This window comes from Schistocerca serialis, chromosome 2, assembly GCF_023864345.2.
Source record: "Schistocerca serialis cubense isolate TAMUIC-IGC-003099 chromosome 2, iqSchSeri2.2, whole genome shotgun sequence".
Classification (NCBI taxonomy): domain Eukaryota; kingdom Metazoa; phylum Arthropoda; class Insecta; order Orthoptera; family Acrididae; genus Schistocerca; species Schistocerca serialis.
Genome location: NC_064639.1, coordinates 623,895,108 through 624,039,286, shown reverse-complemented (window position 1 = coordinate 624,039,286; position 144,179 = coordinate 623,895,108). Strand labels below are relative to the sequence as shown.

General features: G+C 40.1%; 1 protein-coding gene and 1 pseudogene across 2 annotated transcripts; both read right to left on the bottom strand.

Moving 5' to 3' along the window:
* Nucleotides 1–31,962: 31,962 nt before the first annotated feature.
* On the bottom strand, nucleotides 31,963–142,264 carry LOC126457685 (tRNA N6-adenosine threonylcarbamoyltransferase, mitochondrial). Of its 2 annotated transcripts, none has more exons than XM_050094190.1 (8): nucleotides 141,928–142,264; nucleotides 115,128–115,261; nucleotides 85,925–86,049; nucleotides 79,026–79,154; nucleotides 57,409–57,613; nucleotides 46,667–46,833; nucleotides 44,840–45,042; nucleotides 31,963–32,125 (listed from the first exon to the last, which is right to left on the bottom strand). In XM_050094190.1, the coding sequence occupies exons 1-8, from the start codon at nucleotides 142,152–142,154 to the stop codon at nucleotides 32,029–32,031; spliced, it is 1,287 nt and encodes a 428-aa protein (XP_049950147.1). In that variant the 5' UTR covers nucleotides 142,155–142,264; the 3' UTR covers nucleotides 31,963–32,028. The 2 variants fall into 2 exon arrangements, with proteins under 2 accessions (XP_049950147.1, XP_049950148.1); XM_050094191.1 differs by having other exon boundaries at nucleotides 46,667–46,815; nucleotides 141,928–142,263.
* On the bottom strand, nucleotides 67,219–67,336 carry LOC126459417 (5S ribosomal RNA; annotated as a pseudogene).
* Nucleotides 142,265–144,179: the final 1,915 nt, after the last annotated feature.

Sequence of the window (144,179 nt, the reverse complement as noted above, 5' to 3'; positions counted from 1 at the left end):
CGTATATAAGAAACATTTTTTACTCGATCAGCATGTGAGATTGGGGTGGAAGAGGAATCGATAATCCTGGTGCAATGTGACCACCATGCATTGTAGAGCAGCTTTTGGCGTACATTCTTTTTTAGATGTAGGATGTTCGCAGACAATGGAGTTGTCTACAAGCAGGCAGGAAGACCTGTGGTGCAGCTGTAGTTGACATGCACGTAACTACATATATTGCACAATAATAGGACTATAGATCCCTACACTGTCATTGGAAGCATGAACTGCAGTAAAATGCCCAGTAGTAAGTATGTGGAGAGAGCTGAAGAATAATGCATATTTCGGCCTCAGATTCATTTGCTGGAATCTTAAGGCAAGACCAAACACTAAGAGCCGACAGGACGACTTTGTGGCAGGCGTCAGCTGCAAATCCCATCTGCATGTCACCTAACAAACATTACATCTCAGACCAATATGTAAGTAGCCTACCGGTGGGTTTGTTTCCAAGAAAGTTAAATACCATTACACATATGTGCACTGCCCACAGCTCTAGCTGAAATATGATATCAAGGTGAGCACACTGTGAAATAGTGCTAGGGGGAGAGGGGAATGGGGGAAGAGAATGAGAAACCCTGAAGTTAAACCCTAAATCTTTACTCCTGCTCTTACAGTAGCTCTGAAATGTGCGTGGTTCTGTGGTGAAGCAGCTACGCCATTGTAAATGATTCAATGGATATTGTGCATGCTGGAAGCTCTGTGACACTGTTAGAGACGCATTATGTCGGTATATCCCATTTGAAAAAAATACTACGGACTTTTCGCAAACATCACAGTGTATTCTATGGAGACTCTGATGTCATTATGGCATCGTATATCTAGCATAGCGATCATGGGCATATGATAAAGGAGATTAGGACACATACAGGAACATATTTATGGACAATCATTCAATATCGCTGAAAAGTCGGAGTTATGCCTCTGAATTTCTTTGTGTAGTTCTTATATACTAAAGGTGCAGCACCAAGGATCCTTGGCCAAAAAAACCTACACTGAGATGACAAAAAACCTAGGATAGCGACATGTACATATATTGATGTTGGTAGCATCGCATACCCCAGGTATAAAAGAACAGTTCATTGGCAGACCTTTCATTTGTTCTCAGGTGATTCATATGAAAAGATTTCCGATGTAATTACGGCCGCACGACGGGAATTAAGACTTCGAACGCTAAACAGTAGTTGGAGCTATGTAGATGCATTGGACATTTAATTTCATAAATTATTGGGGAATTCAATATTCGGAGATCCACAGAGTCAAGAGTGTGCCGAGAATACCAAATTTCAGGCATTACTTCTCACCAAAGACTACACATGGCTGACGACCTTCACTTAACGACTAACAGCAGCGGCGTTTGCGTAGAGTTGACAGTGCTGACAGATGAGCAACGCTGTGTGTAATAACCTCACAAATCAATGTCAGATGTACGACAAACGTATCCGTTAGTACAGTGCGGTGAAATTTGGGTTAATGGGCTATAGCAGCAGACGACCATCTACAGTGCCTTTGCTGAAAGCTCGGTATGGCCCCCAGCGCCCCTCTTGGTCAACTGGGAAACTGTGGTCTGGTCAGTTGAGTCCCGATTTCAGTTGTAAAAGCTGATGAGGTTGATGTGTGCCGCAGATCCCACGAAGCCATGGACCCAAGTTGTCACAAGGCACTGTGCAAGCTGGTGGTGGCTGCATAATGGTATGGGCTGTGTTTACACGATATGGATTGGGTCATTTGTTCGAAATGGACTGATCGTCAACTGGAAATAGTTATGTTCGGCTACTTGGAGACAATCTGAAGCCATTAATAGACATCATGTTCCCAAAAAATGTCATGTCATTGGACTACACTTGTTTGCGATTTGTTTGAAGAATATTCTGGACTATTCCCGTGAATGATTTGTCCTTCCAGATTGCCTGACATTGATCCCATTGAACATTTATGGAACATAATAAAGAGATCAGTTCATGCACAAAATCCTGCACCAGCAACACTTTCGCAATGGACAGCTATAGAGGGAGCATGACTCAATATTTCTGCAGGAGACTTCCAACGACTTGATAAGTCCACACACGTCGAGTTGGTGCACTATACCAGGCAAAAGGGGGTCCGACACGATATTAGGAGGTATCCCGCGAGGAAGTTATGGTATATACAGAGGCATAAAGACACTTTTTACTCGATCATTATGCATGTGAGTGGAATAGGAGAAAACAATCCATAATACTGCTATGACATAGTCCACACAGTTCACTGTACAGTAGCTTGCGGAATATTTATTTAGACGTGGGCTCCTGTCTATAGCAGAGTCGTGACACGGGTAGGATGTAGAGATTTGCAGAAGAATGAGGACTGGTGGAAGTTGGTGACAAATGTAAATAAATTTAGTTATCGAATAAAAAATATCAAAAGAGACCTGCTACTGTTCTATTATGCTACTGACTATGGATCACTGGAAACAGTACCAATTGCAAAATATCTGAACTTAAGCATATGCACGGTGCTGAATTTATTCCTCTACATAAGTGTGCAATTCTTCTCATTGTGATACACTATGTGATCAAAAGTACGTTATTATCTTGTAACCACTCCGCCACAGGCCGTGTGTTATGAACAGGTGCTTGACAGTGTTGAAAGGTGCAATCGCCATCCCCAAAATGCTCTTCAACAGTCGGAAGCAGAAACATGCTTAAAAAATCAATGTAGGCCTGCGCTGTGACAGTGCCACGCAAAACAACAAGAGGTGAAAGCCCCATCCATGAAAAACACGACCACAACATAACGCCACCGCCTCCGAATTTTAGTGTTGGCACTATACACACTGGCAGATGATGTTCACCGGGCATTCGCATTATTCACAGCTTGCCATCGTATCGCCACGTAGTGTACCGTGATTTGTCACTCCACAAAACGTTTTTCCACTGGTCAATCGTCCAATTTTTACGCTCCTTACACCTAGCGAGGAGTCATTTGGCATTTACTGGCGTGATGTGTGGCTTATGAGCAGCCGCTCAACCATGATCCAGGTTTTCTCACCTCCGCCTAACTGTCATAGTGCTTGCAGTGGATCCTGATGCAGTTTGGAATTCCTGTGTGATGGTCTGGATAGATGTCTATCTGTTACACATTACGAAAAAAATGGTTCAAATGGCTCTGAGCACTATGGGACTTAACGTCTGAGGTCATCAGTCCCCTAGACTAAGAACTACTTAAACCTAACTAACCTAAGGACATCACACACATCCATGCCCGAGGCAGGATTCAAACCTGCGACCGTAGCAGCTGCGCTGTTCCGGACTGAAGAGCCTAGAACCGCTCGGCCACAGCGGCCGGCTGGCCTTTGTCAGTCAACAGATTAGGTTGGCCTTTACGCTTTTATGCTTTACGTGTCGTTTCACGTTTCAGCTTCACTATCACATCGGAAACAGTGGACCTAGGGATGTTTAGAAGTGTGGAAACCTTACGTACAGACGTATGATGGAAGTGACACCGTATCACCTGAGCATGTTCGAAGTCCATGAGTTCCGTGGAGCGCCCCATTCTGCTCTCTCACGATGTCTAATGACTACTGAGCTCGCTGATTTGGAATACCTGGCAGTAGGTGGCAGCACAATGCACCTAATATGAAAAACGTATGTTTTAGGGGGTGTGCGGATAATTTTGATCACATAGTGTAGCTCTCTACACAGCCAGTGATGGGTACAGGGCTAGACAGCCTTCTAACTAACGGAATAGTGCTGCCACAATGTGGTGGGATGATAAGAGATATAGCAGAGGTCTGTGATTTGGTAGAGGATATCTAGAGCTAGGCTCACTCGTCGAAATTAGGTAGATGTAGATGTCATACATAGAAGACTGGAAAATACGTGAGAATACGAGGAAGGAGGGAGGGGGGGGGGGGGGGGGGGGCAAACGATACTCCGGAAAAAAATGGGAAGCTGAGACGTGAGCACTATACCATTTCTTGTAAGTGTTGTGGGCAAATATATTACACTCTCCCATATAACTCTCATGAAGTGACTTCACCCTGGACTCAAACAACTGAACCACATCCTTTGCCAGTGCTTTGATTATCTATGATCATGTCCCAAAATGATGGATATCCTACCTGAGTTACTTCCCACCCCTCCTAAATTAATGTTCAGTCACCCACCCAATCTCCACAACATCATAGTCCATCTCTACGCCACTCCCAATCCCAACCACTTGCCAGAAGGTTCATATCCCTGTAGAAGACCCAGGTGCAAGATCTGCCCACTCCACCCACCCAGCACTTCCTATTCCAGTTCTGTCACAGGTTTAGCTTACCCCATTAGGGGTGGACCAACTGTGAAAGCAGCCATGTTATTTACCAGCTCTGAAAGAGAGTAATAGGAAAAATGACCTTGAAGTATTACTCGGTTCTTTCAATTTGACACCCGTTATTGATTTTCCTACTCGGGTGGTAAAGGATAGCAGCTCACTGATAGATAACTTCTTTATAGACCAAGATAAGTTTAACCAGATAAATGCTCAGCCTGTTGAGAATGGTGTTTCTGATCATGGTGCTCAGCTAGTTACAATATATGACATAGCTCCATTCAGCAATACTAAACAGTCCTCCAAAGTAGTACGTTCAATCAACGATTTAACAATTGCAAATTTCAGGGAAAGCCTACAGCAGTTAGACTGGGATGAGGTGTACCGTGAACCTGATGCCAATTTAAAATATAATTTATTTCATGACATTTTTGTAAATGCATTTGAAAACTGCTTCCCCAAGAAAATAGTTAAATATACTCGTAAGAAACCTTGTAACAAACCATGGCTTACTAAGAGTATAAAAATATCTTGTAACCGGAAAAGGGAAATGTATCTGACAGCAAGAAAGAGTAGTGACCCAGAAACTATCAAAAATTATAAAAACTACTGTGTTATATTAAGAAAAGTTATTAAAAAATCCAGGAGTATGTGTATCATGTCTGAAATCAGCAACTCTGATAATAAAATTAAAACAATTTGGAATATTATTAAAAGAGAAACAGGTCAACCAAGAGCAGAGGAAGACAGTATTACCATCAAATTGAATGAAAACTTTACGAACAAAAAGTCAGAAGTTGAAAATATTTTTAATAATCATTTTCTAAATGTTGTGGATATAGTAGGATCCAGGTGTTCATTAGAAGATGCTAGGCTGTTAATGGAAGAGGCCATACCTGTGCAATTTGATACAATTGAAATCTCACCCACTTCTCCCTCTGAAATTAGGAAAATAATAAACTTGCTTAAAAGCAAAAACTCACATGGAATTGATGGCATTTCCAGCAAAATACTAAAAGCTTGTTCTCAACAGATAAGTAAGATTCTCAGCCACCTGTGTAATAGCTCTCTAGAACAGGGCATTTTCCCTGATAGACTGAAATATGCTATTGTTATACCTTTGCATAAAAAGGGGGATAGATCTGATGTCAACAATTACCGTCCAATCTCCCTTCTAACAGCTTTATCCAAAATTTTTGAGAAAGTAATGTATTCAAGAGTAGCTTCACATATCTGTAAAAATGAAGTATTAACAAAATGTCAGTTTGGTTTCCAGAAAGGTTTTTCAACAGAAAATGCCATATATGCTTTCACCAGTCAAATTTTGAATGATCTGAATAACCGAACACCACCCATTGGGATTTTTTGTGATCTCTCAAAGGCTTTTGATTGTGTAAATCATGAAATTCTGCTAGACAAGCTCAAGTATTGTGGCATGAGTGGGACAGTGCACAAATGGTTTAATTCGTACCTAACTGGAAGAATGCAGAAAGTTGAAATAAGTAGTTCTCGTAACATGCAAAGATCAGCACATTCCTCAAACTGGGGAACTATCAAGAATGGGGTTCCACAAGGGTCAGTCTTGGGTCCTTTGTTGTTCTTATTATATATTAATGACTAGCCATTCTATATTCATGAAGAGGCAAAGTTAGTTCTCTTTGCTGATGATACAAGTATAGTAATCACACCTGACAAACAAGAATTAACTGATGAAATTGTCAATACTGTCTTTCAGAAAATTACTAAGTGGTTCCTTGTAAACGGACTCTCACTGAATTTTGATAAGACACAGTACATACAGTTCCGTACAAGGAATGGTATGACGCCATTAATAAATATAGACCTTAATCAGAAGCATATAGCTAAGGTAGAATATTCCAAATTTTTAGGTGTGTCCATTGATGAGAGATTAAATTGGAAGAAACACATTGATGATCTGCTGAAACTGAGTTCAGCTACTTATGCAATAAGGGTCATTGCAAATTTTGGTGATAAACATCTTAGTAAATTAGCTTACTACGCCTATTTTCACTCATTGCTTTCATATGGCATCATATTTTGGGGGAATTCATCACTGAGGAATAAAGTATTTATTGCACAAAAGCGTGTAATCAGAATAATAGCTGGAGTCCACCCAAGATCATCCTGCAGACATTTATTTAAGGATCTAGGGATATTCACAGTAGCTTCTCAGTATATATACTCTCTTATGAAATTTGTTATTAACAACCTAACCCAATTCAAAAGTAATAGCAGTGTGCATAACTACAATACTAGGAGAAAGGATGATCTTCACTATTCAAGATTAAATCTAACTTTGGCACAGAAAGGGGTGAATGATACTGACACTAAAGTCTTTGGTCATTTACCAAATAGTATCAAAAGTCTGACAGATAACCAACAAGTATTTAAGAAGAACAAGTATTTAAGAAGAAATTAAAAGAATTTCTGAATGACAACTCCTTCTACTCCATAGAGGAATTTTTAGATATAAATTAAGAAAAAAAAAATTTTAAAAATAAAAATAAAAAATAAAGAAAAACAAAAAACACAAAAAATAAAGTTGTTATATTAACTTAAGTATGTTGTTAAATTAACCTAATTATGTCATGTATTGGAAATTCGACTCGTTCCACATCATTACGAAATATCGTATTAATGATCCATGGAACTAGTATTAATCTAATCTAATCTGTCGCCATAATTGCTCAGCTTTTTATATTGGTTTGAGAACCAACCAATTGTCCACCAGGATGAATGGCCATCACCATATTGTGGTCAAGAGCAAAATAGACCACCCTGTGGCACTAAATACAGGTGACCTTACATATTTGATTTCAACAGCTGCTTCACTACCCAAGCCATCTGGATCGTTCCCTCCACCACCAGCTTTTCTGAACTACATAGATGGGAGTTATCCTTAAAATACATTCTCCACTCCTGTAATTATCCTGGCCTCAACATACAGTCTCCAAACCCTCCACCCAACAGTTTCCACTTCCTCTCTACTATCTCCTTCTTCTTCTTCTTCTTCTTCTTCTTCAGTACCGCTACGGTCCTGTGTGAGCCGTGTGTCAACAATCTTCCACCACACTTCTCGGTTATTTGCTGCTCTTTTCCACCCCTGGACTCCCATACTGGTGAGATCGACTATTACATAATCAATCCATCTTCTTTTAGGTGTCCCTTCTCGCCTAGCTGAATGGGTCACACCTTTCATCATTTCCTTTGGAATTCTATCCTCTGTCATTCTCTCCAAGTGTCCTAGCCATCGTATTTGCTGTGATTTCACAAATTTTACCCTTGTATTAACTCTTGTAATTCGACATTGTAGCGTATTCTCCAACCTTCTTCTTCCATTACTGACCCATAGAATTTGCGTAGTATTTTCTGCTCAAAGGTTCTTAGTGCATTTTTATCATGTTCTGTGAATGTCCATACCTGTGATCCATATGTGATAACTGGGAGGACTAGCGAATTTTAAATTAACAGTTTTGTCGTTATGGCAACAAGGCTATTTCTGAAAAGCTGCATATTTGCAAAGTTAGCTTTGTTTCCTGCTTGTATTCTTTCGCTTACAGCCTTTCCAATATGTGACGAAGCAAGCTGGGATATTTTTACTTCCCCTCTTGTTTTGCCATCTGCCTCCTTAAATTCATTTTTTTCACTTTTAGCTAATTACCATTAACATACGTGAGTATAATCTGCATTTTCATAAAAGAGAAAGATTGGCCCTCAGAATATAACACCAGATCTAATTTTGTGTCTAGTTTTATGTATATAATTGATTTTATAACTTATTTTGACTATTCCTTGTTAGTATCTTTCATTATAGGGTGAAATCAGTAATTGTTTCGTAACTTAAATGCTATTGTTGATATATAAACAAATATAAATTCTGTACAAATTATAAACATTCAGAGGAACAGCTAATTGTATTCTTAAAGGATCTATTTGACTCTATTCAAAAACATGATAGCAAAGCCAGCTCTTAATTAATACCAAAGTAATTAACAGTATTGTCAAAAGTATTGTTTGTGTAACGATATCTGTTAATTTCATGATTTAAACAAATAATTCGGCCTAACTCTTGTAGCAGAAACTGTTAAAAATGTGAAATTTTTCGATGTACCGGTATTTAGTTAATTTAATTAGTTAAGTCTTAATTGTATTTTCTGTAAATTTAACTTCAAACAATGTGTAGTTTCAGTACCTAGGGCCTTATTTTTGGTCCTGAGATAGCCATTCCTCAGCCAAGTTTCAGACAAGAAATCTGTGTTACATAGAACAACAACAATGCTTCAACTTAACCATGAAATAAGTGTTACTCAATTAGCCTGCTTGCTAAAATAATAACAGTGTCTGTTCCATATGTACATTATTATTATTATACAATAACTGTAAACCACGTGGTTAGGCTTTTACTGCTCGTACACGTTCAGCAGTAAACTATTGTAGCAGTATGTGGATGTTTGCCTGCAAACTATTAATGAGGCTTATCGAAAGTTGAATAGTGCACTGGTCATATTAAATGTGTATATGGGGGGTTGTGAAAAGTAAAAGCACACAACTGTGAATCACAAATGTGCACCTGATGGCTACATCATTTAAAGTAGTTGGTGTTGTACTTGCACATCCCATTCTTCAGCCAGTGTAGCAATGCAGTACGTCAACACCGAGGACAACAAATGAAGAAATAAAGCCGGGAATGTCATCTTATATACTTTTCTCATTTGTTATTAGGGCCCCCAAGTAGTTAAGAGGGCAGCCCTTTGAAGCATTTCCCATTGATGTTTAGGTTTTTAGTGTCCTTCTGGCCTCAGATTGTGACATTACCATATATTTTGTTTTCATTTACTGTGAGACCCATTTTAAGGCTTCTGTTTCCATTGCCCAGTATGTTTCTTGCAGTGTATTGATATTTCTTCCTACTATAGCAATGTAATCAGCATATGCACACATTTTGCTAGTTTTCACAAAAATGGTGCGTCTTTTGTTGATTTTATTTACTACACTATGCAGGGCTATATTGAATAGGGCAGTGGAGAGACTATCACCTTGCTTCACACTTTTATTAAAGTCAAAGCTTCCACTTGTTCTGCTAAGGACCTTTACTTTTGCTCTTGTCTGTGTCACTGTCATTCTGATTAGTCTTATTAGTTTAGAACATATACCAACTTCTTCCAGTACTTTGTGTCGTTTTTGCTGGTTTTTGCTGTCAGAGACTTGTTTGAAGTCAATGAATATGGAATGCAGAACAATATCATATTCATAGAACTTTTCCATCATTTGTTATTTGTCTTATCACAAATATTTGATCAGTTGTTCCTCTGTCTGGTCGAAAGCCACATTGATATTCCCCTCGTATGCCTTCTGCCCAATTCTGTATCTGTTTGTATAATATACTTGTGAATATCTTAAAAGCTGTGCTTAGGAGAGTTATACCTTTATAGTTTTAACATGCTGTTATGTCCCATTTCTTATAAATGGGGATTATTATTCCAGTTTTCCAATTATCTGCAATAGTTTCTGTTCCCCATATAAGGGATGTTAATGTGTGCAGTTCCATTAGTACAGCCTCACCACAAACTTTTATTAATTCAGGAATTACACTGTCTTCCCCTGGGGCTCAATTGTGTTTTGACTTGTGCACAGCCTGGGAGACCTCTTGTAGTGTTGGCTTTCTCTCCTCATTGGTATCATTGTCTACTTCCAGCTCCACTCTTTCCTCCTGTGCAGCTGTCTCTTCATCTTCTTGGTTGGTGCTTACTGCATCTTTGAAATACTCTGCCCATCTTCCCACTATCTGTTCTTCCTCCGTATCATTTTCTCATCTTTCTGGAACAGACCATTATTTTTGACTGGAATCTATTCTTCATTTTGCTTGCAGCATGACACAACTTTCTTATTTCACTCTGTTCCTGTAACTCTTCTCGATCATGAAATTTCTTCTTAGTCCATCTCTTTTTCTTCTCTTGCACAGTCTGTTAGCTCTTCTCCTTAATTCTCTATATTGTTCCACATTATTTCTGGTTTCTCTCAGAAGCACTTTTGTTCTTGCCCTGTTCTTTTCCTCTATTGCTGACCTGCAATCTTCATCAAACCATTCTTGGGTTTTTTGTTCCTTCTTATGCCTATTATTTCCTCTGCAGCATCTTAAATAGCTTTCTCAATCCTGATCCAACTTTTGTCTACTCCTACTGCGTTCTCTTCAATGCTCAACTTTCTGCTTAGTGTTACTTGGTATTTTTTTCACTTCATCGGGGATTTTCAGTTTATCTATATTCCATTTCATCATCTTTCCTATTCTGTTGCCATTTGTTAGTGACACTTTCTCTCTCACAGCTGATTGTGGCACAAAGTGGTCTGAGTCACAGTTTGGTCCTCTGCAGCTCCATACATCCATAACTGATGTGGAGTGCCGTGCAGTCATTAAAATATGATCAGTCTGCCTGACTACTCCATTGAATGCAGACTTCCAACTACCCAGATAGATCCTTTTGTGTGGGAGGCAGGTACTTTTAATAATCATATTATTCCTTGCTGCGAATTGGTATAGTAAGTCTCCATTGTCGTCGTTTTCTTCATGTAGTGAATATTTTCCAGAAACTCCATATGGATGTTCATTCCTGCCTATTTTACATTACAATCTCCTATTACTAGCATCAGTTCATATTTAGGTACTGCACTGCATACTTTATCCAAGTCTTTGTAGAACTGTTCTTTAATTATACGCTCTTTTTCCTCTGTTTGGGTGACCATCCAGCCGCCATGCGCTGTTGCCATTTTTCGGGGTGCACTCAGCCTCGTGATGCCAATTGAGGAGCTACTCGACTGAATAGTAGCGGCTCCGGTCAAAGAAAACCATCATAACGACCGGGAGAGCGGTGTGCTGACCACACTCCCCTCCTATCCGCATCCTCATCTGAGGATGACACGGTGGTCGGATGGTCCCGATGGGCCACTTGTGGCCTGAAGACAGATTGCTTTTTTTTCCTCTGTTGGTGCATAGCATTCACTATTGATATATTCCTAAATTTCCCTCTTAGTCTGAGTCTGCACATCCTTCAATTTGTGGGTTGAAATTCTGGTAGGCTCTTCTTAACCTCCCTAGTTATTATAAACCCTGTTCCAAGATGGTCTGTTCTTTCTTCTGATCCACTATATACCAATTAGTACTCAGGTTTATCTATCCTCCCATTCCCTTGCCATCTTATTTCCTGTAGCCCTATGACATCATATTCAAATTTTAAAATTTCATTGGCTATTTCTTTCATTTTTCCATGCTGAAGCATTGTTCTAACATTCCAAGATGCTACTGTCAGATCCTTTATCCATTTCCTTTGCCAGGGTTGTGATACATGTTTTCCATTCAATTTCTGAGGCTTCTGTTTAATTTCCGTAATATTCTTTTTTTTTTTTCTACTTCATGTGGTCTCCCTTAACCCAGTGTGCCACCTTCCTTGATGTTGACCTTCTCCTCTCTGATGGCTCCACCCACACCTCGGTCGACATTAAACCCACCAACCACCATTGGTACCTGCAATCCTACAGCTGTCATTTCTTTCACACCAAAAAAAATCCCCTGCATACAGCCTGGCCACCTGGAGACAGTTTATCTGCAGTGACAGGAACTCCTTTGTTCAGTATGCAAAGGGTCTCACCAAGGCCTTCAGACAGGCACGACACCCCAGACCTAGTCTACAAACAGATCTCCTGTGCCATTTGCCCTCACATACCCAATCCTCCCATCAAAGGAGTGTCCCTTTTGTCACCCAGGAGCACCCCGGACTCAAACAACTGAACCACATCCTTTGCGAGGGTTTTGATTACTTATGATCATGTCCTCAACTGATGGATATCCAACCTGAGATACTTCCCACCCTCATAAAGTAACATTCAGCCACCCACCCAAACTCCCCTGAGGGTCCTGGGGTTCAAATAGGCCCGAGGTATTCCTGCCTGTCATATAAGGTGACTAAAAGGATTTTCACACATTTCAGTCTTTATTTGATGATTCGCTGTAGGGTTTGACCTCCATTCTTCAAAATTTTCCTGAAGAGCGAGCCAGCTGGGTAAAGGTGCCTTACAAGGTGCATCATGTCCATCGCACATTGAGATCTTAAGCCCACTTTCTCATCATTGCATTGCAGTCCGGCCCATTCTCCATCCTTTGGGTGAGGACGTCTTCCTGGGTGTGTTTTCCACCATGCACTATGCAGTGTCAATTTCTGCGTCGACGATGACCATGGACTTCTTTGCACCTGATATCCAGCACAATAGCCGGTCTGTTGTGGTGGGGCCACCATGTAACCTGCTGGTTGTAGCCCCCTGGCCACATAGGGATCACACTGCTGATGCCTGCACCATTAACTCCTCACGTATGCCAAGGGGTAGATGCCCATCCCCCCTGGGGCATCGGGACTCCCGGCAATGGCCATCCTGCCAGGTGGCCTTTGCTGCAGCTGGGTGGCACCCGTAGGGAGGGCCCCAGGTCAGATTGGTTGGCATCAAGGTGGATGACACGCGATGAAGTGTAGTCCATCATCTCTTGCTGGTGGTGAAACACCAGCAGTCTCTAAGTGATCATGAGCTCAATTCAATGCACAGAAATACAACCCCAAATCGTTCCCCTTCCTGGCCACACCATGGGAGGCACGTCAGGCTAAGGATGGCAGCAGATCTTATTCACCGCAGTACCTTGTATGTTCGAGAGCTGATGGGGAATCTTTCATGACAATGAAGCCTCAGTTTTTTGTTGGACATTTAGAGGACACGTTCGGGGAGGTGGAGGGCTTTTCCAAACTGAGATCTGGGTCAGTCTTGATCAAAACAGCATTCTCTGCCCAGTCACGGGAGATACTCGCTTGTAACAAGCTGGGGGATGTTTCTGTAATCATCACGCCCCACAAGAGCTTAAATATGGTCCAGGGTATCATGTTTCACAGAGACCATCTTTTGCAGTCCGACAATGAGCTGTGTGCCAATTTAGAGTGGTAAGGTGCACATTTCGTCTGGTGTGTCCACCAGGGTCCTAAGGATAATCAGGTTGCCACCAGTGCCTCCATCTTGGCCTTTGAGGGTGATACATTGCCCGACAAGGTCAAGGTGATGGTCTACCTGTGTGATGTAAAGCCCTATATCCCTCCCCCGATGCGGTGCTTTAAGTGCTGGAATTTTGGCCATATGTCTTCCTGCTGTACTTCCAGCATCACATGCTGAGATTGCGGATTCCCATCACATCCCAATACTCCATGTTCCCCGCCTCCCATCTGTGTCAACTGCGGAGAGCACCATTCGCCTTGCTCGCCTGACTGCAGGATTCTCCAGAAAGAAAGGAAATTCATGGAGTACAAGAACCCGGACAGACTGACCTACACTGAGGCTATGAGAAAATTTGAATGCCTGCATCCTGTGCGTATGACATCGCCTTACACCGACACCGCCCCTACAACAGTTCTGACACCATCAGCTCTGCCAACCCACGTCACCTCTCAGAGTCAGAAGACTACGTCTGCCCCCTTGATGGTAGGGGGCATTTCCCTCCATTCTGTCCCCACTTCTAAGCCAGAGAAGTGTAAGTCTTCATCGGCTTCTCTTGCTAGGAAGGGGTCCCTTGGTCACTACCTTCCCAGGTTTCTTCTAGTGGGAAAGACGATACCCACCAGTGGCTGAAGAGCCCAAAAGCAGCTGGTCATAGGCCTTCATGCTCATCCTCAGTCCCGGAGACTGAGCCAATGAAGTCCTCCCAGACAGGGAAACCCAAGGAGCAGCAAGAGAAATCCAAAGAGAAAATCCCCTAAGACCAAGGAAATTGCGGTGGCACCCACACCACCACTACCTACAAGCTCTGTGTCTGAGGATGGGGTGAAGATTTTGGCATCCGCTGAGGACCTAGATCTTGCCAGACCCTCAGACACAATGGATATAGACTGCTCAGGCAATAAATTGGTGGCAGCAGATGACTCTGAGGCATAAACTGCCTCACTGCATATTCCATGCCCTCCCAGTCTCACAATGTCATCCTCCAGTGGAATTGCGGCGGTTTTTTCCACCACCTGGCTGAGCTACAGCAACTGTTAAGCTTTACACCTGCTATCTGCTTTGCCCTCCAGGAAAGTTGGTTTCCAGCAATGTGGACCCCCGCCCTCCGTGGCTATAAGGGATATTACAGGAACCATAGCAACCATAATCGAGAGTCAGGTGGAGTTTGCGTTTATGTCCTAAACATGGTCTGTAGTGAACATGTGCCCCTTCAAACCCCTCTTGAAGCTGTGGCTGTCAGAATACGGATGATGCAGGAAATAACTGTCTGCATTGTGTATCTTCCTCCAGATAGTGCAGTACCCCTGAATGTATTAGCTGCACTGATTGATTGACTCCCTAAACCTTTCCTACTTCTGGGAGATTTTAATGCCCATAACCCCTTGTGGGGTGGTACAATGCTTACTGGCCGAGGCAGAGATGTCGAAACTTTACTGTTGCAATTCAACCTCTGCCTTTTAAATACTGGGGCCACCACACATTTCATTGTGGCTCATGGTAGTTACTCTGCCATTGATTTATCAATTTGCAGCCCAGAACTTCTCCCAGCTATCCACTGGAGAGCACATGACAACCTGTGTGGTAGTGACCACTTCCCCATCTTCCTGTCACTACCCCAGCGTCAGGCACACAGATGCCTGCCCAGATGGGCTTTGAACAAGGGGGACTGGGGAACTTTCACCTCTGCTGTCACTGCTGAATCTTCCCCACACGGTACCATCGATGTGATGGTTGAGCAGGTGACTAGCACAATTGTTTCCGCGGCAGAAAACGTGATCTCTCGCTCTTTAGGGCGAGCAAGGCATAAGGTAGTCCCTTGGTGGTCACCGGAAGTTGCTGAAGCAATTAAGGAGCATTGGCGATCTATACAGCGGCATAAGCACCACCCTTCCCTGGAGCACCTCATAGCCTTTAAACGGCTCCATGCCCATGTATGTTACCTTATCAGACAACGGAAGAAGGAGTGCTGGGAGAGATACGTCTCCACCATTGGGTGCCGCACGTCACCTTACCAAGTCTGGGCAAACATCAAACATCTTTTCGGGTACCAGGCACCCACAGTGTACCCAGTGTTACCATAAATGGCGAGTTATGTACTGATGCAAACGCGATTGCCGAGGACTTTGCTGAGCACTTCGCTCAAGCCTCTGCATCGGAGAATTACCCCCCAGCCTTTCGCACGCGCAAACAGTTGCAGTGAATAACGGCCCATTTACAGAGTGGGAGCTCCTCAGTGCCCTTGCACATTACCCCAATGCAGCTCCTGGGCCTGATCGCATCCACAGCCATATGATTAAACATCTCTCATCTGACTATAAGCGACATCTTCTTGTCATCTTCAACAGCATCTGGTGCAATGGCATCTTTCCATCGCAATGGCGGGAGAGCACCATCATTTGTGCTCAAACCCAGTAAAAACCCTCTTGATGTGGATAGCTATCGGCCCATCAGCCTCACGAACATTCTTTGTAAGCTGCTGGAATGTATGGTATGTCAGTGGTTGGGTTGGGTCCTGGAGTCACATGGTTTGCTGGCTCCATGTCAGGCCGGCTTCCACCAGGGTCGCTCTACCACTGATAATCTTGTGTCCATTGAGTCAGCCATCTGAACAGCCTTTCCAAGATGGCAACATCTGAATGCCATCTTCTTTGACTTACGTAAAGCATATGACACGACTTGGCGACATCATATCCTTGCCACATTGTATGAGTGGGGTCTTCGGGGACCAATCCTGATTTTTATCCAGAACTTCCTGTCGCGCCATACTTTTCATGTCCAAGTTGGTGACTCCCATAGTTCCATCCATATCCAGGAGAATGGAGTCCCACAGAGATCTGTATTGAGTGTCTCTCTATTTTTAGTGGCCATTAACGGTCTAGCAGCAGTTGTCGGGCCCTCCGTCTCACCTTATCTGTATGCAGATGACTACTGCATTTCGTACTGCTGCTCTAGTACTGTTGTTGCTGAGCGGCACCTCCAGGGAGCCATCCACAAGGCCCAGTCATGGGCTCTAGCCCATGGCTTCCAGTTTTCAGTCACAAAGTCATGTGTCATGCATTTCTGTCAGCATATTACCGTTCATCCAGAACCCACACTTTACCTTAATGACGGTCCACTCACTTAGTGGAGACATATCAATTTCTAGGACTGGTTTTCGACGCTCAGTTGACTTGGCTCCCTCATCTTCGTCAGCTTAAGCAGAAGTGCTCGCAGCACCTCAATGCCTTCCATTGCCTCGGCAACACCTATTGGGGTGCAGATCACTGTACACTGCTGCAGCTCTAGAGAGCCCTTGTCCAATCCAAAATTGACTATGGGAGTGTGGTTTATGGTTCGGCAGCACCTTCAGCATTGCATTTACTCAACCCTGTGCACCACTGTGGGGTTTTATTAGCGACAGAAACTTTTAGGACGAGTGTGGCCAAGAGCCGCCCTGGGGCAAAACATACATGTGAACCTGCCTGTTTGATTTCAACAGCTGCTTCACTACCCAAGCCATCTGGATCCTGAACTGCATAGATGGGAGTTATCCTTAAAATACATTCTCCTCTCCCGTAACTATCCTAGCCTCAACATACTGTCCCAATCCCTCCACCCAACAGTTTCCACCCTTTCTCTATCACCACCTCTTCACAATTCCTGTCTCCCATCCTGCTTGTTTCCCGCCCACTGCAAATGCATCCATCCATCTTTTCCCACTCCTCTCCTTTTTTCCCCTGCCTCCCTGCCCCACAACCTCCTGATGCAGCATTTGTTATCATTCTATTCCCTGCACTCTGCACTGGACAGCAATTGTCTCTCTCCCCATCCATACACTACTATCCTTCCCCTTCACTGCCCCCTCCAGATTGTTGCTTGCATCCCACATGACAGCTGCATTCCGGACCAAGATGCTGGAATTGGTGGTCACGTGTAAATGAGGTGTGCTTGCTTGTGTGTATGAATGGCGTATGTTTCTCTTTTGCTGATGGAGGCTGTGGCCAAAAGTTTTGTGTAGGTGTGTTTTAATTGTGCCTGTCTGCAACTTGACATGTCTTCTTTACAGTAAGTGGCAATCTGTCTTTTCCTATGTTGTTGAGATTCCTATCTGGAGTTTCCTTGTTTGATTTTATTGAAAGTGAAATTACTCCAAAACTATAAATACCATCACACATTGAGGTAACTGCTGGAGATCTGTGGTGGTGATATTTACAAACATATATTTGTGTGTCTTTATAAGAAATCGGTAAAAAAGATACACAAACCATGTTCTTACAGTTAGATAACTGCTAAAAAGTGAGGGGAAATAGCAGGGAAATTTATATTTACGAAAATCTTCTTAAAAAGCTTGGGAAAGCAGTAAAATAACAATGAAATGTGCATCTCCTTAAAAATTTGTTAGAAATTAGCCACAAACCCATAAACAGCATCATATGTGGTAGAAAATAATGTGGGTGCTGAAGATTCATGAAAACTAAGCCAGTGCCACTGGGTGCTATACTATGCTGGTTATTTGCAACATCACCTAAATTTACTGATACTGCTGCAGCTTCATTGAGATAAAAAATGTCATTCTTGGGGATGTTAATCAGATGACCAATAGCAGCACAATGGGGGGCATCATTTTTTGGACCTTAAGTTATCATAACTGACATGACAGTTATCACTCAAAACTGAAACATTGAACACCTAAGTAAATGTGAACCAGCCATCATGCCCATAAATTATGGTAATTAACATGACAGTTATTTCCCATTAATTATGGCATAATAAACAAAACATGTGCCCAAGTGAAGGATCTTGAAATCAAGCTAGCACAACTGGGTGGTTTGTTTACTTAAGAGATCAAAGGATTGTCACGAGACTGGTCTTCCCCTACTGCTACCCGCTGCAGAGTAGGAAGTCAGAAATGTATGCCAGTTCAAAAATAAACAATTCTCAGGTGTGGATAAAGTTCCAGTGTGTTTACTCAAGAAATGCATATCATAATAAGGCCCCAATTCAGGTATCTTTCTTGTGGATTTATAGGAAACCACAGTTTGCCCAGTACACAAAAAGAGTAATACCAAAAACGAATTTATAGGAAACAACTGTTTTGCCAGTAAAAAAATAGGATAATGCCAATAACATAAAAAACTATAGACTAGTCTTGCTGGTATCTTCATTCTCCATGATAATAGAAACTTTAATGAGAGACAGACTTATCACCTATGTTAGTGATTATAGCTTGCTAATGAAAACACAGTTTGGATTCAGACAAGGTAACAGTACAGAATCAGTAACAGCACAATTTACTAAAATCATAATGGAGCCTGTGTAGAGAGGTGATTGTTTGAAAGGATTTTTTTATTTGTCCAAAGTGTTCAGCACAGTTGATCACAAAACATTTCTCCATAAACTAGAGTCACTAGGAATAAGGATATAGTAAACAGGTTGTTCTAGTCATTTGTCATAAACAGATTACACAGAGAAGAACTTTAACAGACCAATAGCACCCTCAGATTCATAGAGAAACACATTAATGTCCAGAGTCCCACACAGGAATATATAGTCCAAGTCCTATTCTTGATCTATATTGATAACATCCCAGAAAGTGTTATGCAGGGAGATAAAATTGAGAACACCATAACAGTCATGGGTAAGACACCAGAGCTAATGCAGTGCAAAGCTGATGAAATGCTACAAGATGTACACTAATGGTCAGATGAGAATGAAGTGACACTTGGGTTAAAGAAGAGAAACAAAATAGTAACAAGATTAAATTAAGTTTAAATGGTGACTCAGTACTTTGTGTCGCTAACACAAAAAAATTAGGAATGTATATAGAACACCAAGTGAAGCAGAGAAAACACATCATGAGGATGGCAAAATGAATTTCATCTGCTAGCTCCACCCTAAGAGTACCAGCATCAGTGTGTAACAATACTTGTCCAAAGTACCTTTATTACATACATTTTTGCTTAGTCATTAGATACGGTGCATTTTCCTTGGGCTCAAACAAACAAAGAATAATTGGGTCAACTGTGTTGAATTATATAAAGAGTTAGGGAATAAAACTGTTCCTTGCGAATATATTTTCCAAACATTAATGTACAACAGGATAATATACATCACAGTGTCACAAATGGCACTATGCACAAAAACATGATAACCATTGGGTGCCTACACCTAGAATGAAAAAACACAAAGTGGAAACTCATAACAGTATCAGACATCAGAGATTAAAGCATTGTATTAAATTTCCTCATGGCATTAAAGAAATAATATCTGAGATGGGCAACTTTAAAAGAAACTGTTAAATATATCTTTTAAGAAAAGTATTATGCAGTTAAATATTACTTAAACAAAACAAACATTATATCTGAAACAATGAACATCAATGTAATGGCATATTGACAACATTCTGTAGTTAACTAGGAAGCTGTATATTGGCATAGGTCCTATATTGTTAAACAAACTTTCAGCTGAGAACTCCCAGCTACCAAACTGGCCTGACACTACACATTTAGTACATTACATGCCTCTACAGGATTTGTTAATCTATGGTGGTGTTAAGAAACAGAATATCTTTTGGAAGCTCTTGAGGTAGTTGCTGGGTAGCAATGTGGGAAACAGGTCGTTGTTCTCATATACATTACTCTTTCTTGTGCATGCTTTCTGTAAATCTTTACTCCAACTTATGTGTGATGACATTTTTTGATTCATTGAAACAGCTCTCACACAGAATTCCTATTCTCAGCCAAGTAAGTCAAATTACTAAAAAATTTATTGTGACTTCTGTTCCCTTATGGTTCTATTACAATTGAGAGCTTTTTATTTCCTTCCCTGTGACACTGATGAACATGCACAGGTCGTACAACATATCTCTTTATAGATCAACACAAAACACCCGTACTCATGTAAATTCTGTAATGCTGATATTTTTCCTAACAACAGTTCACTGCTAAGTGTGTGTTTTATAAATTCACTTGAAACATCATCAAGTTCGCATCAGAATCCATTCACATCATTGCACTCCATTGGGTAATAAAGAGAAACATAGAGGGGGAGGAATCTATGGAGGCAGACCAATGCTGCAACAAAGTAAGCAGGTTGAAATGAGCATGGGGAGCTGTAGTTATGTAGATGTGAAGGCTTGCACAAGATATAGTGTGGAGATCTGTACTAAACTATTCCTTGGACTGATGACAACTATTGGTTTAATTAACCCTCCCCCCCCCCCCCCCTCCATTTTTTCCCCTCTCTCAGACCTCTTGCATAACACGGCTAGTGTTATCTGATCATTTATTTCCAGTTGCCTGATATGGTTTCTTTTACAATTCATAATCAATGGATCTGTTTTACCTCATACTTTGTACAGAAGTTTTTCAGTGGATTTTAATGTCTCCTGACACTATTATGGACACTATGCATCATAAGCCCAGTACTAGAGCTCACACATGTTAGTAATCTGATATGACCTTTCTTTAGAATTTCATGTTGTAGAAAAATTTATGTCATTACATCTGTATAAGCCAGGCATGAACAACATTAGGTGACCCGTATGCCTAATTCACATACTTACTTACGATCACATGATGCAATGGCAGTGCTCCTAGTACTTAAAGACAAAATTATTGCATCTGTGATGTTAATGTTTATGGGGTAGGGCACAGATATAAATGGCATCCCTTTCTCAATACGCCACACTAGGAAGCAACAATGTTCCAATAACAAGATGTTTTCTACAGATAGGCCTGATGATTTACTTCCATATGTTGTCTACAGACAGTGACTGTAACTTCTGACTGCAATTCTGACATCCAGAGGGTCCATAAAATGTCAACAAACAAGAGCTCTGCTGTTATGCACACCATAAACCCATCACAACTACAATTTCCACTGATGCAGTGCTAGCCACCACAAGATGACACTATTGTTGCTACAGCTTTATCCACAGCTACACACCTACAAGACAGCAACCAGTTCCACACCTTAATCTCATGGGTGGCCACAGCTGTGGCACAGCTATTGCAGGTGCTTTTTCACCCCCGTGCCACGTGCCTGCAAGTATGTCACATTGTATCTATGTGTTGCAAGCACATTTATGGCACCTAACAACCACGGAACAGCACTTAACATTGAACTCTTCACGGATGAGTCTCTGGACTCTACACTGACTGCTGCTGTGGTTCATCTACCGGAGTCTCTGCTAGATATTTCTGCAGCCTGCTCTCTGACCAGACAAGCTACCAACTTCAGGTTTTCACCACCAACATTATGTCAAGCTGCCAATAGTCTTCATCTTGCTACAATGAGACTAGGCCTCTGTCACAGTGGACCTCAAGGACTTTCATATTATGCCTTCATATTGTTCATGCATTCAGACACAATGTGCGCACTGTGTGAGACATTGACTGTAACTCTAGCAATTGCAACTCCATCTCCAGTGGCTGACAGTCCACATAACTTACCAGATCTCACCTACTTCAAGACAGTGACTTGATTGAGAACTATTTCTAGAGTTTGTACACTTAAGAAACAAAGAAGAAGACGAGAAGCTTTTACATTTTCTTCTATGAACTTGCTTCTCATTGTCAACCTGGGCATTAGTTTCTCTTGATCAAACCTGATGTGGTCCACTGGAGTTAAAATTAAAATCTTAACAGCTATGGTGAACTAAAGAGGAATGCCCATGACAAATGTGTTTAAGATGGGCGTTTGACATTAGGTAAGATGTGAAGTGGACCACTGCTGTTCATCAAGACTCCTTTGTTTCATTTAGATGACATGGTCATCATGGATTGGAATTAGTTTGCAGACCAGTCTCTCAGAATGCACAAGTTCAATGTCAGTTAGAGAAGATTATCTTCTATCTTTTGAAAGCTTTTGGCCGGCGTAGCTCCGTCTACATTCGCCTTAATGGTTTTAATTTTGACTGACATAATTTTATGATTATGCGTCTTTAATGTTTTAATTTTTACTCTGTGACATGGCCAGTGTTTGGCTCACAAAATAATTTAATTTTTTGTTCTGAAGAAGATTCCATTACTGGAATCGAAACCTAGGTAAACGATTAAAATTACCTTGCAACTGAAGGCTGAAAAAAATTGTTTATTTGCTGCATTTTCAAAGATTTACCTTTGAAACAAAAAGCTCATAATGTAGTGCTGGCAGAAGAGCCAACACTTGTTTCTAGAGGAGGCCGAAATGCACGCGTTTAATTACACACTGACTGGCGCGAGGTCTGGAACAGTTAAAGGAATTAATAGTAGCAAATAAAGTAAGTAGTTGATATAATACTTAACTTTAATCCACAATTGTCGAACATCTCTCGTTACTGTACAAGCTTTAAGATGAATTATCAAATGCTATGGCGCCTTGCTAGGTCGTAGCAAATGATGTAGCTGAAGGCTATGCTAATGATCGTCTCGGCAAATGAGAGCGTAATTGTCAGTGAACCTTTCCTAGCAAAGTCGGCTGTACAACTGGGGCGAGTGCCAGGACGTCTCTCTAGACCTGCCGTGTGGTGGCGCTCGGTCTGCAATTACTGACAGTGGCGACACGCGGGTCCGGCGTATACTAATGGACCACGGCCGATTTAAAGGCTACCACCTAGCAAGTGTGGTGTCTGGCAGTGACACCACACATAACACTATTAAATGTATAAAAAGTGAACCTTGTTTTGGTTGATGTAATGATTTAAAGGTACTACTCATGAAATTAGAGCCCATTCAGTACTGCAATAGTGCAGTGCCTGTGATGTTCCGAAGTACAATACATTGTTATTTCAGGTATATATGCATGCATCCATGTGAAGGGCACTGCAGAATGGGAACTGACAGTTGGTAAGAAGGCAGCTAGGAGGAGGAGACATTCAGACAGTTGTACTTTGCGAATAACCAATAGATGTGACCACTGTCAGAGATTAGTGGAGAGGAGCCTCTTGTAGCGGTAGGTGTAGGAAACATGCAGCAGTCCTCAGCAGTTAGGAAAGCTAAGTCAATTGCAAATTCTAACAGAAAGAACAAGGTTCTGCTGCTAAGTAGTTCGCATAGCAGAAGTGTGGGCCAGCAGTTGCAGGAAGTGCTGGAGAGTGAGTACCAGGTCACCAGCATTGTGAAGCATAGTGCAGGGTTGGCTCACGTGACTGTTAACATACAGCAGTTATGTAGAAATTTTACAAAAGAGGATCAGATAGTGATTGTGGGTGGAACTGGCAATAGTCTTTATTGGGATAGGGAGTATGATGTAGGTGGTGACTTGGTAAACAAGGTTACTCAAGGTAGGAGACGAGGTACTGGCAGAAGTAAAGCTGTGAGACCGGGCGTGAGTCGTGCTTCGGTAGCTCAGATGGTAGAGCACTTGCCCGCGAAAGGCAAAGGTCCCGAGTTCGAGTCTCGGTCGGCGCACACAGTTTTAATCTGCCAGGAAGTTTCAAGGTTACTCAAACTGGTGGTACTAACATGCACTTCATGCAACAGTTTCGACGTCATGATCAGCCTCATCTTAATGCTGATAGGCGTGTTACTATGGGTCTGGAGAAGGCACTGATGGCAGAGGGCATGGCTCACATTTCAGTGGTGCCAATTGAGTGTATCAATAGATCGGGTTTCACTAGGAATGGCCTGCACCTCAATAGGCATGGAAAGGGGAGGCTAGCAAAGCTTATAGGTGACAATGTAGGGGGTGACGGTCGGATCACTCATGGGAAAATTTCTGTAGTAGTTGATGTTAGAGCTGTACCTTTTTTTAGATTGAAGTCAGCTGATAGGTACCCCTGCATGAAGGAAGCCCCTCTAACAAAGGAATCACCTTCAAAGGAGGTCCAGTGTTCCAGTAGTGAAGGAATTAGCATATTTTGTAAAAATATAAGACGTATTAGAGATGAAGTTAGTGAACTTCTTATAGATGTTGACTTTGACATTATTGGTATATCAGAGCACCACTTAAATAATTTGACAATTGACAGTTCAGAGGCTTCCTTTACCAGGATAAAGATTAGCTGGCTGTTTTTCAAGTTCTTTGTGGAATGAGGGTTGGCCATGTATATAGAAAACAGTACTCCATTTAAGTATGTAGACATAGCATGGCACTGCACTGAACAGGTATTTGAATGTTGTGCAGGGGCAGCTGAATTTAGTGAACTTCTAGTTGTTATTTGTAGGTCCCTTAACTCTGACTTCAGAGCATTTTTGCTCAAGCTAGAGAGGGTTCTTGGTTCACTTTATGAGTAGTACCAAAAATTAGTTAGATGTGGTGACTTCAGTTTTAGTTTTGTATGTGATTGTGCAAGAAAAAGGATGTTGTTAGATCTCCTAAATTCATATGATCTGAGGCAGACTGTGTTTTTCCATCTAGGGTGCAGGGGAACAGCAGCACAGCCTTAGACAATATTTTTATTCATTCTTCATTACTAGATGGGCATTCTGTTAGTAAAATGATGAACAGCCTTTCAGACCACAATGCACGTATTTTAACACTACACGGTTTTTGTACTCAAACAAATTTTATATAGTTACAAACTATGTAGAAAAGCCAAGACAAAAGCAATAGAGAGTTTTTTAAACCTCGTCAATGAACAAGAGTGGCAGGATGTTTATAATGCCAATAAATGTAACTGACTGCTACATCTATAGAATTCATTCCCACTTTTTCTTTGATTTCCTCATTGTGGATACCCTCCTGCCATTGTTCCCATCTACTAGTACCTGCATTCCCAGATAATTTATGAAATTAACTGTTTCCAGTTGCTGACCTGCTATATTGTAGCTAAATGATAAAGGATCTTTCTTTCTATGTATTCGCAGCACATTACACTTGTCTACATTGAGATTCAATTGCCATTCCCTGCACCATGCGTCAATTCATTGCAGATCCTCCTGCATTTCAGTACAATTTTCTGTTGTTACAACCTGTCGATATACCACAGCATCATCCGCAAAAAGCCTCAGTGAATGTCCGATGTTATCCACAAGGTCATTTATGTATATTGTGAATAGCAATGGTCCTAAGACACTCCCCTGCGGCACACCTGAAATCATTCTTACTTCGGAAGACTTCTCTCCATTGAGAATGAAATGCTGCATTCTGTTATCTAGGAACTCTTCAATCTAACCACACAATTGGTCTGATAGTCCATATGCTCTTACTTTGTTCATTAAATGACTGTGGGGAACTGTACCGAATGCCTTGTGGTAGTCAAGAAACACGGCATCTACCTGAGAACCCGTGTCTATGGCCCTCTGAGTCTTGTGGATGAATAGCGCGAGCTGGGTTTCGCACGATCGTCTTTTTCGAAACCCATGCTGATTCCTACAGAGTAGATTTCTAGTCTCCTGAAAAGTCATTATCCTCGAACATAATACGTGTTCCAAAATTCTACTATTGATTAATGTTAGAGATATAGGTCTACAGTTCTGCACATCTGTTTGACATCCCTGCTTAAAAACGGGAATGACCTGTGCCCTTTTCCAATCTTTTGGAATGCTATGCTCTTCTAGAGACCTATGGTACACCGCTCCAAGAAGGGGCGCAAGTTCCTTCGCGTACTCTGTGTAAAATCGAACTGGTATCCCATCAGGTCCAGCGGCCTTTCCTCTTTTGAGCGATTTTAACTGTTTTTCTATCCCTCTGTCATCTATTTCGATATCTACCATTTTGTCATCCGTGTGACAATCTAGAGAAGGAACTACAGTGCAGTCTTCCTCTGTGAAACAGCTTTGGAAAAAGATCATGTAGATCAGCTGTACAGTTACTACCCATTCACACAAAAGACAATGAAGTTGTGGAAAAAACTTTTCTATCGTGTTTTTGTAATGTCTGTAGTGAACAGTTTTATTTTGTACAAAGACATTAGTAAACAGAAAATATTTCTTGTGGACTTCATAAAAAAGTTAGCTTGAAATTGGTTGCAACAGGAGGAGACTTTCAATCTTTAGAACCAATACCAAGCAATAGATTGGACAGAAATTTTGGTTGTCACTCTCACTGCAAACAAAGAAAATACTACACGTTATTGCAAAGTTTGCTCTGGCAAAGGGAAGAAAGAGGCCAGCAAGCGGATAAGAAAAGAAAGCAGATAGTGGCGCAAAGACTCTATCTACCTCATTGTTTTCAGGATTACCACTTGAAAGTGAATTACGTATAAAATATATGTAATCATTTTATATCATAAAATATTAAGAAACCTCCTGTGAACCAAAATCTTTTTATTATAAACACCAGAAATCATGTTATGAAGTGTAAAAATTTTGTCCGGACGAAGATTTCTCATGCTTTTGGGAACGCTTGTACAGCTCAACCAATGCAAGCACACACACATATCAAAAAAAGTTTGGCATCACCTCGGCTCCGAGATTTCTGGAACCTGTACAGAAAATCATGTCCGCCCTTTTTATTTCTCATGAAAACCACACATTGCATGTAGTACCATGATAAAACGAGACCTTCAGAGGTGGTGGTCCAGATTGCTGTACACGCCAGTACTTCTAATACCCAGCAGCACATCCTCCTGCATTGATGCATGCATGTATTTGCCGTGGCATACTATCCATAAGTTCATCAAGGCACTGTTGGTCCAGATTGTCCCATTCCTCAATGGCAATTTGGCGTAGATCCCTCAGAGTGGTTGGTGGGTCACGCGGTCCATAAATAGCCCTTTTCAATCTATCCCAGCCATGTTCAATAGGGTTCATGTCTGGAGACCATGCTGGCCACTCTAGTCAAGCAATGTCGTTATCCTGAAAGAAGCCATTCACAAGATGCACATGATGGGGCATGAATTGTCATCCATGAAGATGTGCACGATGGGGGCGCAAATTGTCTTACATGAAGGTGAATGCCTTGCCAATATGCTGCGATATGGTTGCACTATCAGTCGGAGGATGGCATTCACTTGTCATACAGTCATTATGGTGCCTTTGGTGACCACCAGCAGTGTGCGTCAGCCCCACATAATGCCATCCCAAAACATCAGAGAACCTCCACCTTGCTACACTCACTGGACAGTATATCTAAGGTGTTCAGCCTGGCCGGGTTGCCTCCAAACACGTCTCTGATGATTGTCTGGTTGAACGCATATGCAACACTCATCAGTGAAGAGAGTGTTATGCCAATCCTGAGCGGTCCATTTGGCATGTTGTTGGGCCCATCTGTACCATGCTGCAGGGTGTCGTGGTTGTAAAGATGGACCTCGCCATGGATGTCGGGAGGGAAGTTGCACATCATGCAGCCTATTGCACACAGTTTGAGTCGTAACACAACGTTCTTCGGCTGCACAAAAAGCATTATTCGACATGGTGGCGTTGCTGTCAGGGTTCCTTTGAGACATAATCCGTAGGTAGTGATCATCCACTGCAGGAGTAGCCCTTGGGTGGCCTGAGCAAGGCATGTCATCGACAATTCCTGTCTCTCTGTATCTCCTCCATGTCTGAAAAACACCGCTTTGGTTCACTCCGAGACACCTAGACACTGCCCTTGTTGAGAGCCCTTCCTGGCACAAAGTAACAATGTGGACGTGATCGAACCGCAGTATTGACCATCTAGGCATGGTTGAACTACAGAAAACACGAGCCGTGTACCTCCTTCTTGGTGGAATGACTGGAACTTATTGGCTGTCGGACACCCTCCACCTAATAGGTGCTGCTCAGGCATGGTTGTTTACATCTTTGGGTGGGTTTAGTGACATCTCTGAACAGTCAAAGCGACTGTGTCTGTGATACAATATCCACAGTCAATGTCTATCTTCAGGAGTTCTGGGAACTGCGGTGATGCAAAACTTTTTTTGATGAGTGTGTATATAAGCTTACATTTTTCCTAATCTATAAAATATAGAGTTTTAAATGACGCTAGAAATGTGCCTTTGAGGCCCTTAGTTATTGTACACTTTTCATTAAATTTGCTTGAAAATAGCCAATGCACCTGCACAGTCGAGGTGCATATATAGCGGTGTCGGAAGTGTTAAAGCATGCAATGGAAGCATCTTGAATCACCTGTACATAAGAAATTAAAAATGCAACCATTGCTTGTTAAAGTCATGTTAACCATCTTTTGGAGTGCTCATGGCACAGTTTCCGGTGAATTTTTTGGAGCAGCAATGCACTGTCAACAGCCTATGCTAATTACCCATGACAGAGAACTAAGACACGCCTGTGCAGAAGAGAAAATGAACAGGATGGCAGAGGAAATACTGCATGTTCTTCATGTCAGTCACAACCTCATACAGCACAAGTAACACCGCAAACTATTGCAGCGGGTTGGAAGTTCCTATCTCATCCTCCTTGCAAGGCATCAAATTGAATGGCAACGAACAGATAAAGATAGAAGTACAAAACTGGCTTCAACAGCAAGGTCAAGATTTCATCTCTGAAGGATAACAAGACTTGTAAGAGGACGAGACTCAGTGTGTGGATTATGAGGAAATTATTTAATAAACCATATTTTCTGTATATCTATTTATCTGTTTAATTATTAAATGATCCTCATACTTTCAGAAAAAGCTTTGTAACCATACAATGTAAGCTTTCACGGCTGGTGTTTGCTTCAGTTGAAACATCTGAGCTAAAAGGCTATGGCTGATATATAGAACTATTCCTTTGTATTTTGCCTCCGACTGCAGGAGACATCTCTGAAGAAAAAATGGCAACTGCTTTATCGGTTCAAGGGGTGGCCGAATTAAAGATCTCTTGAAATTCAGGGGGGCCTTGAGCCTTTCGTGTAGTTGCCATTTTTTCTCCACAGATGTCGCTCATTGAGATGAAATATCAGGGAGTAGTTCATACATCACCAATGCTTGTCACCTATGAACTTTCAATTGAAGTAAACTTTCTAACACCTAAATTTATATTCAATGTTAACACATTTCATTTTTTCAGGTATGGTTTTCTTGCCATTGCCAATCTGTTACTACATCCTCTTTATGTCTGTCATTGTGTTATTTTGCTGTGAAAATAGCACAATTCATCTAATATTTTCAGCATCTATCTAAATCCCTCAACATCACCTGACTTAATGCAATTATGCTCCATTACTCTTTTTTTTCTTTTTGTTCATCTCGTAACTTCTTTTCAGAACATTGCTGTTTTTGTTTAACTGATATTTCAAGTCCTTTGTTATTTCTAACAGAATTTTAATTTCATCAGCAAAGCTTAAAAGTTTTTATCTTCTCCCTGAAGTTTAATTTCTTTTCCAAGTTTTTACTTGTTTTCTTTTAATGCTTTCTCCTTTCGCAGACTGCATAACTTGGGGGATTGGCTACAATACATTATCACAAACGTTTCTAAATCTATAAATGTAAATGTTTCTTTTTTCAATCCATCATGAGGTCAAGATTGCTTTGTACATTTCTACATTTTTCTGGAACATTCCATTCTTCTGTAGGAAATGAGTGCTGGTACTGTACAGCCATGACTTGTTAAATTGATAGCACATTGATGCTCACACCAGTCAGCAAAAGCTTATTACGTTCTTTTTTAGAGCATTTCTCCTGACTTGTACATCCTGCATACTAGGTGGAAGAGTTTTGTCATGGTTGGTTCTTTCAAGAGTCTTAATTGTTCAAAATGAATTATCCTACTCCATGTGCCGTGCTCTGTAAAATTTCTTTTGCTGTATTGTATCTCCCACCTCATTTTCATCTAGTTCCTCTTTCCCTTTCATAATATTTTCTCTGAGGTGTTTTTTTTTTTATTATATAGCTTTTCATTATACAGCTTTCCTGTGTAGCCCTTCCACCTTACAGCCTTCCCTTCTTTACTTTGTAATGGCTTGCCAGCTGAGATCTTGGTGCAAATAGAATCTCTTCTGATTTCTCCGCAAGTTGTTTCAATTTTCCTATTAGTTGCACCTGTGTTACCAATACTCATGCATGATTCTACAGGTTCCATTTCTCTTCTAGCCATTCCTGTTTTGAAACTTTACAGTTCCTACCACTGTTACAAGAAAGGATAGTGTGTACATCCCTATTCTGAGACAAAAAGAAAGAGAACAGAGTCAACTAATTGAGCAAATTACATAATGCTATACAATTGTGTAGAACAAGAGGAATGTTTATCAGCAGGTGTAACAATTGCAGTAAATAGAAATGGAAGAAATAGTGAATATTTATAACAGGAATAAACAAATTTACCACATCATGCAGTCTGCAATACTAATAAGTAACAGACTTTTTCTAATTAATAAAACAAGTGTAGCAATTTTGCAAGATTTAAAAGCTCTTACATAAAATATGCTAAGAGTAATTAATAAAGACATAATATCACATTCAATTAAAAATGTTACTAAGACTCCCAGGCAATATGCAGTAGGCTGTGCCTAAAACTATAATATTTCGGCCAAATGCCTGATGTCATCCTCAAACAATAAAACTGAGTTGCAAGAAGCAAGTAGTGGTCTGCAGCTTCTGCATCCTGATAGCAGCACACACAGTAGAAACACTGTAGAAAAAGCCCATCCAATAGTCTCTGGAATCTGAAGTATAAAGTAATGATCATCTAGTCTTCCTGTTGAGTCATCCTCTTCAGTCCACATTTTCACCACAGACCACACTAGGTCCCATGCCTTGATAACGTTGTACCCTGTGTCTATGTTTACTACAGTGTCACTTGTGCGAATATGGAGAGCCTTTTTGATAACACAATCCCAGAAAGATATGGCAGATCAACCAACTCAATGCTTTTGTAGTAATCTCATGGCACAGCAATTATGGATTTTTCCATTTGCTCTAAATGGGTTTGTGATATCTATCTCAAAATGCACAAAATTAAATGTATAGCCTTATCACAAAAATCCATATACTCTTTACATTATTTTAGCCTCATACCAATATTCAACAAAACATTCCCAATGTAGGATAAGACTATTCCTCACAAAATTTTAAAACCCATGCTACATTAGTTCAATTGTTCAGTTGTTGCTTAAAATACGGGCTTATCTCCAGCTGCACCATTTAATTCCCTCTTATTAGCACACAAACAACATTTGGTTAAAATACAGTGCTCTGTTATAATGACACCCAATATATTTAACAATGCTGGCTTTTTGTGAAACAAAAGGAAGCCTTGGTTAAATGACAGCATTCCATATGAAGAAAGACCAAATTGATTTCATTTTGTATGAGTGATGGGATGGGAGTATGCCAAGATCAAGCCCACCTAACCTGTGCACACGTAGTATTGGTCAAGCTCGTTAAAAAGATAATTTAGAATGCCAAGATCAAGCCCACCTAACCTGTGCACACGTAGTATTGGTCAAGCTCGTTAAAAAGATAATTTGGTAACTATTTCAGTTCACAATGCAATAGCCCACTCAGGTCACAAGCATTAACTTACAATGTTCAAAAAATTCCTTGACTTCTCAAAAATGATGAATGAAACATACCTAGGTTACAGTCAATGCAGAATACATATATACTCCCACATTCCAGTATTACATCTATTAGTGTGCTGTACAGATATGTAACCTTACTTGCCTTCCTTATTGCACTGTAAAACATTAATTGAAAAGCAAAAAATCAAGACTCATTAGTATACCACTCTAGCAGCAAATAAAGCTATTAATAACAGTAAGAAAAAAGAACTTAAGTACCAATTGGATTAAATTACTTTATAATTCACAAATAAATAACATACATAAAACAATAAAAAAATTATTATCACTGACACTTTTATTTACAATGGCATCTCAGAAAAATAAACATCATTGAATTGCTGCAATGAAAACTTTGCGTTTAATCCACTTGCATTTTATACTGGCTTCTGCAACTGCATCTCTGATATCCTTGCCTAATGGACACCTGGAACAAGGTTTTTTTTGTGTTAATGTTCTATAAATACAGACTGGAACAAAATATATACGCAACTCGTTTTACTACCAAAATTACGGTGTGTGTTGATCATTAAAGCATGTGAGACTCATGCACAGAATATAACACTTCTCAGGAAGCAAATACAAAGTATGTGCACATAGGCTTCTGTAGCCATTATTTTCAGTATAATTTTTCTGGATATATGACTGTCATCATGTTGTGATATTGACGTATGTTTCAGAAAAAGGTACACAAAGGAACTTAAGTTCTAAGGTCTTCAGTCAATGAGTCTATTTGTCAACCTACCAGCTGGTAAAAACTCAACTCAGAAATGGCAACATCACATCTCACAGTCACTCATATGGGACTCTGCCACTGCTTTGAATTCAGAACCTTATATTAAACTTAAATGTGAAGACCTCGCTCAATGTACGACTGAAGAAGGGCACGAAGTAGTACTGGTCATGGAGCCGTTTTTGCACAGACAGAAGTCCTGCACCATTTCCATCAGAACCTCATAACTGCTCTGGTTGAATAGTGAAAAAGGAAATTTCAAAAATGGTCCTTTGTGGTCTCATGGTATCATTGCTTTCTCAAATCCCACATATACTGTGAGCAATTTACTTCAATTTTGATACTGACAATGTATGCTCACTTTTAAGATACAGATATGTAACTTTGGAAAGTCCAAGTTGGAATATCAACAATATTATAAAACAGATAGATTGCTGCTCACCATAAGGATGACATGCTGAATTGTGGAAAGGCACTACAAAAAGACTGTTACATGTAAATTTTGGCCAAAGCCTTCTTCAAAAAAGAAAACCCCACTCAAGTTCACACAAGTGAGCATACCTCTCATACACTTGACTGGTATCTCCAGCCACTCCAATCAGAATGCAACTAAGCACATTGAAAGGGGCCAGAAATCTGGAATGGGGTGGGGATTGGGGAGGGATAGATGGGCACAGATGGGGGAAGAGGAATCAGTTCTGCCTGGTGGAGCATGCAGAGACTAGAAGTGGCAGGACAGGACTGCCAGGCACAGCATCGGGAGATTTTGTGGGAGGGAAAGGGGGAAAAATGTGGTGAGCAGAAAGGAGTGTAACAGAGAAGGGGAAAAGACCGGTGGGTGTTCTGGCAGAGAGAAGCACACAATGTGGCTACCAGCTCAGCTGCAATCACTGCTCAGCTTTTTATATTGGTATGACTACCAACTAGCTGTCCAGCTGGATGAATGGCAAGTGTCACAACATACAGCTTAACAGAACATGTTTGATTTCAATGGGTGTTTCACAATCAAGGTTATCTGTATCCTCCCTCCATCTGTACAGCACAGATGAGAGTTATCCTTACAACACATTTTCCACTCCTGAAATCATTCCAGCCTCAACCTAAAAAAACTGTCCTCACACCTTCCACCCAACTGTTCCCACCTCCTCTGTCCTGTCACCTCAAAATTCACGTCCCCTCAGTCTCACTGTGTATTGCTCTCTGCCAGCACATCTACTGGTCTTTGCCCCATCTCTGTTCCTCTCCTTTCTACTACCTATGTTTTCCCTCCCCTCACTCCCCCAACAGCCTCGTGACATTGCACCTGGTGACCTGTCCTGTCATCTCTAGTCTCTGGGCAATCCACCAGGCAGTGCTGATTTTTCTTCTGCCCACCCATACCTGCTACCACCCAACCGCTCCCCATCCCTCTCCAGAATGATACTCCTGTTCAACAGGTTAGCTGTGTTCTGGCCAGAGATGCTGGATATAGTGGCTATGTGTGCATGAAGTGTGCTTGCCTGTGTGGATGTGTGTGCGTTTTTCGTTCCTGAAGAAGGCTTTGGCAGAAAGCTTTATGTAACAGTCTTTTTGTTGTGCCTGCCTGTAACTCAACATATGTTCTTTACAGTGAGTAGCACTGTATCCTTTTCATAATATTCTAGCAATATAACCATTTTTTTCAAATGAATATGAAATTCTTTGGTTCCAGGATAGTAGTCCTATATGAGTCCTACCGCTCTTTAAGCATTCTCTGTACATTGGTACATTGCCAGTTAATTCCTCATTACTAAAAACCATTGTATATGTAAGAAAATGTACAAAATAACACTATGACACTAAATATTTTATGAGCAGCATAACTTAAATGAACTTTGACATACATCCCAATATGTATCATCTATGCAGACTTTTATGCCATTGCACTTCACTTCATTTAAATCTTCAGACTGGCACTACACAATTGACTATCTTCTATCTCCACAAACAATTTTATCATTGAAAGAAGCATAAAATTCTTGGTAGTATGAATTCAATCTACCTCAAAAAACAAGAAAACCTATTTCTAAATACATTTTTGCTGCATAATTTCTTTGTAGATATACAAAATTTTTACACTGCTGAATTGCATTTGTTGACACAGACAAATAGTATGTGCCATTCTGAAGTTTTTATGTACATAAATTCCTTTTTGTACTGTGAGACATCTTTTTTTTCATCCCCTCATCATTATTATAATTTTTGTGGCATCATTTTAAATGACATTAAAGATTACACTTTCCTCCACCAGAGTATAGGACACAAGCTACATACAGGTGTACGTCTAGAATGATAAAATGTATCAAGGTATGTTTTATGCTAAGTTATAGCAATTCTTTAAGAAATAAACCTCCCATGTATAAAACAGCTTCAAACTTCTGATTACTTAACAAATGAGTAAATGTGTCAAATATTTGACACTAAGGATGTAACTGATAAACATTTAGAAAAGGTTTGAAATTATGTTTAAAGTTTATTGGAAGATGCTAAGTGCTCTAATTATCAAATGCTGGATGAGTATAGTCTGTTAATCGGAAATTCCATTTTAAGCAAGATCTAGTTTTTCATGCATCTCAATGTTTATGACATCATATCTCCCGATCTGTTTGCAAGTCACTAAGTGCTCTTGCTCTCAAATACTTCATAAATATAATCTGGATATTTTCAAGTGGTGAGTTACATTGCTTCAAGACAGATACACACAGTTTCTGACTGTAATCTCTGTCTTATTGCATTAAACCTTTAACATAAGACTACAGCTCTTAATGAGAAGATACTGACAGCATTTTAAATTTTTAATTCACTCACTCAATAATAACATGAAACATTGGAAACCAAATTTTTGTTGCCCCTGGAAGTCATTAGATAGGCAACCTGCAACAAGGACTGTGAACAATGAACCATGGAGCGGTATAGCCATTCTGTAATATAGGTAATGTGGTGATTTTTCTGATGTATGAAAGTGATTTTTAACATCATGATTTAGACCTTTTTTTTCCGGAACTATACACTTTTCTGTGTGGCACTGAAAAGAGCCTTTAAAGAGAACTTCAAGGATATGACATGTGGAAATTAGTCCAATAGTAACAATATAGCAGTACTGGAAACCATTGTCCTGCTGTCAAGGGAAGAGATATCACAAGAGATCGAGGTAATTTTATAAATGATAACAAGTACAGAAATTCTTCTGTAGTTATTGCACACATGGGAATCACTTCTCTTAAGGATACGAGGTACTTTTCTGGCTCAATATTATGTAAAAATCAACACCTATTTCTTTCAGGCACTGTTTATAATACATACGTTTTACAGATTTTTTGTTGGTATCAGGTAATGCAGCACACATACTAAACAAATTAGAAGTATTCTGAATATTTTTGAACTTTCTTAGGGTTATTAAAAAATTGCAAAGAAATTGGTGCAATTTTTTCCCAAAATGCTTCCTCAAATTGAGGTACCATTTAATCCAAAGTTATACATTTGAAGGAGACCAAATTTTTACCAGATATGCGTGACATCATGGCTGAGGTACTAGACCTGTTTAATTCCACCTGTTATGTATATTACAAAGATAAAAAAATATCACCTCTTACATTTTAATTTTTATAATTTTTTTTCTAATAAAAATGTTATTTTTTCTATAATTTTTTGATTCTGCAATAAAGCTTAGGTCTACTACATAAGTATGGACTATTGCAAGTTACAGAAAAAAATCAGGGCAATGCTTTATAAACTTTAGGAAATATTTGTACCTGAATTCTGAAAAATATAACTTGCAGGAAACTGCAAATGAAGATACGAGTCCAATTAAACTGTGCCTCAGAACATTCCTCAAGCATAGTCTTCATCCTGCAGCATTTCTTCACCTTCAAGCTTCCTCTTCGCATTGCTTTTAGCACTTCTTGGTTCTTTGGTAACATGAAGAGCGAATCTTGCAGCTTCATGCTCCCACTGTCTGTCACACACAAGCAATTGATCTTCCATATCAGAGCCACATTTTATGCCCAAATTTCTCAGGACCTTCCTATCACTCCATCGTTGAAACGTATCACTGCATCTAATACACCAACTTCTAATGTGCTTAGTCTTGGGTGATCATTCCCATAGACAATGGTTGAAAGTTTCATTTGTATTCTGAGTGCAACCATGAAGACATTTACTAAGCAAACAGGATCACTCAGGTCTCTAAAAACTGGTTTTATTTCATTCATAACAGGCTCAGGAAGAGAATGCTTATGCTTGTATTATTTGACTACTTTCTTTTGCTTTTTGGTAACCACACCAAGAATCTGCTCCTTTAGGGCAAAGTCTGTGAACAGGATGGTCATCTGTGGACAACTTATGAAAGTAGGTGGGCCCATACAGCTTTTCTCACTGTGGTAACTTCATTCAGAGGTGCAGTTCATCTAATGGCCAGTCCATAATAACTCTGAAGAAGGTCTATTTCAGTTTCTGTCTGTCTGCCTCGGCCAGACAGAGATTTTCCATCAGATAGCAACTCTCCTTTCATTTCTCTTCGTAGCTTCCTCAGTGTAGCACCCATCCTCTTTTGCATATGTCCACAACACCCTAGTTTTGTTACCAAGTTATCACCATAAACATTGAACTCATTAATTTTATTGAAAGCTTTAGAGACCCATTGCCTAGGTACTTCATATATCTAATGTTATAAATGGGCACCGACCTCTGAAATGTTTGTAGAGCTCCATCACACTCCATACCTCCACTGTAGCCATCATAGTTTTTAGAACACTGATGTTCAATATGTCCTTCAGTGTTACCATGACAGGTGTGGCAGTACTTAGATAAGCACTCAACATCAACAACTTTTCCATTTTCCAGAGAAGCAGCACTTACAACATTATTCAAGGAACGATGTCCTCGACATTGCCATGTCCCATCAAGGGCAACAGCAATGTCCCTGGTTCCATTAATATTTACAGTTTCTTCTACTGAACGTTTCATAGATGCTTGAGACACAGCTGTCAAGGCAGCTAAAAGTATTTTTTTATGTACTTGCTGAACCTACTGGAAGGAGAAGGGAAGGTCCATCAAACCACAAAACATTTGAGCAGCCTTTTTTCCTTTTCCTATTGCATGCACTGCATACACTAACTTCAGATTCATCATATGAATTATGCACACCCTTCCTGCTACTTCGTTGTTCAGTTATTTCCAGACAGTCTACACCATCACATTGTTCACACTTCACCACTTCCTTTATCAAAGAAGATAAAATGCCCACATCAACAACAACAAATCCACTACAAACAGCATCATTGTTAACACAAAAATTTGAATCATCAGGAGGCGTGCCATGTAGGGCTTATCCCTGAAGAACTGATACATAGGTTACTTTCAACAGTGTGGCTTGCTTTGTTTGTGAACTGGTTACCACGGAATTTCCTTTTATTGAATTTCTTGATGCGTGGCATAGTTTGTAGTTATTTCACACTAAGGATATGTACTTCCACAAACATATGTAGCACTTGGGCAACAAACATTCAGTAACATATGAACAAACTGCTTCAGCAAAACAAAATTAAATACTAGCAAAGATAATAATTTACAGACACTAGAAACCTGCACTGTTACCAACATATACAATGTATCATACATATAATTGCTGGGAACAGAAAGTTCACAGTTCTTTTCAAAATAATACTGGTTTCTGTAACAGAAAAAAAGGGGGCGTGGCGGCATACATGACCATAACTTTAAAATTTTGTATATACAGATCATTTTTCATTTGAAACCCCATAACGTATATATCAATGTGAACAGGAAAGACTATAGAATTTAATAAAGTCATAAAAATTTCGATTTTTCCACCATTTATAAATACCCTGTATCCTTAAAAATGGGGCACACAACTACCAAATCCCAGTCCTCAGGTATGATTTCTGTCATCAGTATTGTTTCCATTAAGGATTGTAGTCCCAGTTCCAGTTATCTGTCCTCAATTTTTAATAGCTCAGCATATATGTGGTCTTCACCACAAGCTTTGTTATTCTTTAATTTTTTCATTACCTGTTGTATTTATGGGGTAGTGATTTGTACATCAATTGTATCAGATTCTTCAAATTTAAATGAAGACATGATCGTTACAGATGAGTACTTGTGAAAAGTATATCTTCCATGGTTTTGCCTGTCATTCTTGTTGGTCTGCATTTTTTCATGTTGATTCTTAGTAAACTGTTCCCTTTTTAGTGAGTTTTCCAAAAGATTTTTTAAAAATATTTTGATATGTCTGCCTGTTCTGTGATGCCTAAAATCATTCTCTGATTGTCTTATCAAATTGCTATAGGGTTCCCTTTCCTCTTATCTTACAGTTTGCTGTCTTTCCAAGTTCTCTGTGTTCCCTGGCAAATTTTATTGCATATTTCCTTCAGCATAATACTGTTCTTTCTCAAATTCATTAGTTCCTCCTTTACAGCATTTTATGTTAAACCAGATTTTGTTATGGCTTTTCTTTTTCCTAAAATTTGGAAGTTGCTTTTGGATTCTGTTCTTCAGATGTCCCCATCTGCTTTCGACATTTTGTTGTTCCTTGGGGGGCCAGTCTAGCTTTTGTTAGGTTACTTTCCATTTCTTATGTTGCTTTCATTAGTTTCAACTTGATTTCTATTTAATTGCATTTGTCATATGATTAACATATGATTCTAACAGCTGTAATACTGTTTTAGAATCATCTTTGGGTAGCTACATGAACTGGGCCTTACTGAGCCTTAAACAAGATTTTCCAAATGAAACACAAACTGAGCTATTTAGCAAGACTTATCTGTATTAAAAACTAATACTTGTCCTTTTATTCTATTTCAAGTGCCACCAAAATGCAAGATGTTAATTTAGTGTATGTACTTACTGGTAATGTAATACTAACAATATGCTGTTTCTGCTGGTGTCTTGAAAATTATATTTGTCTCATGTGCAAAATATCAGGCAATTTTTTATTATTTTGATTGTATTTTGTAAGATGAAAAAATAACAGTTATAATAAAATGCCATGAATTAGGAGAAGCAAAGCTAATAGTGAATTAACTGCTGGTCTAAGAGAGATGCTGGATCTAAATTTTGTACAGTGAGCTTAGTGAGAAAGGGCACATTAGTCTTATAACAACAATTATTTATGAGCAAATTTATGTGTCATTTTGGTAATTGTAGAAGAAATGTAATGCAGATTTGTTTTACTTTATTGTGGTTTAGTGAAATTAGATGATGGCTCCAGCAATATGTGTTCAATAAAGATAAATTAGAAAAATTGGTATGGCATTATATTTTCTTACAGTTACACATGTGTGCAACAATATGACGAGCTGCTTAAAATTAATGCTGTAAATAGGTCATAAATGCCAGATGGCTTTACAACAATACAGCTCAATTCTTTAAGTTGCAGTTTGCTTCAAATCTAAAATAACTGTGCACGCAATACTATCCTGTAAACTATATGTACAAATATGTCCTCTACCACTCTGCCTGAGAGCAGCCTATTCATTACAATGTTGACTGTAATAAGATAGATGTAAAAATTAAGGATTAAAAGAGTCCACACACTGAACAGCAGAGTCATTGAGTTGTCAGGAGACATACAAAAAAGAGAATGAAAACTTTGCTAATTTTCATGCAATTTTGGTGGACAGGTGTGTGTGTGTGTGTGTGTGTGTGTGTGTGTGTGTGTGTGTGTGTGTGTGTGTCCTGTAACTCGTCAATGCGTTTCTTTCGAAAGCTACCAAATTTTCATTACACTCAGACAGGGCTTTCCTATATATTCATATTAAGATAAACTTCTGTAAATAGTAATGGGAAGCCCTTGGTAAAATATAAACAGTGGAAAGAGTAATAGTAGTAGCTCACTCTATAGTTGAGACATTATTTCACCTACAGGCAAGTAAACGAGACTGATAACATTGGTAGCTTACAGATAAATCAATGTTCAGTGCTAATAGAGAAAATAAACACAAATACACCTTCACAACTGGACAATGTAGCTTTGTGTGGGTGTGGGGGGACAGGGGACTGTGGGTGGCGAAGGGGGGGGGGGGGGCGGCGGGGAGGAGGGCGCACCTGTGCGTGCATGGGTGCATGTGTTTGTTCATTCAGTTATCTCTGAAGAAGGACTGTCTAAATGCTAGCGACATTCTAGTCTTGTTTATGTGCCTGTCAATACACCACCTCAAAAGTATTGCGAGTTGTTACTTTCAGGCCTTCCATTATTTTCAAAAAATTGTTTATCTAGATGTTGTCTACTCCCGGGGCCTTGTTTCAACTTAGGTCTTTCAGTGCTCTGTCAAACTCTTCATGCAGTATCATATCTCCCATTCCATCTTCATCTACATCCTCTTCCGTTTCCATAATATTGTCCTCAAGAACATCGCCCCTGTATAAACCCTCTATATACTCCTTCCACCTTTCTGCTTTCCCTTCTTTGCTTAGAACTGCATTTCCATCTGAGCTCTTGATATTCATGCAAGTGGTTCTCTTTTTTCCAAAGATCTCTTTAATTTTCCTGTAGGCAGTATCTATCTTACCCCTCGTGAGATAACCCTCTACATCCTTACATTTGTCCTCTAGCCATCCCTGCTTAGCCATTCTGCACTTCCTGTCGATCTCATTTTTGAGACATTTGTATTCCTTTTTGCCTGCTTCATTTACTGCATTTTTGTGTTTTCTTCTTTCATCAATTAAATTCAGTATCTCTTCTGTTACCCAAGGATTTCCACTAGCCCTCATCTTTTTACCTACTTGATCCACTGCTGCCTTCACTATTTCATCCCTCAAAGCTACCCATTCTTCTTCTATCGTATTTCTTTCCCCCATTCTAGTCAATCGTTCCGTAATGCTCTCCCTGAAGCTCTCTAAAACCTCTGGTTCTTTCAGTTTATCCACGTCCCATCTCCTCAATTTCCCACCTTTTTGCAGTTTCTTCAGTTATAATCTACAGTTCATGACCAATAGATTGTGGCCAGAGTCCACATCTGCACCTGGAAATGTCTTACAATTTAAAACCTGGTTCCTAAATCTCTGTCTTACCATTATATAATCTATCCGAAACCTGTCAGTATCTCCACGGTTCTTCCATGTATACAACCTTCTTATATGATTCTTGCACCAGGTGTTAGCTATGATTAAGTTGTGCTCTGTGCAAAATTCTGCCAGGCGGCTTCCTCTTTCATTTCTTCCCCCCAATCCACATTCACCTACTATGTTTCCTTCTCTCCCTTTTCCTACTACCGAATTCCTGTCACCCATGACTATTAAATTTTCGTCTCCCTTCACTATCTGAATAATTTCTTTTATTTCATCATACATTTCTTCAATTTCTTCTTCATCTGCAGTACTTGTACTACTGTAGTAGGCATGGGCTTCGTCTCTATCTTGGTCACAATAATGCGTTCACTATGCTGTTTGTAGTAGCTTACCCGCACTCCTATTTTTTTATTCATTATTAAACCTGCTCCTTCATTACCCCTATTTGATTTTGTATTTATAACCCTGTATTCGCCTGACCAAAAGTATTGTTCCTCCTGCCACCGAACTTCACTAATTCCCACTATATCTCACTTTAACCTATCCATTTCCCTTTTTAAATTTCCTAACCTACCTGCTCGATTAAGGGATCTGACATTCCACGCTCCGATCCGTAGAATGCCAGTTTTCTTTCTTCTTATAACGACGTCCTCCTGAGTAGTCCCCGCCCAGAGTCCGAATGGGGGACTATTTTACCTCCGGAATATTTTACCCAAGAGGACGCCATCATCATTTAACCATACAGTAAAGCTGCATGCCCTCGGGAAAAATTACAGCTGTAGTTTCCTCTTACTTTCAGCCGTTCACAGTACCAGCACAGCAAGGCCGTTTTGGTTAGTGCTACAAGGCCAGATCAGTCAATCATCCAGACTGTTGCCCCTGCAACTACTGAAAAGGCTGCTGCCCCTCTTCAGGAACCACATGTTGGTCTGGCCTCTCAACAGATACCCCTCCGATATATATATATGTCTGCTTGTGTCTGTATGTGTGGATGGATATGTGTGTGTGTGTGAGTGTATACCTGTCCTTTTTTCCCCCTAAGGTAAGTCTTTCCGCTCCCGGGATTGGAATGACTCCTTACCCTCTCCCTTAAAACCCACTTCCTTTCGTCTTTCCCTCTCCTTCCCTCTTTCCTGATGAGGCAACAGTTTGTTGCGAAAGCTTGAATTTTGTGTGTATGTTTGTGCGTCTATCGACCTGCCAGCGCTTTCGTTCGGTAAGTCACCTCATCTTTGTTTTTATATATATATATATATATATATATATATATATATATATATATATATATATATATATATATGAATATAATAGAGGGAAACATTCCACGTGGGAAAAATATATCTAAAAAGAAAGATGATGAGACTTACCAAACAAAAGCGCTGGCAGGTCGATAGACACACAAACAAACACAAACATACACACAAAATTCTAGCTTTCGCAACCAATGGTTGCCTCGTCAGGAAAGAGGGAAGGAGAAGGAAAGACAAAAGGATATGGGTTTTAAGGGAGAGGGTAAGGAGTCATTCCAATATATATATATATATAACATTTTAACCGAATACCTCAAAAACTTGACTGATTTACGTCAAGTTTTATCACATTACTCTAAAAAATGTTTGGACAAATGTACAGGGTGGTCCATTGATTGTGACCGGGCCAAATATTTCATGAAATAAGCATCAAACCAAAAAACTGCAAAGAACGAAACTCATCTAGCTTGAAGGGAGAAACCAGATGGCGCTATGGTTGGCCCGCTAGATGGCGCTGCCATAGGTGAAACAGATATCAACTGCGTTTTTTTAAATAGGAACCCCCATTTTTATTACATATTCATGTACTACGTAAAGAAATATGAATGTTTTAGTTGGACCACTTTTTTTGCTTTGTGATAGATGGCGCTGTAATAGTCACAAACATATGGCTCACAATTTTAGACGAACAGTTGGTAACAGGTAGGTTTTTTAAATTAAAATACAGAATGTAGATAAGTTTGAACATTAGCAGTTATGTTCAAAGTTTTATTTCGGTTGTTCCAGTGTGATGCATGTACCTTTGTGAAATAATCATTTCTGAGAATGCTTGCTGTTACAGTGTGATTACCTGTAAATACCACATTAATGCAATAACTGCAATGCATAACTGCTAATGTTCAAACTTATCTACATTCTGTATTTTAATTTAAAAAACCTACCTGTTACCAACTGTTCGTCTAAAATTGTGAGCCATATGTTTGTGACTATTACAGCGCCATCTATCACAAAGCAAAAAAAGTGGTCCAACTAAAACATTCATATTTCTTTACGTACTACATGAATATGTAATAAAAAATGGGGGTTCCTATTTAAAAAAACGCAGTTGATATCCGTTTGACCTAGGGCAGTGCCATCTAGTAGGCCAACCCTAGCGCCATCTGGTTTCCCCCTTCAAGCTAGACAAGTTTCGTTATTTGTAGTTTTTTTTGGTTTGACACTTATTATGTGAGATATTTGGCACGGTCACAATCAATGGACCACCCCGCATACATTTTGAAAAGTTCTTGGCAGATTTAATAAAAATTTTAAAAGATACTCTACTGAATATCAGATGGACATAGGCTACATATTTTTTGAACAACAATATACAGGTTTTCTAATAAAACCGACTGCAAGAAATAAAATTCTCTGCTGTAAAAATGTGCAATTTTGTTTCCTTCGTCACAGGCAGTTTTAAATACGGTACAATAGTGGGGCATTTAAACTATTAGACAAATTGCTTCTCCCATGTATATTCTTTCTGATTATGTATGTTTTTTAAACATAAATTGTATACACAACAATGTGTTGCTTTGATTTCTTCCTCACAGATGGTTTTCACAGAAAACAAAAAAGTTTTATTTCTGGCTTGCCAGCTTATGATTCAAATACTGCTACAGAGTTTGAATTTGCGACAACAATAAACAAGGCAATGGGAGCCAGGGGGCAGAGAAATGGACAGAGGGGTAGGAGGAAATGGACATACAGAGTGGAAAGGAGGAGGTGCCTAGACAGAGGGGACAAGAGATAGAGAGAGATGGGTGGGGAGGTGGGAGACAATGGACAGAGAGAGGAAGAGGAGGCGATGGGCAGAGATGGGTAAGAAGGAGATTAGAGTGTATATCCAAAATCCCATACATATTAGAAAAATATGTTGTTTTTCATTTAACCAGACTGAGCCCCAGCATTGCATGTCTGGGTACAGCTAGTTTTATTTATAAACAGAGCTGTAAAACTTTCTTACAAACTAAAGCAGCTAAATACCTCGGCATAAATATTTGTTGTAATAACAGAGCACATCACAGATGATGCTACTGTTTACAAAAAAATTATTTAATTATATCCAGCTTACTTTGCTTCAATATTGACAGAGTCCAGATCATTGACAATGCCAGCATTAGTGAGCCACCGTTCCATGCCATTCCAAGCAATCATAATGCCATTGTCTGTACACAGCTTTGGTGGGGGGATAGCTAGTTGATAAGACTTCTCATTGCAAACCACTTGTAACATTTTAGCTATGAATCTGTTACAAGCAACACCTCCAGACACAACCTATAACAATAGATCATACAACATCGTGAAAGTCCACCAGCAGAAAAAGAAAGAATTCTGTAGCATCATTCAACAGAAAGTGATGAAATTTCAATGTTGGCACTTATCTGTAAACCCAAAAGCTTTTCAATAGAAAATATTCATCTTATATGGGAACTCAGATGACATCAACAATCAACAAATAGAGCACACAGAAATGAACTTTTATTTTGTTAATTAACTGCTTAGTCGCAAACAGTGAAGAATGAAAAGCACCCTTATTACCCATCAATCAGCAAAATAAATACGAGTGCTTATGACATTACAAACAACAGCAAGGGAAAAGGCTGAACAAAAAAATCATAAATATTTAAGAGAGGGGGCCGGCTGGTGTGGCCGAGTGGTTCTAGGCACTTCAGTCTGGAACCACGCAACCACTATGGTCACAGGTTCGAATCCTGCCTCGGGCACGGATGTGTGTGATGTCCTTAGGTTAGTTAGGTTTAAGTAGTTCTAAGTTCTAGGGGACTAATGACCTCAGATGTTAAGTCCCATAGTGCTCAGAGCCATTTGAACCATTTAAGAGATGGGGAAAAAGACAAATAATCATGTTTGGAGTACAGCGATACTGATATTATACACTACCTACAATTTTTAATTGCTTTTTCCTCCTTAACAAACTGTATACTACTATTTCCCTGCTTAGACAGACCATCACTTCACATCACACTAGCTTATACTTTTAGCTCTAATCATCCACTTCACATTATCTCTGACAAATTTATTCTTACAGTGAATAACTTAATTTTAAACCTTTTGAGAAATTTCCATCCACTATCTCCCACATTATTTTTGTATACCCAGGGCACAAAGCAGGACCCATGCATCTACTGATATCAGAGAGACATCGGATTTTGATTGTTGTCAGTTTTGAGGTAGAGTGTTTTAAAAGAAGTTACAGTGACAGACAGCTGCTACAAATTGGATATCAAATTGCTAAGAGATAACTCTAACTGAATTCAACAGAACATCAGGAGATTCACACGTAAGGTAGATGAGCTTATTGTTTGTTTTTAAGACTTGCACAGATTTGTGCTGCAGCTGTCTGAACACTGTGTAATTATAGAAATAGAGAATTTAACTGTAAGTGGTTATACATTAGCTTCTTCTTCATGAAGAGTAAATAATGAAAAGGATAGAATTCCATACCCTGGATGTCTCTCCTAAGAGTCATCATGGGCATTTTCTCCATTGTTGCAATTTAGTTTTTTGTGGTGCAGATGTATTCATCTCAAATAAATACTGATCATCAGATGTTTTATGTGATGTCCAAGATGAATGGAAAACACTGACTTGTTTCTCATTACAAACAAAATGGTTTTTAGAAGTGGCATTTTAAGTGCTCATTTGACAAAGCAGTCCAAAATTATTCTAGAGCAATATTCAGTTTAACAATATCTGAACATGAAGACTTACGAGAACTCCAGAAACAGATGACAGAGAGAGAGACTAAGTAACAAATAATCTGTACTACAAAGACGGCAGAGATAGCATGGTTATAAACTGGTAATTTTTACACTTTCTATAAACAGATCAATAAATGAAATGCAAAGAAAATAAAAGAAGAGCTTAGAATTTATCTTACCAGAGTTCGATTATTGAGTGGTAACAAGTCATTTTGCTCCACAAATTCCATCGCTCTTTGCACCCTTCTGCAGAGATGAAGTGCAATTGCAAATTGAAAGCTGGCACACAAATCAAATACAGATGGGATTAATTGATCCCCCTCAGTACCTACACAAAAGAATGCATCTATTATGGCATGATTTTATAATTCTAAAGGGGATGAGTTCAAAAACATTATAATAGCATCATATACCTGACACACAAGATAGATAAAAAGAGGACTGGTATGAGTTAATTCAAAAGAAATCACATAGCTGAATTAACAGAATTCATATATCCATTTCATGCAAAAAAAAAAAAAAAAACTGTGCTGCCCCTCCCTCCCCCTCCACCACCCCCTACACACACACACACACACACACACACACACACACACACACACACACACACACACCTTTGAAATGATGGAGCTCTACTGCACTTGTCTGTGGTTGCCAGGAATATAATCTTCATACTACACATACTGGTAAGTGGACAGAAAGGGAAATGGCTAAACATAATCGCCTTCAACCATTCATCACCTATGTTTGCCAATCAATTACATGGGATTTGTAGCAATATGCCAGACTATCCTTAAAATATCATTCTGAGTAGGTGCTTCGCTAAGTGAAGAAACAAATGCTATCTCATTTCACAAATTTCTTCACCACAGTTCATAATATTCTTGGTGTAGTCCAGACTTGCTTCATAACCTATAATATGATAAAAATGTCTCATTCTAGGGCCAAATGAACAAACCAGTCTTTTAAGACTAGTATGCAACCTTGCATATACAAAGTAATATGTGATAATAACTAAACAAAAGAAACTAACAAAAAAAGGCATATGGTACCTATGTAGGATCCAAACTTCGACCATAGATACTAATAGACTGGGCAAGCAGTGCAGCGGCTATACATCTGGCATGGCTGCAACATAGAATCACGTGACTGTTGGCAGAACGTCGGCGGGAGTTCAAGGCGGCATTCTGATTCCTGATTTCACTTCCAGTATTTCTCAGTGGATTTCCTGCTAACTTCACCACATTAAATGTAGCTTATGTAAACACAGCTAGAAGTGATAAATTATTGCGTAACCACTGTACAAATTTAGTTTTATAGCCATTACTTCACAATGAACTTTGTGAACTGCTGAAACACTTTCGATGTTCGGCAATATATTCGCCGCGAATATTTCAGTGTTACCAATTATGAGATGCATTCTCTACTAACAATACGCGTTATGCACTGCATAAAATGAAAATATTGCGTTGTGTGTTTTAGTGCCTTGGTTGTAGAAAGTGTTACAGACTTCATAAATCGGCATAAACGACGAAACCTGTAACATAAACACACGTGTTCACATCGAATGTAACGAACTCAATTGTGTCGTTCACCCACAAAACGTAAAGCAGTTTCATTTGAAAGCTCTTTTTTGGTTTAAACAGTTTGTTTCGTAGATGTATCAAATAAGATATCTACAAAATCAGTACCTACTTACATGAATACTTGTTCCACAGATCATGAATACGATACTTCACAGTGTCAGTTTAATGAAAGTTAGACCTATCATTACATGACAATTCTTCCAATCACTTATTTATACCTAAAAAATCGTCTACTGAGTAGGAGCTGTCATTCATAGATTCTTTTAGTTTGATTTTAAATGCTGGTTGGCTATCTATCAGGCTTTTAATGCTTTTTGGTAAATGACCAAAGATTTTTGTAGCAGCATATTATTTATCCCATACATTACAGCTTATTATCTGGAAACTAACATAGGCCATACAACTACCTTTTTGCAAATGGTATTCAGTATTTGTCTCTGATATTCATATGTTTTGTAACTGGGAAGTACAAAATAAAACTAAACCCTGATGAGAAATCAAACCCCTAACTTGTTTTTGCAAATTATTCTTTAAAATAATACCAGCATAATTCACCCCTTTTTGTACCAAAGTCAGATTTAATCCAGGATAGTAAAAATCATCCTTTCTTCTTATGTAGTAGCAATGCATATTGCCATTGCTTTTGGAGTTGTTGTTGTTGTGGTCTTCAGTCCTGAGACTGGTTTGATGCAGCTCTCCATGCTACTCTATCCTGTGCCAGCTTTTTCATCTCCCAGTACCTACTGCAGCCTACATCCTTCTGAATCTGCTTAGTGTATTCATCTCTTGGTCTCCCTCTACGATTTTTACCCTCCACGCTGCCCTCCAATACTAAATTAGTGATCCCTTGATGCCTCAGAACATGTCCTACCAACCGATCCCTTCTTCTGGTCAAGTTGTGCCACAAACTTCTCTTCTCCCCAATCCTATTCAGTACTTCCTCATTAGTTATGTGATCTACCCATCTAATCTTTAGCATTCTTCTGTAGCACCACATTTCGAAAGCTTCTATTCTCTTCTTGTCCAAACTATTTATCGTCCATGTTTCACTTCCATACATGGCTACACTCCATACGAATACTTTCAGAAATGACTTCCTGACACTTAAATCAATACTGGATGTTAACAAATTTCTCTTCTTCAGAAACGCTTTCCTTGCCATTGCCAGCCTACATTTTATATCCTCTCTACTTCGACCATCATCAGTTATTTTGCTCCCCAAATAGCAAAACTCCTTTACTACTTGTAAGTGCCTCATTTCCTAATCTAATTCCCTCAGCATCACCCGACTTAATTAGACTACATTCCATTATCCTTGTTTTGCTTTTGTTGATGTTCATCTTATATCCTCCTTTCAAGACACAGTCCATTCCATTCAACTGCTCTTCCAAGTCCTTTGCTGTCTCTGACAGAATTACAATGTCATCAGCGAACCTCAAAGTTTTTATTTCTTCTCCATGAATTTTAATACCTACTCCGAATTTTTCTTTTGTTTCCTTTACTGCTTGCTCAATATACAGATTGAACAACATCGGGGAGAGGCTACAACCCTGTCTTACTCCCTTCCCAACCACTGCTTCCCTTCATGCCCCTCGACTCTTATAACTGCCATCTGGTTTCTGTACAAATTGTAAATAGAATTTCGCTCCCTGTATTTTACCCCTGCCACCTTTAGAATTTGAAAGAGAGTATTCCAGTCAACATTGTCAAAAGCTTTCTCTAAGTCTACAAATGCTAGAAACGTAGGTTTGCCTTTCCTTAATCTTTCTTCTAAGATAAGTCGTAAGGGCAGTATTGCCTCACGTGTTCCAGTGTTTCTACGGAATCCAAACTGATCTTCCCCGAGGTTGGCTTCTACTAGTTTTTCCATTCGTCTGTAAAGAATTCGTGTTAGTATTTTGCAGCTGTGACTTATTAAGCTGATAGTTCGGTAATTTTCACATCTGTCAACACCTGCTTTCTTTGGGATTGGAATTATTATATTCTTCTTGAAGTCTGAGGGTATTTCGCCTGTTTCATACATCTTGCTCACCAGATGGTAGAGTTTTGTCAGGACTGGCTCTCCCACGGCCGTCAGTAGTTCCAATGGAATATTGTCTACTCCGGGGGCCTTGTTTCGACTCAGGTCTTTCAGTGCTCTGTCAAACTCTTCACGCAGTATCATATCTCCCATTTCATTTTCATCTACATCCTCTTCCATTTCCATAATATTGTCCTCAAGTACATCGCCCTTGTATAGCCCCTCTATATACTCCTTGCACCTTTCTGCTTTCCCTTCTTTGCTTAGAACTGGGTTTCCATCTGAGCTCTTGATATTCATACAAGTCGTTCTCTTATCTCCAAAGGTCTCTTTAATTTTCCTGTAGGTGGTATCTATCTTACCCCTAGTGAGATAGGCCTCTGCATCCTTACATTTGTCCTCTAGCCATCCCTGCTTAGCCATTTTGCACTTCCTGTCGATCTCATTTTTGAGACGTTTGTATTCCTTTTTGCCTGTTTCACTTACTGCATTTTTATATTTTCTCCTTTCATCAATTAAATTCAATATTTCTTCTGTTACCCAAGGATTTCTACTAGCCCTTGTCTTTTTACCTACTTGATCCTCTGCTGCTGTCACTACTTCATCCCTCAAAGCTACCCATTCTTCTTCTACTGTATTTATTTCCCCCATTCCTGTCAATTGCTCCCTTATGCTCTCCCTGAATCTCTGTACAACCTCTGGTTCTTTTAGTTTATCCAGGTCCCATCTCCTTAAATTGCCACCTTTTTGCAGTTTCTTCAGTTTTAATCTACAGGTCATAACCAATAGATTGTGGTCAGAGTCCACATCTGCCCCTGGAAATGTCTTACAATTTAAAACCTGGTTCCTAATTCTCTGTCTTACCATTATATAATCTATCTGATACCTTTTAGTATCTCCAGGGTTCTTCCATGTATACAACCTTCTTTCATGATTCTTAAACCAAGTGTTAGCTATGATTATGTTGTGCTCTGTGCAAAATTCTACCAGGCGGCTTGCTCTTTCATTTCTGTCCCCCAATCCATATTCACCTACTATGTTTCCTTCTCTCCCTTTTCCTACACTCGAATTCCAGTCACCCATGACTATTAAATTTTCGTCTCCCTTCACAATCTGAATAATTTCTTTTATTTCATCATACATTTCTTCAATTTCTTCGTCATCTGCAGAGCTAGTTGGCATATAAGCTTGTACTACTGTAGTAGGTGTGGGCTTCGTATCTATCTTGGCCACAATAATGCGTTCACTATGCTGTTTGTAGTAGCTTACCCGCATTCCTATTTTCCTATTCATTATTAAACCTACTCCTGCATTACCCCTATTTGATTTTGTGTTTATAACCCTGTAGTCACCTGACCAGAAGTCTTGTTCCTCCTGCCACCGAACTTCACTAATTCCCACTATATCTAACTTCAACCTATCCATTTCCCTTTTTAAATTTTCTAACCTACCTGCCCAATTAAGGGATCTGACATTCCACGCTCCGATCCGTAGAACGCCAGTTTTCTTTCTCCTGATAACGACGTCCTCATGAGTAGTCCCCGCCCGGAGATCCGAATGGGGGACTATTTTACCTCCGGAATATTTTACCCAAGAGGACGCCATCATCATGTAATCATACAGTAAAGCTGCATGCCCTCGGGAAAAATTACGGCTGTAGTTTCCCCTTGCTTTCAGCCGTTCGCAGTACCAGCACAGCAAGGCCGTTTTGGTTAGTGCTACAAGGCCAGATCAGTCAATCATCCAGACTGTTGCCCTTGCAACTACTGAAAAGGCTGCTGCCCCTCTTCAGGAACCACACGTTTGTCTGGCCTCTCAACAGGTACCCCTCCGTTGTGGTTGCACCTACGGTACGGCTATCTGTATCGCTGAGACACGCAAGCCTCCCCACCAACGGCAAGGTCCATGGTTCATGGGGGGGGGGGCTTTTGGAGTGGGAAGGGTTATTGGTAAAAAATATCTCTCTCTCTCTCTCTCTCTCTCTCTCTCTCTCTCTCTCTCTCTCTCACACACACACACACACACACACACACACACACACACACACAGATATATATCAATATAATGGAAGGAAACATTCCACGTGGGAAAAATTATATATAAAAACAAAGATGAGGTGACTTACCGAACAAAAGCGCTGGCAGGTCGATAGACACACAAACAAACACAAACACACACACAAAATTCAAGCTTTCGCAACAAACTGTTGCCTCATCAGGAAAGAGGGAAGGAGAGGGGAAGACGAAAGGAAGTGGGTTTTAAGGGAGAGGGTAAGGAGTCATTCCAATCCCGGGAGCGGAAAGACTTACCTTAGGGGGAAAAAAGGACAGGTATACACTCGCACACACGCACATATCCATCCACACATACAGACACAAGCAGACATATTTAAAGACCAAAAAGACCAAATATGTCTGCTTGTGTCTGTATGTGTGGATGGATATGTGCGTGTGTGCGAGTGTATACCTGTCCTTTTTTCCCCCTAAGGTAAGTCTTTCCGCTCCCGGGATTGGAATGACTCCTTACCCTCTCCCTTAAAACCCACTTCCTTTCGTCTTCCCCTCTCCTTCCCTCTTTCCTGATGAGGCAACAGTTTGTTGCGAAAGCTTGAATTTTGTGTGTGTGTTTGTGTGTCTATCGACCTGCCAGCGCTTTTGTTCGGTAAGTCACCTCATCTTTGTTTTTTTTATATATATATATATATATATATATATATATATAAAAAGAAAGATGATGAAACTTACCAAACAAAAGCGCTGGCAGGTCGATAGACACACAAACAAACACAAACATACACACAAAATTCAAGCTTTCACAACCCACGGTTGCTTCATCAGGAAAGAGGGAAGGAGAGAGAAAGACGAAAGGATGTGGGTTTTAAGGGAGAGGGTAAGGAGTCATTCCAATCCCGGGAGCGGAAAGACTTACCTTATGGGGAAAAAAGGACGGGTATACACTCGCACACACACACACACACACACACACACATATCCATCCGCACATACACAGACACAAGCAGACATTTGTAAAGGCAAAGAGTTTGGGCAGAGATGTCAGTCGAGGCGGAAGTAAAGAGGCAAAGATGTTGTTGAAAGACAGGTGAGGTGTGAGCGGTGGCAACTTGAAATTAGCGGAGGTTGAGGCCTGGCGGATAACAAGAAGAGAGGATATACTGAAGGGCAAGTTCCCATCTCCGGAGTTCTGACAGGTTGGTTTAGTGGGAAGTATCCAGATAACCTGGACGGTGTAACACTGTGCCAAGATGTGCTGGCTGTGCACCAAGGCATGTTAGCCACAGGGTGATCCTCATTACCAACAAACACTGTCTGCCTGTGTCCATTCATGCGAATGGACAGTTTATTGCTGGTCATTCCCACATAGAAAGCGTCACAGTGTAGGCAGGTTAGTTGGTAAATCACGTGGGTGCTTTCACACGTGGCTCTGCCTTTGATCGTGTACACCTTCCGGGTTACAGGACTGGAGTAGGTGGTGGTGGGAGGGTGCATGGGACAGGTTTTACACTGGGGGCGGTTACAAGGGTAGGAGCCAGAGGGTAGGGAAGGTGGCTTGGGGATTTCATAGGGATGAACTAAGAGGTTACGAAGGTTAGGTGGACGGCGGAAAGACACTCTTGGTGGAGTGGGGAGGATTTCATCAAGGATGGATCTCATTTCAGGGCAGGATTTGAGGAAGTCGTATCCCTGCTGGAGAGCCACATTCAGAGTCTGATCCAGTCCCGGAAAGTATCCTGTCACAAGTGGGGCACTTTTGGGGTTCTTCTGTGGGAGGTTCTGGGTTTGAGGGGATGAGGAAGTGGCTCTGGTTATTTGCTTCTGCACCAGGTCAGGAGGGTAGTTGCAGGATGCGAAAGCTGTTTTCAGGTTGTTGGTGTAATGGTTCAGGGATTCCGGACTGGAGCAGATTCGCTTGCCACGAAGACCTAGGCTGTAGGGAAGGGACCGTTTGATGTGGAATGGGTGGCAGCTGTTATAATGGAGGTACTGTTGCTTGTTGGTGGGTTTGATGTGGACAGACGTGTGAAGCTGGCCATTGGACAGATGGAGGTCAACGTCAAGGAAAGTGGCATGGGATTTGGAGTAGGACCAGGTGAATCTGATGGAACCAAAGGAGTTGAGGTTGGAGAGGAAATTCTGGAGTTCTTCACTGTGAGTCCAGATCATGAAGATGTCATCAATAAATCTGTACCAAACTTTGGGTTGGCAGGCCTGGGTGACCAAGAAGGCTTCCTCTAAGCGACCCATGAATAGGTTGGTGTACGAGGGGGTCACTCTGGTACCCATGACTGTTTCCTTTAGTTGTTGGTATGTCTAGCCTTCAAAAGTGAAGAAGTTGTGGGTCAGGATGAAGCTGGCTAAGGTAATGAGGAAAGAGGTTTTAGGTAGGGTGGCAGGTGATCGGCGTGAAAGGAAGTGCTCCATCACAGCGAGGCCCTGGATGTGCGGAATATTTGTGTATAAAGAAGTGGCATCAATGGTTACAAGGATGGTTTCCGGGGGTAACAGACTGGGTAAGGATTCCAGGCGTTTGAGAAAGTGGTTGGTGTCTTTGATGAAGGATGGGAGACTGCATGTAATGGGTTGAAGGTGTTGATCTACGTAGGCAGAGATGCGTTCTGTGGGGGCTTGGTAACCAGCTACAATGGGACGTCCGGGATGATTGGGTTTGAGAATTTTAAGAAGAAGGTAGAAGGTAGGGGTGCGGGGTGTCGGTGGGGTCAGGAGGTTGATGGAGTCAGGTGAAAGGTTTTGTAGGGGGCCTAAGGTTCTAAGGATTCCTTGAAGCTCCACCTGGACATCAGGAATGGGATTACCTTGGCAAACTTTGTATGTGGTGTTGTCTGAAAGCTGACGCAGTCCCTCAGCCACATACTTCTGATGATCAAGTACCACGGTCGTGGAACCCTTGTCCGCCAGAAGAATGACGATGGAACGGTCAGCCTTCAGATCACGGATAGCTTGGGCTTCAGCAGTGGTGATGTTGGGAGTAGGATTAAGGTTTTTTAAGAAGGATTGAGATTATAATAGAGGGAAACATTCCACGTAGGAAAAATATATCTAAAAACAAAGATGATGTGACTTACCAAATGAAAGTGCTGGCAGGTCGACAGACACACAAACAAACACAAACATACACACAAAATGTATGTGTGTGTATGTTTGTGTTTGTTTGTGTGTCTGTCGACCTGCCAGCACTTTCATTTGGTAAGTCACATCATCTTTGTTTGTGTATATATATATATATATATATATATATATATATATATATATATATATATATATATATATATATATATATATATATATATATATATATATATAATGGAAGGAAACATTCCACGTGGGAAAAATTATATATAAAAACAAAGATGAGGTGACTTACCGAACAAAAGCGCTGGCAGGTCGATAGACACACAAACAAACACAAACACACACACAAAATTCAAGCTTTCGCACTTCGTCATGAAAGAGGGAAAGAGAGGAAAAGATATATATATTTTTTTTTTTTTTCTTCAAAGTGCTTCGAACAGATGTGTGTGTGCGCAGTAGGCTTGAAATCTTTTCGTTTCACTGCCTGCATCCACATCTGCCTGCGCCCTTCGTCCTTTGGAAACCTATACGAAAGAGAAAAAGCGGCTTTGTAGCTTACCATTTCAAGAAATATGTACGATTGCAATGTGTGCTTGGAAACACACACAGCACTTCAAACCGCCAATTTACGTAACTGTGGCGTTCTGGGTAAGGATACGATACACACAATAGTTTATCAGTATTCAAGAAATGCCGCTAAATTGTAATAATAATAATTACACGTGAAATTTAATGTTACTTCCCTTCACAAAATGCTCAGTACAACCATAACCACAACAGGATACCAACATTGTTTTGCCAATAGTCACGTGGTATAGCAGTAGAGATGTTGGTGCCACGAAATATACATCATGACCAGTCTACCAATATCTATGGTCGAAGGATCCAAATCCCTTTATGCTAAAGCTCTATCCACTAAAGTATCTCTGACAAGGAAAAACAAATGTATCTGTATCACCTCATTTTCACATTAGGTGGGTCCCTCTCTTCTTTCCAAGCTTCCCTAATGTATCTTCCTTTTCTCCCTGAGAAAGCTAGGCAGCACTTAAATCTATCATTAAGGCAAATGTTTGTATTAGCTTCTTACAGTAATTAATATCACAAGCAAACTTCAAATATCTGGCACCTGACAGCAATAGATGTCTCCTCATACCTGATGCCATAACAAGAGAAACTGAAAATTCAGATTCTTTATTTGCCATTGACCACATGCAGTGAAATGGGCTTTATAATGATGTCAAGATACATAAGAAGTTACTATATTAGTTAGTGTTTACATTACAAGCACAAATTATTTATGCTGCATTTAATCAATTGTACAGTATTGCAATCAAAGCCTTAAAACTCAATTTCTATGTTACAAGTGTCCAAGAATTCTGTAAGACTGTAGTATGGACTGTCTATTAACCATTTGTGCAGTTTACTTTTAAAATTATTGACAGGCATATTGAATGCAGTATGTGGTAATTCGTAAAATAATTTCAAACAGTTCACTTTGTGAGAGTTGCCTGTTTTTGTCAGCCTATGTCTAGGAATGTCATTACTCTGTTTTTGGTGTCATGAGAGTGTGTGTTCTCTCTGGTGTTAAATTTTGTTCTGTTCTTTTTAGCATATATCAGTGATGCATAAATATAAGAATTTATTGCTGTCATTATTTTCATTTTGATGAATATAAAGGATGGCAGTGTTCCCTTGGACCAACCTTGCACATTATTTGTAGCACCTTTTTCTGCATCAGTGGTACATCACTGACATGACATGAGTGGCCCCATAGAAACAGCCCATAAAATATAGGAGAGTGAAAAAGTTCAAAGTAAGCTGTTCTGAAATATTTGTTACTCACTAGATCAGACAGTTTCCAGGTGAGATGGGACACCCTTGATAACTTTTTGCAGACCTGGTTGATATGGGGTTGCCAGTTAAGTTTGGAATAAATGTGTATTCCAAGCAGTTTTACAGATTTTGGTTCTACCTCGTTAGCCATCCCACCTGTAGATGCCAAGTTTTCTCTGGATTCAAAGGTATCATGTCACCAATATCACATTAAGTGGCCCTCACTATATGTTCTAGTGAATAGAGGAGATTAGTATGTAATGTTACAATAAAACTATAATAAAATTTATGCTTCTAACTGCAACTGCAATAATCCAGCAACATATTTCAGGAACCTTAATATTTAACTTCAAAATAATAATATTTGTACATACCATTCTCAGCTTCCTCATGCAGAATGTGCCTGGTAACAACATTTTTAAGACCAGCAAAACTAAAATCACAATTCCTATAGTCACTCATTGGACTGGGAAAGGCAAATGCAAGCAGATTGCCTCTTTCAGATGCTTTCTCTATAGCCTGTCCTCCTGAGAGCTTTGAAAATTCAGGAATATTTCGTAACTTTAAACGTCTTGCTGTCTGAAACAGTGTGAATATACTGAAATAATCATGAGTTGTCCCAGCATTTATTACAAGATACAATATACACTAGGAACACAGTACTTGTCATGAATATAATTGGACCAACAATCACCATAGTATCTTACCACCATTAGACATTCAAAAATCTAATAAATCTTTCCTACGAGAATCCTGTCCCCTACATCACCGATAATTCAAATAAGCAGCACATTCCATTCTCTTTCTATCTCTCTTCACTATAACATATAAACTGAGTGGTCAAAGTCACAGAAACGGCTGTCCAATTCAAAGATATGTCAATTATGATGCCCAAATGTTGTGGCTAGATGTACTGTATAGTGTAACTGTAGACAGACTATCTGAGTAGTCAGTTACAGAGAGATGTGTGGTGAAAATAGTAGCATATTACAAGTTAATTTACTTTGTATGAGGAATGACAATCAATGCAAGACCATTTGAGATTACACAAGGACTCCAATTTCCTAAGTCAACAGGGACTAGGGAGGATCTTCAATTTTACAGAGACAATGTTTCAAAATGAGAAAAATGACAGATAGATGCCTACAAGTGTTTTACTAACATATGTCATGTCACTGGCACAAAGCCATATGTGGTAACTGACCACTCAGTGTGAGACAAATCACTGCCATTTTAACATGTGATGGCAGAAATACATTTCTGTCAATACTGCATGGAAACAAATATTCCACAAAGACTTCAGTAGGTGAAAACCAACATCACATCCTGTGCCTTCCCATGTCTCTACATGATGCAGTCTAGCATCATTTCTCATCTTTCTGCATCTACATCTACATGATTACTCTGCAAATCACAATTAAGTGCCTGGCAGTAGGGTTCATCGAAACACCTTCAAGCTAATTCTCTACCATTCCACACTCAAACAGTATGTGGGCAAAATAAACACTTAAATCTTTCCATGGAAGCTCTGATTTCTCTTATTTTATTTTGATTATCATTTCTCTCTAAATAGGGGGATGCCAACAAAATATTTTTGCACTCTGAAGAGAAAGTTGGTGATTGAAATTTCATGAAAAGGTCCTGCCGCAGCAAAAAAAAACCCTTTGTTTTAATGACTGCCACAGCAATTCGTGTCTTACATCCATGGCACTCTCTCTCCTATTTTGCAATAACACAAAATGAGCTGCCCTTTGTTGAACTTTTTCAATGTCCTCCATCGACACTATCTGATGTGAATCCCACACCACACAACAATACCCCAGAAGAGGGCGGACAAGCATAGTGTAAGCAGTCTCTTCAGCAGTCCTGTGAATTTTTCTAAGTATACTGCCAATTAATCACAGTCTTGCTTTCCCCACAACATTTTATATGTGTATATATGCAGGCTGAAGTGATGGATAAAAATTTATATCTTGGACAGGATTCGAACCTGGGTCTCCTGCTCACTAGGCAGGTGGGCTAACCACAATGCCACTCTGGCCCAGTGGCTTTGAACAACTGCGTGGACTAACTACCCTAGCACACCTCCCTCCTCAATCCAAATTCCCATTCATGCCTCAGCCCATTTAATATCCCCCCTAAACTCAAAAAGCAATGCAAAAGCTTTCCATCCATATTGGAACAGCACCCCAGCATTGAACAAAACAGGGGAGCCTCCCTGAAAGTCAGGTATAAGTGCTTTAATAAAATGAAATTGTATAGTTCCAGAGACATCTTCAGGTCTCAAACATTATGATGTATACATGCAGACAGAAGCAATGAATGAAAATTTGCACCAAGCCCAGGAGGTGTGCTTGGGTAGTCCATGCACTTGTGCAAATCCGCAAAGCCACTGTGCCAGGGTAGCATAGTGGTTAGCACAGCTGCCTGGTTAGCAGGAGACCTGGGTTTGAATTCTGGTATTGGTACACATTTTCATTCACCACTTCAGTCTGCATACATACATCATAGATGTTTGAGACCTGAAAAGGTCTCTGGAATCATATAGTTTCATCTGATTATCTGTGTGATTCTTCCAATTTAAGTTATTTGTAATTGTAACACCCTAAATATTTAGTTGAGTTTGCAGCCTTTAGATTTGTGTGATTTATTGTGTGAATGAAATTTAGTGAATTCTGTTTAGTATGCTAGTGGATGACTTCACACTTTTCATCATTTAGAGTTAGTTGCCCCTTTTTGCACCATACAGATACCTTCACAATCATTTTACTATTCATTTTCATCATCTGATGACTTTACAAGACAGTAAATGACAGCATCATCTGCAAACAATCTAAGAGAGCTGCTCATATTGTCTCCTAAATTATCTACATAGATCACAAGCAGCAGAAGACCTATAACACTTCCTTTGGAAACACCAGATATTGCTTCTGTTTTACTTGATGACTTTCCATCAGTTATTGCAAAATGTGGACCTTCTTATAGGAATCATGACTCCAGGCACACAACTGAGACAAGGCTGTGTACACAAACAATTTGATTCGAAGTCACTTGTGACGAATGGTGCCAAAAGCTTTTTGGAAACCTAAAAACAAGAAATCAGTTTGACATCTCCTATCAAAAATATTTCTTACTTTGTGAGAATAATGAGCTAGTTGTGTTTCACAAGAATGATAAATCATTTTCTTCAAGGTAATTCGTAATGCTCGAACTCAGTATATGTTCCAAAATTCTACTGGAAATAGACATTAGTGATATGGGTCTGTAATTAAGCAGGCTACTCCTATTTTCTTTCTTGTGTATTGGTGCAATTTGTGCAACTTTCCAGTCATTAAGTACAGATCTTTGCATGAGCAAGTGGTTGTATATGATTGCCAAGTATGGAGCTATTTTACCAGAATTCTCTGAAAGGAATCTGACTGGTATACAATCTGGAACAGAGGCTTGCCTTTATTAAGTGTTTTAAGCTGCTTCACTACACCAATGATATCTATTTCTAAGCTACTCATGTTGGCAGCTGTTCTAGATTCAAATTCTGGAATATTTACTTCATCATCTTTTGTGAGGGCATTTTGGAAAACCATCTGTAATTCTTTATTCAGTGTACTTACTTTGCTTCATATGATATTTCTTTTTGTTCTATAAAATCTTCTCCTGCTTTGCATTGCATCTGCTTATATTCAGAGCCTTTGCTCTCCTTTCCATGCAAAATTGGTGGTCGCCTGTTTCCAGTTATGACATCACAAACACAACTATATTTTAGCAACTCATACTTTCATTGTCCCCCCATGAACCATGGACCTTGCCGTTGGTGGGGAGGCTTGCGTGCCTCAGCGATACAGATGGCCATACCGTAGGTGCAACCACAATGGAGGGGTATCCGTTGAGAGGCCAGACAAACGTGTGGTTCCTGAAGAGGGCCAGCAGCCTTTTCAGTAGTTGCAGGGGCAACAGTCTGGATGATTGACTGATCTGGCCTTGTAGCACTAACCAAAACGGCCTTGCTGTGCTGGTACTGTGAACGGCTGAAAGTAAGAGGAAACTACAGCTGTAATTTTTCCCGAGGGCATGCAGCTTTACTGTATGGTTAAATGATGATGGCGTCCTCTTGGGTAAAATATTCCGGAGGTAAAATAGTCCCCCATTCGGACTCTGGGCGGGGACTACTCAGGAGGACGTCGTTATAAGAAGAAAGAAAACTGGCATTCTACGGATCGGAGCGTGGAATGTCAGATCCCTTAATCGAGCAGGTAGGTTAGGAAATTTAAAAAGGGAAATGGATAGGTTAAAGTGAGATATAGTGGGAATTAGTGAAGTTCGGTGGCAGGAGGAACAAGACTTTTGGTCAGGTGATTACAGAGTTATAAATACAAAATCAAATAGGGGTAATGCAGGAGTAGGTTTAATAATGAATAAAAAAATAGGAGTGCGGGTTAGCTACTACAAACAGCATAGTGAACGCATTATTGTGGCCAAGATAGACACGAAGCCCATGCCTACTACAGTAGTACAAGTTTATATGCCAACTAGCTCTGCAGATGATGAAGAAATTGATGAAATGTATGACGAGATAAAAGAAATTATTCAGGTAGTGAAGGGAGACGAAAATTTAATAGTCATGGGTGACTGGAATTCGTCAGTAGGAAAAGGGAGAGAAGGAAACATAGTAGGTGAATATGGATTGGGGGGAAGAAATGAAAGAGGAAGCCGTCTGGTAGAATTTTGCACAGAGCATAACTTAATCATAGCTAACACTTGGTTTAAGAATCATAAAAGAAGGTTGTATACCTGGAAGAATCCTGGAGATACTAAAAGGTATCAGATAGATTATATAATGGTAAGACAGAGATTTAGGAACCAGGTTCTAAATTGTAAGACATTTCCAGGGGCAGATGTGGATTCTGACCACAATCTATTGGTTATGAACTGCAGATTGAAACTGAAGAAACTGCAAAAAGGTGGGAATTTAAGGAGATGGGACCTGGATAAACTGACTAAACCAGAGGTTGTAGAGAGTTTCAGGGAGAGCATAAGGGAACAATTGACAGGAATGGGGGAAATACAGTAGAAGAAGAATGGGTAGCTCTGAGGGATGAAGTAGTGTAGGCAGCAGAGGATCAAGTAGGTAAAAAGACGAGGGCTAATAGAAATCCTTGGGTAACAGAAGAAATATTGAATTTAATTGATGAAAGGAGAAAATATAAAAATGCAGTAAATGAAGCAGGCAAAAAGGTATACAAACATCTCAAAAATGAGATTGACAGGAAGTGCAAAATGGCTAAGCAGGGATGGCTAGAGGACAAATGTAAGGATGTAGAGGCTTGTCTCACTAGGGGTAAGATAGATATTGCCTACAGGAAAATTAAAGAGACCTTTGGAGAGAAGAGAACCACTTGTATGAATATCAAGAGCTCAGATAGCAACCCAGTTCTAAGCAAAGAAGGGAAAGCAGAAAGGTGCAAGGAGTATATAGATGGTTTATACAAGGGCAATGTACTTGAGGACAATATTATGGAAATGGAAGAGGATGTAGATGAAGATGAAATGGGAGATAAGATACTGCGTGAAGAGTTTGACAGAGCACTGAAAGACCTGAGTCGAAACAAGGCCCCGGGAGTAGACAGCATTCCATTAGAACTACTGATGGCCTTGGGAGAGCCAGTCATGACAAAACTCTACCATCTGGTGAGCAAGATGTATGAGCCAGGCGAAATACCCACACACTTCAAGAAGAATATAATAATTCCAATTCCAAAGAAAGCAGGTGTTGACAGATGTGAAAATTACCGAACTATCAGTTTAATAAGTCACAGCTGCAAAATACTAACGCGAATTCTTTACAGACGAATGGAAAAACTGGTAGAAGCGGACCTCGGGGAAGATCAGTTTGGGTTCCGTAGAAATGTTGGAACACGTGAGGCAATACTAACCTTACGACTTATCTTAGAAGGAAGATTAAGAAAAGGCAAACCTACGTTTCTAGCATTTGTAGACTTAGAGAAAGCTTTTGACAATGTTAACTGGAATACTCTCTTTCAAATTCTGAAGGTGGCAGGGGTAAAATTCAGGGAGCGAAAGGCTATTTACAATTTGTACAGAAACCAGATGGCAGTTATAAGAGTCGAGGGGCATGAAAGGGAAGCAGTGGTTGGGAAAGGAGTGAGAGAGGGTTGTAGCCTCTCCCCGATGTTATTCAGTCTGTATATTGAGCAAGCAGTAAAGGAAACAAAAGGAAAATTCGGAGTAGGTATAAAAATTCATGGAGAAGAAGTAAAAACTTTGAGGTTCGCCGATGACATTGTAATTCTGTCAGAGACAGCAAAGGAAGGACTTGGAAGAGCAGTTGAACGGAATGGACAGTGTCTTGAAAGGAGGATATAAGATGAACATCAATAAAAGCAAAACGAGGATAATGGAATGTAGTCAAATCAAATCGGGTGATGCTGAGGGGATTAGATTAGGAAATGAGACACTTAAAGTAGTAAAGGAGTTTTGCTATTTAGGGAGTAAAATAACTGAGGATGGTTGAAGTAGAGAGGATATAAAATGTAGACTGGCAATGGCAAGGAAATCGTTTCTGAAGAAGAGAAATTTGTTAACATCGAGTATAGATTGACATTTCTGTCTCTCATAAAACTTAAATTATCTTGACTTATCTCATGATCAGGTATTACTTCTTTTATTGAATTAAATACACAAGTATTCTCCATATTTCACTGATAGACATTGCTAATCATGTTCTGATTTGAAAAGACAGTTGATTTAAAAAAGGAGGCAGGGACAGCCAGTCTAATGATTTGTGTCCCTATATTAATTATGAGGTTGGTCAATCTCAGGCAGAGCTGTAGTTCTTTTGAAAGCATTGCAAGACAGGCTACCTCTGGTGCTCATACCTTATGCAGTGTTCAACGAACACATGCAACATTTCAGGTGACTAATACACACGTTTCTGAAAGTATTTGTATGGAGTGTAGCCATGTATGGAAGTGAAACGTGGACAATAAATAGTTTGGACAAGAAGAGAATAGAGGCTTTTGAAATGTGGTGCTGCAGAAGAATGGTGAAGATAAGATGGGTAGATCACATAACTAATGAGGAGGTATTGAATAGGATTGGGGAGAAGAGAAATTTGTGGCACAACTTGACTAGAAGAAGGGATTGGTTGGTAGGACATGTTTTGAGGCATCAAGGGATCACAAATTTAGCATTGGAGGCCAGTGTGGAGGGTAAAAATCGTAGAGGGAGACCAAGAGATCAATACACTAAGCAGATTCAGAAGGATGTAGGTTGCAGTAGGTACTGGGAGATGAAGAAGCTTGCAAAGGATAGAGTAGCATGGAGAGCTGCATCAAACCAGTCTCAGGACTTAAGACCACAACAACAACAACAACAACAACAACAACAACTTTCATTGTAACCAAATCTATATTTCACCAAAATTTAACTTGATAAATAATACCAATAACCATTGTGTATCAGTTAAAAACTCATATACCAATAGCTATTTAGTGAAATCAGTGGCCCCATTCAATGATTTATGCACTTAATCTTTCCAATTTTTCTGATACCAATTTGTAGGTGCATATGGTAAGGGAAATTCTACAGTGGAATATAAGTAATAGAAGGACTTTCTCATCCCCAATATATGAGGGGCATTCAATATGTAATGCAACACTTTTTTCTGAAAATTGGTTGGTTTTATTCATGATTCCAGTAAACCATATAATTCTCCACTCTTTTGGCTACAAACATTATTTTTCAACATAATCTCCATTCAATGCTATGGCTTTAGACCAGCTGACTGGGAGGGCTCTGTGCCTGCATAGTACCACTCCACTGGTCAACATCAGAGCCAACATCTTGCAGCATGTATTGCTTCGTCTGTCCTTCATTGGGCCAAACAGATGGAAGTTGGAAGTTGCGAGATCCAGGCTGTAGAGTGGATGATGAAGAACAGTCCAATGAAGTCTTCTGAGCTCCTCTCAGATGTGCAGACTTGTATGAGGCCATGTATTGTAATGGAGAAGGAGAAGTTCGTTAGCATTTTTGTGGCGACAAACACACTGAAGACATTTCTCCAATTTTGTGAGGGTAGCACAATACACTTCAGAGTTGACTGTTGCACCATGAAGGAGGACATTAAACAGAATAACCTCTTTAGAGACCCAGAAGACCATCACCATGACTTTACCAGCTGAGAGTGCAGCTTTGAGGTGGCACCTCTCCACAGTTTGCCATTTTGTTTCTGGTTCGAAGTGATGAACCCACGTTTCATCACCTGTGACAATGTTTGACAAAAACTGGCACAATTAGCCTCATAACATGCAAGCAATTCTGCACATATGGTCCTTTATTGCTCTTTATGGTCTTCTGTTAGACAGTGAGGAACCCAGTGGGTACACACGTGTGAGTACACCAACTGGTGAACTACTGTGTCACCACTACCAACAGGGACATCCAGTTGAGCAGTGCAGTGTTTGATTGTGATCTGTCGATCACCTTGAATGAGAGTGTCTGCACATTTCAATATTGCAGAAGTCACAGCTGGCCAGCATGCAGGAGATCGGACTGGTTTGCACTACCTTATTGCGATGATGACGGGTACCTCACCCAATGACTCATCAAGCTTTTGTTGACTGCCAAGTCTCCGCAGACATTCTGCAAGTACCTATGAATATCTGCAATGCTCTGGTTTTCTGCTAAAAGAAAATCAATTGACAGATCTCTACTCGGAACGTGCATCCATTACATATGGCATTTTAAAGGCTATGTATAGCACCGGCAGCTTTCAGAACTTCATGAAACTATAGAGGCTGTAGCAGGAATACTCCACGATGTTCCACAACAATTTCTGCATCAGCCGAGAAAAAAAATTGTGTTGCATTACTTATTGAATGCCCCTTGTACATTCATAATAGCTTAAAGTAGGAATGTATTTTTGGTTGAAACTCTTTTGTGCACCATTCTTTTATCATTTGTTGTCATGTGACTTTTAGTATAAGGTAATACATTTGGCAACCAGGATAAATGTCAATAAAGTTTGTCACTGTGTCCAAATTTTTCCTTACATCTGACAGTTTAAACATTAATCTATTACCTATATATTCACTGGTATCATTAATAATGAAATGGGACAACATTTGCCACACCTGTACTGTCTTCCCCACATACTCTTCTGTAAGAAATTTTGTTGTGATTACAGAATATGAACAGCCACTTGTTTGCCTAATGTATCTGCAAATCTTTTTGCTACAGTCTATAGTTCCGCTCTTTTCACAGGAACTCTGAAAGAACATTGTTGTTTGTTAACCAGTTGCCCATTTTTGTTTTCCAGCAAGTTTGTCTTGTTTTAGCAGAAAGTCTGAATGTTTATTGTGATTCTTTTTAGTGTCTTAAAAAGGTGACTTGGCAATACCAAACTCTGTCATAATACCCTGGGCAGAAGCAGCAGCTTGGGTTTCATCAAGCACTCTCATTTTATCTTCTAAATTTGCTCCTAACACCCACCTTGGTTACTGTATTATGCTGTATGACACATTAATACTTTTTAAAGTGATCACAGAGATGGAAACTGTTCAAGCTTTCACTTTATTGCAAGCTTGTAACCAACAATGGCACATACATTATTTATTTTCAGCCAAGGATGAAGAAAATGGAAATGGAAGGGATGTGTTCAATATTTTATTTTAAATGTACTTGGCGTGAATGATGTCAGGCGCATTAGGTTGGAATTTCACTTTGCGATAAAAAACAAGATGAGATTACTGAAAACTCAGAATCAATGAAGTCCAAATTAGAGAGGGTTTGCTGTATAGAGAAAAGTCAAAACAACCTTCGGTAATATTATAAGGAAAGACCTCAACATAAAGAATGGAAGAGGAGTTCCACTGTTAAACCCAGACGAGAGAGCTCATAAACGGAAAGAGAACATTGAGGGGCCCTTATGTAGAGGAGAAATGTCTGATAAGATGATAGGCACTACATCTTCAGGCCACAAGTGGCCCGTCGGGACCATCCTACCACCGTGTCATCCTCAGCTGAGAATGCAGATGGGGGGGGGGGGGGGGCGTCTGGTCAGCACACTGCTCTCCTGGTCATTATGATGGTTTTCTTTGACCAGGCCACCACTGTTCTGTCACGTAGCTCCTCAACTGGCACCATGAGGCTGAGTGCACCCCCAAAACCGGCAAAAGCACATGACGTCCCGGGTGGTCGCCCATCCAAGTGCCAGCCATGCCTGACAGCACTTAACTTCGGTGATCTGAAGGGAACCGGTGTATCTGCTGCAGCAAGGCCATTGCCCCTCATAAGATGATAGAAGAAGAAATAGGAGTCAATATGAAAGACACAAATGATTCAGTATTGGAGTCAAAGTTTAATAGAGTTTGTGAAGGCAGAAAGCACAGATAATACACGGGGCAGTCAATAAGTTCCCATCTGAGTGTACTGCTGCAACACATAAGAAACCCAGTATGACTCTGATGTAAGAATATAAGCACTGAAATGTAGGCAAGGGATTAGTGTGGTCTTTGAGGGGGAACTTTTTGATTGCTCCTTACAAATAGTCATTTGGGATTTCTAAAATTATTGAGAGAAGTAGCAACCAAATGGCTATTCAAGATGGTTTGTAATATCTATGAGTCTGGAGAGAGATCATCAGGTTTCCTAAAGAATATCACCCACAAAATCTCAAAATTAGCAAGGGCAGAAAAGTGAGATAGAAAGGGCAGAAAAGTGAGATAACTACTAAGCAACCAGTTTCAACAGCTCATGCATCCTTGTTGCTGACAATAATAATATACAGAAGAATGAAAAAAATGGAAGATCTGCTAGATGATGATTAGTTTGGCATCAAGAAGGGTAAAGGCAACAGAGATGTCAAGGCAACAGAGGTGCCATTCTGATGATGTGCTAGATAATGACAACACATTCATATGATTTGTAGCTCTTGAAAAGCATTCAACAGTTTAAAATGGTATAATATGCTTGAAATCCTCTAGTAAATAAGTGTAAGCTATGGGTAAAGATGTGTATTGTACAATATGTCACAAGATAACAAAAGGAGTGACAGGTGAGCCAAATGACTCAATGTGGTGTGCTGTCAAGCATTGCTAAAGCTCTGCTAGGAAATACCAGAGAGACCTGTAGTGGTGAAGTTCATCTTTTTCACACACCATTTGGGGCAGAGTGCCTACAAAGTTGAATGTGCTGGAAGTGTGGTGGCACGTAAAGTAGCAGTTCAACCATCCACCTGTTTGGACAAGTCCTGCGTGTGTCAGGTGCCTGCAAGCCAAGGTCTTAAAACATAATACAAAAGGACATTGTCTCTTTATATAGGCACATTCTGGTCACATGCTTTCAAACACAAAGAGTCTGGAAAGCAGCAGACCCTATCAGTTACCAGTGTGGTCCAGTTGTGCCTAAAGCTGACAGTAACTGTTAGACACAACTGGTTGGCCAGGCATCTCCAAAGCATGTGCTTTGAAAAAGGTTTTCAATGGGACATGGTGTCCTCAAACAAACAGTATAGTCACATAATTTTGCCATCTAAGGGCGGGGAACTAGCAGTGTGTATTGTTGTTGTTGTTGTGGTCTTCAGTCCTGAGACTGGTTTGATGCAGCTCTCCATGCTACTCTATCCTGTGCAAGCTTCTTTATCTCCCAGTACCTACTGCAACCCACATCCTTCTGAATCTGCTTAGTGTATTCATCTCTTGGTCTCCCTCTACGATTTTTACCCTCCACACTGCCCTCCAATACTAAATTGGTGACCCCTTGATGCCTCAGAACACGTCCTACCAACCAATCCCTTCTTCTAGTCAAGTTGTGCCACAAATTTCTCTTCTCCCCAATCCTATTCAATACCTCCTCATTAGTTATGTGATCTACCCATCTTATCTTCACCATTCTTCTGCAGCACCACATTTCAAAAGCCTCTATTCTCTTCTTGTCCAAACTATTTATTGTCCACGTTTCACTTCCATACATGGCTACACTCCATACAAATACTTTCAGAAACTTGTGTATTAGTCACCTGAAATGTTGCATGTGTTTGTTGAACACTGCATAAGGTATGAGCACCAGAGGTAGCTTGTCTTGCAATGCTTTCAAAAGAACTACAGCTCTGCCTGAGATTGACCAACCTCATAATTAATATAGGGACACAAATCATTAGACTGGCTGTCCCTGCCTCCTTTTTTAAATCAACTGTCTTTTCAAATCAGAACATGATTAGCAATGTCTATCAGTGAAATATGGAGAATACTTGTGTATTTAATTCAATAAAAGAAGTAATACCTGATCATGAGATAAGTCAAGATAATTTAAGTTTTATGAGAGACAGAAATGTCAAGAGGGTGAAACTTCCAGCCCTTATATCTTCAAAAGCACACCCTTCAGGTAAAAATGGGAACCTTCTTCACGGATCAGGGATAGAGGACTACCACACTATTTACCTCCCTTGAAAGTACCAGGACTCATTTCTGAGTTTGGATGGCATGCTCATAGTACACTTACTGTTATAATGTATATTGATATTGTAAATAGTCTTCGCAGGTTTGCCGCCGCATCAAGTTGAGCAAATTCCACAGTATTCCCTCGGAGCAACTGTCCAACATCTTCAGGTGGTTCAACCTTGTTGGTGGCTAGGTACAACTGATGGTATCCACACGTCGACGCCCCATTTCCAGAACACATGCATGAAGAATGCGCAGGTGCAGAAATCACGTATGCGCAAATGGTTTGCAGATACATGGTGCCATATTCAAACACCCTCTGCCAAAACTCACAGAGCGGCTCTCCTGCGCGTGCGCTGTATGCTGCATTTACTAACAGTGCAGCCACACGTAACTCACCAGAGACCTTATTAGACCAATGTTGTGATGGGTCTGTTACCAAAACTTGATTTTCGAGTCGTGACTTAATAGCAGCCAATGCAGTTAGATATAGTGGGAATTAGTGAAGTTCGGTGGCAGGAGGAACAAGACTTCTGGTCAGGTGAATACAGGGTTATAAATACAAAATCAAATAGGGGTAATGCAGGAGTAGGTTTAATAACGAATAAAAATATAGGAGTGCGGGAAAGCTACTACAAACAGCATAGTGAACGTATTGTTGTGGCCAAGATAGACACGAAGCCCATGCCTACTACAGTAGTACAAGTTTATATGCCAACTAGCTCTGCAGATGACGAAGAAATTGAAGAAATGTATGATGAGATAAAAGAAATTATTCAGGTAGTGAAGGGAGACGAAAATTTAATAGTCATGGGTGACTGGAATTCGAGCGTAGGAAAAGGGAGAGAAGGAAACATAGTAGGTGAATATGGATTGGGGGGAAGAAAAGAAAGAGGAAGCCGTCTGGTAGAATTTTGCACAGAGCATAACTTAATCATAGCTAACACTTGGTTCAAGAATCATAAAAGAAGGTTGTATTCATGGAAGAATCCTGGAGATACTAAAAGGTGTCAGATACATTATATAACGGTAAGACAGAGATTTAGGAACCTGGTTTTAAATTGTAAGACATTTCCAGGCGCAGATGTGGACTCTAACCACAATCTATTGGTTATGAACTGTAGATTAAAACTGAAGAAACTGCAAAAAGGTGGGAATTTAAGGAGATGGGACCTGGATAAACTGACTAAACCAGAGGTTGTACAGAGTTTCAGGAAGAGCATAAGGGAACAACTGACAGGAATGGGGCAAAGAAATACAGTAGAAGAAGAATGGGTAGCTCTGAGGGATGAAGTAGTGAAGGCAGCAGAGGAACAAGTAGGTAAAAAGACGAGGGCTAGTAGAAATCCTTGGGTAACAGAAGAAATATTGAATTTAATTGATGAAAGGAGAAAATATAAAAATGCAGTAAATGAAGCAGGCAAAAAGGAATACAAACATCTCAAAAATGAGATCGACAGGAAGTGCAAAATGGGTAAGCAGGGATGGCTAGAGGACAAATGTAAGGATGTAGAGGCTTATCTCACTAGGGGTAAGATAGATACTGCCTACAGGAAAATTAAAGAGACCTTTGGAGAAAAGAGAGCCACTTGTATTAATATCAGGAGCTCAGATAGCAACCCAGTTCTAAGCAAAGAAGGGAAAGCAGAAATGTGCAAGGAGTATATAGAGGGTCTATACAAGGGCAATGTACTTGAGGACAATATTATGGAAATGGAAGAGGATGTAGATGAAGATGAAATGGGAGATACGATACGGCGTGAAGAGTTTGACAGAGCACTGAAAGACCTGAGTCGAAACAAGGCCCCGGGAGTAGATAACATTCCATTAGAACTATTGACGACCTTGGGAGACCCAGGCCTGACTAAACTCTACCATCTGGTGAGCAAGATGTATGAGACAGGCAAAATACCCTCAGACTTCAAGAAGAATATAATAATTCCAATCCCTAAGAAAGCAGGTGTTGACAGATGTGAAAATTACCGAACTATCAGTTTAATAAGTCACAGCTGCAAAATACTAACACGAATTCTTTACAGACGAATGGAAAAATTTGTAGAAGCCGACGTTGGAGAAGATCAGTTTGGATTCCGTAGAAATGTTGGAACACATGAGGCAATACTGACCTTACAGCTTATCTTAGAAGAAAGATTAAGGAAAGGCAAACCTACGTTTCTAGCATTTGTAGACTTAGAGAAAGCTTTTGACAATGTTGACTGGAATACTCTCTTTCAAATTTTAAAGGTGGCAGGGGTAAAATACAGGGAGCGAAAGGCTATTTACAATTTGTACAGAAACCAGATGGCAGTTATAAAGAGTTGAGGGGCATGAAAGGGAAGCAGTGGTTGGGAAGGGAGTGAGAGAGGGTTGTAGCCTCTCCCCGATGTTATTCAATCTGTATATTGAGCAAGCAGTAAAGGAAACAAAAGAAAAATTTGGAGTAGGTATTAAAATCCAGGGAGAAGAAATAAAAACTTTGAGGTTCGCCGATGACATTGTAATTCTGTCAGACGGCAGAGGACTTGGAAGAGTTGTTGAACGGAATGGACAGTGTCTTGAAAGGAGGATATAAGATGAACATCAACAAAAGCAAAACGAGGATAATGGAATGTAGTCGAATTAAGTCGGGTGATGGTGAGGGAATTAGATTAGGAAATGAGACACTTGAAGTAGTAAAGGAGTTTTGCTATTTGGGGAGCAAAATAACTGATGATGGTTGAAGTAGAGAGGATATAAAATGTAGACTGGCAATGGCAAGGAAATCGTTTCTGAAGAAGAGAAATTTGTTAACATCGAATATAGACTTAAGTGTCAGGAAGTCGTTTCTGAAAGTATTTGTATGGAGTTAGCCATGTATGGAAGTGAAACATGGACGATAACCAGTTTGGACAAGAAGAGAGTAGAAGCTTTTGAAATGTGGTGCTACAGAAGAAAGTTGAAGATTAGGTGGGTAGATCGCGTAACTAATGAGGAGGTATTGAATAGGATTGGGGAGAAGAGAAGTTTGTGGCACAACTTGATAGAAGAAGGGATCGGTTGGTAGGACATGTTCTGAGGCATCAGGGATCACCAATTTAGCATTGGAGGGCAGTGTGGAGGGTAAAAATCATAGAGGGAGACCAAGAGATGGATACACTAAGCAGATTCAGAAGGATGTAGGCTGCAGTAGGTACTGGGAGATGAAGGAGCTTGCACAGGATAGAGTAGCATGGAGAGCTGCATCAAACCAGTCTCAGGACTGAAGACCACAACAACAACAACATGGGGACATCCTGGCCATGCTTCCATGTCGACCGCCAAACCAAATATTTACACCTGCAAGATCATGCTCTGCATTTGGTGGGACTAGCTCAGCGTCATGTACTATGAGGTGTTAAAACCAAGTGAAACAATCACAGATGCTCGTTATCAAATGCAATTAATGCATTTGAGGAGAGCATTAAACGACAAATGGCCGCAATACACCGAGAGGCATGATAAAGTGATTTTGCAGCACAGCAACACTCAACCACACATTGCAAAGGAGGTCAAAAGGTACCTGTAAACGTTAAAATGGGGAGTCCCACCCCAACCGCCGTATTCTCCAGACATTGCTCCCTCTGACTATCACCTGTTCAGATCAATGGCACATGGTCTGGCTGAGCAACACTTCCAATCTCATGAAGAAGTCAGAAATTGGATCGATTCATGGATCGCTTCCAAAGATGAACAATAGTTTTGACACGGGATTCATAAACTGCCTGAAAGATGGGAGAAAGTAGTGACCAGTGATGGAAAATACTTTGAATGATACACATGTAACCAATTTGTTTAATTAAAGCCTCAAATGTTTGAGAAAAAATGGTGGAAGCAAAGTTGTACACCTCCTACTTACAGTAGGACAGAGAGACACCCCATTCTTTTGAATCTTGGGTAGACCGTAGAGTCTAGGAGGAACTGTAGCCTGTTGACACAAACTCTTAGCAACTTGCACTGGAATCGAGCTCTTCCTGATGAATTCCAAAGTCTTTCTCTAGATCCTACCCGTTGGATCAATTTTTAATTTACTGTATGCAGGATCGTAGAGCAGTTTGTATATCTTGCTGTCATATTCTGTACGTGGGAGAATCACAGTAGCATTTCCTTTGTCAGCAAGTGAGATGACAGTGTCTTGGTCTTCTCTCAATTCTCACAGAGCATTTCTTTCAGCTGAGGTGATGTTAAAGCTGGACCTCTTAGGTGAAGCTTCAGTCAAGATGTGGCATGTGTCGCACCTAATCTCTTCTGCGGCATCCTTAGGAGTTTCAAAACAGCCTGCTCTATTCCACTATTCACATCTCAGATGAGATAGTACGATCTTTGATGAGTAACGTCTGGCCACACCGTTAGTAAATGCAGTGTACAGCACACGCGCAGGAGAGCCCCTCTGTGATTTTTGGCAGAGGGCATTTGAATATGGCATTTGCACATGTGCGATTTCCCTGCCTGCACATTCTTCGAGCACGTGTTCTAGAAACAGGGCATTGATGTGCGGATACTGTCAGCCGTACCTAGCCGCCAGAAAGGTTGAACTACCTGAAGATGTCGGACAGTTGCTCCCAGGAAATATTGTGGAATTTGCACAACGTGATCCAGCGGCAAACCCGTGAAGACTATTTACAACATATCCACCAGGAAAGCTTGAATAGTCATATACTGATATCGATGGTTAGACCTAGTAAATATATAGTGTTTGGCATCACCAAAACTGGCAGTTAAGTGTGATTTATGATATAACTTTTGTTTGATTAGTTGTTAAGGTAGGCGACTTGGCTCACATTTATCTACATCTACATCACATTCATATGAAACTGTATCTTGTTTCATGGCACTACAATGAAATGATGTGGTGGGAGAGGGACAGAGGCAGTCAGTCAATAGAAAGAGGTGCTGAAGAAGTTATAGAGGATATAAAGAGTTAAGCTAGGAATTAATGTGGGTTGTGAAGAAGTTGGTCAGAGATTCGAAAGAGTCATGACGTTTCCATTCCTGTGAATTGAGGATTTCGGTTGGAGACTAGAGAGAGTCCAGACACATTCATTTCAGAAAGAGCTGTGGTTCTTGAATCAGTGTATTGAAAACTTCTGTCAGTGACTGAAAAGAGTCAAGACATTTTGGTTCTGGCAGGAGTGGTGACTCATGTATTAGGGGTCTTGCATCATGGACTAGAAAGGGTCAATATCTATCAGTCTTAGAATGAGCTGAACTGAATAATTTCCAAACTTGGCTTTTTCTTGATAGTACACTTTGATTTAAAAGATTTCCATGAGGCTGAATTGCAAGAGCTCAGAGCATTCAGCGGGTTATCGCAGCTTGAAATACTTATGCAAGTAGCATTATATCTGAGCAGTAAAATTGTGTTGGGAAGAGTGGTCAAACTCAAGGACATTTGGAACACTTTCTTGCAAATTGTAATTGGTAAACTAGCCCCTGTTGAAGTGGTTGAGACACTTAACGCCATGAATAAGCTGTTGCTGTTAAATAAAAAAGAACAATTTAAACATGCGCATTGTGTCACCTAGTTTCATTTGTAAAATCCGCTCCAGCTACATAAATTTAATTAGAACACAGTTAGCAGGTCTATTAGGAGATTATAAACTTGAGAGCATCAAAAAAAGTACTATTTTACAGTGGTGTACAATTGCCCTTAGACAAAGCTGACAAGCTTCAGATAAAATCCAACAGTACATTTATGTTCCCCTCTCTGGGATGAGTTGCAGTTCACAACAGAGAGTCTTAGCAATGTAAATGAACTGATAGTGAAAATGATGAACGAAGACAAGAAAGAAGTGCTCAGATTAGAAAGGATGTAGTAAGACGGGGATGTACTCCTTAGCCCATACTGTTTCATCTATACATCAAAAAAGCTATGACAGAAATTAAAGAAAGGTTCAGCAGTGGGATGAAAATTTAGGGCAAAAGGATGCCAAAAATAAGATCCACTGATGAAACTGTTATCTTCAGTGAAAGTGCAGGAAGAACTGCAAGATCTGTTAAATGGAATGAACAATCTAATGAGCACACACTAAGGACTGAGAGTAAACTGAAGAAAGACAAAAGTAGTGAGGAGTAGCAGAAATGAGAATATTGAGAACTTAACGCCAAGACCGAGGATCTTAAGAGGAGGAAGAAATTTCTCAGAATGAATGTCTGGAGCACATCACTGCAGGTTAGTGAATCGTGGACTGTGGGAAAATGAAAAGAAGAGAATCAAAGTATCTGAGATGTATTGGTATAGAAGGATATATAAAATTTAGTTGGACTGATAAGATATGAAATGGAGAAGTTTACCACAGAATAAGTGAGTAGAGTAACATGTGGAAAATATTAACAAGAAGAAGGGGCAGGATGGTAGGATATATATTAAGATATCAAAGAATAATTTCCATAGTATGAGAGGGAGCTGTAGTGGGTAAAGGCTTTAGTTGAGAACAGAGAGTGAAATACATCCAAGAAATAATTGACAATGCTGGATACTCTGTGCTACTCTGAGACGAAGAGGTTAGCAAAGGACAGGTATTCATGGTGAGCCACATGCAACCAGTCAGAATACTGATGAAATAAAAGAAAAAAAATGGTATATTTGTTCATTATTTTTCATATATACGATAAGGAAACTTCATGTAAAGTGTGCTTTGTTGATGTTTTCATTGTTAAAGAAGGGCATTGTAGCTACCAGTTCACAATAATAATAAAAGTTCTTTGTAGCTCAATAGCATAGTGCAAGTCATTCAACTGGATACCACTTAAGCAACTTGCATGTTCCTAACACACCGCAGTAATACTATCAGAAGAAGGAGACCTCATGTTTGACATGAAATCTGAACTAGGTGCCAATTCCTGGTGAATCTTTTCATCACTCAGAGCTGAAGGCTAGATTAAAGGCAGAGTGAAAAATTCCATGATCTGACCAAGTTTCAATTCCACAACCTTTACAGTTTAGAGGCATACAATTTGCCACCAAACCCAACACAGCTGAATGATAATTAATTATTCTGTTCACTTCCAAGATTTCAATTCTATCTGTTTCACTACCTGGATATGGTGTAAGCAATATGAATCTAAAATTCTCTGAGCTTTTATTCACCTTTATCCAATTTTAAATGTGTAATCATAAGAGCAACTGTGAGTCAAATTTTCACTGTGGTATAAATCTGGGAGAAGTGCTGGGAACTCAACCATAGGTTCCTAATAACATCTGCAGATTTCTCAAAGACTTCTATGAACAGATTAAGTATGTGCAACACGCAGAGGGAGCTTTGCATACCAAGAAAGTTAATTAACTTGGTGAAGGTGTATACTGCAGAGGCAAAGTCCATGGTGAAATGCCAGGGGGAGCTATCCAAAAAGTTCAGCATCAGAACTCATGTGAGATGCTTTCCAAGTTTATCCTGGTGGAAGTAATACAGGAAATGAAATGAGAATGCAAATGATTGAAACTTAATGGAAAACCAGAATTATTACAATATGCAAATGACATTGTAGCCATAATGGATTCAGAGGATGAGATGGTAGAAATCTTAGGGGACTTAGCAAAGAAAACCAGTAAGATTGTACTGAGGATTAATGCAAAGAAGACTGAAATGATAGAAGTCCTCATAAAAGCCTTCAATAATGCCCAGCCATAGTAAGGAATATGGAACACAACCAGAGTGGAAAATTCTAAATGCCTTGGCACCTAATACAAAAGGCATAATAACAAGAAATTAATCAATGTATTGTCAATAGGTCTAAAACAGATCATTTCATCAAAAAATCTGTCAGTTAAGAACAGAATTAAGAGCCTGTAATACAGTGATAGTATGAGAGTCGTTGACACCTTAAGCACCACAAAAAGTATAAAGAGAACCTGTTGATCTTTGAATGGAAAGTCCTGAGAAAGATCTTTAGAGCAATCTGCAAAGAGAACAACTGGAGACATAGAAAGAACTGAGAACTGCATGACCTGATGAAACAAATGAACATCGTCCAGGAAATGAAAGTGTGGAGAATAATCCTGGCTAGGCATATTGCCAGCAGTCCAGACACTTGCCAGACCAAAGCTGTGCTTATGGGAAAACCTGATGGTTTGGTTGGAAGACCAAGGAAGTGATGGGAGGATGAACTGCAGAAAGACCTTCAGCAGCCGAGTATCCATGAGAACTGGATCCAAAGAGCACAAGATTACCATCTGTGGAGAAACACTGTAAGGTTGGTACATGATCTTCTGGATCCATGATCACTGATATGTACGTACGTAATCAAATAATTAACAACAATATTTGTTGTTGTGACTCGCCGATCTTTCAAAGTGCCACCGCGCAGTTACGCACATCCTCTACATGCAACGCTGTCTGCCAGCCATGCAGCAGCAGCGCCACCTAAGCGGCCAGCCAGCCAGCGGCCGCTAGACTTGGACTCGGTTATGATTTGACTGTTAAAGTGTATACACGTCTTACTCTGTTTACTTGATCTGTGACTTTCATGTATTGCATCTTCCTTGAAATATACTTGTTCAACTTGAAGATATAACATTTGTGTTACAGATTCTACTGGAAGAATTGTAATGTTATGGAACATCTGCCACCCCTCCCTCTCCAAAAAATATTGCCTTACATCATACCATTTCATAAAGATGTCAGTCTACAGCTAACAGAATTCTCTGTCTAAACACCTAGATTACACCATGACATCACAGCCAGCACCTAACGTACATTAAATGATAACTGAGTACTGTTCACAAACATTCAAACATTTTCAAAACAGTGAATAAACTAAATCGAAAACTTGCAGCAATGATTCAACTGTTGTTGTTGTTTTGTCATTATTATTGTTGTTGTTGTTGTTGTTGGTGGTGGTGGTGGTGGTGGTGACAACGGCAGTGGCGGCAGCGTTGGTGGCACTTTACAAACTGGTTTGATGCAGCTCTCCACAGTAGACTAAATGGCTCTGAGCACTATGAGACTTAACATCTGAGGTCATCAGTCCCCTCCACAGTAGACTATTCAAGTCTCTTCACCTCTGTATTACCACCACAATCTGCATCCTACTCAAACCAACTAAGACAATGGAAAATCTCTGCTATATGGTGACTAGCAATCTATCCTTTTCATAATATTGTCACTGAACCAATTTAAGGTACTACAGCCTCGGCCCCCCCCCCCCCCCCCCCCTTTAGAATCTTTGCCCCCCACATTTCCCCCAGTAACCGAGTTAATTATTTCTTGATGCCTTATCATATGCCCAATCAACGTACCCCTTGGTTTAGTCCAGTTGTATCAAAAGTTCCTTCCCCCCCAACTTGCAGTACCTCTTCATTAGGTACTCGGGCTACCATCTAATCCAGCATTTTCCGGTACCACCACATTCGAAACGCTTCTAATTTTAATTTGGATTTTTTAAAATAAATTATGCTATTCCTTCTTATTTGTTTCTTAATCATTTTCCTGCTGACATGCCACCACATTTTAACACTGGCCATTACTGACGTAATATTCACAGCCGTGCAACCAACCTGGTAATAAAATCCCAAGACTTACTTTGTCCAATGCTTCACCTGGTGCATCGTCTATACTGTGTCCCAGCAATAAATATTTGTCAACAGCCTGAGCAATTGCAAGCAAGCAATGTCCACCTGATATCAAAAGGACTAAAAAGGGAAAATCAACCTGCAGAGAAAATACCAAGATGTTACTATATGTTAACTCACAACATTCTCAAAAACAGATGCATCCAAACAACATTAAATAGTAGTCGTAGTAGTAGTAGTAGTAGTAGTAGTAGTAGTAGTAGTAGTGTTCTTCCTCTATTTATGACAGTATAATAAAGAATATTGTGTTTAATCTGACTGTTATTAATACACTACTGGCCATTAAAATTGCTACACCAAGAAGAAATGCAGATGATAAACAGGTATTCATTGGACAAATATATTATACTACAACTGACAAATAATTACATTTTCACGCAATTTGGGTGCATAGATCCTGAGAAATCAGTACCCAGAACAACCACCTCTGATGGCAATAACGGCCTTGATACGCCTGGGCATTAAGTCAAACAGAGCTTGGATGGCGTGTACAGGTACAGCTGCCCATGCAGCAGTGATTGGAGTATTGTGATGAGCCAGTTGCTCGGCCACCATTGATCAGACGTTTTCAATTGGTGAGAGATCTGGAGAATGTGCTGGTCAGGGCAGCAGTCGAACATTTTCTGTATCCAGAAAGGCCCGTACAGGACCTGCAACATGCGGTACTGCATTATCCTGCTGAAATGTAGGGTTTCGCAGGGATCAAATGAAGGGTAGAGCCTCGGGTTGTAACACATCTGAAATGTAACGTCCACTGTTCAAAGTGCTGTCAATGCAAACAAGAGGTGAATGAGACGTGTAACCAATGGCACCCCATACCATCATGCCGCATGATAGGCCAGTATGGCAATGACGAATACATGCTGCCAATGTGCATTCACCGTGATGTCACCAAACACGGATGTGACCATCATGATGCTGTAAACAGAACCTGGATTCATCAGAAAAAATTATGTTCTGCCATTTATGCAACCAGGTTCGTCATTGAATACACCATCGCGTTCGCTCCTGTCTGTGGTGCAGTGTCGAGGGTAACCACAGCCATGGTCTCCGAGCTGATAGTCCATGCTGCTGCAAACGTCATCAAACTGTTCGTGCAGATGGTTGTTGTCTTGCAAACGTCCCCATCTGTTGACTCAGGGATCGAGACGTGGCTGCACGATCCATTACAGCCATGTGGATAAGATGCCTGTCATCTCGACTGCTAGTGATACGAGGCCGTTGGGATCCAGCACGGAGTTCCGTATTACCCTCCTGAACCCACCAATTCCATATTCTGCTAACAGTCTTTGGATCTCAACCAACGTGAGCAGCAATGTCGTGATACAATAAACCGCAATAGCTATAGGCTACAATCCGACCTTTATCAAAGTCAGAAACGTGATGGTACGCATTTCTCCTCCTTACACGAGGCATCACAACGATGTTTCACCAGGCAACACCAGTCAACTGCTGTTTGTGTATGAGAAATCTGTTAGACACTTTCCTCACGTCAGCACGTTGTAGGTGTCGCCACTGGCGTGTGAATGCTCTGAAAAGCTAATCATTTGCATATCACAGCATCTTCTTCCTGTCGGTTAAGTTTCGCTTCTGTAGCATGTCATCTTCTTGGTGTCGCAATTTTAATCTAAAGAAAGCACAATATTTACAATCAAAACATATAGCATGAAAGTGACATATTAAATATAATGTGCATCAATCGGAAAATACATTTTATTACAACTATCTTCTAAAATTCACAGCTAATGAAGTTCTTTAGCATATTCAACTACATCAATGACTACCGTATTTACTCGAATCTAAGCCACACCTGAAAAATGAGACTCGAAATAAAGGAAAAAAAAAAAAAAATTGCGAATCTAACCCGCACCTGAAACTTGAAACTCGAAATTCAAGGGGAGAGAAAAGTTTTACGCCGAACCTCCAAATCGAAACAAAGTTGGTCCATTGTAATATGAGGTCGAATGAATGACGATACAGCTACAGTAGTTTGGTTCGAGTTGTAAGCTTAGCAGTTAAGCTTTACAAGGTAGTCATTGCTATGCGTCAGGCGCTCCGTCCATATTTATACGGGTACCCTTCCTTTTTCACGTGCTTCGTCTGGTTTGAATCGATTGCTTATTTTGCTTTGATCTGATAAGTGCCGTTTTCTTTGTTATAGGTGTTTACGTCACTCTAAGCTGAAAATGCATTACTGTGTGTCGCATTCTGATAGTGCGTGTTTACGGCCTGTCGCCGCTCGCGGCATGGCTTGGTTTTGTGCGCGCTACCGCCACTTACAATTTAAAAAAAAAAAAGAGGAATCATCTCTTTAGCGAAACAATGGCAAGAGACTGCTATTTGTTGTTACTTATGCTGCTGCTTTCTCTGATAATGATCAACAAGAACCAAATAATAGACTGCGTGTGATAGAACATGTTCTGAACGAGAGTTTAGCGAAAATTTTTCTCCATTTGAAAATCATTGCAGACGCCTCTTTAGTGCATTACGTTCTGCACAGAAATTAGAGTCATCTTAGATTTAAAAATCTAGTTAGTTGCCGTGCTTCGTTTCTGACTGTATCACTATTAGGCATAAGAATAATATGAATACTAACATGACACGATACGTATATTCTTCCGCGTTTGCTGTTGTCTCACTCTAGTTTCGTAGTTTATTAGGCAGACAGGATTTAAATGAGATAACAGCAAACACGAAAGAATACATGGCAAAATGTTTATATTCGTATTATTCTTATGGTGAAGAGAATACTGCATGTGATTCACATTTCATCAGGTTCCTATTAGCAACCATCTCTTCTCATAGGTAGGAAAAATTCAGAATGTAGAGTTGGCCATATTGACAAACATCCCAGGCAGTCTTGCAAGTCGGATTTTCGTAGCACATTGAAATTCTGCTACATTCGAAGATGAACAATACGGAATTTGTATTTACTTCGTTAGATAATGTATGAAAATGCAGTGGTCGAAACTCGGGGTGGAGAAAAAAAGCTCGTCTTCCACCTTTTTTAAAAAATTTATTTACTGACGCAGCGGTTTTGGCGCCAGTATTTATCTTTGTGCCTGCAAATCATGCCTGTGTAGCGCTACACATATTCGACGGCAGAAGTTAGTTGTGGCGGCACCTACCAACATTTTTCAGAACTTCCGCTTGCTTTGCACTCGATTCTAGGCCACAGGCGGTTTTTTGGATTACAAAAACCGAAAAAAAGTGCGGCTTAGATTCGAGTAAATACGGTAACTCTCCCTTGTGCTCTATCTGCACAATTTTTAATATCATCTTTACTTCATTTAATATTAACCTTTATTATTGTTTCATTCTTTATTCTTTCTTCAGTCATTTTACTCTGCATGTTTTAAGGCAGAAAATATTTCACATTTTGTTCCTCACTTACATAATAATTCTATTATGCATACTCACTGCAAGACTGAAAACAGCTTGAATGCTTTTATCAGGATAATATTACATTAAGAACACAGAGTTCACTTTTGTTTTCTGTAAGTTCAAGTGCTTTTCTTGCACTTTTAGTGTAATTTCTGGTTGATCACAAAACAGTTAATGTTTCCCAAAAGGAATTTCCAAAATTTGATAATGATTTAATAGGGGGGATAGACAAATGCATTTTATTTTCCCTTCTTTTGCCAATGTTTAATATCTGTTTGATTATGTCACAAAACAAACACCTTTCTTCATTGCTAAAATCTCACTTCAGCATTCATCAAAACCCATTTAGAGATGAAGGATATACCAAAATTACAGTAGGTACACTTTTATTCAAACTGAGGTTGTCCAAATCAATAATCCAGCATATTAAGACCATGTGACATTGCCCTATACAGTATTCTTAGCAGATGTAAAAAATAATGGACCATGAAAAGCAGAGCCAATAAATTTAGCCTTGCATATTCCACCAGTAGTCACCAGATCCAAACAAGTGGACCAAGGGTCCCCAACTGATTTGTCTCCAATCTGAATGAACTTTAGCACCGATGTTTCTTACAGAATAAAATTAAGCTGTGCAAAATTTGATCCAAAGATACAAAAAGATTCAAAGTTCGAGTAGCCTTTCAGTGTGGGAATGCAACATGTTATGCAATTTCTACAACAGTTTTGGCCAAATATAAGATGCCTTAAAATTTTATTTAGCAGTATTGTGAGTGAATATATCAATGAAGATGATCAATTTTTGAAAATATAATTGGACAGATAAAAAAATCGACTCACCAAGCAGCAGCAGATGAAAACACACATAAAGGTAATCAGCTAAGAGCTGGGGTGGATTAGGGATGGACAACAATACTGCATAGGTTCAGTTTGTGGCGGAATACAACTGTAGGAGGATAGTGGGTGGGATACTCGTCATTTCAAAGCATGACTAGAGGTAGTCAAAACCCTGCCAATTCAACCAAATGCCCCCACAGCTTTCACATCAGAGCATCCCTGACATGTCTTTGCTATTCTGGTCTCAAACATTTTCCATTTTTAAGAACTAATTATGATTGGCATGATAACATTGTATCAATGCATGGGGCCAAGAGCAGGACAATAATATTGCCCAATAAGCAACAGTTAGAAATTAGCCTTCAAGGTGAGCACATCAGCAGTCAACGAAGTGGGACTTGCCTGTACTGTGACTGAGCTGGTTGCCTTGCTAAACAAAAGTAGAAATTAAGCAGAACATGGAAACAAGTTTGAAAAGCTTCCAGTGAATATTTCAGTGAACAAGGGGCTCATTCAAAGCAGTACAAATTCATAAATCACAACAACTAATAACAAATTAAACAAGTAAATTGTATAATTTATGTGTACATATACTGTCTTCTAAGTATTTTTCTGCTGTAACAATTGTTTCAAATAAAATAAAACAGTTAATCCTTGATTACTTATTGTAAGATTACATGAACTTATGTTTGAGCTGTGACAACTGTTGCAAGAAAAATAAACATGTGTGCTCACTGGACAACTGATCTGATCATATTTGTAATTCTTAGAACTGCTACAAATAATATAAACATTTCTGCTTACTGCCATGACAGCATGATCTTCAGTAACCTCAGTTATTGCGGACAATGGGTTATTTGGTGTTTTAGCACAGCTGCAGTATATTGCACAATACCATCCTCCACATGAGGGGATTCAACAAGTGATGCAACACATTTCTTTTCTCGGCCAATTTCGGTTGAAAAAATGTGGAATTTGTCATAGGATGTACTGGACTGTTCCTACTTCAGCCTCTATAGTTTCATGAAGTTCAGATAGGTAGCAGCACTATACATAGCATTCAAAATGGTGTCTGTAATGGAGGTGAGTTCCAATCAGGGACATTACTGATAAGTGCTTGCCGAATGTCTACGGAGACCTGACAGTGAACAAAGGTACAGTGACCATTGGGCAAGGCAACCTGTCACCATCGCAACAATGTACTGCACACCTCTCTGATCTCCTGCTTGCTGGTCGGCCACACACAGCTGTGACTCCTGCAATGTTGAAACATGCAGACACACTCTTTCGATGTGATCAATGAATCACAATAAAACACCTTACTACTCAACCCGATGTTTCGGATGGTAGTGCTGACACACTCATCCACCAATTGGGGTACTCAAAGGTGGATGCCTGCTGGGTTCCTCACCAAGTAACAGATGATGGGCAATGAAGGACTAGCTGTGCAGAATTGCTTATGCTTTATGAGGCTGATTATGGCAAGCGTGATGAAACATGGGTTCATCACTTTGAACCGGAAACAAAACAGTAATTGATAGAGAGGCGCCACACTGCCTCTCCTCAAAAAGAAAATTCAAAGCTGCCCTCTCATCTGGTAAAGTCATGGCAACTGTCTCCTGGGACTCTGAAGGGGTTGTTCCGTTTGATATCCTCCCTCATTGCGCAATGATCAACTCTTAAGTGTATTGTGCTACACCAGAAAACTGAAGATACAACCTCAGCATGTCTGGCACCTTAAAAATGCATGAACCTCTCCATGACAATCCGAGGCCTTGCACAAGTCTGTGTAGCTGAGATGAGCTCACTTCATTGGACTGTTCTTCCTCATTCACCGTACAGGCCAGATCTTGCACCTTCCGACTTTCATCTGTATGGCTCAATGAAGAGTGCACTCCACGGGAAACAGTACATGGATTATGAGGTTATTGGTGCAAAATGACATTGGCTCTGATGTCAAGTAGTAGAGTAGTACTATGGGGGCATAGAGGCCTTCCCAGTAAGATGGCATAAGGTCACTGGATTAAACTGAGTTTATGTTGGAAAACAGAGTTTTGTAGCCAAAAGAATGGGAAATAATTTGGTGTATTGGTATCCTAAATAAAACCAACTTGCTTTTTGAAAAAAAAAAAAATGTGTTTCATAACTTATTCAATACCCAATATTTTTAAAACTCAGCAGTTTTCTTCAACATATTGTGCAATCTGTCAATATCGATCTCAATATTATTGTGCTATACTTAGTATGCAAAATAAATATTGAGCACTGGAGAGTTCCTTAAGCATAAATGTCTCTCTCTAACTTCACTTATAGACTGAAACTTCCCAACAGGATCATTATATGGCATATATATCAGCGGGAAATTAATTACAGCTACTGTATTTCGTGGTCTTGTCAACTTTTTAGAGTAACTATGTTTCGTATACTCAGAACAAAAAATGATCATCATTCATACTAATCAAACTACCCATGTGAAAATATTTCTTAACACCATAAAGAGATTATTAATCTAGTTATTAAACAGTCTTATTTGTTTATACGTAGTTACTTTACAAATGATATCATGAACATATAAAAAATACTAGAAACAGACAAAATGTTCTGTGATGGCAAAACAATGAAAATTACCTTCTGAATCATGCGTATTGTGAGTGTGTGAGCTTCCATGTGATGCACTGGTATGAATGGCTTAGCAAATTTTCTGCATAACTCCTTTCCATAATTCATTCCAACTACCAGTGAAAGTGGAAGTCCTGGAAAGGATTAGAAAGAATTTGAATATCTGGATATAATAACAGAATTGTTCAGTCAACTTCACATAAGTTTGAAGAACTATATGAAAAAGGTAATTACAGCATCAAAATTAATAGCTCATTTCTAAAAACCATTAGTTGTACCAAGATAGGCAAAAATGGGCTAATACCTATGGAACAATCTCACATGGCACAGAAATCTGATTTCCCTCTCCCATCCCCCCCGCCCCCCTCCAAAAAAAAATTATATCAAGAAAGAACCTATTAACCAATCCAAGTTAAAAGTACAGAGCGCTAAAGTTCTCTCTTTAAGTTGCTTAAACAATAGTAGTCTCTGGGAATGTTACCACTCAGTAGCACCTCTTAAAATTCGTTTATTAACCTTTCCAGAGAAGAATTTCTATATCTTTTATAGAGCCTACTTTGCCACATTTTTTCTATACGAGAGATCTTAAGTAAGCATGTTGTTGTTGTTGTGGTCTTCAGTCCTGAGACTGGTTTGATGCAGCTCTCCATGCTACTCTATCCTGTGCAAGCTTCTTCATCTCCCAGTACCTACTGCAGCCTACATCCTTCTGAATCTGCTTAGTATATTCATCTCTTGGTCTCCCTTTACGATTTTTACACTCCACGCTGCCCTCCAATGCTAAATTTGTGATCCCTTGATGCCTCAAAACATGTCCTACCAACCGATCCCTTCTTCTAGTCAAGTTGTGCCACAAACTTCTCTTCACCCCAATCCTATTCAATACCTCCTCATTAGTTACGTGATCTACCCACCTTATCTTCAGCATTCTTCTGTAGCACCACATTTCGAAAGCTTCTATTCTCTTCTTGTCCAAACTGGTTATTGTCCATGTTTCACTTCCATACATGGCTACGCTCCATACAAATACTTTCAGAAACGACTTCCTGACACTTAAATCTATACTCGATGTTAACAAATTCCTTTTCTTCAGAAACGATTTCCTTGCCATTGCCAGTCTACATTTTATATCCTCTCTACTTCGACCATCATCAGTTATTTTACTCCCTAAATAGCAAAACTCCTTTACTACTTTAAGTGTCTCATTTCCTAATCTAATCCCCTCAGCATCACCCGATTTAATTTGACTACATTCCATTATCCTCGTTTTGCTTTTGTTGATGTTCATCTTATATCCTCCTTTCAAGACACTGTCCATTCCGTTCAACTGCTCTTCCAAGTCCTTTGCTGTCTCTGACAGAATTACAATGTCATCAGTGAACCTCAAAGTTTTTATTTCTTCTCCATGGACTTTAATACCTACTCCGAACTTTTCTTTTGTTTCCTTTACTGCTTGCTCAATATACAGATTGAATAACATCGGGGAGAGGCTACAACCCTGTCTTACTCCCTTCCCAACCACTGCTTCCCTTTCATGCCCCTCGACTCTTATAACTGCCATTTGGTTTCTGTACAAATTGTAAATAGCCTTTCGCTCCCTGTATTTTACCCCTGCCACCTTCAGAATTTGAAAGAGAGTATTCCAGTTAACGTTGTCAAAAGCTTTCTCTAAGTCTACAAATGCTAGAAACGTAGGTTTGCCTATTCTTAATCTTTCTTCTAAGATAAGTCGTAAGGTTAGTATTGCCTCATGTGTTCCAACATTTCTGCGGAATCCAAACTGATCTTCCCCGAGGTCCGCTTCTACCAGTTTATCCATTCGTCTGTAAAGAATTCGCGTTAGTATTTTGCAGCTGTGACTTATTAAACTGATAGTTCGGTAATTTTCACATCTGTCAACACCTGCTTTCTTTGGGATTGGAATTATTATATTCTTCTTGAAGTGTGTGGGTATTTCGCCTGTCTCATACATCTTGCTCACCAGATGGTAGAGTTTTGTCATGACTGGCTCTCCCAAGGCCATCAGTAGTTCTAATGGAATGTTGTCTACTCCCGGGGCCTTGTTTCGACTCAGGTCTTTCAGTGCTCTGTCAAACTCTTCACGCAGTATCTTATCTCCCATTTCATCTTCATCTACATCCTCGTCCATTTCCATAATATTGTCCTCAAGTACATCGCCCTTGTATAAACCCTCTATATACTCCTTGCACCTTTCTGCTTTCCCTTCTTTGCTTAGAACCGGGTTTCCATCTGAGCTCTTGATATTCATACAAGTGGTTCTCTTTTCTCCAAAGGTCTCTTTAATTTTCCTGTAGGCAGTATCTATCTTACCCCTAGTGAGACAAGCCTCTACATCCTTACATTTTTCCTCTAGCCATCCCTGCTTAGCCATTTTGCACTTCCTGTCGATCTCATTTCTGAGACGTTTGTATTCCTTTTTGCCTGCTTCATTTACTGCATTTTTATATTTTCTCCTTTCATCAATTAAATTCAGTATTTCTTCTGTTACCCTAGGGTTTCTATTAGCCCTCGTCTTTTTACCTACTTGATCCTCTGCTGCCTTCACTACTTCATCCCTCAGAGCTACCCATTCTTCTTCTACTGTATTTCTTTCCCCCATTCCTGTCAATTGTTCCCTTATGCTCTCCCTGAATCTCTGTACAACCTCTGGTTCTTTCAGTTTATCCAGGTCCCATCTCCTTAAATTCCCACCTTTTTGCAGTTTCTTCAGTTTTAATCTACAGGTCATAACCAATAGATTGTGGTCAGAGTCCACATCTGCCCCTGGAAATGTCTTACAATTTAAAACCTGGTTCCTAAATCTCTGTCTTACCATTATATAATCTATCTGATACCTTTTAGTATCTCCAGGGTTCTTCCATGTATACAACCTTCTTTCATGATTCTTAAACCAAGTGTTAGTTATGATTATGTTGTGCTCTGTGCAAAATTCTACCAGGCGGCTTCCTCTTTCATTTCTGTCCCCCAATCCATATTCACCTACTATGTTTCCTTCTCTCCCTTTTCCTACACTCGAATTCCAGTCACCCATGACTATTAAATTTTCGTCTCCCTTCACAATCTGAATAATTTCTTTTATTTCATCATACATTTCTTCAATTTCTTCGTCATCTGCAGAGCTAGTTGGCATATAAACTTGTACTACTGTAGTAGGTGTGGGCTTCGTATCTATCTTGGCCACAATAATGCGTTCACTATGCTGTTTGTAGTAGCTTACCCGCATTCCTATTTTCCTATTCATTATTAAACCTACTCCTGCATTCCCCCTATTTGATTTTGTGTTTTATAACCCTGTAGTCACCTGACCAGAAGTCTTGTTCCTCCTGCCACCGAACTTCACTAATTCCCACTATATCTAACTTCAACCTATCCATTTCCCTTTTTAAATTTTCTAACCTACCTGCCCGATTAAGGGATCTGACATTCCACGCTCCGATCCGTAGAACGCCAGTTTTCTTTCTCCTGATAACGACATCCTCCTGAGTAGTCCCCGCTCGGAGATCTGAATGGGGGACTATTTTACCTCCGGAATATTTTACCCAAGAGGACGCCATCATCATGTAATCATACAGTAAAGCTGCATGCCCTCGGGAAAAATTACGGCTGTAGTTTCCCCTTGCTTTCAGCCGTTCGCAGTACCAGCACAGCAAGGCCGTTTTGGTTATTGTTACAAGGCCAGGTCAGTCAATCCTCCAGACTGTTGCCCTTGCAACTACTGAAAAGGCTGCTGCCCCTCTTCAGGAACCACACGTTTGTCTGGCCTCTCAACAGATACCCCTCCGTTGTGGTTGCACCTACGGTACGGCCATCTGTATCGCTGAGGCACGCAAGCCTCCCCACCAACGGCAAGGTCCATGGTTCATGGGGGGAAGTAAGCATAAGCACAAATAAATGCAACAACAGTATGGCCAAGTAAAGCGAATTGTGGCTGGCTATGATAACAGTAGAGGAGAGAGAGAGAGAGAGAGAGAGACTAAAAAGAGCCATTTAATTTCTGTAATGTTTCTCACCTTGCTTTGTGCATGTGCAAAGTTAGCACCATTAAGCAGAGCTGAAAATATGAGCCTGCAGTAACACACACAGTGTAGTTATCCAGCCTATAGTACACACAAAATAATACTGTTTTCATTGCAGTTGAGGTAGGAATTATTTTAAAAATTAATTGATCAGTTAAATTAATTAATCAGATAAATAAATTACTCAAATTAAATCAATTGTGACATACTACAAAGGAAAATCTAACTCTGTAGTCAACATGGAGATCCCTTCGAGATTCTCTTTACTCCTCTTAAAGACGTACGTCAAAACAAGTCCCCAGGAGTAAACAACATTCCATTAGAACTACTGATAGTCTCGGGAGATCCAGCCGTGATAGAACTCTTCCATCAGGTGAAATACCCTCAGACTTCAAGAAGAATATAATAATTCAAATCCCAAAGGAAGCAAGTGTTGACAAGTGTGAAAATTACTGAACTATTAGTTTAATAAGTGTCACAGTTGCAAACTACTGACATGAATTCTTTACAGACGAATGGAAAAACTAGTAGAAGTCGACCCCGAGGAAGATCAGTTTCGACCGTAGAAATGTTGGAACATACAAGACAATACAGACCCTACAACTTATCTTAGAACATAGGTTAAGGAAAGGCAAACCTACATTTCTAGCACTGTACACTTAGAGAAAGCTTTTGACATTGTTGACTGGAATACTGTCTTTCAAATTCTGAAGGTCGCAGGGGTAAAATACAGGGAATGAAAGGCTATTTACAGTTTGTGCGGAAACAAGATGGCAATTATAAGAGCCAAGGGGCATGAAGGGTTATTCAATCTGTATATTGAGCAAGCAGTAAAGGAAACAAAAGAAAAATTTGGAGTGGGAATTAAAATCCATGGAGAATAAATAAACACTTTGATGTTCATGGATAACAATGAAATTCTGTCCGAGACAGCAAAGGACCTGGAAGAGTAGTTGAAAAGAATGGACAGTGTCTTGAAAGGAGGATATAAATGAACACCAACAAGAGCAAAATGAGGATAATGGAATGCAGTCTAATTTGAATCAGGTGACACTGAGGGAGGGAATTAGACTAGAAAATGGGACACTTAAAGTAGTAGATGAGTTTTGCTATTTGGGAAGCAAAATAACTGATGATGGTCAAAGTAGAGTGGATATAAAATGTAGACTGGCTATGGCAAGGAAAACAATTCTGAAGAAGAGGAATTTTTTAACATCAAGTATACATTTAAGTGTCACGAAGTCGTTTCTGAAAGTATTTGTATGGAGTGTAGTAGCCTTGTGTGGAAGCAAAACATGGATGATAAATGGCTTATACAAGACGAGAATAGAAGCATACAAAATGTGGTGCTACACAAGAATGCTGAAGATTAGATGGGTAGATCATGTAACTAAAGAGGAGGTACTGCATAGCATTGGGGAGATGAGGAATTTGTGGGACAGCTTGACTAGAAGAAGGGATCGGTTGGTAGGACACATTCTGAGGCATCAAGGGATCACCAATTTAGTATTGGAGGGAAGGGTTGAGGGTAAAAATCGTAGAGGGAGACCAAGAGATGAATACACTAAGCAGATTCAGAAGGCTGTAGGTTGCAGCAGGCACTCGGAGATGAAGAGGTTTGCACAGGGTAGAGTAGCATGGAGAGCTCCATCAAACCAGTCTCTGGACTGAAGACCACAACAATTACTAGTCATAACATCATCAAAATATGAGAAATAGTGGTTTAATGTTTTGGAAAACAATACAGTGGCACTTAGTTTGCTGGTTATAGTAACAATGCAATCTTTCCACAGTAAACACTATCTATGGTTATACCTAATAATTGTGTGTTTTGAACTATATTTATATCCAGTACTTGTAACTGTAAAGATTCCTCTATTTTTCTTCTGTTGTTATTCCTGAACAATATTACTTCAGTTTTCTTATTACTGAAAATTTGCCTATTGGTTTCAGCCTACTGAGTGGTAGTCTAAAGTGCCACTTTGTTTTTTGTTATGATATTGTGCAAAATTGTGTCAGTGGTTATTCTAGTGAAATCATTTCACTTTCAGTGTTTAGAGGAAAATGTTCATATATAACAGGAACAACAGAGGTCCTAATGTGCTAACCTGTGGTACACTGTGACTTATTTGTTGAAATCATAATAAATATTTTTTTGTTTGGACTGTATTTCTACTGCTTGTTTTCTGTTTTACTGGTATGATTCAATGATAGTGAGAGCTGTTTCTCTAATCCCATAGTGGTCAAGTTTTCTTATTAAAATGTTATAGTCAACCAGAATGAATGCTTTAGATAAGTCACAAAATATACCAAAAACACTTTGGCCTTGGTCTGATTCCACTGAGAATATATTTATAGATTCAAATGCAGCTGAAACTGTTGATTTTCCTTTCTGGAACCCAAACTGTCTGGTGTTTGTGATGCCATTTCTTTCAAACTATGACTTAAATCTAATGTAAATTAATTTTTCAATAACTTTTGAGAAAGTAGCTAGAACACTAACTGGTCTGTAATTGTCAGAGCACATTGGATCTCCTTTTTTGTACAGTAGCATGATTCTAGCTATTTTCATTCAATGTGCAAAACTACCTTCCTTCAGTCATGAATTAACTAACCTCTGCATCTATTATTGATCAAATCTTGATAAATACGCGCAAATATGCTTATAACATACAAGTTGTAAACACGAGTTTTAGTGGCCACAATGCTCAAATTCTTGCAATGAATATTTCAGGAGACTCAATTCCCAATAGAATGTGACACACTGTAAGGAATTTCAGTAAAAATGTGGAATACATTTGTCCTCTCCTAAAGGGTGAAAGTTGGAAAGATGTATATGATTGTAATGATGCCAAGGAGAAATATGATAAGTTCATGGCTACATTCAAACATTTTTGTGAACTGGCTTTTTCCAAGAAAATAACTATGTTTAACTACTCAAAAACAAGCAAGTGCAGTATCATGTCTCCCATTTCATCTTCATCTACATCCTCTTCCATTTCCATAATATTTCCCTCAAGTACTTTGCCCTAGTCAGACCCTTTACAAACTCCTTTCCACCTTTCTGCCATCCCTTCTCTGCTTAAGACTGATTTTCCAACTGGGCTCTTGATATTAATAAAGGTGGTTGTTCTCCTTTCTCCAAAGCTCTCTTTAGTTTTCCTGTAGGCGGTATCTATCTTACCCCTAGTAATATCTGCTTCTACATCCTTACATTTGTCCTATAGCCATCCTGCTTAGCCATTTTGCACTTCCTGTCGATCTCATATTTGAAATCTTTGTACTCCTTTTTGCCTGCTTCATTTACTGCATTTTTATATTTTCTCCTTTCATTAATTAAATTCAATATATCTTCTGTTACCCAAGGATTTCTAATAGCCCTCGTCTTTTTACCTACTTGACCCTCTGCTGCCTTCACTATTTCATGTCTCCAAAGCTACCCATTCTTCTTCTACTGCATTTCTTTCCTCTGTTCTTGCCAATCGTTCTTAATGCTCTCTCTGAAACTCTCTACAACTACTGGTTCTTTCAATTTATCCAGGACCCATCTCCTTAAATTCCTACCTTCTTGCAGTTTCTTCAATTTTAATCTACAGTTCATAACCAACAAATTGTGGTCTGAGTCCATATCTGGCCCTGGAAATATCTTACAATATAAAATATGGTTCCTAAATCTCTGTCTTACCATTATATAACCTATCTGAAACCTTCCAGTGTCTCCAGGCAGCTTCCACATGTACAGCCTTCTTTCATGATTCTTAAACCAAGTGTTAGCTATGATTAAATTATTCTCTGTGCAAAATTCTGCCACATGGTCTCCTCTTTCATTCCTTACCCAAAGTCCATATTCACCTACGACTTTTCCTTCTTTTGCCTTTTCCTATTATCGCATTCCAGTCCCCGCATGACTATTAAATTTTTGTTTCCCTTAACTATCTGAATAATTTCTTTTATTGCATCATATATTTCTTCAATTTCTTCATAATCTGCAGAGCTAATTGGTATATAAACTTGTACCACTGTGGTAGGCATGGGCTTTGTGTCTATCTTGGCTACAATAAAATGTTCACTATGCTTTGTGTATTAGCTTATCCATGTTTGTATTTTTTTGGTTCAGTATTAAACCTACTCCTGCATTACTCCTATTTGAATTTGTATTTATAACTCTCTATTCCCCTGACCAGAAGTCTTGTTCCTCCTACCACCGAATTTCACTAATTCCTACTATATCTAATTTTAACCTATCCATTTCCCTTTTTACATTTCCTACCTTGCCTGTCCAATTAAGGGATCTGATGTTCAGTGCTCTGATCCATGGAATGCCGGTTTTGTTTCTCCTGATAACGACATCCTCCTGAGTAGTCCCCACCTGGAGATCCAAATGGGCGACTATTTTACTTCCAGAATATTTTACCCAAGAGGACGCCATCATCATTTAACCATACAGTAAAGTTGCATTCCCTCGAGAAAAATTACGGCTGTAGTTTCCCCTTGCTTTAAACCGTTTGCAGTACCAACATAGCACGGCTGTTTAGGTCAATGTTACAAAGGTAGATCAGTAAATCATCCAGACTATTGCCCCTGCAACAACTAAAACGGCTGCTGCCCCCATTCAGCAACCACATGTTTGTCCTGACTCTCAGCAGATACCCCTCCTTTGTGGTTGCACCTACAGTACAGCTATCTGTATCGCTGAGGCATGCATGTCTCCCCACCAACAGCTTGGTCCATAGTTCATGGGGGGTCTTATGGCCTATGGCACAGAAATATGAGGTCAGCTGAAGGATGCAATTAAAATCTTCAAACTGCAAAAAGTGTCAGCTTGATGGCTAGTGCAAGAAGAGCAGATAGTCAGACAGTTATAACCTGCTATTCAAAAAACTTGTATTCTGACCTTCTGCAATATATGTGTATACAAAATACTACTTTTCACATGGGAAAATAAGAACAAATCCATTAAAAATGAAGACACACATATTCATGCTACCAGAAACCATAGAAAGTTAAGTGTTCCTCAACATAACACAGCTAAATGTCAAAGAAATACTGCTTATATGGAATAAAATTGCTCCACTATTTACTGCTTCATACTTCCAACATCAGTCTGAAAGAAAAATGCAAACAAAAATAACACTAATCTTTGTAGAAATTCCTTTGTATTGACATATGGGAAGTTCTGATTGAGAATTACAAATTATTTAGGAATAAAGGAGATGACTCACCAAAAGGCAGAAGCACTGCATCATTAATAAGTACACGAACAAAAGGTACAGAGTTTTGCTAATTTTTGGAATGAGATTCCGTTTCCAAGCGTGTGGGAAACACAAGCACACAAACACACAAGGTAGTAGGAAAAACATGCAACAAACACACAATCTTGTAGGAAAAAAACACACACAAACACACAAGTTTGTAGGAAAAACAATCCATGCCATCTGGATCCTCCCCACCACCACCAGCTTTTCTGAGGTGTGCAGATAGGAGCTATCCTTACAGCACCCATCCTTCACTCCCATAACCTCCTTGGCCTAAACCTAAAGTAACTCATTGTCCCTCAACCTCCCCACCCAATACTTTGTGATTGAGAGTGAGTGAGCGAGTGTGTGTGTGTGTGTGTGTGTGTGTGTGTGTGTGTGTGTGTGTGTGTGTGCGCGCTTTCCTACAAGATAGTCCGCTCCCATTAGCTGGGTGGCCAGCGCAGCAGAATGCCAACCCAAGGGGCCTGGGTTCGATTCCCGGCCGGGGCAGGAGATTTTCTCTGCTCAGGGACTGGGTGTTGTGTTGTCCTCATCTTCATTTCATCCCCATCTTCAACATTCAAGTCGCCCAATCTGGCACTGAATGCAATAAGTACTTCCCCTCAGCGGCCAAACTTCCCCGAATGGGGGGACTCCCGGCCCACAATGCCGTACGCTCATTTTCATTCCTACAGGATAGAAAAAGTAATCTCATGCCAAAAGCTAGCAAAGCTCTATACCTTCTGTTGTGTACCTATCAATGATGCAGCGCTTCTGCCTTTCTGTGGGTTGTCTCCTATATTCCTAAATAATTCGTATTGTCATTGAATTCGTACTAATTGCAAAAAACTGGAAATAACTAAATGTCTAATAGAATTAAAATGTGCATCAGCAGAATGACAGAAGGCTCAAAATGTGTACTTAAGTATGGCATGTTGGTACTGTAACGGATCTGGGAGATGTGTTATTTTTCTACCGGATTTGTCAATACCAAACTGTAAATGTTTTCTTATATTTTTTGTCAGAATTTTTTATTATAATTTGCCTTATTATATGTTAATTTACTTATATTTTTGAGAGTGAAAGCATATTGATTACTATTAGTAAATGTGTCGAAGAATAGCAAAGAGACTGATTACAAGTGGAAGCTTGTGTGTTGTGTAAAATGTCTTTGACACTGGAGTCGTCTTTGACTATAGTCAGTCAGCAGTTAACTCTTGGTGTGTGTTGACGGTAGAACAATGTGCAGGTTGCCGTCATAAATAATTTTGAATTATGTTACTATTTTTTTTTATAAACTTTAAGAAGAAACTACATTCGAAGAAATGGTATTTGAAGCACCAAAAATGAGGCAAACACATTGAACCAGGTCATTTCTGCAGCCGACAAAGATGCATTGTGGAATCATACTTCCATTAGACAACTGAAGCCAAGACCAATATCGCCTTGTAAACATCTAACGGAAAAGGTACTGTCACGAAATATGCCAAATTTAAGTAAATAAAAAAATGGTGAGCATATTTCAACTTTGTGTATCAGCCGGGAAACCATATTTCAGTACTGAACTTTATACAGACAGAGTGTACAGTAGAACGAAAATGTGTAATTATTTATGGTGTTACTGTATTTAAAAATGATATACATGTGATAATTAATTATTGTATGTGATTGTTATTTTGTAAAATTGTCAAAGCAAATGTGTACTTGGATCCAATCCTTATATGTATAGCAAAAGCTACTCAATAAAATAAAAAACTACATTTCTCTCACAAACTTTTAAAAAACATTTTCTATATCTGTGAACAGAGGTTTCCATTTTGTGAATAGCACTTTCATCATAAACCACATCGCACATTACTACCAATACCACAGTTAGCTAAATTAACAACCTCTTAAAAAATTATTTACTTTCACCACCACCATTACATCATCAGGTAATGCCTTTCAATTGAATGAACAGTCCTTAACACAGCAATGACAACTCATTTACCAGACACTGCAATACAAAATTGCTTATTAAAGCTTTATTTGTAAGATGTGTAAGTCATTGAAGACACACGGGCGTAAGAACAAGCTGCTGGTGGTTTTTTTAATGGATTTCTCTACCGTCACTTGAAAATACTACACAAAGTAAAGAAAAGGTGGACATTAGCAATTTAAGTATCCTCAAAGGTGCATTCAGTGTCTCTGCACATAAGTCTCTAAATATTTTTATCAAACCTAAATGAAACTGTTGAGATTTTAAATATATTCTGTGAAAGGGTTGGGTGACAAAGTAAAATTCCAGTGTTACAGTACTACAAGCGAGGGATGTTTCATCCAGTGTTCATTAATGTTAGTGGGCTTGAAATTTACTTTCTTCTGACACATATGATGACTCTTTATCTACTTTTACCACTTCTATAATAGTGGGTAACAGCTATTGTTGACAGCAAAGCAATGCCAACAGTGACAGTTCAGGTATGTCACAAACAGAAGATGAAGAGAAAGTACATGAGGATATTGAATGGGTAATACAGTACATAATGTGAGATTAAAATCTAATAGTCATGGGGGGATTGGAATGTGGTTGTAGGGGAAGGAGTAGAAGAAAGGGTTACAGGAGAATATGGGCTTCGTAGTAGGACTGAGAGAGGAGAAAGACTAATTTAGTTCTGCAATAAATTTCAGCTAGTAATAGAGAATACTCTGGTCAAGAATCACAATAGAAGGAGATATATTTGGAAAAGGGTGGGAGATATGGGAAGATTCCAGCTTACGTCATGGTCAGACAGAGATTCTGCAATCATCTATCAGATTATAAGTAGTACCCAGGAGCAGATATAGAGTCAGATCACAATTTAGTAATGATGAAGAGTAGTGTGAAGTTTAAAAGACTAGTCGCGGAAATTAATGCGCTAAAAAATTGTATATGGAAGTACTAAGTAACAAAGAGTTGAAGTTCTCTGAGGTTCTAGTCACTGCAGTAACAGATGGGTCAGCAGGCAGTTCAGTTGAAGAGGAATGAAAAGCTCTAAAACGGCAATCACAGAAGTTGGAAAGGAAAACCTATGAACAAGGAAGGTAACTGAGAAGGAACTATGGGTAACAGAAGAAATACGTCCGTTGATTGATGAAAGAAGGAAGTACAAAAATATACAGGGAAATTCAGGAATACAAAAATACAAGTCACTTACAAAAAAAGGGGGACTGACTCAGCGTGCAGAACAGTGAGAACAATTTTTTGTGAAATTAAAAGCAAGGCGAGTAACATTAAGAGTGCAATGGGAATTCCACTGTTAAATGCTGAGTAGAGAGCAGACAGGTGGAAAGAATACACTGAAGGACTCTATGTGGGGGAAGATTTGGCCGACGACATGGTAGAAGATGAACCAAGAGTTGATGGAAAATAGATAAGTGATCCATTATCAGAATCAAAATTTAAAAGAGTTTTGGACAACTTAAGAGCAAGTAAGCCAGAAGAGATGGATAACATCCCACTGGAATTTCTAAAATCACTGGGGAAGTGGCAACAAAATGAATATTTAAGTTGGTGTGTAGAATGTATGAGACTTGTAATATATCTACATCTACATCTACATCCATACTCCGCAAGCCACCTGACGGTGTGTGGTGGAGGGTACCTTGAGTACCTGTATCGGTTCTCCCTTCTATTCCAGTCTCATATTGTTCGTGGAAAGAAAGATTGTTGGTATGCCTCTATCTGGGCTCTAATCTCTCTGATTTTATCCTCATGGTCTCTTCGCGAGATATACATAGGAGGGAGCAATATACTGCTTCACTCCTCGGTGAAGGTATGTTCTCGAAACTTCAACAAAAGCCTGTACCGAGCTACTGAGCGTCTCACCTGCAAAGTCTTCCACTGGAGTTTATCTATCATCACCGTAACACTTTTACGATTATTAAATGATCCTGTAACGAAGTGCGCTGCTCTCCGTTGGATCTTCTCTCTCTCTCTTCTATCAACCCCATCTGGTATGGATCCCACACTGGTGAGCAATATTCAAGCAACAAGTGTACTGTAACCTACTTCCTTTGTTTTCGGATTGCATTTCCTTAGGATTCTTTCAATGAATCTGTCTGGCATCTGCTTTACCGATGATAAACTTTATATGATCATTACATTTTTAATCACTCCTAATGCCTACTCCGAGATAATTTATGGAATTAACTGCTTCCAGTTGCTGACCTGCTATACTGTAGCTAAATGATAAAGGATCTTTCTTTCTATGTATTCACAGCACATTACACTTGTCTACATTGAGATTCAGTTGCCATTCCCTGCACCATGCATCAATTCATTGCAGATCCTCCTGCATTTCAGAACAATTTTCCATTGTCACAACCTCTCGATATACCACAGCATCATCCGCAAAAAGCCTCAATGAACTTCCAATGTTATCCACAAGGTCATTTATGTATATTGTGAATAACATCAGACTTTCAGAGAAATGTCATCCACATAATTATAAAGGTAGCACGAGCTGAAAAGTGCAAGAATTATCGCCCAATCAGCTTAACAGATCATGCTTCCAAGTTGTTGACAACAATAATACACTTAAGACTGGAAAAGGTAACTGAAGATCATTTAGATGACAATCAGCATGACTTTAGGAAAGCAAAGGCACCAGAGATGCAGTTTTGAAATTGCAGTTGCTAATGGAAGCAGACTTAAGAAAAATCATGACATGTTCATAGGATTTGTCAACCTGGAAAAAGCATTCAACAACATCAAATGATGCAAGATGTTCGAAAAATAGAGGTAAGGGAAAGATGCATAAAACATGTACCACAACCAAGAGGAACAATAAGACTGGAAGACCACGAATGAAATGTTCAGATTAAAAAGGGTGCCAGGCATGGGTGTATCCTTTTGATACTGCTGTTCAATCAATACATTGAAGTAGAATGATACAACTAAAAGAATGGTTCAGGAGTGCGACAAAAATTCAAAGTGAAGGGTACCAATGATAAAAAATCATTGATGACATTGCCATCATCAATGAAAGTGAAGAATATTGCAAGACCTGTTGAATGGAACAAACAGTCTAATAAGTACGGAATATGGACTGACAGTAAAGTGAAGAAAGACAAAAGTAATGATAAGTAGCAGAAATAAGTACAGTAAGATACTTAACATCAGAATCGGGGATCATGAGGTAGACAAAGTTAAGGAATTCTGCTACCTAGGTGGCAAAATAACCCACAACAGATGAAGCAAGGAGGACATAAAAAGCAGACTAGCACTGGCAAAAAGGGCATTTCTACTAGTATCAAACATAGGACTTAATTTGAGGAATACATTTCTGAGAACTTACGTCTGGAGCACAGCATTGTATGGTAGGGAATCATGGACTGTGGTAAAACTGGAACTGAAAAGAATCAAAGCATTTGAGGTGTGGTGCTATGGAAGAATGTTGAAAATAAGATGGACTGATAAGGTAACGAATGACAAGATTCTCCGCAGAATCAGTGAGGAAAAGAATATGTGGAAAACACTGACAAGAAGAAGGGATAGGAAAATATGACATCTGTTAAGACATCAGTGAACAACTCCCATGGTATTAGAGGGAGCTGTAGAGGGTAAAAACTATAGAAGGAGACAGAGGTTGGAATACATCCAGCAAATAATTGAGGGTGTAGGTTGCAACTGCTAATCTGAGGTGAAAAGGTTGGCACAAGAAATAAATTCATGGCAGACTGTATCAAACCAGTCAGACAACTGATCACTCAAAAATCTTGGTTTAAAAATCATATAAGAAGATTGTATATGTGGAAGAGACATCGGGAGATTTCAGATTGATTATATAATTGGTGACAGAGGTTCTGGAACCAGATTTTGAACCGCGAGACATTTCCAGGGCCAGATGTGGACTCTGATCACAGTTCATTGGTTATGAACTGAAGATGAAAATTGAAGAAATTGCAAAGAGGTAGGAAAATCAGGAGATGGGACCTGAAGAGTTGAAAGAACCAGAAGCTGTTGAGAGTTTCACAGGGAGCATTAGGCAACAACTGACTAGAACAGGGGGAAGAAATAAAGTAGTAGATAAATGGATACCTTTAAGGCATGAAATAGTGAATGCAGCATAGGTTCAAATAGTAAGGCCTTGTAAAAATCCTTGGATATCACAGAAGACTCTAAATTTAACTGATGAAAGGAGAAAATATAAAAATGCAACAAATGAAACAGGAAAAAGGGAATGAAAATGACTAAAAAATTAGAGTGACAGGAAAATCAAAATTGCTAACCAGGAATGGCTAGACGACAAATGTAAGGACGTAGATGCATATATAACTAGGGGAAAGATGAATAATGCCTATAGGAAAATTGAAGAGATATTTGAAGATGAGACAAAACCCCTGTGCAGACAAGCCATTTAACTGGTTGTGCACTCGCCCTCTACTGGACTGAAAGCAGCAGTGGTTACTGCTAACCGTTGGTAATGTTGCAATTGAGGGCTCGTCTGGGGTTGGACTGTTTCCTTTCCACTTCACAAATATTTCTGGATCGAGTGTCTCACTAAATGTATAGGTCAGTGAACAGTTAGTGTGGGGGCTCACAGCTATACACAGTGCATAACAGTAATGGTATGGCAGTGCAATCATTGTGTATATATGAATATTATTGGAACAATGGGCGGCAGCTTAAGAGACTTTGCACCATGAACCCAGTTCGTGCCGCAATATCTCGTGCGACATGCTTTCAAGAATTTGAGACACCATTGGTTCACGTGAATTTCATAGGTCTGCCGTGTTCATGCTACTACCTGCCCATGTGGCAGATGCAGAGACACCATTGACCATACCGGGGCTGGTGAGTGTCTCCATTTTTTGTCTCCACGCCATCTCCATGCCTTTCCCCAGCCCACACACAAACCCACACGGCAGCCAAGCTATGCCATGGCCTGAGTCTCTGCACCATGCCAGCGCCCGTTCAACACGTCACAGTAACAGTCGATAGTGCAGCAGACACAAGTTAAGTACAAGCATCAGTTCCATTATATAACTTGTGTTGTTAGTCATCAGGTATGCTGATGAGATGCAGAAACTTTCAAGTGAATGCAGATCAAAGGATATTAGGAGTGATTGTAGGAGCCCTAGTATCCTAAAGGAGTGTGGTTGGGTACCAGGATGTGGACTCACTCAGTTATTGAACGCATTGAATGAGAAATTAGTTGAAAGTTTAGATTCAAAATTGGAAAATGTAGAATCTGAACTAATTTGGAAGTATACAATCTGAAATTGGTGGTTTAAAAACTGAACTTGGAGATAAAATAAATGCAATAAATCAAAAGTTTGAGCTGTTGGAGAGCAGGTTTGTGAAACTTGAAAATAAACTAGAAACTCATGAAAAACAATGAAGAGGTCATCAAACAAATAGACAAAATAGAAAAGGAGCTGGGAACTAGAGACTGTAGTATCTGAACTTGAGGGGTGAACTGAGGCACAGGAGGAGAAGTGTAAGCAATATGAACTCCAGACAAATGCTGAACTAGAATCAGTAATAAAAATCAGCAATGAAAAGTTAAAAGGGGAAGTGGAAATTATTCAAGGAAAGATAGACAATTTGGAGAAAACCATAAGTAATGTAGCAGCTGGGTGGGCAGGTATGTTGATAGAGTGTCCCATGGCAATTGGTAGTAATATCAAGCCATCCACTGGTGAAAATAGTTACTATGCAGTAGATTTCTTGGTTACATGCAAAGATAGCTTTATAATAGGCATGAATGAGGAGCCGAAAGCAAAGTTTGTAAAGAGACGGCTGGAGGGACCAGCTCAGACTTGGGTTAAACAACTTGCTGAGGAATTTGTAGACTACAAGAAATTTGAAGCAATGTTCTTGCATAAATACTGGGGGCATACCAAGCAATAAAAGTAGCAAAATGTTTTTTTTTTTTAAATGGGCCAAATTACAGAAGTGGTAGAGAAACTATGAGAGAAGTCTGTGTGAGGAAACTCTGCAAAATAATACATTTAGATAGGCCATTAGGGGAACTAACAGAAATAAAACTAAACTCCATATGAACAGGCCCTGGATGGCCCAATGGTACCGACTGGACGCCGTGTCATCCTCAGCCCACAGGCGTCACTGGATACAGATATGGAGGGGCATGTGGTCAGCACACTGCTCTCCTGGCCATATGTCAGTTTATGAGACCAGAGCCGCTACTTCTCTATCAAGTAGCTAGCTGCTCAGTTTGCCTTACAACGCATGAGTGCACTTCGCTTGCCAAAAGCGCTCAGCAAACATTAACAGAAATATCAACATTAAAAAGAAGGCTGCCAGAAAACTTGCAATGGGATCTAATACACAGCCCTACTGATTCAGTGGAAGAGTTTTTGAATTTTGTTGAGGACACAGACAGAGCACTGTGTTATAAACCAAAATTGGTATAACACAAGGAAAGTAGCAGAAATCAGAATAAGAGCAACAATTATGGAAATAACTTCAATGACAATGTGAACTGGTGGTCAAGTACTAGGAATGAGCAGAGTGACAATGACTGGGACTGGAGAAACAGGCGGGAGAGAGAAGAAAGAAACCTTGAACTATACACCTGGAAGAAATGAAAATAAACACAGGCAAAGGGGACCACAAGGAGCAGAATTTCAAAGGAGGTGAATGGAAAACTAGACAGAGCCTCACTTAAGGTCCGCAGGGGGGCTGGAGCCTATACTGTAAATAGGACCAGAGAAGCATATAATAAACATAATGAGCGGGAAAGTAGGGAGTTGGCCATATGCCGTATGGATGCAGTGCAGGGCAATATGGATAGGTGAGGATCTTTTATGAAACTGAATAGGAAAATAAATTTAAAAAGGGGAGAGGTATCAGTGATGTGAGTGATAGTGAACTGTATTACATAAGGCAGTTATTTGATAGAGATGAGATGGTGGAGCATAGAGGGTATGAGAATAGCATTGGTTTGTCCACACTGGAAGATACATGGGACTGGAAATTGGAGATGAGCCTGTTAGAAATCTAATAAGTAAAAGTATTACTGACAGTGTTGGTGGAGTAGATTCCAATAGTTCTTTGAATACTGTTAATGAGTTTATCACAAAAGGGGCAGATGATGTATATGGCAATGGTCTAGTAAGTGTGAAAGATGTAAATGTGCTGGCACCGAAGGTAGTACAAGGTGATATCAGTTGCATTAATAATTAACTGGAGGAGGAGAGAGGTGGTGAGGCAGATATTAGGTGTGATAAGATCTGCTTAGTAAATGACGTGAAAACACTTGTATACAGGGAAGATGGAAGTCATGTGGTTCTAAGTAGGGATCTTAACAATGAATGGAAGGGGAAGGAGGAGCATGAGTATAATATAAGCGATTGGTTGGATTGTTTTGGGGAAGGAGACTAGACAGTGAGGTCATTGGTCTCATTGGATTAGGGAAGGATGAGGAGGTAAGTCAGCCATGCCCTTTCAAAGGAACCATCCTGGCATTGGCCTGGAGCGATTTAGGGAAATCATGGAAAACCTAAATCAGGATGGCCAGATGCAGGATTGAACCGTCGTCCTCCCGAATGCGAGTCCAGTGTCTAACCACTGCACCACCTTGCTCGATAAGTGATTGGTGCCATATGCAAAGGTTCATCAGAAGATGGTGCCAGGGGAATAGAAGGAGTTGAAATGAAAAGTAGCTAGAAAGGTATAGGAATTGGATGATGAGAATGCAAGTGAAATATTTGATGACTTATTTAAAGGCGAAATGGAGATTGAATATGGGAACAGGTGTTGGGATGCATATATGATGGATAAAGAGAACAGGGAGGAAATTGAGGCTGATTTGATGAAGGAAACTGAGTTAAAAGTAAAAAAGGTGCAGAAGGTGCAACCTGTTGTTAAGGTAATTGTGGGGAATGTTGAAACTGAAGCACTGCAGGATACTGGCTCAAATATATCAACTGTGTCTGAATCCTTTTGGCAATGAATAAGAAGTACGGCTCTAGTAGAGCTAACTGTAAGTGGATAAAGATCAAGACTGCAACTGGGGCATGCTGTAAGCCCATCAGAAAGGAAAATTATTGTTTTAGTGTGTGTTGTTTTATTTCAGGATTGTCAATCAACATTCTCGGCATGGATTTTCTGTATAAATATAAGTATAATATTGAGGTGTAGGACAGCATTTTGGATTTTAATGCTGGTGGGTACAGAAAAATAATAAAGTTTAAAGATGAAATATAGGGAGTTAAAGTGATGACACATTTGCAGAAGGAAAATGAAAGCATAACTCACCAGAAGAGAGAAGGCTTCAACTGGACGAACTTTTGCATAAATATCAGAGAATGTTTACAGATTATCCAGGAGAGGTAGTGAATTTTGAGTATTCACTGAAGATGACATCTCATAGTATCATTACGGTAAGGCCTTTCCTTACTGCAGTTAGGGACAAAGCGGCAGTAAGAGAGAGGATTCAAAAAATGTTGGAATGGAAAGTATTATGACAGGGAAAGAATGAATACAGTAATCTAGTTGCAGTGGTAGGAAGAAGGGTGGAAGTGTACAGATAATGTCAGATGCAAGGAGATTAAATAAAATGTTAGAGAAAAAGACCAACCACAAAATATGAATGATCTGTTGCTAAAATTCAATAACATAATGGTAATGTCAAGTGTGGATCTGAGCTATGAGTTCTGGCACGTGCCACTTGCCAAAGAAAGCAGAAAATATACAGCTTTTCTGGTTCCTGTTTCGGGTCCTTCCATTTGGTCTGTCCATATCAGCTGCTGATTTTACTAAGCATTAAATCATATATTTGGAAGTGAATTGATTATAAGGCATACAGTGTATGTGGATGATATACTGACCACTAACAGTACATGTCACGAACACTGTCTGTTGTTAGAAGTGGTGATGAGAGCATTACAGAATGGGGGAATGACACTCAAACTTAGTAAATGTGAATTTATGCAGGCAGAATTAACTTTTCTGGGCCATCAGTAAACAGCTGAAGGATTACTGCCTAACAGGGACAGGACTAACGCCACTGTGGAGTGTACGAGGCCCAAGAACAAAAAACAGTTAAATTTTTTCATGGGGCTGTGTAATTTCATTGGGAACTATAATATGAACACTCCAAATCTGTGTAAAGTATCAAAGAAAAATGTTTCGTAGAACTGGATACTTGACTGTGATGAGGAGTTTGCTGCAATAAAGAAAAGCCGTTGTAATAGCAAAATATTATATTACCCAGACATGTCGCTCCCTTTCGCACTGCCTATGACAGCTCAGACTCTGGTGTGGAATCTGTGCTATTTCACAACAAGATGGGGCAGTGGCACAGAGGACAATAGCATTCGCTCTCTGGATATTTTTAAAACATGAACACATGTATGGGATCTTGAAAAAGGAATTCTTGGCTTTGGTGTTCGGGTTTCAGAAATTTAGGATCTATTTGGAGGGCAACTCCAAAACAGGAGCCAAAGCCTGAAATTCACTAAGTGAATTTAGAATGTAAAGGGTATGAGACAATGGGAAGATATTACAAGTTTTGTAGGGGAGTTTTATTTAGGTGTAAAAAGCAAGATAAGGAAAATTGAAAGTTGTTTTTCCCTGATGAGCAGGTTGATACGTTGATAGACTATATCCATCACAGTCATGGACATTACAGAGCCCAGAACTGTACAGAAATTATACAGGAGTTTATATATTTCAATAATATGGCAAAAAGAGTCAGAAGGCAGTTGGCTAGCTGTGAAAGATGTCAGCATGTGAAACATAATGTTGTGGCAGTACAGGATGAAATGCAAGACTCTTGCCCAGTAAAACAGGAGAGCTGCTTGCTATCAACTTTTTCGGCCCACTGCCCACAGGTTGAGGTGGTGTACAATACGTGTTGGTATCTGTGGATGTATTCTCAGAATATGTAAATCTTTATCTACTAAAAAGAGACACAAGTAAAAATATCATCAATAAGTTATAGAAGGACTATATACTACAAATAAAATCACCAGAGAAAATTCTTTCAGATAATGGAGCACAATTTGTTTTAGGGATGTTTGATAAATTCATAGAGAGAGTGGGTGCAACACATACGAGGATCTCACTTTACAACCTGACAAGTGATCCTGCCGTGGGGTACATGTGAGAACTAGGTAGACTATGAAGAACATACTGAAGCAAAAGGCACAGTGGTTGTGCTGGATATGTTCCTGTATTTGAGGACCTCACAAATATAGGGAAGAGTTGCTCCACTGGTTTCTATACCTACGAAGTCATGATGGGTAACAGGCCAGCAAATCTCACAGCTGAAAATGTGGAATTTCCTCAGGGCAACATAATGAAAGAGAGACATGCATTGATTTTGCAGCAGATGGCTAAGAAAGGCATGGAAAGAAAGAGGCGGCACTATGGGAAACACAAGATGACCACATTCAAAATTCAGGGACAAAGTTCTAGTCAGGACTAAAGAAAAATCAAGCAACATTGATGGTGAAATAAAAAAATTGTTTGAACTTTATCACGGGCCATTTGAGATTGTCGAGTGTCCACACTCCAATGCATACAGGCTAGTCTACCCTAATAGAAAGAAACCACTTATTCTCTGGAATATGACTGAGTTGAGACTATATGTTGACAAGTGATATGGTAGTGATAAATGGAGAAATTTGTGTTCCAGTATATTAGTTGCACACACGTAATCAGTTAAGCATATTGGGAGATTATTATGTATATTGAATTATTGTTGTTTGTATATTTGTAAGAAATTTTGAAGGAATTATGGTCTGTGTTGGGTAAATATAATTATTTTGGGGGTTTGTTCAGTAACTGCCAGGAATGATATTGGGGTGTAGGAAGAAAGCATTGGGGCAGAGCGGAGGAGGGAGGGGGGAGGAACATAATAGGTTGTTTCTTAATATGGCAAGGAAAGTTGTACCCAGACCTTGTGGCACATACATGGGGGTAGTGCCAGTCGTGAAACAGCCAAAATTAAATAAATAATGACTTAGCAAGGGAAAATATCAGTAATTTGAGAAAATAGTGATATAATTATAATTAAAATTTGAAAAAATAGTGATATAATTATAATTAGAAATTAGTTGCAATAAACTGGTACTTACTGTTTGCTGTGTGAAATAGCACATAATTTACCTGTTTGAGTAAAATGTTCACGAATTATGAAGTCTGTGGGTGTGATTAGGTTCTGAGATTGAGTCATAAGGAGTTTGCATTTGTTAAAAGTTTGTTTGTGCACTTTGTTCCATGCTTCAAGGTCTTTCACTTGTAAACTGATGCAGTGAACACATGGTAAACCAGAGAGGCTTTCAATAGCCTGATTGCTGGGAAGCCATGGGAACACATTTACAGCAACTTTTGATTTTGGTCATTTGTTTGACATTTGTCAGGATTTGGTTTGGCTGACAAGGAGTAGAATGCACTAGTGGCTGCACTTTAATGCAAGAGATATGGTCTGCTGATGCACTGATGGATCTAGGACTCAAGGGGGAGGTCCTTGCTACGGCAGCAAGTGGAAGACAGCAGTGAGGGCATAACAAGTGAAGTGATATGTAATGACACAGAGGACTGAAGATGGGCAATTCCATTTAAACTGATTTGATTGATGCACATACAAACAAATCACTGAAATTTATATATGTGTTTAGAAAGTAAGATCACTTACAGTTTAGATGTATAGTTGCTTACACATCTCTTATTTTGATGATAAAAATTTTGCCATGTGAAGATCCTACTCAGATTTTGGCACAGTTTATTTGAACTCACATTTGTTCATTACTTATATATACAGTAGTTGTATGGCTGTGGAAGTCTTGGTGCTACTTCATGTAGCCATTACAGAGGTAATGTCTTCATGAAGTGGGGGTATGTAACATAACGGGTGAAACTGTGCATCTAAAATGGAGTCATCCACAAGTACGTAAAGCTATCAGCCTTTGCATGGGTAACTCGTACTGATATTTCATTTTCTATGTTCATTTATTAATTATTTTATGTATTAATACTTGTAGAAGGATTTGAATAACTTAATGCAAAATGGGAAAGAAACATTTAAGTAATTGTTTTGATAAGCAATTGCTGTTATGAAACAACAGTCTCGGTCCGGCACACAGTTTTAATCTGCCAGGAAGTTTCATATCAGCGCACACTCCGCTGCAGAGTGAAAATCTCATTCTGAATTGTTGTTATAGTTTGTGCACTATATTAAAATAAAAATAATTGTACTGAGAAAATATAATAGTATATGATAGCATAAGTGTGTACAGAACTGTGTAATGTATCTGGTTTAAGTATTTGTAAATTGTGAAAATTGTTTGTAAACAGATGATAGTCTGGTACATGGATGTTAATTTGACTGGGGCAGTGTGTCACATAACAAAATGCAGGACAGACACACACGGCAGAGATCGTTGTCTTTCCTGTGCTGGGAGCTGTGCAGGTAAGGTGGGCTAGAACAGCCTGGGATCACACATGTGTTTTGATTCCGAGGCAGGATCAGGCCTACAGGATTTTTCAGAACCTAGTCTTTGGTTTATAAAGTTGTGAGCTGTGAACACAGTGTAATAACAGTGACTGTGATGTAGTGAACTATTTATTGTCTGCCAATGCTGTGCTAAAATTATTTACAGATTCGATTGGACCATTGCGTGTATGACCATCATTCATAGTTAAGCAAGTTTCTAAGAATTACGCTATGATATAAATCTAACTGTGCTAAGCTTACATTAATATCTGTAATTCTTGATTTTGTTGCTCCATTTACTATTATATATCTGTATTTCACTGACTGACCTCATAGGCCATCTTTATAATCATTTATGTAAGGGCATAAAGCAATGGTGTGCATTGAAACCCCTGTGCAGACAAACCATTTAACAGGTTTTGTACTCGCTCTCTGCTACAGTGCTAACCACTTGCAACATTGCAACAGGAAAAGCAACATTACCAAGCAGGAATGGCTAAACAACAAATGTAAGAATGTAGATGAATATAGAACAAGGGAAAAATGGATAATGCCTACGGGAAATCTGAAAAGATATTTGGAGACAAGAAAAACAGCTGTGTGAATATCAAGAGCTCAGTTGAAAAACCAGTACTAACCAAATAAGCGAAAAGGTGGAAGGTGTATACAAAAGAGTTATACAAGGAAAATGTACCGGCAGACATTGTTATAGAAAGAGAAGAGGTCATAGATGACGATGTGACAGGAGGTATGATACTGTGTAGGAGAATTTGACAGAGTGCTGAAACACTTAATTAGAACAAGCCCATCCCAGAATGTATGACATTGCCTCAGAGCTATTGACATCCCTGGGAGAGACAGCAATAATAAAACTATTCCACCTGGTATTCAAGATGTATGATATATGTGAAATTCCCTCTGACTTCAAGAAGAAAGGAATAATTCTAATTCCAAAGAAAACAGGTGCTGATTGAACTATCAGTTTAATAAGTCACGTGTGCAAAATACTTAAAGTAATTATTTACAGAAGAATGAAAAAACTGGTCGAGGCCAACCTCAGGACAGAACACTTTGGCTTCCAGAGAAATGTAGGAACACAAAAGAGAATACTGGCCTTACAACTTATTGCAGAAGACAATTATGGGAAGCCAAATTTATGTTTATCACTTTTTTAGGTTAGGAGAAAGCTTTTGATAATGTTGACTTGAATATACTCTTTGAAATTCTGCAGGTAGCAGGGGTGAAATACGGAAAGTGAAAGGTTATATAAAACTTGTAAAAAAAGTTATAAGAGCCAAGGGGCATGAAAGGGAACAGTGGTTGAGGATGGCCTGAGACTAGGTTGTAGCCTACAGCATGAAAGGGAAGCAGTGGTTGAGAATGGACTGAGACTAGATTGTAGCCTATGGCATGAAAGAGAAGCAGTGGTTTAGAATGGACTGAGACTAGGGTGTAGCCTATCCCCAATGTTATTCAATCTGTACATTGAGCAAGCAGTAAAGAAAATCAAAGAAAAATTTGGAGTAGGGATTAAAGTCCAGAGAAAAAAAATAAAAACTTTGAGGTTTGCCAACGACACTGTAATTCTGTTAGAGACAGCAAAGGACTTGGAAGAGCAGCTGAACAGGATGTACAAAGTCTTAAAAAGAAAGATATAAGATGGCCATCAACAAAAGCAAAACAAAACAAGGATAATGGGATGTATGGGGGGGGGCAAAATTAACCAGAATTGTAATGCTGCACATTGTGTACTATTAGTAGCAGGTCGCGCCGCCAGAGGGTTGTAGTAGGAGCTCTGCTGAGTCATTCTGCCACACGGCGTCACCCGACAGTGAGAAATGTGGTTTCTTTGTCAGTTCTTTGAGTGTGCATATAGTGCAGACATGACACGAGGAAATGGCTAGTTCTTACGAACAACGTGCGGCAGTGAAGTTCTGTTTCTTGCTTGGCAAGAACGCAGCAGAAACTGTTGTGATGATTCAGACAGCCTACACAGACCATGCTCTTAGTAAAACGCAGGTGTACGAATGGTTTTCTTGGTTTAAAAAGGGAGAAATGGTGGTTGAAGATCAGCCCCATTCCGGTCGACCTTCAACTGCTCGAAGCGAAGACAACATTGACAAAATCCATGATCTCATCAGTGAAGATCGACGCAGGACAATCGACCACCTCAAGAACTTGTCTGGGTTGTCCTGGAGCTCAATTCAGTGAATCTTGACCATTGATTTGGGGATGCGAAGAGTGGCAGCAAAATTCGTGCCGAAGCTTCTTACTTGAGATCAAAGGGATCATCGCGTTCAAGGCTGTCTCAAAATGAAGGACACGTTCAAAGATGATCCACATTTTTTCAACAAAATCATTACAGGTGATGAGTCATGGTGCTATGGGTATGATCCAGAAAGCAAACAACAGTCATCACAGTGGAAGTCTCCTGGCTCACCTCAACCAAAAAAAGCTTGACAAGTGAAATCAAATATGAAAATGATGTTGATCTCTCTCTCTCTCTCTCTCTCTCTCTCTCTCTCTCTCTCTCTCTCTCTCTCTCTCTCTCTCTCTCTCTCTTTTTTTCGACATCAAAGGGATCATACACTCTCAATTTGTCCCTGAAAACCAGACAGTAAAGCAACAATTTTATATGGAGGTTATGAAACGGCTTCGGAGAAGTTTGTCACAAAAACGTCCGGCTTTGTGGGATTCTGGCGGGTGGTTCCTGCATCACGACAATGCTCCTGCACAAACGGCTCTCGGCGTTCGCCAGTTTTAGGCCTCAATGAAGACTACCACATTGACCCACACACCCTATTCGCCGGATTTAGCACCCTCGGACTTCTTCCTATTCCCAAGGATGAAAAGAGACTTGAGAGGGAAGCATTTTGCAGATGTGGAGGACGTAAAACGCAATGTCATGAAAGTGCTAACAGGTATCAAAGAGGACGAATTTAAAAGGTGCTTCGACACTGGAATGAATGTTTGGACAAGTGTATTAATGCTAATGGAGAGTACTTCAAAGGAGATTAAGGGTGTATTTGAAAACAATAAAGTATATGCTTTCTAGAAAGAAATTCCCGTTTTTTTTTGGGTCCCCCCTCGAAGCTGAATTAAACGAGGTGATGCTCATGGAATTAGAGTAGGAAATGAGACACTAAAAGTAGTACATGAGTTTTGCTATTTGGGCAGTAAAAGAGCTGATGATGGCTTAAGTAGAGGGGATATAAAATGTAGACTGGTAGTGGCATGAAAAGCATTTCTGAAGAAGAGAAATTTGTTAACACCAAAACTAGATTCAAGTGTTAGGAAGTCTTTCCTAAAGGTCTTTCTCTGGATTGTTGCTTAGTATGGATGTGAAACATGAATGATACACAGTTCAGGCAAGAAGAGAATAGAAGTTTCTGAAATGTGGTGCTACAGAAGAATACTGATGATTAGGTGGGTAGATCATGTAACTAACGATGAGATACCAAACAAAATTGGGGAGAAAAGAAATTTGTACCACAACTTGACTAAAAGAAGGGATCAGTTGATAGGACATGTTCTGAGACATCAAGGGATCACCAATGTAGTACTGGAGGGAAGTGTAAGGAGAGGGGAGGGGGGGGGGGGGGGGTAAAAATTGAAGATGGAGACCAAGAGATGAATACAGTAAGCAGGTTCCAAGGGACGTAGGATGCAGTAGTTACTTGGAGATGAAGAGGCTTGCACAGGATAAAGTAGCACAGAGAGCTGCAGCAAACCAGTCTTCATACTGAAGACCACAGTAAACACACAATATTTGGTAATCTAATACTGTCCTGGTAGATGTACATTGTGATCTTTTTGAATGTTCAGCTGGGGTACCGCACTGGTTCTATGTGATATTATGCAAAAGCAGTTCTGTTGACTGCCATGAAATTATAAGCTTCTCCAGAAGGGTACTCTGATATTCTTCTCCTAGCATGAAACTGTAACACTACAAAATCACTAAGAACGGAGATCTTCTCAAGAACCACTAAGCCTATAAATGAGATGGAATTCTGAGTTCATGTGTTTTCATGCACACTATGGTCACATCCATACTCTCAGTTACTGTTAGCATCAATGAAATGTAATTTATTAATGTTCTGGACCCATTCTATAAGGGCTATTCAGAAAGTAGGGAACATTTCTGTCTGACACCTCTAGGCGAATGCCGATGGTGTATATTTTCGTATGTGCGTGCTCGGCAGCTCAGTTGGCATCCATCTGTGACAGCGGGAACATCTCTGCGCATCTGGTTTTTTCGACATTCGAATTTGAAATGTGCGCTGCAATCGAAAACACCGCCAGTTGCAAGGTGCAGTCTGTGATACGGATTTTGTTGGCAAAAAACCTAAAACCTATAGAAATTTATCGTGAACTGTGTGAAGTGTATGGAAACAATGAAATGAGTGCACGTTCCATCCGGAAATTGTGCATTCGCTTTAAAAATGGTCGAACCAATGTTCATGACGAAGAGAAGAGTGGATGCCCGAGCATTGTGACTGACGATCTTGTCGTTAAAGTTGATGAAACGATTCATGAAAACCGTTGCTTCACAGTAACACAGCTTTCGCTTTCTTTTCCAGAAGTTTCACGGACTTTGTTGTTTGAAATTGTCGCTCAAAAGCTAGGCTACCCCAAGTCTCAGGCGGCAGAATTTTACAATGAAGGTCTTTCAAAGCTTGTCCACCGCTATGTATTTGGTGACAATGTGTAAAAGTAGTATGTCAGTTGCTCTTTCAGATGTATATAATAAAATGTATTTCTTGTACTTAGTTTTTTTTTTGTGTGTGCCAAAACGTTCCCTACTTTCTGAATAGCCCTCGTATTAACACCTTGACCCAGTGATTTCCCATTTCTTCTGGATAGTGAATATCACTGCTTTAATCTCACTTCCTCCATACTACAAAAATTTGGTAACCACAAGTTCTCACTTTGGTGCCTATCGGCTACAGCACAAAACCATAAATTTTAACTATCCTGCTTTATGTGCTCCTACCAAATCTATTATCTGACACCAACACACGTTTTGACAAACTATAATACTTTTCTGAGTTCAGTTCACCTTAAAATCATATAGGTTTGAAAAAATTTAATACGCCACACTTGAAGGCATACAATGACAGTTTCATTATTAATTATTTCTTTCATGACAGGTAATACATTTTGCTTGCACTCTATTATGAAGTTGTATATCTATTATGATTTGTTGAGTAATTATTTATTTATTTTGCAACAAATAAAATTCAAATCCATCACTGCCCTGATTGTTCTTTAATAAAAATATCTTGGCATTGCTGTTGCTCCATGCCATTTCTACTCTTAGCCACTCATACTTAACAGGTATTTGAAATACGAACTCATCTGACAGCTACAAAGGCAAGAATTTGTCACTGGACCAGGCAATTTATTTAAACTAATGTATGCATGAATTAGTTTGTTATAAGATACCAATGTTTCACAGCAGGATGACAGAACAATAACAGCAGTGTTCCATCTGACAAGGCCATATTACCAGGTTTAACAGTAGCTGCTACAGCATCAATGTCATCCATATTCAAATGTGATGCTTTCAAAGCATCCTGAACAACTTTTTCAATGTGCTCCTGATGTAACTTTTTTGCAACTGGTGGAATTATTCCACCAAAACTGAAACACAAAACAGTCAAATCAGAAAAAGAAATAATGACAACTGAAAAAATAAAAATAACAACTCACCAAACAGTCAAGACACTGAGTTGCTGCAAAGCACATCAACAAGACTGAGAATGTTGCTAGCTTTCAGAACAGCCTTCATCAGACATACATGTAGAGCTGTACGGCTACTGATAAAACTGCTCCAGTATTACAGCTCAACTAGGGTGAAGGGTTATTGAGCAGTGGAGCAGGTGGGTGGAGAAAGGAGACAGGGAGAGGGAGGAAAGATTGGGAAAGCATAGCTGCTGGCTGGCATGGAGAGGCAGGCAGGCACACAGGACAAAAACATAGTACCAGTGAGCTCATACTGACCACAGACAGGAAGAGTTGTCTGCATCACACATTGACATGGAGCAGTGGATTAGGATGGGGAGAGGGGTATGATTGAAGTTGGAGTCATGAAAGAAAATTTATCAATTATACCATTAACATTGGTGGATTATAAAATAAATTTTAGTGGTATTTATGAGCCCAGTCACTGCAATTTTATATTTCCATTGCAAACAAAAATTGCTGAAATAATCTGATGTGTCTGCAACACTCGAATGTAAAGGCTTTATTTTTTACAAATTTTTTGCAATAATTTTAAAACATAGACAAGAAATGAAACTCAAATTGTATTATGATGAATCATTTTCACATAATTCAGTTGTTGGCACATATTTGGCATACCTGTACTTCCAGATTCAACCTGCTGCCAAGTTACAGTTTAAATTTACCATAAAACTTTAATCAGCCATGAAAAATAAAATGTGTCTACCAAAAGATATGGTAACGGTGTTTGGGAAGATGATGCAATATCAGTCACTGGCAGTACAGAAGTCTGTTTAATTTCATGGATTATACGATAATAAGGAAAGAAGGATGACTATGGCAGTGCCTTTGGTGTTCACTGCAATCTCAGTTATCATTGTGGAGGAGGAAGAACACAACAAATGCAGACAGAAGGATACCACTGTTGGTGCTGTTGGAAAGCTTAGACATATACATTAGTTTGTCTGACTGATATGTGTAAACCATTTTGTGAATAAAACAACATTATATACTATCAATTTTACAGCCAAACATTACATACATTATTTTATACCCTTTATATAGTTTCCTTCAGATGTTTTAGAGTTTCCATGCTGGGACTAGCTGCCAAAAAATAATCTCAATCTTTACGTGTAAGTTACAGAAACATCACAGTAGTGCCTGGCAGACTAAGATAACACATCAGTAATTGCAAGTGTAGGTTTTTGCAGCTGTTATCATTTCCATTTAAACTCTTCCAAGTATGTGACTGCATCATCACAATGACAGTAAAATATTTGGAAAAGTTTTAATGAAGAAATTGATAAGTCTTTACTTTTAGGTCATCACAGAAAAATCAGCAAATAGTGGTATAATTAATCACCGAATATAGCGGCCAATGATTTAAATGTTTCACCACTCCAGTCACAAACTATTATTGGGAAACTTAATTTCATTTTCATCACTACTTAAGGGGGGTAGGACGTCAAATGTGCTGATTATGAGCAGGAGAGGCACCACAGGACATTTTAATTTCCACTGTCTATACTTTTACAAATAAATTCATAAAACTTTGAAAGCATGATCAGGAAGGATTCAGAATTCATACTCATAGCAGTGGAAGCTCAAAAACATAGCAAAATACATTTTTTTACATGTGAAATTTCATCTTTTTTTCACTTACTACTGGCTGCATTTGTTGCTATAGGTACACTTTTCTTCCTGAGTAAGAGAGATTCTTCGATGAATTTTGCACAGCATACAAACTATAGTTACATGTGTATGAAACTCTAGAGTTTATTTAATTTATGAAAAAATTAATGAACTGTTACATTTTAAACTTCATGTTTAGAAAAAACTCAAATTTTACAGTTAATTATCTCAATTTTTACCACAGTTTTTAATAGATTTGGAAAATTCTAGAGTTTCATACACCTGTAAGTACTGCTTGTATGGTGTGCAAAATTCATCAAAGAATCTCTCTTACTTAGGAAGAAAAGTGTACCTACAGAAACAAATGCAGCCAGTAGTAAGTGAAAAAATGACGAAATTTCACATGCAAAAATAAAGGTATTTTGCTACGTTTGTGAACTTCCACTGCTACATGTGTGAGTCCTCAATCCTTCCTGGTCATGCTGACAAAGTTTCATGAATTTATTTGTAAAAGTATAGACAGTAGAAATTAAAATGTCCTGTGGTGCCTCACCTGCTCCAAGTCGGCCCGTTTGATGTCCTACCCCCCTTAAGCTTGATATTTTACTCTAATTTTTTATGGAAAAACAAGCCTCAAATTGCTGTAGGAACTTGTTTAAGGAATAGTTATATTTTCCATTAACACAGCCTGCTTTATAAATCTCTTCCCTGCATTGGGAACTTTAACATAGAAAATACTGTAAAACTGCACATTAACACTTCTATGTGTCTACTATTAGTACTTTCTCATATTAATTCAACATTTAAGTTTTACAAAAAAAATGATGTTCCAGCTAAGCCTGCATAAACTTATTGACACCTGCAATACTGTGATCCAAAAGGCAATAAAAAACCACAACATTATCTTTTGCAGTTTTATGCTGAGAATGTCATAAGAGCTTCCTCACAGGGAAAATATTCTGCAGGCAAAATAGTTCCCCATTTAGATCTCTGGACCAGCACACCTAAGGGGGAGCTGAAGATAAAAAGAGAATGCTAATTAGGGTGGGCACATGGAATGTTACAAACCTAAGGTAGTGTGGTAACTAATAAAAAAACTCAAGGTTAAGCACAAACTTTGAGTAGGGAAGGAAACTGGCTGTGTCCTTTCAAATGAACTATCTCTGAATTTGCCTTATGCAATTCAGCAAGTAAATAAGGATGGATGGACATACATTTGAACCAACATTCTCCAAAATAAAGAGTCCAGCGTCTTACCACTGCACCATAAGAATCAGTAAGGGGAATGCAAATTTAGTCGTAATGGACAGGTGGAATGCAGTCACAGGTAAATACAAGAAACACAAAATAAAGGGAGAGTTTGGTCTTGAGAAACAAAATGAGAGGGGAGAGAGGGTAATAGAGTTCTTTGTTAAGCACATGTTAATTATTGTGCAGACACTTTTTGAGAACCCCTTGAGAAGAGAAAAAAGAAGATACCAGATCCATTATGTTTTAATGGAAAGAATTCAGAAATACAGTTAAAGATTTAAGAATAATCTAATGATGGTGACCATAACCTAGTACTAATGAAAAGGCAGTCAAAATCCCACAAATTACAGAGAAATCAGCTGAAACATTGGAACCTAAGCAAATTGAAGGAATGACAAATTCATGTTACCTCAAAAGAACAAGTGACAAAAGAAAAATGCCACTTCAAGGAGTTACTGGTGTGGAAAGCAAATGGAATTTGCTTAAAGGAGGTGTTGAAAATGCAGCAGAAAAAGTGCTAGGGCTGAAAATGGCAGAAAAGTGACAGCCATGTATAACAGACAAGATACTGGAATTAATATATAAACAATGGAAATGTAAAAATGTTGAAAGCAAATATCAGCAATATAGGTCAGTCAAAATGATATACCCAGAAATGTAAAAAACCTAAAGAAGAATTGATGGAAGGAAGATAGAAGATAAATACAAAATGAAACACAGTAGTGCTGATGCTCCAGGCAGCCTAATAAGCACTTTACAAAGATACCTGGATAATGGAAGCAGAAAATAACAGGAGACTATGGAAAAACTACCTCGAGAAAGCTTACAGTTGTTGAGGAGAAATTAAGCCAACTGAAAATATGGACATGGAGCTAGAAGATCAGAAGGAAGATACAATAATGTTTCCTGAATTTTGAAAAGCTTTTCACAAACTCAGAAGGAACAAACGCTCAGATATTGATGAAAGACCAATGGAAATTTTGTGGGCATCAGACCAAAAAGTGGAATAAGAAGCATTTTACCTAAGTGGGGAAGTTCCATTTTGAAAACTTTATTTTGGAGGTCCATCTTGAGCGCGCACAAACTTTTACACATCACTATTGCCGGTTTCGGCTACTGCCATCTTCAGATCATAAAATATTCAGATGTTGTATCAACGTCAAACTAAACATGTAGATACATAGTAAGTGCTCATCTGAAGATGACAGCAGCCGAAACTGGTGATAGTGAAGTGTAAAAGTTTGTGAAGGCGGACCTGTAAAATAAAGTGCCAAAATATGATCACGGACTCATTTTCAGACTACATGTCTTCAATTGATAGATTTTGAAAATAATATAATTTATGCTCTTTCAAAGAAAGCAAGAATAGACTTTGAGAAAATAACTGCACAACAGTCTAGTATCACATGGATTAAAAATACTCACAAGAGTACATTATCAAAGAATGAAAGGGAAAACTAAAAGTAGGTCAGGATGTGGGTCAGTTTGATTTTAGGAGAAGAGGAAGCAACAGGGAAACAATTTCAGCATTGCAGTTAATAATACACTCCTGGAAATGGAAAAAAGAACACATTGACACCGGTGTGTCAGACCCACCATACTTGCTCCGGACACTGCGAGAGGGCTGTACAAGCAATGATTACACGCACGGCACAGCGGACACACCAGGAACCGCGGTGTTGGCCGTCGAATGGCGCTAGTTGCGCAGCATTTGTGCACCGCCGCCGTCAGTGTCAGCCAGTTTGCCGTGGCATACGGAGCTCCATCGCAGTCTTTAACACTGGTAGCATGCCGCGACAGCGTGGACGTGAACCGTATGTGCAGTTGACGGACTTTGAGCGAGGGCATATAGTGGGCATGCGGGAGGCTGGGTGGACGTACCACCAAATTGCTCAACACATGGGCGTGAGCTCTCCACAGTACATTGATGTTGTCGCCAGTGGTCGGCGGAAGGTGCACGTGCCCGTCGACCTGGGACCGGACCGCAGCGACGCACGGATGCACGCCAAGACCGTAGGATCCTATGCAGTGCCGTAGGGGACCGCACCGCCACTTCCCAGCAAATTAGGGACACTGTTGCTCCTGGGGTATCGGCGAGGACCATTCGCAACCGTCTCCATGAAGCTGGGCTACGGTCCCGCACACCGTTAGGCCGTCTTCCGCTCACGCCCCAAACATCGTGCAGCCCGCCTCCAGTGGTGTCGCGACAGGCGTGAATGGAGGGACGAATGGAGACGTGTCGTCTTCAGCGATGAGAGTCGCTTCTGCCTTGGTGCCAAAGATGGTCGTATGCGTGTTTGGCGTCGTGCAGGTGAGCGCCACAATCAGGACTGCATACGACCGAGGCACACAGGGCCAACACCCGGCATCATGGTGTGGGGAGCGATCTCCTACACTGGCCGTACACCACTGGTGATCGTCGAGGGGACACTGAATAGTGCACGGTACATCCAAACCGTCATCGAACCCATCGTTCTACCATTCCTAGACCGGCAAGGGAACTTGCTGTTCCAACAGGACAATGCACGTCCGCATGTATCCCGTGCCACCCAACGTGCTCTAGAAGGTGTAAGTCAACTACCCTGGCCAGCAAGATCTCCGGATCTGTCCCCCATTGAGCATGTTTGGGACTGGATGAAGCGTCGTCTCACGCGGTCTGCACGTCCAGCACGAACGCTGGTCCAACTGAGGCGCCAGGTGGAAATGGCATGGCAAGCCGTTCCACAGGACTACATCCAGCATCTCTACGATCGTCTCCATGGGAGAATAGCAGCCTGCATTGCTGCGAAAGGTGGATATACACTGTACTAGTGCCGACATTTTGCATGCTCTGTTGCCTGTGTCTATGTGCCTGTGGTTCTGTCAGTGTGATCATGTGATGTATCTGACCCCAGGAATGTGTCAATAAAGTTTCCCCTTCCTGGGACAATGAATTCACGGTGTTCTTATTTCAATTTCCAGGAGTGTAGAAGCAGAGTTTGGAGTCGGGAGGGGGGGGGGGGGGGTCGGCGGCATGGAGGAATTGCACATGTTGCTCATTATTACCACCGATGTTTAATTTGCACACAGAACAGGCAATGAGAGATGTAAAAGACTACCTTGGTGTGAGGGTTGTCTGTCATGGACAGAAAATCTGCATGATATGATTTACTGACAACATACCTGCAGTCAGCGAACATGAATAGGAACTGAGTTGGGCCGAATGAAATGGACCATGTGCTTTCTAATGGGTAGAACATACACCTAAAAAACAGCAGGTGTACATACCGGACAGCTACGCATTAAACTTTGACAAGCGACTCTTTAAGAGGTGGGTGAATTTCGCTGGGTCACAAGTACAATACGTAGAGAAAGAAAACGCAAGAAAAATGATTAAATTAGAATACTTTGAGAAAAAATGTAGGAAAAATACTTAGAAGTATTTTATTAGGCACCTAGTGTGCCATGAGAAATTCAGTTCCATTTTTTAAAAAAATGCTTACTAAAACTGAGGTCCTTACTCACTTAAAGAGTCACTCACTTCAACCAAACAGAGATCACAATCATATGTAACTGGAAATGCAAGTTCAAATGGCTCTGAGCACTATGGGACTTGACTGCTGAGGTCATCAGCCCCCTAGAACTTAGAACTACTTAAACCTAACTAACCTAAGGACATCACACACATCCATGCTCAAGGCAGGATTCAAACCTGCGACCGTAGCGGTCGTGCGGTTCCCGACTGTAGCGCCTAGAACCGCTCGGCCACTCTGGCCGAGAAATGCAAGTGATCAAAAAAATACAGCAACGGTTTTCACTCAACATGGAAAAAGAAGATGCCATTCTATGACAAATATCATTGTAACCGAATAAATACTAAAACCAGAAAGTAGTAAATTCCCTGTTAATTTCAGCATGTTAGGTGTAACTTGAGTCAAAACAGTATGTAGTAGCTTGACAAGAGTTAATTTTTTTATTTGTGGTTAATACTTATGTTTTGTGAACAAGGAAGCATGACAATAACTGAAAGGGATCCTGTAATTCCACTTATTTCCATTTTTGCACAGTACTCTCCATACCATTAAATAGTATGAAAATGCATTCATCAATTCACAATCTCATAGCCAAGAAGCTTAGAAAGATATCACTTATCAACGTGACAAGTGGTGAATTCAGTATATGTTTTAATATGCAAGAACAGTGACAACATGTACATCTACACAGACACTCCGCAAGCTAACACACAGTGCGTGGAGGAGGGTACCCCGTACCACTACGTCATTTCCTTTCCTGTTCCACTAGCAAACAGAGCAAAGGAAAAATGACTATCTATATGCCTCCATATCAGCCCTAACTTCTCGTAACTTATCTTCATGGTCATTAAGCGCAATGTATGCTGGCAGCAGTAGAATCATTTGGCAGTCTGGCTTCAAATGCCAGTTCTCTAAATTTTCCCAATTGTGTTTCTTGAAAAGAGCATCGCCTTCCCTCCACAGATTCCCATTTGTGTTCCTGAAATATCTCTGTAACACTTACACATTGTTCGAACCTACCGATAACAAATCTAGCGGCTCGCCTCTAAATTGTTTTGATGCCTTCCTTCAATCCGATCTGGTATGGAACCCAAACACTCAAGCAGTACGCAAAAATAGGTCACACCAGCATCCTACATGTGGTCTCCTTTACAGATGACCCACTCTTTCATAAAATTCTTCCAATAAACAGAAGTCGACCATTCACCATCCCTACCACAGTTCTCACATGCTCGTTCCATCTCATATGCTTTGCAATGTTACACACAAGATATTTAAACAACTCGACTGTGTCAAGCAGAACACTAGTAATACTGTATCCGTACATTACAGGTTTGATCTTCCTACTCATCCGCATTAACTTACATTTTTCCACCTTTTCCATTATGAAAAGGATAGATTGCTACTCACTATATAGTGTAGATGTTGAGTCACAGATAAGCACAACTAAAAGACTGTCAAGCAAGTAAGCTTGTGCCCAAAAGGCCTTCTTCCGAATTAGAAAGAACACACACACACACACACACACACACACACAGGCATGTATGAGTTGCGTGTGTGTGTGTGTGTGTGTGTGTGTGTGTGTGTGTGTGTGTGTGTGTGTGTGTGTTTTCTTTCCAATTCGGAAGGAGGTCTTTTGGCTGCAAGCTTGCTTGTTTGACAGTCTTTTTGTTGGGCCTGTCTGCAGCTCAGCATCTCTGCTATATGGTGAGTAGCACTCTATTCTTTTCATAATAATGTCAATATTCCATCCTGGATTCTCAATTGTTTGATTATGTTAGAACAGTGTTTGCTCTGCTGTCAGTCACCATTCAAACAATATTCAATCTACACTTTTTTTTCATAAATAACTGGAGAATGAATGTTGTTATGTCATTTACAATTATGCAGTTGAATGTAGCTGTCACCTAACATGTTTACACCATCCCATCTATCATTTATTTTCCCATTTGGTTTGACATGTAGTCCATATTTTGATTATGATGACTCTTTGGACACTTTCTGACAAGAGTAAATTCTATGTCCATCTGTGTATATACCAGCAGTAACTTTAATCCTGATTCTCATAAGTCAGGAAAGGACAAATTTAAACAAAAGAGAGGAGAGAGTGTGACATTTGTAATCAAACAACTAGGCAACAGGGAGAAGGAGCTCTATCTCATTCAAAACATTATCCATCATACAGGCTCCGATAGGAAGAATACAATATAAATTTTCCAGGTTTCCAGTCACAATGGTTTTTCAAAAAAGTCCAATGTTTCTACCAGTTTTAATTATGCAACCTCATAAAAAATAACGTACTAGTGGAGAATGGACTCTCATTTCAAGTTTCCAGTTCCTCCAGTAAGGTAGAGAATGGAAGGATGAGCAGTATTCCTCATGGCTGTTGTGCAGCTTGCTTCTTATTTGGATATCTTAGTAGGGCACGCCACGCTGGCAACCAACTTGACCATTACATGGTCCCATTGTAGAAGACTTTTTTTCCCCTGTCACTCCTCTGATTTGATGCAACATCCCATGACTTCCTCTACTGAGTAAACAGGGTAGCATTAACACCAAACATATTCAATTATTTACCGTAAAGAAGACATGACAAGTTGCAGACAGGCACAATTAAAAGTCACTCACATATGCTTCTTGCCACAGTCTTCGTCAGTTGTGCCTGTCTGCAACTTGACGTGTCTTCTTTACAGTAAGCGTCTTTTCCTAGTCTTTTCCTACATTGTTGATATTCCTACCTGGAGTTTCCTTTGTTTGATATTCAATTCTTTATTAGATACATTCCAGTGCCTGACTTCCCCTTCTGTTTTATCCTCTGCAGCTCCCTCTAACATCATCGTAGTCATTCCATAATCATCCATCTTTCCCTATAGCTTACACCTACTTTCCTGGAAATTTCGGATGTCCTTAAACCTTTTTTCTTTGTTGACAACTCCCATGAAGGGGTCTTGATTTTTCTAAAGTTTTGCTTCCATTATCAAGTGCAGCCTCAGAACTGCCATTTGGTACTATTATCTAATGAAAAACTGATCATTGCCTAATATACCCTCAATTTCCATATTCATTCTTCTAGATGTTATTCATGTTAAAAACTAGGATGCCTGACTTACAACAGTTCTCGCATTTATCTGCCCATTATATCTTCATGACTGTGTCGTCGTCATATTTTTCTGAAAGTCTGATCATATGTTTCCAGTCTCATCAATGCCATACACCAAACTGAACAGTCATTTGGTTGCTACTTCCAAAAATGATTACAGGAATTTTGAAGGAACGTAATCTTCACTCCTATCCTATTAGTCACAAGTCTTCCTAAGTTCTACCAAACTTGGACTTTAATATTAGGTCCCCTATGTCTCCAAAATCAACTTGCATTTATTTTTTCTTCTATCACAATAGCAGACTGCCCCGCCCCTAGAGGCCTACAACGTGCTTTTTCCACCTACCTGTTCTCTCCTGTTGTAATGGTACCATTGTCAACGCCCTTACTAGCAATTGGTCACAGCCACCATAGCAGACTGCCCCGCCCCTAGAGGCCTACAACGTGCTTTTTCCACCTACCTGTTCTCTCCTGTTGTAATGGTACCATTGTCAACGCCCTTACTAGCAATTGGTCACAGCCACCATTTCTAGTGTATGCCATATTGTTGGCCTTCCATAAGGAACAGATTCACACTAACAGACAGAGCGTTCCAAATTAGATCACATGTGCTTGGCCAATGCAAGAGAGGCAGTTTAGAGTTGGATAGGCAGGCAGTGAAGGATGGCCTGTGGCCTCAGTGTTGGAGAAAGTTTTAAGTTTATGTATAAGTATTTGCATAACTAAGGTTTTGAGTAGCACAGTGTATAAAGGAAACATTTGTATAAATGTGGAAGAAGTTTTGTATGAATATCTGCAAAGTATTGAAAGTTGTAAGTGGATGAGACATTGTGGAATATTACATGGAGGCCCGCCATTAATGACATGGAGAAGTTTGAATTATGTTAAGGTGCCTATCAACATTATCAGATACTGGAAGAAATTATTATGTGAGCCAGTGAGTCTGTTTAATTCTTGAGAATGTAATTCTCAAGTTAAACTTTCCATTGTGGCTAGATGGAACAAGTACTATGAGACTGTGTGTGAGACAAACTATGGACCAACTATGAACTGTATTTTCAACAAGTGACTCATCATTTCAGAAATATTGTTAAATATAAATCCTTTAAACACAGGAAGCAGTGCACAGGTCAGTTCAGGCACATAGTAAAATTCAATAACTGTCTACAGATCGGGATGTAATCACCACCCATATTCTCTCATTAGTCTGATAGCCAAGAGAAATATTTAATAAAATGGGAATGGCTGTACTCTGTTTTTAACAGTGGAATTTCTCTTGCACTCTTAATGTTCAGACCTTCACTTTTAATGTAACTGAACGCTGTAAATTGGCTTTTTTATATGCTGTAAATTGGTTTTTCTATATGCTGAATGTGTCATGAGATAATTTTCTTTTTTCTTTTCATTTACATTTTTCTGCAACCATTTAGGCTTAGCTTCCCTGCACACTCTGTATACAGATTTTATTTTGTGTTCATTTCAAAGCCTTCAACTTGAGCTATCATTGCAGCCAACCAGAGACTCAAGGCATGTTTCTTAGTTCTTCAGTCTTTCATTTTAGTGCACTAATTAATAACAGTCATTAGTGCCCATACAACAGCATGTCAAAAATTTCAGTCAGAAACTGAAAATCATAAGACAATGGTAACATAATGAAATACCAAGAAAATATAGCTGATACAAAAATACACTAAAGTGGAACAGAAAACAGATAAAGGAACATGAGTAGATTAGTCATAAACCACTGTTTATGACTATAAATAATGTGCTTTTTAAAGATCTGATTCATTCATTCATTGGGGCCTCCCAGTCAACAATGCCATACGATCATTTCATTCATTTCATTTCAGCAAGCTATTACTATAATGAATAATGCTATTCATTCTTATGAGAGCTAAATTTAATGGAGTAATAATATAGGCAGAATAGAAGCAATAAACATGGACAAATGAAGATTTCTAGGTATATACCTATGAGGAGTCAACTATATCAACTATATCAGTTTTATACACAACAAAATCCTTCCTCAGTTTCTTATAACATGGCCCAAACCTGCCCTCTGCAGAACTCCAGGTTCTTCATTTTCTAAAAAGTGATGACCCTATGATTATCCTCTCAGCAGTTGGTTTGTTCAGAGAGGAGACCAAACAGTGAGGTCATCGGTGGTAGAAACCAAGGGAGGAAAAACACAACAGCACAGTCCAGTCAAATAGAAGGGAAAATGGTCAAACAAAGAGGTAAAAAGAGCACTGGGACAGAAGGAAGAGAAAGAACACACCATGCCATGATCACGACACAATGGGACAACACCAGGGGAAGGAGACAAAAAAGGGGAAACAAAAGGGCACAAAAGACCAGACAAAACGTAAGGAAAGAGGAGAGAGAATCAGGCCCATGTGGAGGCAATGCCAAGTCCTCCATAACCAATCCACACGAAGAGTGTCTCCTTCATTGCACGAAGTTTACTGATCAAAAGGGTAGGGCCCCAAAGAGTTGTCCCATGACTGAACAAAAAGATATTTGATGTAAAGCCACAAATCTGTCCCTGGAGGGGTCACAGAGGAGGGTGGGTAGATGGCTATCCCCCCCCCCCCCCCCCCAGCAGACAATCAGCAAGTTCATTAAATGCCCGGAAACCCAAAGGAAGTCAAGCAGCATCACCAAGATTGGCAAGAAGACTTTGGATGTCAGAGACCAAGGGGTGGCCGAGAAAACACCAAGCAATAGCCTCCTGGGGGTGAGGATCATTTAATAAAGCAGAGGGCCAAATAGATGGCCATAAATTCAACAGTAAACACCATATACATGGCAGGCAAGCCATGATGTTCTATGACAACAAGACATGTGAAGGCATATCCCACATGACTGGAGGATTTAGAGCCAAAAAAACAATGGCATTGGGAAACTCACATAACAGGAGGTGGAACAAACAATGAAACACCATTGGAGCGACAGATGCTCTCAGACCCTCGAAGAGATCCATCCGAAACCAGAGCCAAGGAACTAACCAAGGGCGGGTGGTTGGGAGAGAACAGGGGATAGAGGACAAGGAGAGGGGATGGAGATCATGGCAGAGAGAAGCAAGGCAGAGCCCAACCCCATCAAAAATAAACGCAAAGTATATCTATTTAAAAAAGCTGATAAAAATGCTCTTAATGCCTTTTTAAGAGACAGTCTGGACTCCTTCCGATCGGATCATTTAAGCGTAGAAAAGTTGTGGAACGATTTCAAAGAGATAGTATCTACAGCAACTGAGAGATATATACCACATAAATTAATAAGTGATGGTACTGATCCCCCACGGTACACAAAACGGGTCAGATCGCTGTTGCAGAACCAGCGATAAAACCATGCCAAATTTAAGAGAACGCAAAATCTCCAAGACTGGCAAAGTCTTGCAGAAGTTCGAAATATAGTGCTTATTTCAATGCGAGATGCTTTCAATAATTTCCACAACAAAACTCTAAATCTGGCAGAAAACCCAAAGAGATTCTGGTCATACATAAAGCACACCAGTGGCAAGACGCAATCAGTACCTTCACTGCGCGATAACAACAGTGAAGTCACTGATGACAGTGCCACTAAAGCGGAGTTATTAAATACGGTTTTCCGGAATTCCTTCACCAATGATGACGAAGTAAAAATTCCTGAATTCCAATCAAGAACAACTGCCAAGATGAGAAACATAGAAATAGATATCCTTGGTGTCACAAAGCAGCTTAAATCACTTAACAAAAGCAAGGCTTCCGCTCCAGATTGTATACCAGTCAGGTTCCTCTCAGAGTATGCTGATACAATAGCTCCGTATTTAGCAATTATATACAACCGCTCACTCACAGAAAGATCGTTACCTAAAGACTGGAAAATTGATCAGGTCACACCAATACCCAAAAAGGGAAGTAGGAGTACTCTGTTGAATTACAGGCCCATATCACTAACATTGATTCGCAGTATGGTTTTGGAACACATACTGTATTCGAACATTATGAAGTACATCAAAGAAAATGATTTATTGACACGTAGTCAGCACGGATTCAGAAAATATTGTTCTTACAAAACACAATTAGCTCTTTATACTCACGAAGTAATGAGTGCTATCGACAGGGGATGTCAAATTGACTCCATATTTTTAGATTTCCAGAAGGCTTTCGACACCATTCCTCACAAGCGTCTTCTAAAAAAACTGTGTGCCTATGGAATATTTCCTCAGTTGTACGACTGGAGTCATGATTTCCTGTCAGAAAGGTCACAGTTTGTAGTAATAGAAAGAAAGTCAAGGAGTAAACCAGAAATAATATCCAGTGTTCCCCAAGGAAGTGTTATAGGTTCTCTGTTGTTCTTGATCTATATTAACGACATAGGAGACAATCTCAGTAGCCGTCTTAGATTGTTTGCAGATGATGCTGTCATTTACTGTCTTGTAAAGTTATCAGATGACCAAAATGAATTGCAAAATGATTTAGATGAGATATCTGTATGGTGTGGAAAGTGGCAGTTGGCCCTGAATAAAGAAAAGTGTGATGTTATTCACATGAGTACTAAAAGAAATCCACTAAATTTCGATTACGCGATAAGTCACACAAATCTGAAGGCTGAAAATTCAACTAAATACTTATGGATTACAATTACAAACACCCTAAATTGGAATGATCACATAGATAATGTTGTGTGTAGAGCCAACAAAGACTGCAATTCATTGGCAGAACACTTAGAAGGTGCAACAGGTCTATTAAAGAGACTGCTTACACCACACTTGTCCGCCCTATTCTGGAGTATTGCTGTGCAGTGTGGGATCCGCATCAGATGGGACTGACGGATGACATCAAAAAAGGACAAAGAAGGGCAGCTCATATTGTATTATCACGAAGTAGGGGAGATAACGCCACATACATGATACGTGAATTGGAGTGGCCATCATTAAAACAAAGGCATTTTTCATTGCAACGGGATCTTCTCATGAAATTTCAATCAACAGTTTTCTCCTCCAATCACGAAAACATTCTGTTGGCACCCATCTACATAGGGAGAAATGATCATCACGATAAAATGAGAGAGATCGCGGTTCACACAGAAAAATTTAAGTGCTCGATTTTCCCACACACCGTTCGAGAGTGGAACGGTAAAGAGACAGCTTGAAGGTGGTTCACTGAACTCTCTACCAGGCACTTTATTGTGAATAGCAGAGTAATCACGTAGATGTAGATGGAGGACGGCAGGTGGAAGACGGCAGGTGAGGGATGTCCCAAAGCCATGGAAAGAACAGAATAGGTAGGGTGAGCAGGAGAAGAGAGGACAGTGATGGCATAGGAAACCAGGAGCTGGGAGCGCTGAACCGAAAAGGGAAGGATCCCAGCATCAATCAGAAGGCTATAGACAGGACTAGCACAAAACGTGCCGGTGGCTAAACAGATACCATGATGGTGTGCTGTGTCCAAAAGGAGAAGCGTTGAAGAGGCAGTTGATCCATAAACTTGACAACCATAGTCCAGATGAAACAGAACTAATGCCTGATAAAGACCGAAAAGGGTCGAATGATCCACACCTCAAAAGGTATAGCAAAGAACCAAAGGACATTGAGTTTCTAAAAACAACTAACCTTCAGAAGGCAGATATGAGTCAACCAAATAAGCTTGTTGTCCAAAAGAAGACCTGAGAAACATAACTGGGGGACCATGGTCAGGTGTTGGGCATCAAGGTAGAGATCCAGATCATGATGGACCATAATGCGGCAACAGAAATGCACCACCCTCGACTTAATGGGAGAGAACTGAAATCCATGCGAGAGTGTCCATGTGGAAGAGTGCCACAAGGCACCACGGAGCTGTTGCTCTGCAGAGACCACCGAGTGGGAGCTAGCCCAGATACTGAAATCAACCACATAGAAAGCAGGGTACAGAGCAGGGGTCCTGCAGAGGCCACAAATTCATTAATAGGAATAAGAAAATGGACACTTAGTATGCAGCCCTGTGGAACACCATTCTCCCGAGTCTCCGGAGAGCTGAGAAAGGTGTCAACATGAACCTGAAAGACTTGGGGACAGGGACTGGTGAATAAAAATTGGAGGGGGGCTCCAAAGACCCCACTGATGGATTGTAAGTAGAATGTGATCATGGAAATCTGTGTCACAGGCCTTACGAAGAGTGAAGAAAACTGTGACAGGATGGTGACACTGAGAAAAGGGCTGCAGTTTCCAGTCAAAGCATATGATCAATAAAAGACCAACCCTATTGAAAGCCACATGGCAAGTAGATAGAAGGCCCAAGTTTCAAGGACCGAACTGAACCGACAAGCCACCATCCAGTCTATTAACTTGCAGGGAACATTGGTCAGACTGATTGGGTGGTAACTATCAAGGGACAGCAAATTCTTACCAGCCTTAAGAACAGGAAGGACAGCACTGTCAACCCTTTAAGAGGGGAAAATGCCTTGGAGTTAAATACAGGTAAATATCCAGAAGTGATACTGTCATTGTGGAGGATTAAGGTTTTGAAGTAACTGGTTATATATGGAATCATGGTGAGGGGCTGAATTGTGGAAAGAAGAGAGGGTCAGAAGAATCAGAAGAAGTTATCATTCAATAAAAGGTTCAATGTATGGTTCCACGTGACAAGGGGTACAACATAAGTGGGAAGCTTCAGCCCACTGTTTCCATATGAGGAAGGCGGCAGGGTAGGAGGCTGATGCAGATGCCATTGCAAAATGGGTCACAAGATGTTCTGTGAAAACTGATGAATTCATACAAAGTCCACCTGGTAGGGCAAGGACCAAAATAGAAGACTGCCACTGACAACCTTGGAGGGTGTGGAATGCAGCCCAAACGAACAGAAGAACTTAGGGAGGAGGCAAAGCGTTCCCAACACACCTGCTTGCTCTGTTTGAATAAGTAACAGGCTTTGTCCTTTGTTGTCTTGAAGACATTTCAAGATAATAAGGCTGGTGGAGGACAGATGTTGTTTAAGATTTTGCAAGGTGTGACGATGATCAAGGATGGCGGTGGCAATGACTGTGGTTCACCATGGAACTGGCCGGTGGCGTACAGGGTTCATCAAGAGGGGAATAGCAATACTGGCTGAGCAGATTACCTTATCCGACAAATCACAAATGACTTCATCAATTCAACTTCACAAAGAGAGTGTAAACACGACTTGAGAGGTATATAGACACCAATCAGCCCACCAGGATAACCTGACCATCAGGAGGTGACAGGGAGTGAGAAAATCAATGAGAAGTGATCACTATCGCAGGGGTCATCGTGTGGCAACCAGTGTAAGGAAGGAAGAAGGAGAAGGGAAGTGAATGAAAGATCAATGGCAGAGAAAGTGTCAAATGCAGCATTAAAATGACTACGGAACCATCATTAAGAAGGTACATGGTGTGGACCACAAGAAACTGGTCATTGAGGAACTGCCAACTGGACGAAGAAGCACTTTCCCACAAAGGGTGATGGGCATTAAACTCTCCAAGGAGGAGGTGGGAGGGGATAGTTTCTGAAGGAGGACAGTTAGAGCAGCAGGTGTAGGGGGCTGTCAGAAGAGTAGAAATTGCAAACTGTGACCACAGAGTCCAAGTGGACCTGGACGAAACTGCTTCCAATGTGGTATGAAGGAGAATCCATGTACCAACAATGTCCATATGGATCAATGCGCAAATGTCCTGAAAGCTCTCAAAGGGCTTGTCTGGTTCCAATAGACAGCTCTGAACACACGAATGGTTGGTGAGTAAGCATGAGTAAAATGAGATTCCTGTAGAACACCACCAGTTGTCAAGTAAAAGGAAATAAAGGATTGCAAATCCGGGAGGTATATCCATTAAAGTTCCATTGAATAAGTGCAGAATGGGATCCAAATGGGATGCGAATGGTCTGAAGCCAATCACGCCAGTGGGTCATCATCCATCACCAATAGGGATGGGGCAACATCCACAAATAATAGACCAGACTCCAGTTGTGAGGCAGAATATGGTACCACTGTACAGCCCCGGGGGAGAGGCTTGTGCTGGGACTTAGTTCCTTCTTCTTCTATTCCATAGGTTGAGGAGGGAAGGGAACAGAGGGAGAGCAGGTTCTGCAAGATCCACAACTGAGAGAGAGCAGGCGACTTTTCTCTGCCATTGACCTTTCACTCACTTCCCTTCACCTTCTTCCTTCCTTACACTGGTTGCCACACAACGACCTCTGCAACAGTGACCACTTCATGTCGATTCTCTCATTCCTTTCCGCTGGCCGAGTTGTGGCAGCAAGCCTCCAGCCTGGGAGACGCCAGATGGAGGTGCTCGGGGTGGGAGCCCCATCATCGGTGAACGCTAGAGGAGGGGGACACTTCTCTAGTCGGGGAGGGCAGCGGGCCCCCTAAAAGGAGGGCATTGGAACTGTAGGAGAGGGGGAGAGGAGAGGGGGCAAGACTGCTGTAAGGAGGAGGGGGAAAGACACAATAGAGGCAAAATTAGATGTTGCTGACACAGGGTAAAGTCAGTCATATATCTGACGAGCCTCAGTGTACGATAAACAGTCAAGGGACTTACACTGCTGTATCTTCTTTTCCTTCTTATAAACCAGGCAAACTGGCAAGCATGGAGAGTCATGACAATTAATACACATGGGTAGTGGAACATAGAGGCTCTCCTTATGGAGTGCCCATTCACATTCACCACACTGAGAGTCCGCCATACAATGCGAAGTCATGTGCCTGTAACAGAAGCACCGAAAACATTACATGGTACAGCTTCACGTCACACTGATAACACACAACCGTGATCTTCTCCAGGAGGGTATCTCCCTCAAATGCCAGAATAAAAGCATCAGTAATGATGCATTTGTCCTTACGAGCTTTCTGAAAATGTCGAGCAAAATGAACACCCTGTCGTTCCAGATTGGCCTGGAGTTCCTCTTCAGTTTGAAGGATGAGATCCATATGAAAAATGGCTCCTTGAACCATTTTCGAAGACTGTTAAGGAATGATAGACACTGGGATGTTGTCAAGATGGTCACAAGTGCAAAGGGCTGCAGATTGGGCAGCAAAGTAGTTTTAAGTGGTTTTGATCAATAGTGAACCCAACTGAATTTTGCTGTGAGACCCAACGTCACCAAGCTTCCCCTCAATATTTTCCGAAAAAAAAAAAAAAAGGCTTGGTGGAATTGAACGTGTCCCCATCAGTACCAGTGTACGCCAGGTAGTGGGGAAAGTGTTTCACCCCAAGCCAGCAAGCCTGGCCAACCTCCCAGCATGTAGCCAGGGAAGGGGAGGCTACATAGTCATAAGAAGCAGCATTAAATGATCCATTACCAACTGAAGAGAGGGCTGTACAATAATGCCCAGTTTTTTTGGAGCTTAACATATTCATACGCGAAGCATCTTCCCCAATGCTGTCCACTCCCATCTGTCAGCACCACCCACCTACAGCAAGGCTATCTGGCGTAGCAGCCATTTCTGGGAGTTCCAATGCTCCAGAATAACAAGCAACCAGCGCTAGGCATACACAGTGAGGCAACAGCTGAGGTATCAGAAAGATGATCCCTATTTTGTCAGGGGGCTCGGCCAGATGGGTACATTACAGTCCCACCACCCGGACTGGCTACACCTTCTGGTGACCTAGCAAGGTGGGGGAGGTTATGGCAGGGAAGGAAGAGGGGAAGGAGGGAGAGGGATCCACACTGTAGATGCTAGGGAGGGAGTCTTCCCCAAATGGCTCACTCTACAGAGAGGAAATTTAGAAGTGGAGGTCAGTCCCAAAAGTGGAATCAAAAATGCCGAAATGGAAGGATAAAAAGGAAAAGGCAAGGGGAACAAGAACCAGAAGGAATATAAAAACCAGGAGGACAGCCACGTCGACATAAGTAGGAGCACCGAGAGAAGGGAAGGAGGGGACAGCGGGAAAAGGGCGAGGACAGGGATGGTACGGGGAAGGAAATGCAACCCAGGAAGAAAGAATGGGCAGCAGTAGCTTCCATCCTGTGTGCACCACGCACAAACTCATGAAAACCATAAGCCCCATGGGGGGTTCTCTCAGAAGACGATGGATCTACCACTGTTGTACTTCAACGACAAGAGCACGTAAAAACAGGGTCTATGCCAGCTGTCTAAGACCTCCATGTACAGTATCTGCCTTCAAGGTCGCATCCCTGTGATACAAACTAGCCTCCTGTCCCTCCTTACAACCTCAGGGCCTTCACAAGGACTAATATCTCAATCCACAGAATTCATTACTCCGTCCAAACCACGCTCCCCCATCTTTTACCTCCTTCCTAAGATCCACAAACCCAGTCACCATGTCGCCCCATAGGTGGTAGCTTCAGAGCACCCACCGAACGTGTATCTACATTAGTTGATCAACACCTACAACCTATGGCACAATGACTTCCCTGCTATATTAACCCTTTTACAATGGTGCCATGATTGTTGTGTCGTGCACTGTGGATGATCGCCAGTCCCGCCTGGCCGTGCCTGCTGTACGCTGCATTTTTTGCGCTCCCTGCAGCGCCACTCTGTCCTGCTTTCACACTAACAGTGTTACCGCAATTATTGGACTTTATATCACACATTTATTCGGGAAAATATTTATGCAAATCACACGTTTTTGATACTGCAGATTGTGCCTGTGCACAAATCCAAGTCTGGGGATGTCAATGGAACACCTGGAGTAGCACGTGTACCTGATGTAGAAGCAGCTACTATAGGTGTTTCATGTTCATCATCAGGTTTGGACGATGAGTCACTTTCAACTACAAAGTCACTACCCAGTATGAGAGAAAGAGCTTCCACCACAGTATATCGCTTATCTGTCATATCACTTCTAGTAGAAACTAACTGAGGTTAACAACACATCACTCCAGTGACTCTGTTGTTAACTACAGACTTTGAACAATGCTGCTAGATGGTGCATAGGTCAGACTTCCACACAAGTCGAGTGTACTGAAGCGAAGAAATATGATGCAAGGTGGAACTGCAACAGCTGTCCACCGGCTGGGCGGCACGGGCTGCACTCGACTGCTGCAGCAGTCCGCTGGCTGAGTGGCACATTCGCTCCCGACTTCTAGAGAAGTTCACCGCAGCAAAAGGGTTAAAGATGCTAAACATTTCCTACATTGTCTGAATCTTTGACTATCCCACTCCCACCACACACCTTGCTTCACACCACTGATGCCATCTCCATCTATTCCAACATCCCCCATGTACTTTGTCTCTCTGCTGCTGAACATTTCCTCAATCAGTGCGCACCTGATTCCAAACCTATGATGCCCTTCCTACTCACTTTAATCACCTTTATACTCACCAACAACTACTTTACCTTTGAGGAGCAGACATACAAACAGATCAGGGGCACAGCCATGGAAACCAGGATGGCTCCTTCCTACGCTAACCTTTTCATGGGTGGGTGCTTTCATGGGATCCATAAGCCTTAATCCCTGGTTTGTTTTAGATATGTTGACAACATCTCTGCCATATTGACTTATGGTGAGGCTAGCCACATTCTCACCAAGGGTCAGCTACACTTCTGTTCACATTAAAACTACAAAGTAAACAACAATATTCACATTTTGACAATTACCATCCTTTTGATGTCAGACATTGCCTTCCACATAGTGTTGACATTCGAGGCACATGCATTTGTTCAGATGCAGACACTATACAGCAATAAACCACAATTTTCACCTCAGCCTTCACTGGACATAATTACCTCACCAGCCTAGTTCAAAAGCAGATCTCCCAGGCCATGACATCCAATCCTGATACTGCTAATCCCCCCAAAAACCAACTGACAACTAGACCTCTTATGACTTAGTATTATGCAAGTCTCAAATGTATTAATCAGCTACTGCAACAAGGCTTTACCTTCCTAAAATCATGGCCTGAAATGAGGTCACCCAGAACAGCCTTTCATCACCCTCGCAATCTCCACAATATCCTTGTCGGACTATACTACTTCTGCACCCATTTTCGTACCCTATGGTTCCTATCCCTGTCACCAACCCCGCTGTGCTTTATTTTCTGACATGTCTATTTAACCCCCCCCCCCCCCTCCCCCCACATGCAATGCAATTAGCTTTCTGCTCTTATTAACTCATCCACAATATTTTACAGTAATCTCTGTCTTCAATAATACCTTCCACTTTTAAACTCTCAGGTTTTCAAAACATATCCAGTGCAGTCCCCAACTTCTCATCTACTCTGGTAAGCCTCCCCTGACCCTGGGTTATGGGAAACTTTTCCAAACTCTCCCCATTTCCTACACCTCACCAGTCCTTTTCTTTCACCTCTTTCCCTTCCATTTCAACCCTTCTGCTAGGAGAGTGAGCGACTGGCTCCAAAAGCTTGCAAATTTCAGTATCGTTACATGTCTTCTCTTGCAGCCAGTTGGTGAGAAGTCTGTTTTAGGTATCCAATTAAATTATAAAACCAGTAGTAAACTACACTTGATTAGGCAGTAATCAAAAGTAGTCTCTGAACAGAGATTAAAAACAATTCAGTGTACAACAATTTTACTGTTATATTTAGCTTGTCCTCTCCCTAAAAACCTCAGTTTCCTGCGCTTGTCCCATTAGTTTGATTGTATTTTAGGATGGAGGTGTTATTGTCTTATTTACATGTATTTTCGTGTTTGTTGCCATGTGTACGTAGTGACATCATTGGCACCACATCCACAAACCCAGTCACCATGTCGCCCCATAGGTGGTAGCTTCAGAGCACCCACCGAACGTGTATCTACATTAGTTGATCAACACCTACAACCTATGGCACAATGACTTCCCTGCTATATTAACCCTTTTACAATGGTGCCATGATTGTTGTGTCGTGCACTGTGGATGATCGCCAGTCCCGCCTGGCCGTGCCTGCTGTACGCTGCATTTTTTGCGCTCCCTGCAGCGCCACTCTGTCCTGCTTTCACCCTAACAGTGTTACCGCAATTATTGGACTTTATATCACACATTTATTCGGGAAAATATTTATGCAAATCACACGTTTTTGATACTGCAGATTGTGCCTGTGCACAAATCCAAGTCTGGGGATGTCAATGGAACACCTGGAGTAGCACGTGTACCTGATGTAGAAGCAGCTACTATAGGTGTTTCATGTTCATCATCAGGTTTGGACGATGAGTCACTTTCAACTACAAAGTCACTACCCAGTATGAGAGAAAGAGCTTCCACCACAGTATATCGCTTATCTGTCATATCACTTCTAGTAGAAACTAACTGAGGTTAACAACACATCACTCCAGTGACTCTGTTGTTAACTACAGACTTTGAACAATGCTGCTAGATGGTGCATAGGTCAGACTTCCACACAAGTCGAGTGTACTGAAGCGAAGAAATATGATGCAAGGTGGAACTGCAACAGCTGTCCACCGGCTGGGCGGCACGGGCTGCACTAGACTGCTGCAGCAGTCCGCTGGCTGAGTGGCACATTCGCTCCCGACTTCTAGAGAAGTTCACCGCAGCAAAAGGGTTAAAGATGCTAAACATTTCCTACATTGTCTGAATCTTTGACTATCCCACTCCCACCACACACCTTGCTTCACACCACTGATGCCACCTCCATCTATTCCAACGTCCCCCATGTACTTTGTCTCTCTGCTGCTGAACATTTCCTCAATCAGTGCGCACCTGATTCCAAACCTATGATGCCCTTCCTACTCACTTTAATCACCTTTATACTCACCAACAACTACTTTACCTTTGAGGGGCAGACATACAAACAGATCAGGGGCACAGCCATGGAAACCAGGATGGCTCCTTCCTACGCTAACCTTTTCATGGGTGGGTGCTTTCATGGGATCCATAAGCCTTAATCCCTGGTTTGTTTTAGATATGTTGACAACATCTCTGCCATATTGACTTATGGTGAGGCTAGCCACATTCTCACCAAGGGTCAGCTACACTTCTGTTCACATTAAAACTACAAAGTAAACAACAATATTCACATTTTGACAATTACCATCCTTTTGATGTCAGACATTGCCTTCCACATAGTGTTGACATTCGAGGCACATGCATTTGTTCAGATGCAGACACTATACAGCAATAAACCACAATTTTCACCTCAGCCTTCACTGGACATAATTACCTCACCAGCCTAGTTCAAAAGCAGATCTCCCAGGCCATGACATCCAATCCTGATACTGCTAATCCCCCCAAAAACCAACTGACAACTAGACCTCTTATGACTTAGTATTATGCAAGTCTCAAATGTATTAATCAGCTACTTCAACAAGGCTTTACCTTCCTAAAATCATGGCCTGAAATGAGGTCCATTCTGTCCAACATTTTGCCCACCACACCCAGAACAGCCTTTCATCACCCTCGCAATCTCCACAATATCCTTGTCGGACTATACTACTTCTGCACCCATTTTCGTACCCTATGGTTCCTATCCCTGTCACCAACCCCGCTGTGCTTTATTTTCTGACATGTCTATTTAACCCCCCCCCCCCCCTCCCCCCACATGCAATGCAATTAGCTTTCTGCTCTTATTAACTCATCCACAATATTTTACAGTAATCTCTGTCTTCAATAATACCTTCCACTTTTAAACTCTCAGGTTTTCAAAACATATCCAGTGCAGTCCCCAACTTCTCATCTACTCTGGTAAGCCTCCCCTGACCCTGGGTTATGGGAAACTTTTCCAAACTCTCCCCATTTCCTACACCTCACCAGTCCTTTTCTTTCACCTCTTTCCCTTCCATTTCAACCCTTCTGCTAGGAGAGTGAGCGACTGGCTCCAAAAGCTTGCAAATTTCAGTATCGTTACATGTCTTCTCTTGCAGCCAGTTGGTGAGAAGTCTGTTTTAGGTATCCAATTAAATTATAAAACCAGTAGTAAACTACACTTGATTAGGCAGTAATCAAAAGTAGTCTCTGAACAGAGATTAAAAACAATTCAGTGTACAACAATTTTACTGTTATATTTAGCTTGTCCTCTCCCTAAAAACCTCAGTTTCCTGTGCTTGTCCCATTAGTTTGATTGTATTTTAGGATGGAGGTGTTATTGTCTTATTTACATGTATTTTCGTGTTTGTTGCCATGTGTACGTAGTGACATCATTGGCACCACATTGGAGACACTTAGAATAGCCATTTCCGCCATATTGATGACGTCATGGGTCAAAGCAGATGGATGGAATCTGACACTTCCGTAATCCCCTGATTAATTACGGTATAGAGATATGGGGCTGTGTTGCTAACAACATTAACAGAATGTTAACCCTGAAGTAAAGGAGAACCAGGATTATCGATGGACTAGAGTACAGAGACTCCGTAAGGAGTATTATATCTTCACAAATTAATGACATTTTCTTGTGACGCATCAAAACAAAAGAACCAAATGCTCTGATACGCACAATACAAGAAAGAAATGTTACTAATGTGGACAAAGAACTAAATTAAAATCAACAGACCCTAGACAGCGCACTAAAGGATAGAAATGGTACAACAAATTGTCAACATCAGTAAGGTGTCACAAAGGGAATTCAATCAAAGTGAAACTGAAATCTTTCCTGACAAGTGCTTTTATTCTATGAAAAAATATTAACATTACACTAAACTGAAATCTTTGTCTATATAGGCTATGTGTGTCAAATCTACAAATTTGTATTAATTATGATGTAACACCCAATTTTGTGGTCTTATTAAGTTCACCGAAATTTGTATCAATTAGCCTATATATTTAATCATTTACACACATATAAGATGTATCTATTCTGAGTCTGTATAAAACTTGAAAAAAATTACTGTGTCATCTGCAAACATTGTCACTTGGTGACTCCTGCAAAGGAAAAAAAGGTGTACACTCTCTAAAGTTCTGAAGGTAGCAGCAACAAAATACAGGGAGTGAGAGTTTATCTATGACTTTTGCAGAAAACACACTCTAGTTATAAAGAGTCAAATGTCATGAAAAGAAAGCAGTCATTGAGGTAGGAGTGAGACTGTAGTGTAACGCATCTCCCAGGTTATTCAAGCAGAAAAAGAAACCAATGCAAACTTAGAGAAATAATTAAGGTTCAGAGAGAAGAAATAAAATCTATAACCTTTGCTAATGACATTCTAATTCTGTCAGACACATCAAAGGACTTGGAAGAGTAATTAAACAGAATAGATATGGTAGTGACCTGAAAATAGGTTATAATGCAAGTATTAATGAAAGTAAAACACAAACAATAAAATGCAGTCCAATCACATCGAACAAAGAGGAGAAAATTAGATTAGGAAATAAGACACTAAATGTAATAGATGAGTTTTGCTATTTGGCAGCAAAATAATTATGTCTGTAGCAAAGAGTATATAAACTGTAGATGGCAATGACAAGGAAAGTGTTTCGGAAAAATAAAAACATTTTAATATCTACAACAGATTTAAATGTTAGGAAGTGTTTTCTGAAGGCATTTGACTGGAAGAGAGACATACATTATATGCACGGTCGATATACAAGAAGAGAATAGAAACTTCTGAAATGTGTTACTACAGAACAATGCTGAAAATTATATGGGTAGACCAAATAAATAATATACAGGCACTGGATTGATTTGGGAAGCGAAGAATATTTTGACAAAGCTTGGCAGAACGAAGGAAATGGTTGATAGTGCACATCCTGGAGCATCATGGAATAGTCAATTTTGTTTTCAAAGGTAGTGCACGAGGCAAAAATTTTACAGACAGGCCATCTAGATAAAGTTTCATGGGATTTTTGCTTGTAAGCTGACTTTACTAAAGGATGCAAGTTCCAGAAGTTCTAGGTTGCAGTAGCTTGGTAGAGACAAAGATGCTTGCGCAGAAAGTACCCCAAGGCAACTCACAAAAAATGTGAAGGATAGCTGAGGATACATCAAATCGCCTTCAAGTTTTGACACAGGATATGTTAGCGTCAACAAACTGCGGCATTTCATCCAATAATGTCACATTCTCAATTGCATATGAATTTCATGTAAGTTGGATGGCCCTTTACAACTATATGACCACTTTAGATTAGATAGTAGCACAAGTTTGAACGATGTAATTATCATTTGTGTTTACCGAAAATTGCAGAGAACCAAGCTTAGACAGCGAGTGGCACATCTTTAAATAACAGAACGCACTTTCTTATAGAATAATAAATAACATACTCGAGGTGCACTTGCTGCTGGGAATGCAAGGCTTCACCGAGAATTTTTCCTTTGTTATCAACAATTGCACACCCCGTATCGTCGCAACTCGTCTCGATCCCTAAGACAAAACATCTCTCTCTTGTCGGAAATGTAGGCTGTGAGAAAAAATTGCAAACAGAATTCCTTGAATGTTTTTGAATTTCATATTTTATGTTCCGGAAAACTGAACGTGGAATGCGAGGCATCTTTTCGCTAAACTTCCTCAGTTTTGCTTCACCGCCATCGCACTTCCTCCCACACACGCAATAGACTAGCAGACGCCACACACTTCACACCAAACACCAAAGTACTTGGAAGGTTAACGCTACATCACGGCCAGATAGGCGGCCGTGGCTACACATATTCCTTATCGACGATTGATCATGTTAAGGTCGTCTCGAACTGGACGTCACGAAACTGAACGAAATGTCAAAACATTAAAAAATACTGTACATTTGAAATAACGGCATTCACATAGTCCCTCAACGAAGTGCCACGGAAAGAAACGCCAAGAACGTTTCGATACTGACCTAGGTGAGGGTGAGTGACATCGTTTCCAAATACGTGGAGGGAGAAATCATATATGGGATCACCCAAGGCTCAGTGGTAGGTCCACTATTGTTCGCCATCTACACTGTCGGCAAAAAAAATGTTGGTTGGCGTATTTCTACATCCCAAAAATGATTTATATTCAGATTTCGCTCAAATCGCTTGAGACCGTCGATCGTGGCGCCACTATGAGGAAGAAATTCATATTTGCTTCAAAAACACGCTGTAACGGTCGCGAGCGTTGGTTACCATTGAGATTGGGCGTTTTGAGTTGATGTTAATCAAGAATACCATTAAGTCGACAAAAGTGCTATTATCAACATCTCACTGAGTTTAAAAGAGGTTGTGTTAAAGTGTTACAAGAAGCTGGAAGTTCCTTCTGCGATACTGCAAAAAGACTTGACAGGATTTTAACTACTGTACACAACTACTGGCAGCGGTGGTCAGAAGAATATACAGTCGCAAGAAGACAAGGCCCTGGATGGCCACATGGCACTACTCAGAGGGAAGAGCATCGTGTTTGACGAATGGCTCTGGTGCATTGTACTGCATCTGCAGCAGCAATTTGAGCAGCGACAGTCACTAAACCGACACAGCAAACTGTTACATATCGGTTGCTTCAAGGACGGCTCCGAGCCTGATGCCCTGTAGTGGACATTCTACTTTTCCCAAACCACTGCCATTTGCGACTTCAGTAGTGTCAAATCAGGGGGGAGGGTGGAGGTCTGTTGTGTTTTCTGATAAAAGTTGGTTTTGCCTAGGTCCCAGTGATTGCAGCATGTTGGTTGGAATCAGGCCAGTTGAGGGCCTGTAACTAACTCTGCTAGACACACTGGACCTATACCTGGAGTTATGATCCGAGGTGTGATTTCGTATGACAGCAGGAGCACTCTTGTCAGTATCCCAAGCACCCTGACTGCAAGTTTGTATGTCAGACTGGTGATTCAACCTGTTGTGCTGTCATTTATGAACAGCATTCCAGGGGGTGTTTTCCAATGGGTTAACGCTCTCTCTCATACCACTGCTGCGATCCAACATGCTCTACAAAGTGTCGATATGTTGCCTGCACCTGCTTGATCAGCAAAATTGTCTCCAATAAAATATATATTGGACGTCATCGGAAGAGAACTCCAGCATCATCCGCAAACAGCATTAATTGTTCCTGTCTGGACCGACCATGTCCAACAGGCATGCAACTCCATCCCACAAATTGACAACCAGAAGCTGTACAAAAAAATCCACGTACCTTTGCATGCTTGAAATCAATATTCTGGCAATTACACCAGTTATTGATATATCAGCATTTCACATTGGCAATGTCTTATCTTGTACTTACATTAATCTGTATTCTTGCAATGTTAATCACTTAAATATGTTCCCTAGACAAATGTATTTCCAAAATGTCAGTACTCTACAGTAATTACGTTTCAGTGTTGTGATTATTTTCTGTTAGTGTATGCTAACGATCTTCCGTCTAATATACAACAAGCAGGATTAGCTCTCCTTGTAGAAGACACTAGTATCGTAATCAATCGAAACATACATACGGAAACAGTGTCATTGACTGGTTTTCTGCAAATTGTCGCACCCTCAACTTTAAAAAGACACAACATATTCAGTTCTACACTTCTAAGAGTACTGCAAAGACATTACGAGGAAATAATAAATAGGGTGGAAACTTC

What these genes read in the sequence shown, in the direction of transcription:
- LOC126457685 (XM_050094190.1), bottom strand. Translation starts at nt 142,154, where the DNA reads ATGCCTCGCATTCCACGTTCAGTTTTCCGGAACATAAAATATGAAATT. An exon ending in CACTCAATAATCGAACTCTG is followed by an intron (nt 45,043 to 46,666) that starts GTAAGATAAATT and finishes CTATTGTTATAG; the next exon opens with GTTGTGTCTGGAGGTGTTGC. An exon ending in TCTGTCAATATTGAAGCAAA is followed by an intron (nt 32,126 to 44,839) that starts GTAAGCTGGATA and finishes ACCTTGTTCCAG; the next exon opens with GTGTCCATTAGGCAAGGATA.